At 41.0% G+C, this 144,179-nt stretch overlaps 3 protein-coding genes across 4 annotated transcripts; all 3 read left to right on the top strand.

The window, feature by feature from the left end:
• Nucleotides 1-47,904: 47,904 nt before the first annotated feature.
• Nucleotides 47,905-68,020, top strand: RNPC3 (RNA binding region (RNP1, RRM) containing 3). 2 transcript variants are annotated; one of them, XM_087719220.1, is made up of 15 exons: nucleotides 47,905-48,110; nucleotides 49,480-49,527; nucleotides 50,708-50,820; nucleotides 51,369-51,452; nucleotides 52,694-52,805; nucleotides 54,252-54,320; nucleotides 55,871-56,004; nucleotides 56,944-57,069; nucleotides 58,673-58,809; nucleotides 59,719-59,880; nucleotides 60,081-60,175; nucleotides 60,260-60,318; nucleotides 61,195-61,327; nucleotides 62,542-62,616; nucleotides 67,790-68,020. In XM_087719220.1, the coding sequence occupies exons 1-15, from the start codon at nucleotides 47,940-47,942 to the stop codon at nucleotides 67,799-67,801; spliced, it is 1,530 nt and encodes a 509-aa protein (XP_087575346.1). In that variant the 5' UTR covers nucleotides 47,905-47,939; the 3' UTR covers nucleotides 67,802-68,020. The 2 variants fall into 2 exon arrangements, with proteins under 2 accessions (XP_087575346.1, XP_087575345.1); XM_087719219.1 differs by having other exon boundaries at nucleotides 66,439-68,020.
• A 5,545-nt stretch (nucleotides 68,021-73,565) lies between these two features.
• Nucleotides 73,566-105,456, top strand: LOC106547935 (pancreatic alpha-amylase). The gene is made up of 11 exons (XM_087720775.1): nucleotides 73,566-73,657; nucleotides 83,389-83,613; nucleotides 85,103-85,249; nucleotides 89,083-89,280; nucleotides 91,404-91,634; nucleotides 93,900-94,033; nucleotides 94,677-94,799; nucleotides 98,599-98,698; nucleotides 99,288-99,409; nucleotides 100,871-100,996; nucleotides 105,065-105,456. The coding sequence occupies exons 1-11, from the start codon at nucleotides 73,568-73,570 to the stop codon at nucleotides 105,252-105,254; spliced, it is 1,686 nt and encodes a 561-aa protein (XP_087576901.1). The 5' UTR covers nucleotides 73,566-73,567; the 3' UTR covers nucleotides 105,255-105,456.
• Nucleotides 105,457-110,876: 5,420 nt separating this feature from the next.
• On the top strand, nucleotides 110,877-124,307 carry LOC106556210 (pancreatic alpha-amylase). Its single transcript, XM_087719218.1, has 10 exons — nucleotides 110,877-111,087; nucleotides 113,929-114,075; nucleotides 117,496-117,693; nucleotides 118,015-118,245; nucleotides 118,741-118,874; nucleotides 118,983-119,105; nucleotides 120,689-120,788; nucleotides 122,185-122,306; nucleotides 122,473-122,598; nucleotides 124,055-124,307. Exons 1-10 carry the CDS (start codon nucleotides 110,920-110,922, stop codon nucleotides 124,242-124,244), a joined length of 1,539 nt encoding a protein of 512 aa, XP_087575344.1. The 5' UTR covers nucleotides 110,877-110,919; the 3' UTR covers nucleotides 124,245-124,307.
• The last annotated feature ends 19,872 nt before the right edge of the window (nucleotides 124,308-144,179 follow it).

Below are 144,179 nucleotides of genomic sequence, written 5' to 3'. Positions count from 1 at the left end.
ATGTCCTAAAACACTGGGTTTTATATTGCATTTTAACTTCCCAGTTATGGTGGGAAGAGCTGCTGGCTGTGAGTGGGGGAGACTGTGAAGGAATACAGAGGACAAAGATAGCGTGAACCTGTCTCCATTGCATTTTTAACTTATATGGTAACACCAATATTTTAAACTGGGCCTGGTAAGTCATTGCAAATAGTATAGATTTTTTTTTAATGAAGACATCACAGAATACCTGTTTCTCATATTGGTTAGCAGCTGAGGTGCTGAATTTTGAATCAATTCCAACTTCTGGACATCCCTCAGAAGTAATTGTGACCATCAAGACATGGTGCGACAATTATGTGATAAGTTTTGGAATATCTGTGATGGGACATTATCTATTATAATATAAATTTGTCCCTTGTTACAATTACTACCTATGAACCCAGTGGCAACTAAGGCTCAAGACTTGCTTTTTGGATCGTAGCCTCTGAGAGGATTTTCTGTTTGATCAGTAGCATCTCTGGCTTGAATAGGGTGAATTCCAGCTTCTTTCTTCATCAACAACTCTTTACTCAATTTAAACAACAATCAAGGGAAGCAAGGGAAGAGCCAAGGTGGCGCAGTGGTTAGAGTGCTGTACTGCAAGGCCACTTCAGCTGACTGTTATCTGCAGTTCGGCTGTTCAAATCTCACTGGCTCAGGGTTGACTCAGCCTTCCATCCTTCCAAGGTGGGTAAAATGAGGACCCGGATTGTTGTTGGGGGCAATATGCTGACTCTGTAAACTGCTTAGAGAGGGCTGAAAGCCCTATGAAGCGGTATATAAGTCTAACTGCTATTGCTAACTGCTAATTGTCTTGAAAGCTTTGAGAGTAATATTTTGCAGTAATTTTAGTCCTTCCTTCAGCTGTGTCCAGAACAAATTACCAATTTACACGAAGGAGATAAATATTGTCAGAAAGTAGTAATAGTAATCGGTAATGGTGGGATTCAAACAATTTAACAACCGGTTCTCTGCCCTAATGACCAGCTGGGTAGGCGTGGCTCTGTGGTCATGTGACTGTGTGGGTGTGGCCAATTCAATGTTATTCACATCGATGGGCGCTTCACCTTAGCTGTTCCAATGTAATAAGGGTTAACCGGAGAGGCAGTTTCTGTAAGCAGGTCAATAAAGATTAGGCTAGAAACAACACCAGAATGTTTCCTTCCTGCCTTCCTTACAGGATTAGCCCCATAAAGTGTGGGGAAAAAACAAAAGGAGATTTCTTCCAACAACCGGTTCTCCGAACTGCTTAGAAAGTTAACAACCGGTTCTCCCGAATAGGTGCGAACCGGCTGAGTCCCACCACTGCTAATCGGTGAGTAGATAAACAGTTTATTGAATTAGCCTTGAGACCATTTCAAACAATGGTAATCATAATCATATAACATATAAATAATTTTAAAAGTTGCATTTCTCTTTTGCACTGTTCTTCTCTAAGGCTTTTATATTCAGTTACATTTTTTCGTGCCTAAATCAGACTGAATCGCTATGGTAGAAGGTTCAATTCAAATAAAACAGGATACACTTTCCATGCTTTCTACCTGGAATCCCGCCTTGCAGCTCTGGAGAGCACAAAAGTTCCATTGAAATGAATAAGTCTATTCATTTGCCCTAAGAAGCCTGTCAAAAAGGACTCTCAGTCTCCCTCGCATACCTCTTACAACAAGCATCGGTTTTATGGAGTGAGAGAACTGGCTTCACTTTTATTATATATTTATTTGAGCAGCCATTCATCCCATTGTTAAGAAGCTTTCATCTCTTGTTAATTGTCCCCTTTACGAGTATTTTTGTGCTGCTGATTATTGCTATAACATGTTTTTCCATGGTGAAATAAATGAATGTAACAAAAAGAGACAGCTTCCTTGCTCCTATTGCAGTTCAATGAGTATTGTAGGTCTTGCAATGCGCTCTACATGGGGCAGCCCTTGAAGAGTATTTGGAGACTTCAACTCGTCCAGAATGCAGCCGCGCGAGCGATTGTGGGTGCACCTCGGTACACCCACGTTACACCTATCCTCCGCGAGCTGCACTGGCTACCGATCGGTCTCCGGATACGCTTCAAAGTGCTAGTCGTCACTTATAAAGCCCTTCATGGTATTGGACCTGGGTACTTGAGAGACCACCTGCTGCCAATTACCTCCCAAAGACCCATTAGATCACACAGGGCTGGCCTCCTCCGGGTTCCGTCTACCAGCCAATGCCATCTGGCTACTACCCGGGGGAGGGCCTTCTCTCCGGCCCTTTGGAACGAACTCCCCGCGGAGATTCGGACCCTCACCCCTCTCCAGGCCTTCCGGAAAGCCGTCAAAACCTGGCTGTGCCGGCAGGCCTGGGGTTGACGAGTTCCCCTCCCCTCTCAACCTGTGTGGCTGTGTGATTCTTCGCTATTTTAACTACTTGTATTGTGTTCTATGTTCCCTTTCCCCCTTTGAGTTGTTCGCCGCCTTGAGTCCCTCCCGGAAAAGGGCGGCATATAAATAAAACAAATCTCAATCTCAATCTCTCCATGCACTCAACATCCAAAATACAATAGATCCTAAAGCCGTGATGGCGAAACTTGTGCCACAGGGGGCACGCAGAGCCCTCTCTGCAGGCATGTGAGCCGTTGCCCCAGCTCAGCTCCACTCTGCGCATGAACATACACCTCCCACTGCCCTGCTGGTTTTCGGGTCTCTGCCATGCATGCGCAGGGGTGGGGCACATGTGGGGATGTGGCCTACAAGCAATTAATTCCCCAATTAACACGGGAGCATGAAGGTTTATGCACACATGCGTGGGGACAGGGGGCATGTGGTTGCATATGCATGCATAGGTTCGCATGTTTGGGGACAGGGGCACACGGGGAGGTCACAGGAGGGGGAACACAGGGGGTTGTGTGCGCATGTGCAGCGGTTGGGGTGCAGGGGGTGTGCACGTGCATTGCATTATGGGTGCACGAATGTGCATGTGCTTTCAGCACGCAGCGTCAAAAAGGTTAGCCTTCACTATCCCAAAGCAGGGAATTGAAGTAGCTAGATAATCAGACATCTCTGGTAAATTGCACTGCAACTGAAAAGGACGGAATTAAACAGAATGTATGCATGCATGCAATTTCCAGAATCAGCCATAGATGTAGATTGCAAAAGTCTTGCTAAAGCATTTCAACAAGCCTGGATGGATCATCCAATGAAATGACTATATTTTCTTAGGAAAACACTATTTGTCAGGATAGGTCACTTTAGAAAATAAGAATTGCAGTGCAATAACCAATCCCTCTCATGCACAGGAAATTGAAAGGAATATTATTCTCTGTATGTCAGTACAGAGATCTATTTTCACTGGATATTTGTGTTCCTGCGCATGACTTCTCCAGATGGGATAGTCAGTGGTGGGATTCAGCCAGTTCGCATCTATTCGGGAGAACCGGTTATTAACTTTCTAAGCAGTCCGGAGAACCAGTTGTTCGAAGAAATCTCCTTTTGTTTTTTTCCACTTTACAGGGCTAATCCTGTAAGGAAGGCAGGAAGGAAACATTCTAGTGTTGTTTCTAGCCTAATCTTTATGGCCCTGCTTACAGAAATTACTTCTCCGGTTAACCCTTATGATATTGTAACAGCTAAGGCGAAGCGCCTATCGACGTAAGTGATGTTGAGTTGGCCATGCCCACCCAGTCACATGACCACCAAGCCCCACCTACCCTGCTGGTCATTAGGGCAGATAACCGGTTGTTAAATTATTTGAATCCCACCACTGCCCTGCTTACAGAAATTGCTTCTCCGGTTAACCCTTATGACATTGTAACAGCTAAGGCCAAGCGCCCATCGACGTGAGTGATGTTGAGTTGGCCATACCCACTCAGTCACATGACCACTGAGCTCCACCTACCCAGGTGGTCATTAGGGCAGAGAACCGGTTGTTAAATTATTTGAATCCCACCACTGGGGATAGTATAGTATAGCCTTTATTGTCATTGTACAAAATAAATACAATGAAATTGGTTTTAGCCTCACTGGTGCAATCCATGAGAACAAATACAAACAACATAAATAGTATAAGGAATAATCCCAATGTAAGTAATTAGGGGGAAAGAAAAAAAAACCTACTCATATGTTTCCGTGAGTGCGTGATAATAGTATACTCGTACAGTCTTGTAGCTCTATGATGGAACCTAGGGCTGAGAAAGAATTTTATTCTCTATAAAAGAGGGGTCAAAGAGGTCATCTGCCTCAAAACTGAACAGCCCTCTCTCAACAGGTGTGGGATGGGGAATATGGCACCACCTGTCTCCTGTTTACAACACAGTCTTTTCAGCAGTTCCAAAACCACACACCCATTGGCACTCTTCAGGTGACCCTGAGGCCACAGATAAACCTCCAAGTAGATTCAGCGATTCTCAGGAAGACCGCTAACGACCAGATGACTGCAAGGAATAGGAATCCTTCCCTTCCCCACCATCCAATCAGAACTGAAGAAGCTTTTTCAGTGAGAAGTGAAAGGTCTTTAAGGAAAAACACGGTCCAGTTGCCTCCTGAAAATGTATCTTTGGGGCAATCATGACTGGGAATCTCTATAGACATTTATTCTCTATAATATGTATGCATGGATTCAGGAAACGTGCTTTAATTTTTATTGCCTGCAAGTAATTCACATCTCTTTTTAGCAGTTTTCCACCCGTGTAATTGTCTTTTCCCGATAAAAGAGAGCTAATAATTTCTTTGAAATGAAACTATTATACTAATTGGCTACAGTCTTTTTTGTACTATTCTATAAACCTGAATCATTGTTTTAAGGCCTTAGAATATGGTTGTCCGAACTTTTGGCCTGCCTAGGCCATATTGAGTAAAGTTAGGTTTGTTTGTTTTTAGATGTTTATAAAATATATAATACAGTTAATGCATATAAATAACAAACTTCCTTTATTTTTAAAACTATTTTGTATTATGTGGGGCTCAGTGACGTGCGGTGAGGTTTATGGCTGGTGAGGCAGCAATTTTTTTTAGACTTGTGGACTTCAACTCCCAGAATTCCACAGCCAGGCATGCTCAGTTCCGATTTAAAGCGACAGCATTTGTTTTTTCTCCTTTGCTAAATAAGTTTCCTTCTTTCTTTTTCTTTTTCTTCTCTTTTTCTTCAATCCCACTGGGGCTGCATTACTAGTTGTCTAGGGCCATATGAACCCCATGAGTTGCAGGTTTTCACACACCTGCTTTACAACCCCTGGAAGATGAACAGCAAAACTTAAATCAAAGAAAGTTTTAGGAATTCACATTATCATTTTTGATGTAATTAGTTTTTTTTAGAAATCTGTCAAAGCACTTCATTTTGTTCCGATAAAATCCTGAAGTAACAAAAAGGAAAGAAGAGTCTGGCAGGGATATTTTGACTTATAGTGTATTCAGTTTATGTTTCTAATAAGGTTCTGTACATTCATGGTCAACCATCAGCTGATTTGGTGTTTTGTATCAAATAAGGAGGAGGTGAGCATATGTATCACCTTGCTTATCAGGAAAACAAATCTGAGTAATTTAAAATGAAGTACATAATCAACTCATATATCTTTAGTCTGATTTTGAATGCATTGCAAGCAGATGTGGTATTCAGCAGGTTCTGACCAGTTCTGGAGAACCGATAGCGGAAATTTTGAGTAGTTCGGAGAACTGGTAAATACTACTTCTGACTGGCCCCACCCCCATCTATTCTCTGCTTCACAAGTCTCAGCTGATTGGGAGGAAATGGGGATTTTGCATTAACCTTCCCCTGAAGTGGGGAGGAAATGGAGATTTTACAGTATCCTTCCTCTGCCACACCCACCAAGCCACGCCCACTGAACCGGTAGTAAAAAAAAATTGAATCCCACCACTGATTGCAACTATTATCATGTCATCATCATCATCTTTATACTCAGATTAAGTATCTTCTTAACAACAGGAAACTGTTGAAACATTAGCAAGAGGGATACAGGAATCCACTTTCCCTGGTCAAATGTAAACTACACCCCCTTCTGACCCCCTCCTCCATCCAGTGACAAATGCCGAGACAAGCCTAACTGGAATTTCACAGCACTTTAATTAACAGGAAATATAAACCTCAGTGGCTGAAAGCCAAGCATAACAAACAGATAAGAACCTTGGCAACAACTCAGACTTCGACAGATACAGATAACAGCTTCTCCAGCATTAGGAATGATGTTGAATCCTGCAACCAGACTCCTGACAAAATCTCTCCTTAAATACTATCTTGAGAGGAGCCTAATTACAACCAATTATTCAATTATCATTTGTAGCTGTGTAGCTGTTCTCTATGCTCGGCATTGCCGGGCATCCAGGACCACCTCCCTTGTCTCCTCGCCACTGCTCCAAGGCCTGATGTCAGGAGCACACTTCCTTTGGCTTTCACCGCTGTTCCATGATTCAGGTGCCTCCTGGTGGCCAACCAGCCTCTCTGCGCCCTGCTCGGAGTCGGAACCCTGTCGAGGGTCCTCCACCTCTTCCAGAGTCAACTGATAAGGCCCCTCACTGCCGGAGTCTGTTTGCAGCTCCAACGGCTCCTGCTGGGCCACAACAGTTAGGGATATTTAAATTCAGACTCCTGGAGGAGACCGGACTTCATGAAATTTCCTTATCATTCTTAATTACCCAAGACAATAGCCAGCAGATAATCTGTGATGCAAATGCAGTAAATTAGCTTTAAATTGGCTTGCTTACTAAGTTAAGTTAGTTAAGTTTATTTCATTTATATGCCGCCCTTTTCCCCCGAAGGAGACTCAGGGCGGCTTACAACTCAACTAGGGAAGGGGAATACAGACAAAAGAAATTTAAAAAACAAAGCATAACAATACATAATTTAAAAACACACAACAGTCATACCATTCGAGACGGGGGCAAGAGCTCTTTAGCCCCAGGCCTGTCGGAACAGCCAGGTTTTAAGGGCTTTGCGGAAGGCCTGGAGGATGGTGAGGGTTCGAATCTCCACGGGGAGTTCGTTCCAGAGGGCCGGAGCAGCCACAGAGAAGGCTCTCCTCCGGGTAGTCGCCAGTCGACACTGCGGATGGAATTCGGAGGAGGCCTAATCTATGGGATCTGATCGGTCTAGTGGAGGTAATTGGCAGCAGGCGGTCTCTCAAGTACCTTGGTCCAATACCATGAAGGGCTTTATAAGTGACGACTAGTGCCTTGAAGCGTATCCGGAGACCAATAGGCAACCAGTGCAGCTCGTGGAGGATAGGTGTTACGTGGGTGAACCAAGGTGCACCCACAATCGCTCGCGCGGCTGCATTCTGGACAAGCTGAAGTCTCTGAATACTCTTCAAGGGCTGCCCCATGTAGAGCACGTTGCATATTCCAGGATTAAGAATTTAACTTCAAAAACTGATTTTAGATTAAAACTTAGGTTTTTTTTAAGCAGACTAAAATACTTTGACATCAGTGAATAAGGCTGTAAGAACCAAGTTGGTTTGCAAAAGCAGAGGCTGGTTACTAGGTAGGAGCCTTACGTATTTTGGCTTGGTTGGCTAAATTGCATTTATTCTTATCTTTTCCAAATGCATCCTTTTCATCCAAAGCAAGGGAGCCCCACCTACTTCTTCAGCTGATGGCAAAGATATTGCAGTTGATGCTCAAAAAAAAAAAAAAAGCAATATGAAAAGTAGAATTTAGACAGGAATCTAAATGCCATGTCATCTAGCCATTCTAAAAATACAGCGTAAAATATTTCCCAAATGCCTCCCAAAGAATCGAAAAGGGCAAGCAATTCAGCCCCTTTCCATTTTACGACTTGCTTGGCATCTGGTAAACAGAATCCCTTCTTTTCCAGTTTCAATATCTGAACGACAATATTTAACGTGCCGAGCGTGTCCATATTCCGTGGTGTGCTCGCTTTTTTTTTTCTACTCCAAAGAGCAGCTTGATATATTGCATTCCAGTGTACAGAAGTAGTATTTTCCTTTCCACTCCACTTCCCCCCTCCTCTTCCACATACAGTAAATAAATGAGAGAGAGAGAGAGAGAGAAGTTACCAAACTGCAAGCATATTTGCAAAATAGAGTTCACATTGGAACACAGCCCTCCTGGATGCAAAGAACAGTGTGCTGATTTTTAAAAGTTTGTTTCCATTCAAGAATTCCAACCTTTCATTTGGCAAAACCTCCTGGGAATAGCTTTTCCCGGTCTGCATTCCAGTACAGTAGCTTTTTTATTTCCTGCAGCTATATCCAAAGCAGTAATAGCATATTGCAGAAATGGAACAGGTTATTTGTGTGCGACTAGGGTTTTTTTGTGTGACTTGTATAGACACATATATACACCACACACACACACACGGATACATACAAGCTATGTCTTTATCTTGCAAACAAGACAGACACAGACTTCAATGGATAATTAGAACTGCAGAAAAACCATGGCTGCCAACCTGCCTTCCATTGAGGACCTGTATAGTGCAGGTGTCAGCCTCTGCTTTGCTGTTGCTTCGACTGCCATGAAACGGGGAGGGAGGGCATGGTATTTGGGAGGGGTTACTCATTGTGCTGGAGGAAGGTTCTGGAGCTCAGCTGCCTGTCGGACTACGCATGCGTAGGAGATTCCCGCCAGGACTAACGGCACCGACATTCCATCTTCGTGATGCCTTTTGAAGTTATCTCACACCTGACACTTGGGAGAATTATGATTGGACTGTAACTGTGATGCCAAGGGGTGGGGAATGGGCTATTCTATATATCAATCACTTTGCTGTTGCTTCGACTGCCATGAAACGGGGAGGGAGGGCATGGTATTTGGGAGGGGTTACTCATTGTGCTGGAGGAAGGTTCTGGAGTTCAGCTGCCTGTCGGACTACGCATGCGTAGGAGATTCCCGCCAGGACTAACGGCACCGACATTCCATCTTCGTGATGCCTTTTGAAGTTATCTCACACCTGACACTTGGGAGAATTATGATTGGACTGTAACTGTGATGACAAGGGGTGGGGAATGGGCTATTCTATATATCAATCGCTTTCACACCTAAATAATCAGACTTCGCTTCGCTATGCCTTTAATCATTTATAATTAGTAAAAGTACACTTGATTTCTACTCATGGAGTCTCATGGTCTTCTTTCCTAATTATCTAATGGAGAGGATCTGACAGCAGGAATCAAAAAGAGGGTTTTGAAAATGTCTACAGACCCTTCACATCCTGAACATAAATCGTTTCAACTTCTACCCTCAAAATGACCCTATAGGGCATTGCAGACCAGAACACAAGGATAGTTTCCCCCCATACCATCACTTTGCTAAACAACTAATTCCCACAACACTGTCAAGCTATTTAGTAAGTCTGTGTTACTATTATTCTTCTCATCTTTCCTATTACCTATCTCCTTTTCTACTTATGTGTTCTGACCCCCTCCTCCGTCCAGTAACGACTGCCGAGACAAGCTTAACTGGAATGTACTTTAATAGCAAGACACCCAAACCTCGGTGGCTGAAAGCCAAGCAGAACAAACAGATAAGGACCTTGGCAGCAACTCAGACAAACTCAGGCAGCAATAAACACAGATAAGGCTTGGCAGCAATCCAGCCTGCCAAGCTCACAGTAATGTCCTCCAACATTCAATCCTGTGTTGACTTCTGCAAAGAGGGGCGTGTGCACAAGTAGCTTTTTATAGTCTGGAGAGGAGCCTAATGACCACCAGCTGAGTGCAATCACTTCCTGTAATTTCATAATTGTTCCTGACACCTAGTAGCTCTTCGATGGCGTGCATCCAGGAACAACTCACTGCTGGACTCAGGCTCACTCTCCCTTGTCTCCTCCCCACTGGTCCAAGACTCAGGTGCCACCTGGTGGCCAACCAGCCTCTCTGCGCCCTGCTCAGAGTCGAAACCCTGTCCAGGGTCCTCCACATCCTCCAGAGCTGATTCTGAGGGCCCCTCGCTGTTGGAGTCTGGTGGCAGCTCCAACGGCACATGCTGGGCCACAACACTTATGACTATAACTTTGTTGCTTGTATCTTTATGATTTATATTGTTTTATTTAGTTTCCTAGTATGATTTATGTTGATTGCTTATTTAGCATCCTACCACTATCATTTAGTATTATATCTTATGATATATGATGGATGTATTTTTATGTCTATGATCATGATTGATCACTTATAGTTTTTGTGTACACTGAGAGCTTATGCACCGAAGGCAAATTCCTTGTGTGTCCAATCACACTTGGCTAATAAAGAATTCTAATTCATTCTAATCTAATCTGTGCTTTAGGTGGCGCAGTGGTTAAGTGGTTAAATGCAGCACTGCAGGCTACTGCTAGATCAGCAGTTCAGCGGTTCAAATCTCACCGGCTCAGGGTTGACTCAGCCTTCCATCCTTCCGAGGTGGGTAAAATGAGGACCCAGATTGTTGGGGGCAATATGCTGACTCTCTGTAAACCGCTTAGAGAGGGCTGAAAGCCCTATGAAGCGGTATATAAGTCTACTGCTATTGCTATTGCTACTTGTTTGCAGAAATTATTGCAAATGCTCAGAAAATTGTCATCCATTAATCTCTCTTCCACATGCACATCCCACATAGGGAAAGTGAGCTGAGCAATCATAAATTACAAATTCTTTCTAGTCTTAGATTATACCTGGATTAAAGCAGCTAAGTGCAAATCTTTGCAGAAGTCTTAGTTTGGTGGAAGAATCTTTAGGATTAGTGTCACCTTAGGCATTTTGCATTGTGCCTATTTTTTTTTCCAGATCTAAGCAAAAACAAAAAAGACGCCTCTTCATTTCTCTCTCGTTAGTTTTGCTACCGGACACTCAATTTGATTATCCAAAATTTGCCAAGTAATAGATTGGGTGGAGGAAAGCTTTATTTAGACAGGAAATAACAAATTGCTATTGTCAAAACACAGACACTGGAATTGCAGTGAACCGAGGAAGGAGGCATTCTTTAAAATATATATATATCTTTAAAGTAAATAAAATGACTGGATGGATTTTTATTTGTGTGTAACTTACGAAGGGAAACTAAATATGCAAGTTGACCAAAGACTGAACTTTTTCAAAGTATTCAACATCTCTTAAGAGATTTGGAAGTTACACTACCACCTCCAACACAGGGTGTTCTTTGTTGAATTATTCCTGAATGAAAATCGACTTATTTTGCTGACAAAATTATAATACACTATAAAACTGGAAGACCAGATGTTATGTTAAAAAGGAAGCCGTTAGATGAAGACTGAATACTGGGAATACGGCATCTAATCTAGCATTAGAGAGGCAACAGTGACTAAAAAGTGGTGAGGAATCTTTTTTTTTTTAATTTAGAGCTGCCACAGCTAGTGTTGTGCTAGGGGATTGGGGAAAACCTGTTATTGTCAGATGTTTGGGGAGTATGAACTGCATTATCATTGTTTACTCGTCAGCTATAATGGCTCAATCCATTGGGAACTGGAAGCCAACAACATCTGGAGATATACGTGTTCCTCACCCTTGACCAAAATGTAGCTAGAAGGCTTAGATGTCCATCTGAAAGATGCAGATAATAGCATGAATGGTTTCTAGCAAAGTTATAGTTGGTACACATTCCGAGATATATACAGTATTAAAATAGGGATGAATTGTACTACAGAGCTAGGAGACTTATTTTGTAGAGATGTGAAGCATAATTTCAGATGTTTCTTCTTTAAAGTTATAATTTTGTTCTGAAAAATCAATTGTTCAGAAGGGGTGTATTGCGTATGTCCCATATAAACCAATTTTAGACTATGTCGTCAGAAAATCATTTTTCTTTGTAAGATAAATCTATTGCAAAGACTGCGGTGAGCCCACGTTTCCTGTTTTAGCATGTAAGCATAATTCAACATGAAATGAATTTTTTTCCAAAATCTGAAAAGTCATGAGGGCAATTGCTGTTTTTTTCCTCATCATATTGAGGAAATATTGCTGAGATCTTCTCATACTGCAAAGCTGTCTTTTTCAGTTATATGGTCTTATTATTTAAATGATATTGTACCAGAGACGTGCAGTCAGGGGAGGCAGAGCCTCACCACTGTCATCATGAAAAGAAAAAAAATGTAAAAGGAAAAAGGCAGGAGCTGAGGTCAGGCTGAGCTAGTTGCTGCCAGAGTCCCCAATGGATGACTCTGCTTAGTGCTTAATTGTTTAAAAAAGCCTCTAAAAAAGCACCCTCTACAGGAGGTGGCAGGAGAACGATGTGCCTCATCTAGTCTGGCATTTTATGATCACTCGAGCAGAGTTAAGCAAGGGTTAAAAGCCGAAAAATTCCTGACGTAGGTGAGGCACGTCGTTCTCCTGCCGCCTCCTGTAGAGGGCGCTTTTTAAAGAGGCTTTTTTAAACAGTTAAGCAGAGTCATCCATGGTGACTCTGGCAGCAACTAGCTCAGCCTGACCTCAGCTCTTGCCTTTTTCCTTTTCCATTTTTTTTCTTTTCATGATGACAGTGGTGAGGCTCTGCCTCCCCTGACTGCACGTCCCTGATGATAGCATATGTCATGATATTGTATAAATGTACTTGCCATGACATTGTCATGTCCCACCACTGTCAGGGAGAGACAAGAACTTGAGGTGAACCATTGAAATGTCTTAAGAGTACAGGCCAATATCTCTTTCTCTGGAGATTAGATTCTGATGTAACAGGGACTATATAAACTTGAGATGTTTATGTTATTTCTCTCTAATTATGCTTTATCTCCATACTTACGGCTGGAAAACCAGGAAAGAGAATAAGCGTCAATGGGCAGTTACCCAGTATGCTCCAGTTTTTATTTCTATGCTAATGAAATATATCACACTTCAAAACAAAATGCTTTCCTACACAGAACCATGAAATGTCAGTTGTAGCCTGCTTTTTTTCCTATAAACAAAAAATAGGGACTGTGTGCTGCATTTTGTTCTAACTTTTTACATGAAATATAGCTAATAGAAGAAAAATGCTCAGATTTTGGTGATCTGGACACCAAATGCAAGTTAGCATTTCCTTTGAAATGCCTCCCTCCGTACAATAATGAAGAACGTGGCAACATCAATACAAAGATACGTAAATGTTGTGCTTTAATATGAAGGAAACAAAACCAGCATTTGGTTGACTAGTCAGTAAGTTGCAAAGTCTGAAAGAGAAAGCCGAGCTTTGTAAAGTTGTCATGAATTTTCTTTTTATATATAGCATTTATTTCCGTTCCAAAAATTTTCTACATCTACTGTAAAAATGACATAGATGTAGCAATAAAACAGACCTAAGCCAAATGAACAAGTAAATAAAAGTCATTTTGGAAAGAAACAAGATTTGTGCCTCACCTTATTGTGCAGATACCTGCAAAATGCATTGTCTTGGAATGACAACAGAAGTGATCTATGACTTAAATAAGCACTGATTCATTGAAATGGATCTTATTACACCAATTTAGAGACAGTGTGATGTGATCTGCGCAGTTACTGTCTGCCAGACATTGATTTTCTCATTGCCGGCTTGATTTATGCATACAAATACTATTTCGCTTCAATAGAGAAACTGTTGCAGTACATAAAGTTGTGTGTATGTATGTGTATACAGACAATAGCAGTAGACTTAGCAGTAGACTTATATACCGCTTCATAGGCCTTTCAGGCCTCTCTAAGCGGTTTACAGAGAGTCAGCATATTGCCCCCAACAATCTGGGTCCTCATTTTACCCACCTCGGAAGGATGGAAGGCTGAGTCAACCCTGAGCCGGTGAGATTTGAACCGCTGACCTGCTGATCTAGCAGTAGCCTGCAGTGCTGCATTTAACCACTGCGCCACCTTGGCTCTTATACAAATATACATACATACATACATACATACATACATACATACATACATACATACCAGTGGTGGGTTTCAAAAATTGTTCGAACCTACTCTGTGGGTGTGGCCTCCTTTGTGGGAGTGGCTTGCTACCCATGTGACCGGATGGGAGTGGCTTGCAACTTTTATCCTCCCATTCTGCCATTGGCTGCAACTTCTTTTTCAGGCACAATTCCTTATACATTGCTTATAAAGATATATTTACAGAAGATGAGATGCAGAATCATAGCTTCTAAAGAGTTGGGAGAAGTCGTTTGCCAAATCCAAACCAGTGCAGGAATCCACATTAAAGCATCCCTGACAGATGGCTGCCTAGCTTCACTTGTGAACATCCAGTGGAGATCATTACTTCTCTGGGTAATTGGTTTCACTGTCAAAACATTTGTGTATACTCTAGAAGAGGTCTCATTAAAACCCTCCACTGTTGTCTGCAATATTATTATGCTATCTAATCAATGTAATTATACACTGTGTGCAAGCATTAGCGGATCCTAAACTGAGTTGCAGATGAACAATCAGTTTAAGATTTGTTAGCTCTGTAATATGATTGTGTGAAGAAGTACTCCGTGAGGTGTTGGTAATTCGAAACAACTGAACAATGCGGGCAACGCTAATCAGCTGTTAGAGGTGTTAAATGCACCACAAGCATTTAGTTTCATCTACCTTGAATTATTGAATATCCAATGTTGTTTTCAGCAGCAAGTTCAAATAATGAATATGACATTATACAGTATGTCATATTCAAAGTTTGACATGAACCATCATCAAGGTTTACTGAAACACTAATAGTATGTGCTCCCCGGTGGTGGGTTTCAAAAATTGTTCGAACCTACTCTGTGGGTGTGGCCTCTTTTGTGGGAGTGGCTTGCTGCCCATGTGACCGGATGGGAGTGGCTTTCTGCCCATGTGACCGGATATGAAGATGCCGACGACACTTGTCAGAACCACCTTAAATTACGTCACACACAGCACTGGCATGCATAAGAATATGGTGTAAACTTGTTTTTTAAAAGGCATCTTTGGTTTGCGTTAAAACAACTTCAACACACGCAATGTTCTGATTGCACCACAAACGCAGTAGTCATCCTTACCTTTCACAGAGGCACTGAGTTTTATAAATAGGAGCATGATAGTGTAGAATAATCATATCCAAGGACCAGTGGTGGGTTTCAAAACATTTTGGAACCTCTTCTGTAGGTGTGGCCTGCTTTCCGGGTCCACTGGTGGAACCTCTTCTAACTGGTTCGGTAGACTTGACGAACCGGTTCTACTGAATAGGTGCGAACTGGTAGGAACCCACCTCTGGGGCATACCAGGGGTTGTGACTTTAAATATATACCTTTCTCCCTGGCTCAGCTGATAACGGAGGAGAGCCTGTGGCTTAGTGGTTAACACATCTGCCTAATATGTAATACAGCCCAGGTTCGAATTCCAGTAAGGGTATGGCTAGCTGATGAGAGCTAAATAGCTTGAAATAGATCTATACTAGTCTCCCTTTATTTATTTATCAGCACAAATACAACACAAATGTAACAAAGGCAACAGTAATAATATTGGGTTTCTGTCTCTTTTGACGAGCCGATTGTGTGTGTGTGTATGTGTATGTGTGTGTGTGTGTGTATATACACACACACACACACACACATACACATACCAATTTTTAATTACTTCCTTATTAAAATTATTTATCAACAACAAGATATCTTTGTAATATATTCTTAAGAGTTATACATTATATCACCGATCCTCTATCAAGTATACATAAAATCATTGTTGTCCTTATCCATTTTAAAACAAAAAGTTCTAAAGTATTCAATTCATAGATGTCTGAATTTTTCATTGGATGTCCCAATTTATGACTGTCATGGTTTACAATGGAAATTCCAGCCCCCATTATGGTTGTAAGTCAAGGGCTACTTGTAAACCAAGCAATTTCATTAACCACAACCATATTTCAGGGTGTAATCTTCTACATGTAATCCCCGTCAATAGCAGCTCATTCATAATTCCCAAGTAACACCAAGTCCTCAACCTACTGTGTAATTGAGGCCACAAATTTGTCTTCTTAGCGTTGAAGGATTAGTCATTTAGCAATAAGAAGGGTACAGAGAGTCCATTTCCAAGCTTGATAATGTTCTTTAATAATCACAGAGAATGCCTTAATCCTGAACTGCCTAGTGAGTATATTGGATCCAAAGTATCAGGAGTACAATTAGAGGTTTTAGCTGACTAATCTTATTAAGAGTTAGATAGGAAAATGATGTGCAGCTACAATACTTGTTATACTGAACTGCAACCTTAGCTTTGACAGTTTATTTCATTGCACTTAAGAATACTATTCCTTCAGACTTTACACTACAGATAACACATGAATGTTACACAATCTCCCTTTCAAAAAGAAATATATTAATGTATTTTGTAAACTGTTCTCTGCCGTTACCTTAACAGTTTCCAATTTGTTTGAAGGAAACAGTTATGGTTAATGAGGACAGCTACATAATTCAGCAGTTAGCGAAATGCTTCTTTCTGCCTCTAAAAGAGATGGGAAATTGCCTTCTCCTGAAGAAGCTATTTCTCAACCCATCTGTACTTGATGACTTGTGCCCTGATTCTAACCTGTTCTGGGGGGAGGGGGAAGGTTGTTGAGAAGATGAATGAATCAGCTACACAAGTCACAGTGGCGCAGTGGTTAGAGTGCAGTATTGCAGGCTACTTCTGCTGCCTGCCAGCTGCCTACAATTTAGCAGTTCAAATCTCACCAGGCTCAAGGTTGGCTCAGCCTTCCATCCTTCCGAGATCAGTAAAATGAGGACCCAGATTGTTGGGGGCAATATGCTGACTATAAACCACTTAGAAAAGGCTATAAAATACTGTAAAGTGGTATATAATTCTAAGTGCTATTGCTACATATCCTAGAAGGAATTGGATGATCCAGCTCCCATTCAGCCAATGCACAGAGTTGCTCATAGGATAAAACCAGCATCTTTGTCACTACTTCAATAGAGGCGAACACACATTTCTTATCCTAGGGGATTTTTTTGTGGTTGGGGGGGGGGGGAATGTAAGAGTTGATGCCATCAACTATCATATTCTGCTAGATCACCTTCAAGTGATGGGAATGGGTGTAAAGAAATGAAGAGGTGAACTTAGGGTTAGGGAAGTAATTGAGGAGGTCAAAGAGGCAAAAATTCCAACAATGTTATTTATTGGAATAAGGTCGAATAGCAGAATTTTGAAAACCTTCCTGTTCTACTTTATACCAAGCAAAAATCAAGGCTGTGTTATTTTCTTTCTGATGCTTTCCTCTTTCATGGGACTAGACAATTTTTTTCTGCAATGATTAATGGCTCAATCATTCTTCCCTATTCCCAAGATCAATCCTTTACTGTGGTTGATTGTTATATGGGGTTCCACTCTTATCTAAGTAGATATTTCCCATCAACAGTCGCAAAGATTAAGTGGCTGAGACTTCATCGGCTTCATCTACTGAAGCGCCCGTTCAGTATTATTTCTTAGGTTATTAACATCTATGTGAAATTGCTAGGAGAAGCTATTTATCAATTCTTGGTAATTTGTCATCAGTATGATGATTACATTCAACTATGCATTGCCATCTTGGGCCAACTTGGAAATGCTACCAAAATCTTTTTTTTTAGTATTATTTTTTTTTAAATTAAGGATTTTGATTACAATACTACAATCAGATATAAATAAATCGTAAACATAGAAAAAAGAATAGTGGGAAAGAATAATAGATGCAACAAAAAAGAGAGAAGAAAGTATGGTAAATAAAAAGAAAAGCGGTATATAATGAAATGATTTCCAATCTTCAACTCATAAGCATAAACAAATTTAATAATTCATACCCTATAAAATTACAAACAGATATCTCTTCATCCCATTCCTTACACTTAAAGTTATAAAACAGCAACTTGTCAATTCTGGTGTCAGCAAAATACCTTAAAAGATTGCTAATAAAAATCCTTTTTAATTCACTTTAATTTTAACTGGACCCTTAACCCATTTGTAATTTTCCTAGATCAAAATCTTATTTAGCTTGTTGCTTTTTATTTCAAATTCTCTTACTTTCTTAAACTGGTAATTAAATATTCTTTTGTTCAAAGTTGAAGCTAAACTTGCCGGCAACTTTTCAAACTTGTTGTTATGAAGATCTCTAAAAGCTTTAAGATGGTTAATAGGCAATTCCCAAAATTAGAAAACTTAGTTCTTAAAACTCAATTATGTTCTTCTTTAAAAGGCTCTGCTGGAATTGCAAGGATGATGGTTAATCCCTTTATCTTTCAGCACTTCAGACCTGTGGAAGACCATCTCCTGCATATTTCTTATGAGAAGGAGCTATCTGAGGCATAATGGGGTGATGTATCCTTTCTTTATTCAGAGAAATTCCAAAGAATTTGTCTACTTACCATTTCTTTGGTTTTTGTCACTTTTGCGAAGATGTCTTCAGTTCGCATTGTCTGTTCTGGACATCAGAAATACTACCAGAATCCTGAATTGGCCTGGATAGTATAAGGATCTGAATGGAAACAAATTCAATCAGATCAAGTTCTAACAAAATGCAGTTAACCTCAGTGTTAGCTCTTGCTAGGGTCATTCTCCTATTAAAGAAAGAATGGTCAATGATTAGAGTATTCTGTTGGATTTATATTTCCTGCTGGACAATAGATGGAATCTGTAGCCTGAGGATGTTTATCTAAATCCATCTGTTATGCTAGTTATGGCTCTATTAGGATCAAGATATTCTAGCAATAGAAACTCATAGCCTGAGCTCAACCAAATTGGAATATTGCAACACATTCTATGCTGGGCTGCCTTAGAACTCAAGAGGCTACAAGGTTCAAGCTGTGGTGTCCAGGCTGCTAGCTGAGATACTATGCTGGTACCTTACTGTTCTGACCCCCCCTCGTCCCACACCAACACACTCCAAGTCAAAGATACTTTACGGAATTTATTAACAGACAGACAGGTCCTTAGCAGCAATCCAACACAGATAAGCCTTGGCAACAATCCAGCCTGCCAAGCTCACAATACTGTTCTCCAACATTAGTTCATGCATTGACTTCTGCAAAAGGGGCGTGTGCACAAGCAGTCCTTTTATAGTCTGGAGAGGAGCTTAATGACCACCAGCTGAGTGCAATTACCTCCTGTAACTGCGCAACTGTTCCTGACGCCTATTAGCTCTCCGGTGCTGGGCATCCAGGAACAACTCACTGCTGACATCAGGATCACTCTCCCTTGTCTCCTCCACACTGGTCCAAGGCTCAGGCGCGTCCTGGTGGCCAACCAGCCTCTCTGCGCCCTGCTCGAAGTCGCAACCCTGTCCAGGGTCCTCCACATCCTCCAGAGCCGACCCTCTCTGTCGGAGACTGGTGGCAGCTCCAACAGCTCCTGCTGGGCCACAACACTTTATTATACTTATTCTAAGGTCACTGTGCTCTTTTCCAGTGAGGCCCAATTCATTAGGCTGTTCATAACCTATAAAGTGTGATACATATGATTGCCCACCCAGTTGAATCATAGTAACTTCCTATTGGGTCTCCATCACCACCCAGAGAAATCCAAGACCAGGATAATAGAACAATACTTATCACTAATAGTCCCGATACTCAGGAATATTCTTTCCCTGGATGTATTATGTTTCTCATCCCACTTTTCATTTAGACACCCTAGCATGGTTACTGAATGGTCATTGTTTAATAAGCTGCATTTTATTTTAATTAATATTACGTTCCTTGTGTTGTTACTTTTTCTGGTTTTGCTGATGATTTGCACCAGAATCTGATTTATTGGGGCAGTGTACAAAACTGTAAAATAAATAAATACATACATACATACATACATACATACATACATACATACATACATACATACATACAATAACGTAAAGCTAAGGTATTGTATATTTAAAAATGATTTTTCTTGAGAGAAATTACAAATTGAACAGGACTCAGAGGTAAGAGCTTGTTGGCTTTTTTACGATGTCTGCTCCAAAAAACCAATTTTACGTTTGCTGTTGAAATACAGCATTGTGCTACACATTAGTGCAGTGGTTCCCAAACTTGGCAACTTTAAGACTTGTGGACTTCAGCTCCCAGAATTCTCCAGCCAGCTGGCTGGAGAATTCTGGTAGTTGAAGTCCACAAGTCTTAAAGTTGCCAAGTTTGGGAACCATTGCATTAGTGCATATGCATGGGTGCTCTTTCCATGAAAAAAAAAATACCCCAATTGTTGCCATGAAAACAGAATATACCGTGTAAGACAAAATATTTTTAAAAACTGAGTGTCAATTTTCCCCCGCTTCACTTTCTCTCCCATGGAGAACTTTTGTTCTTTTTCCACTAAATAAATAAACAAAGCTCTCCACAAAACAATATCTAACCACCTGCATACTAGCAATAGCACAACAAAAATAAAGAGAAATCTGGCTCCAGTTTAATCTTTAAAATTTGACTGACAATCCCTTGAACAACCTAGTAGAATGTACTTTTGGCACTGCACGCTTATTCTTGCTTAAATAAGGAAACATGAAATTAAATGCTTAAAATATTCTACCAAGATGAACTGCATGTGGATAAGTGGGGGCTCCTGTTTTCAATTACACGCAAAGTCCTTCGAATATTTCATTGCCCTTGGCTACTATCATGCATTTGATTACGTGACCGATCATTTAGCAAATACACTAGGGGAGAATGTGGATGTTTAAATCTATGCTGCCATCTGCTTGATGTAGCAAAGCAGCAGGATTTTAAAATACTGGCAATGGTAACCTAGTGCTTAGTTTTACCAGAATAGCATTGTTTGGGGGCAGTGGTGGGATTCAAAAAATTTTGGAACCTAGTCTGTGGGTGTGGCCTCCTTTGTGGGAGTGGCTTGCTGCCCATGTGACCTGGTGGGAGTGGCTTGTTGGCCATGTGTTCTCTCTCTCTCTCTCTCTCTCTCTCTCTCTCTCTCTTTCCTTCCTTTTGTCTCACTGTCCCTTTTTTCTTTTTTTCTTTCATCTTTCTCACTCTTTTTCTTTCTTTTTTCTTTCTTTCTTTCTTTATTTATTTATTTCTCTCTCTCTCTCTGTCTATCTCAGTGTCTCTCTCTCTCTCTCTCTCTCTCTCTGTGTGTGTGTGTGTGTGTGTGTGTGTGTGTGTGTGTGTGTGTGTGTGTGGCAGTGGTGGGTTTCAAAAAATTTTGGAACCTCTTCTGTAGGTGTGGCCTGCTTTCCGGGTCCACTGGTGGTGGAACCTCTTCTAACCGGTTCGGTAGATTTGATGAACCGGTTCTACCGAATAGGTGCGAACTGGTAGGAACCCACCTCTGTTTGGGAGGATATCCTAGAAAGAAGGTTGCAATAGACTGGTAGCTGTTAAGAAGAGTTGAAATGCCAAGAGTACACCTCTAGACCAGCAATACACAATAGTTTTTATACTTTGTTAAACAATACTGACATTAAGATATAATTAAAAAGTGTTGACGTTAAAAATGGAAAAAAAAACATACATGTTCTCAGAGCTAAAGAAGCTTCTTGGATAAGAAGCAAAACTTCTTCAAACGAAAAAACAAGAAAGTCCAGTTGCCTCCTGAAAAAGCATCTTTGGGACAATCATGACCTAGATGACTGAGAATCTCTGCATACATTTGGCTTTCAATCAGTGGTGGGATTCAGCCAGTTCGCACCTACTCAGGAGAACCACTTGGTAACTTTCTAAGCAGTTCGCAGAACCGGTTGTTGGAAGAAATCTCCTTTTGTTTTTTCCCCACTTTACAGGGCTAATCCTGTAAGGAAGGCAGGAAGGAAACATTCTGGTGTTGTTTCTAGCCTAATCTTTATTGCCCTGCTTACAGAAACTGCCTCTCCGGTTAACCCTTATTACCATTGTAACAACTAAGGCGAAGCGCCCATCGACCTGAGTGACATTGACTTGGCCATGCCCACATGATCACATGACCACTGAGCCCCGCCTACCCAGCTGGTCATTAGGGCAGAGAACTGGTTGGTAAATTATTTGAATCCCACCACTGCTTTCAATGTCAACACTGTGGAAACCAATTCAATAAATGTAAAGGTAAGAAGGACTTCAAAAACAAGGGTTATGACACGTCCCTCCTTCCAGAATTCAATAAAATGGATATGGATATGTGTTTAATTGAATCCAACCAGGAACCGTGGATTCTGTAATTACAAATACACCAAATAGAATCTTTTTTCCTCCAAGAATAATTTGACATTAGGAGTTTTCGCACATTATGTGCTTATAATAAATACATGGTGTGATAATCATTACTTGTTCTCTTTGATTTTTGTTTTATTGCAGATACTTACAGAGAATGGCAGTTGAGCATTAGTATTAATAGTGTGTCTTTCTTGTTTAGTTTTCAAATGATTCTTCGCACATTCCAGGAAATTATTTAGCAAGCTGCTAGCCAAGCTGTCTGGAATAAAACATACACATGTTTTACTGTCTTGCATCTGTTAATTCTCTGAAATCTCATACTAAAAAGATTTTTGCATTAGTTCTGTCAGGAAAAAAAAGGTAAACTGAATATATTTAATCCGATCTAGGACTCAGCTGCCTTTTTTCATAAAAAATAATGTTCATCTTAGAAGTGCCAAAACCTGTCTTTAAGTCAAAAGTCTGCAAATTGCAGTGACATCTTTGATTCTATTTAAAATTATGTTTATAGCTTTCCTAAGTGCTTCTGAAAAATCAAAAACCATAGACAGTTGAAACTTAATAAAACTGTTCACTTCTGAGAACCTTACAATAGAATTAGAACTTTTTCATGACTACTTTATGCTACATCCAGGAGCATTTAAAAACATCTTAACGTGAAACTTTTCACCATTTTTTTAAATAAAAAGAATACTTTCCCAAAAGTGTTTTAGAATCCTACATACAAATTTCAAGCAGTTTCTATCAAATATAAGATTTTGAGTACGGTATGATGTCTTTCCACCAAGATGTTTGTTTCTTATAAAATTACAATTTTAAAACTATATTATCCGTCCTTTGTAAATTAGTATGAAAATGCATACTATGCATTATTTGCTTTAAAATGTTTTTTCAACAGTGTTGAGACTTAAAGGCCCCAAAATCTTTTCATTCAGAAGTCCTATTGGTCTTCGCACACTTGGGCAAACCTTCTGCTTTGGTATAGCAATCTTATAGTTCCTTCTATTTTTCATTTACCCTTTCATCCCAAAGTGTGTGAGAAATAGGGCATTTTATGGAATTCATTGCAATTTAGACACAGCTTGAGGCTACTGTCCAGTGGAAGCTTTCTTGGACTTAATTCACACTGAGCCGAACTCTTATTTCCAAGTTAAAATGACACCGGAATGTACTGTAAGTTGTGGGTTTTTCCCCAGAGGGCAGGCATAATATAAAATGTTAAAAAGAATCAATACAATGAAAGATTTTATCATATTTCAAACCCGTGGTTAATTACTAGCAGGAAGTTATTTCACTATTATGCATATTTGTGGGTAAAGGATCCTTGTTTACTTGGTTTCAACAGGATTACTTATTATTTTAATTCTGTTTTGAAACATTCATCATTTATGGAAAAAAAACTAAAAGCGTACCAGTGTGCTATTCAATTTCCATTTTCTTAACCTTAATTTGGATCTAAGAGCCTACCACCATTTGAAATCTAAGCATGGGTAAATGGTACTTTCGCTCTCTCCTTCCCCTCAAATCAGGGATGGGTTCCTGCCAGTTCTAACCTCTTCTATAGAAGAGGTTCCACAAATCTACAGTGCCGTTTAGAACCGGTTCCAGCTCCCACCCCCCGCCCGTCCACACATAATCAAGATGAAGAGCGAGAGGAGGAATTCTGGGAGTTGAAGTCCACAAGTCTTAAAGCTGTCAAGTTTGAACAAGAGTCTTGTAACTTGACAGCTTTAAGACTTGCATACTTCAATGCCAGAGTTCCTGAGCTAACATGACTGGAGGAGGAATTCTGGGAGTTGAACTCCACAAGTCTTAAAGCTGTCAAGTTTGAACACCACTGAGGTTTTTTTTTCCTAAAGGGTTAGGGATGCAAGGGTCTTATAACTTGACAGCTTTAAGACTTGTGTGCTTCAAATGCCAGAGTTTCTGAGCCAACATTTTGGTTGCTAAGCAAGATTGTTGTTAAGTGAGTTTCACCACATTTTACAAGTTGGCCACGCCCTCCCAGTCACATGGCTGGCAAGCCACTCCCACCCAGTCACATGGCTGGCAAGCCACTCCCACAAAGCAGGCCACACCTACAGAAGAGGTTCTAAAAAATTTTGAAACCCATCACTGCCTCAAATATTTAAGAATTTTATTTCAAGGAGAATATTTGTAGCTTGGGATTGAAATGAGGGATCCATGGTGCCCTGTCAGCTTGGATGTTTTCTTGAAAACTTTTTATTACTCAACCTGGGTAACATCATCAATGCATTGATGATGTTACCTAGTTTGATAATGAAATGTAGGTAAGAAAACAGCCAAGCACAGAAAGCATCAAGGACCCTTCAGTACTTATTTAAAATAAGTATGATCAGCAGGTTTGGGATTGATGCAGGTGTTTTGAATCACTTTTCTACCTCTTTCAAAAAGGAACATGCATCATAAGGTTTTGCTGTTGTAAAAGATGTTCAGATATCAGTGTCACTTATGAAATATATCAGTCAATTATTTAAGCTGAATCGGTTTTTGAAAACTCTTATTATTTGTCATTATTCCATCATTTTTAAGAGCTAGCAAAGTTTCCTTAATAGCTAAGAAAGCACATTGTCATTAAATAAACTCTTGATTCGAGTGATACCGTAGACACACAAAAACACTTGCAGAATACAAAAGTAATAACTTTTACTGCCTTCGCTGTCAAAGCAACCTCATAATATTTAATGGAATATTATATAATCGTATATCAGCTGTCATACAATTCTCCTATCTATTTCGGAAGATAGCTGATCCGTATTGAAAATTCTACTGACTGGGGCAAGGTTGTGGGTCTGTGGCTCTCAAAATCTTTTGTTATGTTCCTCAGAACTTAATAGTTTCAACAGCAAGTCACTGAATGGGTGGGTGAAAAAAAAATCACGACTGAATTCTGCAAGAGCAGCTGGAAAACATGTGCCTCACTTTTAAAGAGACTTAGTACACATGTAGTGGTTTTAAATCAGAAAAAAACATGACCCGACAAATGCACGAACGACAAAAGCGCGCCGACAAAACCGCCGCGCTAAAACCGCTATGTCAAAAGCGCACCAACAGCGCGTCGACAAAAGCACGCCGACAGAAGCACGATTTAAGTTAAGGTAAGGTTTAGGGTTAGGTTTAGGGTTAGGGTTAGGGTTAGGGGTACAGCGTGCTTCTGTCGGCGTGCTTTTGTCGGTGCGGTTTTGTCACCACGTTTTAGTCAATGCCTTGTGTTATTTGTAAAAAAAAAGAAACCAAGAGATGGGATACAAACAAACAAAGAAATAAATATTGCTTATGCACTGAGGCTGAATGTAAAAAAAAAATCAGATTTATCCAAAGGGTGTTTTTTTTTTGGACTTTTTTTAATGACAATTTGAAAAATGTGATATTAGCAAATGAAAAGGAGAAAGCTGCTCTTCAGCGTCTCTATAGATTACAGATACGCACTTGTGGCCCAGCAGGAGCCGTTGGAGCTGCCACCAGACTCCGACAGCGAGAGGCCCTATGAGTCGCCTCTGGAGAATGTGGAGGACCCTGGACAGGGTTCTGACTCTGAGCAAGGCGCAGAGAGGCTGGTTGGCCACCAAGAGGCAACTGAGCCTTGGACCAGTGGGGAGGAGACAAGGGAGAGTGAGCCAGAGGCCAGTAGTGAGTTGTTCCTGGATGCCCCCCATCGAAGAGCTAATAGGCGTCAGGAACAATTACGCAATTACAGGAGGTAATTGCACTCAGCTGGTGGTCATTAGGCTCCTCTCCAGACTATAAAAAGGCTACTTGTGCACACGGCCCTCTTTGCAGAAGTCAACACAGGATTGAATGTTGGAGAACATTGTTATGAACTTGGCAGGCTGGATTGCTGCCAAGCCTTATCTGTGTTTATTGCTGCCCAAGCTTGTCTGTGCCAGTTTGCTGCTAAGGACTTGTCTGTCTGTTAATTAAATGCTGTAAGTTATCTCTGGCTCGGAGTGTGCTTTGGTGTGGAACGAGGGGGGGTCAGAACACACACTTATTTCTAATAAGCACCTGAATATCCACTTTTGTTCTTACGCTCACCTTCCAGGTTGACTTTTCCATGTGATCATCATTCTGATGATTAAAAAGGGGGACAAGGTCCTTAAATGTTAGGGATGAGGGCAAGGATGCACCTACTTTGAGTGAAGGCAATAGACTCATTCAGAGTTGCCTTAGGATGGCTAATTGTTGCAACTGGGAGCAATTTAGTAATATAGAAAGTAGTTCTGGAAAGTTGGCTCTGTCAGAAAAGTGGGACCATCCAGGAGTCACAGGGAAGTTGGATGCAAGGCAGGAAGAGTTTAAGTTGTAAACTAAATGGCTCGATTTCAAGATGTGGGATTATAGGTAAAAAGTAGACATTCTGGAAAGAGGTAGCAAATTCATCCCAGACCTGCTGGCTCAGCTTGAAATTTTTACTAACTGCAACCATACATGTCAAGCATTGGAAAGGAAGATCAAATGGTAAAGAAGCTAGTTCAGGAGGGGAAAGAGAGATTTAGCTCTAAAATATACTGTATATGAGATTCCAAATTTTAGATGGGACAGGAAAGTGACACATGGGAAGCAAGAAGAAGGAAGGAAGAATGTTAGAAACTAAAAGAGCTTAAACCTGCTCCCTAGCTGTAATAAATATGACTTCTTAGTAAAAGGTCAAGAAAGGGGAAAGCTTTTGGCAAGCAATACCAATGGTAAGATTGGCAGAATTGAAAGGAGAATTATTTGGGGACTAGAGTGTTTGTGCAGCAACTCAAGATACAGTAGTTGTTGTGACCCGGCAGGTATTATGTCACTTGAAAATATTTGGGCTAATGTAATATTCACATTATTTATTATAATTAAATTGAAATGGTAACAAAATAATTTCCCATGATGAACTTTCAACCTTGTCTTCTTTCTATCTGATTAACAGGTCAAAAGCTAAGTTTCTTGATTGTGGGAGATTAAAAAAAGAAGTTGATTGATTGAATGAATTAGGGGTGTCAAACTCGCATTGTCACTTTGTGGTCACATGACGTATAACAAGTCCCCCCCCCTTCACTAAAATGGGGATGGGCGTGACCAGTGTGTGTGACACATCCGGTGTGAGATTCACACCCCTGAATTGGAAGGATGTGACAGAGATGTAGTTGAAGTTTGATCGAATGCTGGGATTACATAATGAAACTCAGCACTATGAGCATTATTTTTCTATCATAAAACAGTCTCAACAACTTGTTCCTAAATGTTAATCTCAAGGGATTGTGTCTTAGTTTGAACTCTGGCTATCAATTTTTCATTCTCTCTCTCTGTCTCTGTCTCTCTCTCTCTGTCTCTCTCTGTCTCTCTCTGTCTCTCTCTGTCTCTCTCTCTCTCTCTCTGTCTCTCTCTCTCTCTCTCTCTCTCTCTCTCTCTCTCTCTCACACACACACACACACACACACACACACACACACACCTGGAGTCATCCCTTGGCAAGATAGGCAGCATATAAATTTGAATTAGGCTGCCATTTTTTTTAAAAAAAGGTAGGTAGATACATAATATTAACTTCCTCATGTTGGGGTAACTTTTATATGAATAAGAATTTGTTTAGTTTGGTAATTTGTATGAGAAAATTGTATATGGACATTTATACATTTCTTGTTAAAAAGACTAGAAAGATTGGAAGGTTTTTTTGAAACAAACAGGAAAACCAAAGGTGCAATAAATCAAAACTGATAAAATTTTCTGGGCTTGGGGAAGATATAATTAAAACTACATGGATAATGTCAAAAGGGCACACAGAAAGGGCTCTTTGTCCCTCTGTAAAGGTTAGCTTTTTTGGCAGAGCATATATGCACGTGGGTTTATATCAGGGGTGGGTTCCTGCCAGTTCTAACCTCTTCTATAAAAGATGTTCCACAAATCTCCAGTGCCGTTTAGAACCGGTTCCAGCTCCCTCCCCCCTCCCATCCACACATCATCAAGATGAAGAGCGAGAGGAGGAATTCTGGGAGTTGAAGTCCACAAGTCTTAAAGCTGTCAAGTTTGAACACCCCTGGGGTTTTTTTTTCTAAAGGGTTAGGGGTGTGAGGGTCTTGTAACTTGACAGCTTTAAGATTTGCGTGCTTCAAATGTCAGAGTTTCTGAGACAACATTTTGGTTGCTAAGCAAGAGTGTTGTTAAATGAGTTTTACCACATTTTACAAGTTGGCCATGCCCACCTGGTCACATGGCTGGCAAGCCAGTCCCACCCAGTCACATGGCTGGCAAGCCACTCCCACAAAGCAGGCCACATCTACAGAAGAGGTTCTAAAAAATTTTGAAACCCACCACTGGTTTATATGTACAATATGGCTTGTCATACAACACAAGATCTTGATTTGTATGAGAGGGGTGAATAAGGTTAAACAACATGAGTTATATCAATTCTAGGAATATTTCTTTCCTTGAAACCAAATTAGCATTCAGCAGTTGGTACACTGTTCATGCAATAATACTAAAAGAACTCAAATGGGAGAAAAAATGACAATACATTTTTACTTTTTGGAGTAAAAATTTGGGGTAGAAATTTAAGTGTAAGATTTCAATTTACATTTCAGAACATAAATAACGCTGAAGGCCACATATTCAAAGTCACTGAATACTAGATGGGCGGCAAATGAATTTCATGAATAATAAACAAACAAACAAACAAATATCCTTTTAACAAAAGGCTGTGTGCCTCATTTTAAAAATGAGAAAAGGGAAACAAATATGTTATTATAATGCAAGCTAATGCAATTCAAGAAGGACAGATTATATATAAAGGGATTACTGGTATGATCAAAGCCCAGTGTTGATCACATCTGGAAAAGATCAGAAAGAAAATGTATTATTTACAGAACCCGATGAATAACATAATAAGTGAGTCTTAATTCGAGGGTAATGTAGGAGAGGTGCCTTCTACCAATAAAAACATGAAAAACTGAAGAATTACAATTTGACAGTTGCCGTTTTCCTCCATGATGAAAAGTATGATCTAGATTTCCCCCTTGAAATAAGATTCCACTGTTTGGGAATCAGCGGCCTTTATAAATAGAGGCCTTTATAAATAAATATAAGAAGCAACCTTCTTAGAAATTTCTTGCATGTAATAAATGGAAGCTTCTTTTGAAAGGACGAATACACAGTTAAAGTTTTTAGATTACTCCAAACTTTTTCTAATTATACAGTCTTCCTAATAGCTCACGTTTGGCCAAATATACCAGATGGCCAATGAATTAGAAAAATTTCTGTTTGCATCTTCATTATTAACTTTTCCCAGCAGAGTGACCATTTACATAAAGCACAGTTTTCATAAAATGTGCATGTACACGTACAGCGCCAAATATATTTATTTCTTTATATATTATCCTATTTTTTTTTGGACAAACTTAGGGAAGTTTATATTATGACACAATTAGAAAGAATAAAGATAAATAACAAACGTAATAGTACCAAAAACATTTGGTAGTGATAAGTGTTGTGGCCCAGCAGGAGCTGTTGGAGCTGCCACCAGACTCCGACAGCGAGGGGCCCTATGAGTTGGCTCTGGAGGATGTGGAGGACCCTGGACAGGGTTCTGACTCCGAGCAGGGCGCAGAGAGGCTGGTTGGCCACCAGGAGGTGCCTGAGCCTTGGACCAGTGGGGAGGAGACAAGGGAGAGTGAGCAGGAAGCCAGTAGTGAGTTGTTCCTGGATGCACGCCATCGAAGAGCTAATAGGCGTCAGGAACAATTACGCAATTACAGGAGGTGATTGCGCTCAGCTGGTGGTCATTAGGCTCCTCTCCAGACTATAAAAAGCTACTTGTGCACACGCCCCTCTTTGCAGAAGTCAACACAGGATCGAATGTCGGAGAACATTGTTATGAACTTGGCAGGCTGGATTGCTGCCAAGCCTTATCTGTGTTTATTGCTGCCCAAGCTTGTCTGTGCTGGGTTGCTGCCAAGGACCTGTTTGTCTGTTAATTAAATGCCGTAATTTATCTCTGGCTCGGAGTGTGCTTTGGTGTGGAGCGAAGGGGGTCAGAACAGATAAGTAGGGTCTGGTCAGCACTCTTCCGATGGAACTGTTGGTATGATTTCAGTAGAAACACCTTACCATAATGGAAGAGATGATCTCTAGTGATTACAAATGATCGAAAATCTTAAGGTTGTTTTCTTTCAACTTAGAACTGGGCAGCCCTTCAAAGGTCCACACTGTACTTTCCTTTGAACATCAACACATTGGAACATAAGATTTCCCAAATGTTTTTGTATGACAAGGAGTTTCTTTGCTTCCCAGTCCATCAAAGCCATGTGGGTGGCCTGAAAATCTCTTCAAAAGTTGCTTCTGGGTTTAATTTTAAAAATGACAGGCGAGATAAATTATTGAATATATTCTATTAACTGTTTTTTTTCCATTTAATCATGCGAACTGCATTTAATTTCACTCAAATTTACGTTTAAATTAAATTGAATCCAAGTCAGTTTCTGTCCTTTTTTTTCCCCTGTCCATTTTTAAACTAGGTCTGAGAATAAACATGGTTATGCGGTATATAAACATATAAATATGTTCTCAGCCCTAGAAAAGGGTGACAATCCTGTCTTTTGTCATGTGAACCTGATAGATTATTTAATTATGCAATATCCATAACATGGCAGCATATAATAACCCGGGCCAGTTCTGAAAATGGCAATGCATGTGTGTACCTAACATTTATATCCCTATAAAGATTAAAATTGACATGTTAAAGACATTCACCCAGTGGTGGGTTCCTACCGGTTTGGCCTGGTTGACGAACCAGTAGCGGTTAGGCAGCCTGGGTTGCTGGAACCCGCAGCGACCCAGGCCTGCCATGGCCCAAACCGGATCTTGGGGCAGCGCCATAGGTGTCACCATGTTGTTCTTGGCTTCTGTGCATGCACAGAGCAATTTTTAATTGCTCTGTGCATGCGCGTGAAGCACACATCAAGCATGTGTGTGGGGTGCAGCTATGAGCGAACCGGCAGTAGCGACTGCCAGAACCCATCCCTGCATTCACCTCACAACACACCTAAAGGTTTGGCGGGTCTCTGGACAGATTTCCTAACTCCCTCATGGTGTGCCTAGTGATTATGCCAACTTCTTCCTTCAGGACTTCCAACAGCTTCTTTTAGTGTGATGCCATCATTCCTACCATTACCCTGGTTATGCAGGGTCTCTGTCTGTCTGTCTGTCTGTCTGTCTTTCTCTCTGTCTCTCTCTCTCTCTGTCTCTGTGTCTGTCTCTCTCTGTCTCTGTCTCTGTGTGTGTGTGTGTGTCTGTCTCTCTCTGTCTGTGTCTCTGTCTGTGTGTGTGTCTCTCTCTCTCTCTGTCTCTCTCTCTGTCTCTGTCTCTGTCTCTGTCTCTGTGTGTGTGTATTTCTCTCTCTGTCTTTGTCTCTCTCTCTGTCCCCCTCTCTCTCTGTCTCTCTCTGTGTCTGTCTCTGTCTCTCTCTCTGTGTGTCTCTCTCTCTCTCTGTGTCTCTCTCTGTCTCTGTCTGTCTGTCTCTCTCGGTCTCTCTCTCTCTCTGTCTCTCTCTGTCTCTGTCTCTCTGTCTCTCTCTGTCTTTCTCTCTATGTCTCTCTCTCGCTCTCTGTCTCTCTATGTCTCTCTCTCTCTATGTCTCTCTCTCTGTCTCTGTCTGTCTGTCTGTCTCTCTCTCTATGTCTCTGTCTCTCTCTCTGTCTCTCTCTGTCTTTCTCTCTATGTCTCTCTCTCTCTCTCTCTCTGTCTCTCTCTCTATGTCTCTCTCTCTCCCTCTGTCTCTCTCTGTCTCTCTCTCTGTCTCTGTCTCTCTCTCTCTATCTCTCTCTGTCTCTCTCTCCCCCTCCCCCCTCTCATTTTGTTTATAAACAACTCAGGGCAGTTGGGCTGACGGAGAGTGACTAGTCCAAAAGCACCCATCTGGCTTTCATGCCTAAGGCAGAACTAGAACTCAGGGCCTTATCCACTAGACCAAACTGGCTCAAACTGGTCCTCAAAGTGTTCCGAAGCACTCCTTTCTCTTCTTAGTACCTTCTCCCTGCCTCCCAGTCTCAAATCCCAGAGTAGAATCACTTTTAAGAGGATAGTGGGGGAAATTGGAAAGCCATCCTTGGGATGTCCTTCCTACCGTGTATAGAGTAAGCAGAATTAATTTCATTTCTCTTATTTTTAAGATTTTTTAAATTCCACCTTTATTACTTTATAAGTAACCCAATGCTTCAAAAAGACCAAATATCCCTTCCTCATCCTATTTTCCCCCCACAACAACGATCCTGTGAGGTGGGTTGGGCTGAGGCACAGGAATCGCCAGAAGTCACTCAACTGGCTTCCGTGTGTAGCATTTCTTAATTATTTATGATATGCTTTTTAATTGTAAGTTTAAAAAAAAAATCTTTGGATGTTTCTTTCCAGCGATAATGCTTTTTTCCGTAAAGAGAGCAAACGTGATAGCTTTTTTTCCCCCCTAAAAGTTTGTTTGAATTGTTAGTGTTGAGGTTCTCATGTGGAAGACTGCAAATCCTTGTGACAGAAGAGATTTAGAACATATTAGAAGGTTATTATTTTTTTAAAAGGTCCACATCTTTTTCATGGCCACTTTGGATGCTGTTTTGGAGGGGTTTGGAGGAAACAGTTAGAAGCAGCTTCCAAGGTAACTGTGCTAACTCCAAAAAAGACACAGCTGCTTTAACAATTTGGGGAGGGGAAAAAAAGATCCTTTGTATATGCTCCGGCATGTAACTATGTATTTTGCATAGTGCTGTTGAAAGAAATGTCCTTCTGGGTTCAGCTCCAAGTGGGGGAAAAGACACTGGAGACATGGAGGCTGCTTGGAAAGATGGTTTTAATGGTGGACAGGACCACGTGGCTTGAGCCCTGAACAGAAAAGGTGATCACATGCTTCAATGTTGGTGGAGAAGAAGAGAAGGGCTGAGGGAGGGGCTTGCTAGGCTTTTTATACCCTGTTTAGTCCCACCTCTCTCTTTCCTGTTCCTGTGTAAGAAATGTATTCTGATTGGTTGTCAGACTCCCCTGGGGCCATGCAGGGGGCTACTCTCTAGGCTGTGATGAGTTCTCAGGTATAGATGAGTTCTCAGATGCTATGTGGAGAGTTGAGTAATATCCCTTCCCTTTACAGCTGCAGTGAGGAGAAGTCTTTATTATGTAAAGTGGGCTAGCCTGGCCATCTTAATGGCCCATTAGCTGGGGATGGGCAGAAAGCTATAGGCAACTATTCTGTCTTTTAAAACATGTTTCTTTTCACATCCAGAGAAATATTCTGCCTTTTCAATATTTCCTAGGATATGTCATTTTTCTGGGAGAGGGCTGGATGATAACTTCCCACAGTGCCTTTGTGCTTAGGAATTCTAAACAGTTTCCATTTTCTTGTGGAATCTTGTATACATTAATTTACTTAAGCGGAGATGTGATCTGCCAGCAGCATAAATCTGACATAATCTTGTTTTTATTTTTTTAAAGGATTATTGATTGTTTCATATTGGTTCTGAAGTCTTTCAGCTTTCCCTGAGCCCAATTCTAATGTAACTGCGGGTTGCATTAAAAATAATGGAAAATAGATGGAAAAGAAATGATGAATTGTTTATTTTAAAGAGAAAGAAAAATCATATTGTCTGTACATGTTAAAAACTAGAAATTGGAAAATAGGAGAAGAAAAGTAATACGGCTAAAATTGGAAATAATGGAAATATAATGTAAAATGAATGATGTCTTTTGAAGGGAATGTTAAAGGAGGACTTTGGACAATGCTCTGTTCACAAAAGACTTTTTATTATGTAACAAAAATAAAATAAAAAATTATTATTATTATTATTATTATTATTATTATTATTATTAATAATTATTATTATTATTATTATTATTATTATTATTATTATTATTATTATTATTATCCGGCGAAACAACTGGCCGCTGTGATACAATTGTGTAATAATAATAATAATAATAATAATAATAATAATAATAATAATAATGGGGCTTTTCTTTTTTGAGTAACCCTGCGTCTAAGATCGTACAGCAGGCTTCTGAAGAAGACAGGAGGACTTGAAAAGAGGGACTATTGGAAATCTATTACAATATTAATTTAGGGGCTTTTAATAATTAACGCGTAGATAGTAATATGATCATAAATTTGCTTCGAGAACTCCTGCTTGGAAAAACAACATGATACCAGCACTTCCTTTCTTCTTCATAGCCGTATTAACTTAAACAAGAGATACATAGTTATGCAAATTGCAGGGTTTTATTTTTTGCAAAATATAAATATGGGCGCAGTTTCTATGGGCCTTGACATCTTTTCATTCCATTCAAGCAGAAATGCTGACTGAAAGGAAAGCTTCGGCTGGGTGGAGCTGTGACCTGCAAGGCAGCAAGTTGTTACCATAGTCAGGGTGAGACTCAAGAGGTCAGTAGCAACAAAAGGAAGGAATGCAATCTTGCACAAGCCTTCAATCCATACAGCTGTACGCACAAAGGCCTCTGAATGGGGAGCACAGATTTCAGGAAGCTCGCTAAGACAGCTTGCCCGAAATGGGGATGGGCCTCTTCCTCACCACACCAATCCTTACTCATGCATTCAGCCAATCCTTCAGCAATTTGATGATGCCATGATCTTTTAACTTAGTTGCCCAGGGGGGGAAATAATAACCATTTTCAAATATTATGCCAAACATGTTTAAAGAGCAAAGCTTGGAAGTTTCAAAGGAAGACTTCAGCCTAGTGCAAGGAATGAGGGGAAAATCCCAATGGTGTCGTATTACTAATCTCATAATCCCTGATGGATGATCACTGGGTCTCTGCACTCCTTACCACCCTCTCCACTTTCCAGTTCTACATCTCATCTTCACTACGGCATACTTTGCTCTCAGAAATGGTAAGTGTTGTGTATTACAGCTTCCTCTCTGGTCCGTTTGGCTTCTAAAAAAAACACTCAAATCTGGACATGTTAAAAGTCCCAAGTCTGCGTGGCCGGGGTTAAAACTGGCTAATGTATTCATTGAAGCCATTCTGAGGTAACTTCTCTTTCCTTTGCTTAATCAGTATCGGTCTTTGTAGTTGAAATGACTCGCTTCGACGTCTCGCCGAGGGATTCCCTGAGAGGAATTCAGCTCTCGTGACTTAGCTCTTCGATTAGTGACTTTCCTCAGCTCTGCCTGGGCTCCGCCTCGGAGGAATCCCATCCTCGTCGCCAATGTTCTAGCTGGGAGAACGCGGGGCGGACATACGGAGGCGAGCCAGGACTTCAAGTCAGCTAACAGTTTATTTCTAGCAGGTTGCCTAACGCGGCACTTCACATTTCGCGCGTATTAGCTAACTGGCTGTTGCGTCCTTTTGACGCAGCCGGCAGGCGCGGCCAGAGCCTCAGGCTCCTGATTGGTTCTGGTGCGCCAGCCGGCTGGCGAGAGAAATGCCAGCCGCTGATTGGCTACCCACCTGACAGCTGTCAAATATAAATAGCTGTTAGGCGGGCTCCTTCTTGTTCGTGTTCTGAATTGTTGTTGCCTGTTCGTCGTTCAATAAAGCTGACTTGTTTTACCTCAGAGCCTCGTCCTTAAAACTGGCAACAGCTGAGCCCTGTTTGACAGCTCTTTATATACCCCCAAGCTGTCAAACAGGTAACCAATCAGTAACAAGGACATGCCCCCCCCCTAGCCAAACGGACCAGAAAAAAAACTGTAGTACGCAACAGTAAGGATTCACTTGCAAGAGAAGAGCTACTTTGCACCCCAATTACCTATAAATGTTGTGATGAATAAATTTTAAAAAATGAGTAAAATATGTAGTATATCTAGATGGTTTTCCTCAAGCATCGCAACATATGTTTAAGTGTCTGAGTAAGAGGACTTAAGACAAAATTGAAATAAATTGATCATGGCGGAAGGGAAAGATTGCTATATAATTTACCTGGCATATCAATTGAGAAAGGGAAGGCTATATCTGGATTCTCAATGCCCTTTTGATATTTATTTTCCCTGAAGAGCGAATACTGTGGTGTATTTTCTATTTATGTTTCTTCAATTTCTGGCACTGTTTTTTTTTTTCCTAATAAAAAGAGGATTGTAGCCAACCAAAATAGAAACATGGTAAGCTCCAGCAATCAAGTGAGAACAGCTTACACACGTACAAAGAGAGAGGCTGTTTGGTTAATTTTACTCTTAGAAACAAGGTCCTCTATTGTATTGGAGGTTTACACCTTAACAGTCTGTCCAGAAAATTAACTTTAACTCAGAACAATCAAAGTGAAAAGAAAGTCTTCTCATTAAAGCTGTGGGCCACACTTTTCAGTTCTGTATTGTTCTTATTTGATTTTATTATGGTTTATAGCTGGACATTTGAAAATAATGTGGATTTACAGTCCTGTGAATAAATTCCACTTAATAACTGCAAGTTTTTGCCTAATTGGCATGAATAGCATTATTTGGCAAGGTAAAACACACATTAAAATGCTTCGTAAACATACTGTCAGTTTTTGCACCTCCTATAGGCATTGTTGTCTAATTTTTATGTAGTATCAGCAACACCAGGGAGTCTGGGCAGGTGAAAATGTTTCCGATACTTAATAACATTGGAACCAGTGGTGGGATTCAGCCAGTTTGCACCTATTCGGGAGAACCGGTTGGTAACTTTCTAAGCAGTTCAGAGAACCGGTTGTTGGAAGAAATCTCCTTTTGTTTTTCCCCACTTTGCAGGGCTAATCCTGTAAGGAAGGCAGGAAGGAAACATTCTGGTGTTGTTTCTAGCCTAATCTTTATTGCCCTGCTTACAGAAACTGCCTCTCCGGTTAACCCTTATGACATTGCAACAGCTAAGGTGAAGTGCCCATCGATCTGAGTGACCTTGAGTTGGCCACGCCCACCCAGTCACATGACCACCGAGCCCCGCCTACCCAGCTGGTCATTAGGACAGAGAACCGGTTGTTAAATTATTTGAATCCCACCACTGATTGGAACCTTTTGTCAAAGTTGAACCTGTTTCATTCTCTCCTAAAGGCAGAATTTTCCAGGTCTCCTTTACCCCAAGCGATCTACAGTGTTATGGGAACAGCTTTTCATTAGTATAATGAAAAAAAAAACCTTCTATGACTCTATATTTCTTCCCAAATCTGTTCTAGATAGAAAATAAACTTGAAATAATACAGACATAGGAGCAAAGGGACAAATGGAATATGATGGTTCTATCAATAGGCTGGGTTTGTTTCGACTTTGATGGATGGGATCCAAAACCTTGTATATTTCCGTACAGGGAGACCTTATTTTGAGAGTATAGTCTCAAATGATCACTACATGTGAACGACTTGCGAGCTTTATAGCACAGTGCTATGTGTATCTCTACTCGAGCATAAGTGCACACAATGTCCCGAGACTTAACTGCTGACAAAAAGTTGCAGCCTCTGGCTTTTTCACATTTGAAATACCTGTACAGCTCACGGAAGATTTTTTCCCCCTTAAGAAACAAGAAGCATAACTTGTCTGCTATAATATATTTCAATTCTTCATTTGAAGGGGCTCGAGGCTAGTTCTGGAGTTTTGTTCAGTACTTTGGAGCCCTCTGCTGTCCTCCTGGTATTTTTTTATTTTATTGATGCAGCTTTTCTGGCATTCTTCTCATGCTAAGGTTGCGATAAACAAGCATGCTACTACAAAACAATTAGATTAAGGGGACCAGATTTTAACATTGGCAAAGCGGGACACCATTGACCGGCGGGGGGGGGGGGCAGTTCTTAATTAAAAATTTGGTCTATATGGAGCATCAAAAATTTTCATAGAACGCAAAAATAGTATTGTAATATATATATTTTTTAATTTCAACATAAGTACAATTTACAAATATAATACATTTATGTATGTATGTATGTATGTATGCATGCATGTATGTATGTATGTATGTATGTATGTATCTTTTTTTATTCTTTATTTGTACCCCTTCCCTTGACTTGGATTGTGAGCCGCCCTGAGTCCCCTTCGGGGAAAAGGGCGGCATATAAATGAAATAAATTCAATTCAATTCAATTATGTATGCATGTATTTAAAGTCACAACCCCTGGTATGCCCAAATATGGGAGGAAGTCCACTGCTTCCATTCTCTGTCCATCGGCTCGTCACAAGAGACCATCCAGGCAGAAACCCAATATTTTTACTGTTGCGACTTTAAATATATACCTCTCACCCTGGCTGGCTGATAAGGAGTCGAACCTCTGTAGCTCAATGGTTAACACATCTGCCTGAGAGGCAATAGAGCACAGGTTCGATTCCCAACAAGGGTGTGGCTAGCTGATGAGAGCTAAATAGCTTGAAATAGATCTATACTAGTCTCCCTTTATTTATTTATCAGCATAAATATAACATATATATATATATATATATATATATATATATATATATATATATATATATATATATATATATATATATATATATATATATATATATATATATATATATATATATATATATATATATATATATATATATATATATATATATATATATATAACTAATATTCTGGGGAAATAGCCACATGGTCGCCGAAAACCATATATTCCCTTCCCGTTCTCCCGCCGTTCCCTAGCTTATCATGCATTCTTTCCAAAAATTGGGACTTTTTTAAAACACTGTGGGACGCGGGACAAATTGTTAAAAATCAGGACTGTCCCGCCAAAAGCGGACTTTCTGGTCACCTTGAATTAGATGTGGCATTTATTTTACACAGAGTAAATAGAGATTATGGTTAATACGAACTTCAAGGTTTGAAGCGCTGAAATACTTTTTTAATATTTTCAATTTGGTATGGAATAGTCAAGAACTTTGGCTCAGGATGGTCTCTCTTCTAATATGTCCACCCTCATCTTCTTATATGGTTTTCCTTCTAAACCGATTTATTTTGAGAAAACGGTTGATATTGAAGGCAGAAAAACCAGCAGAACTCAACATTTAACATTCCATGTTTGATAGGTGAACTTTGGTGAGTTATTTTATTCCTTCTTTTCAATTATTTCCTTGGACAGCTTAGCCTTTATGCGTCATTTTCATCTTGAATATATTTTACAGATATTGTAAAATAAGTACTGTTCTGAGAATATATAAATGCAGTTCTGCAAATTGTAAAGCTGTTTTTGGGGGAAAAGGCCAGGCCAGGAAAATCTGGGAGGAACGGTATAGCATTATCTCTCCCCTAACTTTATCCAGTTCCATTTGCTGTATTTGTTTGCTTTCCCAGATATTTTCCAAGCCGCAAATCTATTTTCCGACTCTTTGACAGTTCTGCCTGATAGGCCCTGTCTTCACTTTTTAAATATTAACAGCCTTCTCATGTGTGGGATCAAGTGACTTGCCCTGTTCTCTTCACCTGTGAAATTTCAAAACTGACATGAAAAGAGCCATTGTTTCTGAGGAATGCCAGGCCTATCTTAGGAAAAGAAAGTTTTCGTTTTTCGAAGGAATTTAGAGTCTGTGCGAGAAACTTCTCCTAAGTGAAGCCAATGGCATTTCTGGATTGAACCTGGCTGTTAATAGACAGCTGTCCTGGGCTGTTGATTTCCCCCCACCCCATTTCTTTTTTCACTTCCCCTGCTGAGTGGGCTGGAAAGAGAAGGAAGGTTAACTGTGGCTTGACTACGATGCACTCCTCAAGACACAAGTTCCTCTGTTCTTGCTTCTGTCTTGCACATTGATGCTGCTTGTGGGCACTGGTGTGAATAGGTCCCTGTGTTTAGCAAGCGTCTTGAAATAGGCTCAAGCTTTCAAGGTGGGATACAAAGCAATGACACAATGTGTGAATTGAAGTTTGAGAGAAGATGTCTATTTGCAGCAAAAATTTCTGAGGTTAAAGAAATTTGGGAGAGAGGTAGGCAAACCCTTCTTATGCCATTTTTTTAATGCTTAAGTTGACATGGCAAACACAGCCACATCTTGTAAGTCTCTGCTTCTATTCAGATGCTCGGCAACCAGTTCATATTTACGACGGTTGTAGCGTCCTCGGGGTTACGTGATCAGCTTTTGCAGCCTTTTAACAAGCAAAGTCAACGGGGAAGCCAGACTCACTTAACAACCGTTTTATTAACTTAACAAACGCAATGATTCACTTAACAACCGTGGCAAGAAAAAATCGTAAAACGGGGCAAACTCACTGAAATGTTTCACTTAGCAACATAAATTTTGGGCTCAATTGTGGCCGTAACTTGACTATCTGCATATATATAGCTTTGGTCACTACACCTGGAAAAAAAAAACATTGTAGAGCCAAGGTGGTGCAGTGGTTAGAGTGCAACACTGCAGGCTACTTCAGCTGACTGCTAGTTCAGCAGTTCAGCGGTTCAAATCTCACCGGCTCAAGGTTGACTCAGCCTTCCATCCTTCCGAGGTGGGTGAAATGAGGACCCAGACTGTGGGGGCAATATGCTGACTCAGTAAACTGCTTAGAGAGGGCTGAAAGCCCTATGAAGCGGTATATAAGTCTAACTGCTATTGCTATTGCTATTGCTATTGCTAAAGCTAGAAAAGGTACAATAAAAAAGAGAAAAAAGCATGTTAGGGGATATAACAGGTTACAGTACATTTTGGTTAGGACCAAAGATGTATAAAGGGAGTCATGATAGATAAATCCATTTCCTATCCTCATCCCTGTTTCTTAGCCCACTCGGCGTTGTCCAAAGACGCTTCGAGAAAGTGCAGATTGTTGTTACCTTCCTGTTGTGGCCCAGCAGGCGCCAGCACAGACAGGACCTTGGCAGCAATCCATCACAGACTAACCTTGGCAGCAATCCAGCCTGCCAAGCTAGCCCCAAAAGTCCTCCCACTTTAGTGCATACGTTGACTCCTGCAAAAGGGCGTGTGCACAATCATTCCTTTTATAGTCTTGAGAGGAGCCTAATTACCACCAGCTGAGTGCAATTATCTCCTGTAACTGTGTAACGCCTTACGCCTATTAGCTCTCCATTGTCGGGCATCCAGGGCCAACCCCCTTGTCTCCTCCCCACTGCTCCAATGCATGACCTCAGGATCACACTCCCTTGTCTCCTCCCCACTGCTCCAAGGCTTGACTTCAGGAGCACGCTCACTTTGGCTCTCACCGCTGCTCCAGGCCTCAGGCACCTCCTGGTGGCCAACCAGACTCTCTGCACCCTGCTCGGAGTCCGAACCCTGTCCAGGGTCCTTCACATCCTCCAGAGCCGATTCATAGGGCCCCTCGCTTTCGGAGTCTGGTGGTAGCTCCAACAGCTCCTGCTGGGCCACAACATACATATGCATGCGCGCGCGCACACACACACACATATTCAACTGCCTAGGCTGATCTACAACTTCATAAAAGCAAAAAAAATCTTGTCTTGTATTAAACAAAATATAACCTTATGATAGGCCTGAAATTAAATCAATTATGACATAACAACAGCAATGAATGAATGGGATCAGGTTCACAAAATTGGGAAGGCAGAAATTTCTCCGATAAAAATCTTTTTCAAGCTACAGGAAGGAGAAATTAACTGAAGAAAGGGCACAATGAAAAGGCTCTCTTCCTCAGGCACAACATGTGATGTCTGCTTCTGAATATTTCTGTAGATGAATCAACTTTTTAAGAAAAAAAAAATATTTGCTGGAGAGCTTTTCAAAGATCTGGGACAGTGTATTTTGTGTTTAAACATCCGAAGCAATACGGCCTCAAAAATGAAGATCCTTATCTTGAACTTCTATTATGCCTATTAAAATTGCCTCTTATTCATTCGTCAAGTTGAGTAAATTGTTATGCTAGGTTTCCTTAGCCTGACATTATCCAGACTGATCAGAGGCCTAGAGATGGGGGCTGATGTGGGAGGAAGGTAAAACTGGCAAAATGGCAGAAGAAGCATTGCGAATGTTGTATCTGTTGTGTTGAGGCATGGATGAAAAGGCTTGCATTAAAATTGTCCGTTTTCCCCCCCCATCTTGCCAAATTTGACACTTTCCTTCTAGGTTCCTCTGCGACTCCAACGCTCAGAATTCCTGACTAGCATGGGCTGACTGTATTAGCTGATTAAATTTTACATTCTTACTGGGTGTAGTCATCGGTCTCTTTATCTTACATGGTATGTATTTTTTTTTTTAAAAAGGATCTTCGATTATCTGATCAAGAATAATGTAAATTTACATGCCAAATAGGGAAGTCATCCTTCTGCCTAGGAGGATTTCAAAAGTTAATCAGCATGAAAATGACAGCATTCAGCAGAACAGCCAATCTTTTTAATCAGAACTATTAATTATATTTGATGGGGTTTTGTCCTTGTTTATATTTGAACTTGCTGGTTGAAGACAGCAGGAAGTTGATAAATGGTTCGGCATGGCTTTTGAATCCGTGCATGGTTGCTTACAAAATGGAACAAGTTAATGCAAGTCGAGGGGTCCAGCCTGTTATCACTAAGTATCCAAGATAACACATCAGCAAATTCACAGACAGAATCAAACATCATACTAAATGCAGGTTGCTTTAATCAGATTGGATTAAGCCACAATGACTTGGTTCACATCATATTCTCAACCAAAGATAAACAAATCACATTTGTATTCATGTAATGTTTGAGTCCAGCTGTAATGACAGATATGTGTTTATATTTAATGCGTGTAACTGAAAAGAAAAGAAAAAAAGAGTGCTGAGATATCAACCGCCAAGGGGATAAATTTTAATTTAATTTTCTTCCTTCTCCACCACAGTCTGATTAAAAGAATGTTCTAGAGAGAAGATCCCTCTCTGGTGTCCTGTCTCATGGAAATGGATCCTTTAGCCTTGCCCCAATCACTCTGGCAGAGTACCCCATTCATACTTGGCATCCTACTTCAAAGCACAATGCCCTGGCTTGAGCTATAGCTTTTCCTTGGAAGAGCTATAAAGTATGCATGAAAGCAAAGCAATGAGAAACATTTGTGTTGTGGCCCAGTAGGTGCCGTTGGAGCTGCCACCAGACTCCGACAGCGAGGGGCCCTCTGAGTCGGCTCTGGAGGAGGTGGAGGACCCTGGACAGGGTTCCGACTCTGAGCAGGGTGCAGAGATGCTGGTTGGGCACCAGGAGGCGCCTGAGCCTTGGACCAGTGGGGAAGAAACAAGGGAGAGTGAGCCGGAGGCCAGTAGTGAGTTGTTCCTGGATGCACGCCTTCGAAGAGCTACTAGGCGTCAGGAACAATTACACAATTACAGGAGGTGATTGTACTCAGCTGGTGGTCATTAGGCTCCTCTCCAGACTATAAAAAGCTACTTGTGCACATGGCCCTCTTTGCAGAAGTCAACACAGGATTGAATGTCGGAGGACAGTACTTTGCTGCCAAGCCTTATCTGTGTTTATTGCTGCCTGAGTTTGTCTGAGTTGCTGCCAAGGTCCTTATCTGTTTGTTCTGCTTGGCTTTCAGCCACCGAGGTTTTGGTGTCTTGCTATTAAAGTACATTCCAGTTAAGCTTGTCTCGGCATTCGTTACTGGACGGAGGAGGGGTCAGAACACATATCCAAGGACCAGTGGTGGGTTTCAAAAAAGTTTGGAGCCTCTTCTGTAGGTGTGGCCTGCTTTCCGGGTCCACTGGTGGGACCTCTTCTAACCGGTTCGGTAGATTTGACGAACCGGTTCTACCGAATAGGTGCGAACTGGTAGGAACCCACCTCTGGAGTAGCCTCACCAATTTGGCATTCCCACCATGGGAGATATTTTGTGAAGGCTCACCCCTAACATACCCATAGTATTCCAAATGCCTCCTAAGTGTCCCTAAAAATTTAGGAATTCTTATTATATGTCCCCCCGCCCTCGCCCTCCTACGAAGGGACTCACATTTTTTTCATCTAATATTATCATCATCAATTATATGCAGATCATTAAAATTGCCTCAAGACCGATATGTAACTAACGTAAGACTAAGATCTTCCTTACTTATAAAAATGTACATTCTCTATTCTAAGCCAGCTGCATCCCAGGTGGTCAAGACAGAGAAAATTACTCACAGAAGTCATGTCAGCATTTCTGGAAAGAAATCTACCATACAGGAAAGACTTATAAATGATCTCCCTTGCTACAGTACGTTCTTTATAAATGCTTACAAGAGGGGGGGGGGGGGAGGAGAGAACCGAAAGGGTTGAGTATATTTAGAGCTGAAACTTTGTGGTTAAAGTGTTAGGAATAAGTTGCCTCCCAAAAAAGCAATCCAGATTAAAATAATTCATGTGTTAACAGACGCCAGAACACTTGTTAAAATAAAGTTTGGCGGAGTATACATGTTTCAAGAACTGTATGTAGAAAGAGTGAAAGAATGGAATCAATTCTTAGTCGTAGTATCAGTCTTTTTAGTGGTCCTATCTTTTCTGAAACAATTTATCACATTCTTCTGTTGAAATATGACGTACTGTGAAGGGATCTAATGAAATAGCATTGCAATTAGTTTTTAACATTCAATTGCTTTCCAGGTTCTTGGCTAATTCTGTTAGATAATTCTTATTTTTTATTTCACAAGGGAACTGGATTGAAGATAGGGCCTGAGTTCATAGATAACACAAAGTTACAATAAACTTGCTTGACGTTATCTACGATTCCAGAAATTGTGCACCAAGCTGTAGTTTATGGCTTAATATAATATGGAAACCCAGACATTTATGCTATCAAACTCATGTTGCTAATAATGTTGTCCCCAATTTATGTTCACCATAATTTCTTTTACAATTATTAACTATTTCTTCCTTTTGGCATTTCACTTCAGTTGAACAGCAGATTGTGGTTTGATGCCTACAATTGGAAACAGACTAAATGAAGATCAGAGAAGTTTGCTGCACGGGTTCCACCACAAAACCGCGCTCGACTAAAGCGCGCTCGACTAAACCGCGTCGCTGACGTCAACAACAGGGCGACAACAGCGCGGAGACAGAAGCACGCTGTAAACCCTAAACCTAAAATTACCTCCCTTCGTCCCATCAGATCGCATAGAGTAGGCCTCCTCCGAATTCCATCCGCCAGTCAGTGCCGACTGGCGACTACGCGGAGGAGAGCCTTCTCAGTTGCAGCTCCGACGCTATGGAACAATCTCCCCGTGGAGATCCGCACCCTCACCACCGTCCAGACCTTCCGCACAGCCCTCAAGATCTGGCTATCCCGTCAGGCCTGGGGATAAGACTTTACTCTCGCCCCTCCCGAATGTTGAGTGAATGTTGTGTTTTACCGCTAATTATTTTTACTCACATTTTCTTTTTGTGTTTTGTCCTGCACTCCCCTCCCCTATTATTGTACGCCCTGAGTCCCCTCAGGGAAAAGGGCGGCCTATAAATGTTTAATAAAAGTTAAAAAAAAGAAAGTAAAATTAACCCCTAAACCTAAACCTAACCACCCTAAACCTAATCCTAATCCTAACCCTTAACCTAACCCTAACCCTTAACCTAACCCTTAACCTAACCCTAAACCTAATCCTAACCCTTAACCTAACCCTAACCCTAAACCTAACCCTAAACCTAATCCTAAACCTAACCCTAAACCTAACCCTAAACCTAATCCTAACCCTTAACCTAACCCTTAACCTAACCCTAACCCTAAACCTAACCCTAACCCTAACCCTTAACCTAACCCTAAACCTAACCCTAAACCTAACCCTAACCCTAACCCTAACCCTAACCCTAAACCTAACCCTTAACCTAACCCTAAACCTAACCCTAAACCTAACCCTAACCCTTAACCTAACCCTAAACCTAACCCTAACCCTAACCCTTAACCTAACCCTAAACCTAACCCTAAACCTAACCCTAAACCTAACCCTTACCTTAAGTTGAATCGGCTTGCTTTCAAAGCGCCCTTCTTTCTCCGCGCTGGCTGTTGTCGCCCCATTGATGATGTCAGCGGCGCGGTTTAATCGGGTGCGGCTTAGTCGAGCGCGGTTTTGACGGGTCACGTGCTGCAGGATGCATATGAATAAAGTCTTGCAAGTATAATTTGCCTACTTTACAACTTGTTCCCTTTTATTTTCTGCGCTAACAGTGGTCTTCCCAGAAATGGTTCTCCTATGATCCAGCTGCAGGGAAAACAGCAAGGCCACTCACCAGATGTGCAGGAAGGAGTGGGCAGCTGCACAAGGGAATAATGTGGCGTACACACTTTCCTTAATGAACTTGGAACTGGGGAATAGGTGCTTCCTAAATAAATTTTTCAACAATGTGATCAGGAGACATGGAGGGATTAAGAGGAAGTAGAAAGGTCATCTGACCCAACTGTAAATGTTTTAGGCAAAAATATTATTTCAATTAGCAAGCGCCGGGGTGAAATGCAGGTCTAGAAGCTTACGGTTGCATCATATTCTGTGAATCCGCATTTATGACTTCAACATTTTGCATCAGATGCTGCTGCTATTTTTATTGTTAGTCACACAATAAACCAGATGTTTAGACTGGATTTGGCATTTTTATCCATTTATCCTTCCCAAAGACCTGGAATACGCAGATGTTCTTGTTGTTATGTTCAGACCACCACCCCCCTTCTTGCCATACACCAAAGCACCCGAGGCAAAGATACTTCAAGGATTTATTAACACACAGACTAGACCTTGGCAGCAATCCAGAACAGACCAGAACTTGGCAGCAATCCAGCACAGACTAACCTTGGCAGCAATCCAGCCTGCCAAGCTAGCCACGAGAGTTCTCCAGCTCTAGTGAATACATTGACTCCTGCAACGGGCGGGTGCACAATCATTCCTTTTGCATCATTTGCATCATTTTAGAGAATTGTTAAGGTCACCTGGAGGTTTATCTATGTCATTAGAATCACCTGCATGGGTGCAAATGGATAAGGCAGTTCCCAAACTTGGCAACTTTAAGACTTGTGGACTCCAACTCCCAGAATTCTCCAGCTAGCTCTGCTGGCTGGAGAACTCTGGGAGTTGAAGTCCACAAGTCTTAAAGTTGCCAAGTTTGGGAACCACTGGGGTACAGGGTTCTTTTAACTGTTGAAATATGAAACAGTTACCCATAAGATTTGGGAGAAATCCTGATGGTCCATAAACTTGTTCCTTTTTCTCCCCGATGGGGAGATTTTTTTTTCATCTGGATCTCTAGGGGTCTCCAACCTTGGCAACTTTAAGACTTGTGGACTTCAACTCCCAGAATTCCTCAGCCAGCTTTGCCTAGGGAACTTTAAGACTTGTGGACTTCAACTCCCAGAATCCCTCAGCCAGCTTTGTCTTGAGAACCTTTAAGACTTGTGGACTTCAACTCCCAGAATCCCTCAGCTGGCTTTGCCTTGGGAACTTTTAAGACTTGTGGACTTCAACTTCCAGAATCCCTCAGCCGGCTTTGCCTTAAGAACCTTTAAGACTTGTGGACTTCAACTCCCAGAATCCCTCAGCCGGCTTTGCCTTGAGAAATTTTAAGACTTGTGGACTTCAACTCCCAGAATCCCTCAGCCAGCTTTGCCTTAAGAACCTTTAAGACTTGTGGACTTCAACTCCCAGAATCCCTCAGCCAGCTTTGCCTTGGTAACTTTAAGACTTGTGGACTTCAACTTCCAGAATCCCTCAGCCGGCTTTGCCTTGAGAAATTTTAAGGCTTTGCTGGCTGAGGAATTCTGGGAGTTGAAGTCCACAAGTCTTAAAGTTGCCAAGGTTGGAGTGAATAAAGCAGTTACAAGTTCAATTTGAGGAAGCCCGCTACAAAAGAGAACAGCATCCATGTGCGGGTATTGCCGTCCTATAAAAAGCAACCCTCAACTAGACGGTCTCTTTTTACCCCGTTCCATATTCAAATTTTCCCGGACGTTCTCCTGACTTCTTAGTTTGACTGTTACAGACTGTAACTCTTTGGGTTGGAGAGGCTATTCCCAATAGGGAGTTCCCAATTCTCGCGAGATCTCCGGGCCGCCCTCCGCGTTATTGCCTTTCGGCCGACGAGATTTCAAAGCGCAAGATGGCCAGCGGGCCTTGCAAAACGGAGGCGCATGCGCAACGTCCACCTCTCCGCCGTCGGTTGGGAAAACATGGCGGGTCCCAGTTCTGAGGCGAATGGCCGGCAGTTGCGACCGGGGAAAAGCAACCGGATCCTCTTGGTGCGACATTTGCCCGCCGTGTTGACGGCCTCGGAGAAAGAAGAGTTGCTGAGGCACTTCGGGGCTTCGTCGGTGCGGATCCTTTCGGACCACGGCAGGCTGGTAGGGAAGAGGGTTTTAAATGTTTACATCTTAAAAGCGTCATCGAGTTTTCGATTTAAGTCCCAGGATGGCCCCTCCTGGATTGGATGTATTGGGTGTCATCTCTCCTCTTACCTGAAGTACGAAATGTATTTATTTTAACGCCGTTTGTTATATTCCACCCAGAGTCGCGCGCCTTTTAAGGTAGGCGGCAACATAAATTTGATAAATAAAAAACCTCCTATAAGGGCCCAGAGATACGACTGTCCCGAAGCCAACGAGTCGTCAGACAAAAGCAACAAATTTGATTAGAGAGAGCAAAAGAGCGAGGCTGGAAATCTTTAAAGCAGGGGTCTCCAATCTTGGGAGCTTTAAGACTTGTGGACTTCAACTCCCAGAATTCCTCAGCCAGCAAAGCCTTAAAAGGTCCCAAGGCAAAGCCGGCTGAGGGATTCTGGGAGTTGAAGTCCACAAGTCTTAAAGGTTCCCAAGGCAAAGCCGGCTGAGGGATTCTGGGAGTTGAAGTCCACAAGTCTTAAAGGTTCCCAAGGCAAAGCTGGCTGAGGGATTCTGGGAGTTGAAGTCCACAAGTCTTAAAAGTTCCCAAGGCAAAGCCGGCTGAGGAATTCTGGGAGTTGAAGTCCACAAGTCTTAAAGGTTCCAAGGCAAATCCGGCTGAGGAATTCTGGGAGTTGAAGTCCACAAGTCTTAAAAGTTCCCAAGGCAAAGCTGGCTGAGGAATTCTGGGAGTTGAAGTCCACAAGTCTTAAAGGTTCCCAAAGCAAAGCCGGCTGAGGAATTCTGGGAGTTGAAGTCCACAAGTCTTAAAATTTCCCAAGGCAAAGCCGGCTGAGGGATTCTGGGAGTTGAAGTCCACAAGTCTTAAAGGTTCTCAAGACAAAGCTGGCTGAGGGATTCTGGGAGTTGAAGTCCACAAGTCTTAAAGGTTCCCAAGGCAAAGCCGGCTGAGGGATTCTGGGAGTTGAAGTCCACAAGTCTTAAATTTCCCAAGGCAAAGCCGGCTGAGGGATTCTGGGAGTTGAAGTCCACAAGTCTTAAAGGTTCCCAAAGCAAAGCCGGCTGAGGGATTCTGGGAGTTGAAGTCCACAAGTCTTAAAGGTTCCCAAGGCAAAGCCGGCTGAGGGATTCTGGGAGTTGAAGTCCACAAGTCTTAAAGGTTCCCAAGGTTGGAGACCTCTGAATTCTCAAGGATCACAGATACAAATATATTCAGGAAAAGAATGGTGAATTCAATCGCGATGATATAGATTATTTGAAGAAAGGGAATAAAACCAACCTGCACTTTGGTTGTGGCATGTTGTGGTGTGTAGAACGTGTTCTTTTTTTTCCTTTGTACAAAAACAAACTTATGCCTGGTTTATTTTTTCAGAAACATACAGCTTTTGCGACTTTTCCCAATGAAAATGCAGCTACTCAGGTGTGTATTGGACATTTAAACTTCCTACTTCCTCATTGATTTCGTTTTCATACTTGTATACTGCCCATACAGCAGAGTGAGGTGCCCTGGTGCATTTCTACAGCAATGCTTTTATACATGAAATCTAATGTGAAAAATGATTGCTTGACTTGTGAACTTCTATGTAAATGCAGGCTGGTGCTTGATATGCCTTCCAGATGATAATTGAATTTTAGACACTAGCTGTCATGGGATGTTGGAAGAGCTATTAAGTACTTATTCTAACATTATCATATACAGGTAGTCCTTGGCTTATGTTCATTTAGTCAGTGACCATTCAGAGTTATAATGGGCTGAAAAGATGGTCTCAGGATCATCGCTAACCCTAACCCATTCTTCCTAACACCCGGTTTCAGCACCCTCCCAACTATTAGCTAAGATTCCCACTTGTTTTCACTTAATGACTGATACATTATGGGGTTACGATGTTAACATGGACTGCCAAGGATTGCCTTCCCTAAGTGATTGGGTCACATGTTTTCACGCTTTACAATTTCATCGCTTAGCATCAGCCATCTTGGTCCTAGTTGCTGTCACAACCCAACACTGTCTTTATTCCATATTTTTTTCTTATTTAAGAGTGCACAGTAGCACTAATTGTGGTGTCATTTTTCTTCTATTCATCTCTGATCCAGCTTTATTCACATGTGGCTAAAAATATTGGTACCCTTCAACGTTTCTCCAAACTATCTCAATTAGTTATGAAATTAGATGAAATGGATACAGGTAAATGGCATTTAGCAATCTTTACTCCATATTGTAGTTATTGCTTCAAAAAGGTGTGCTATGAAATCTTAGGTGTAGTGGTACCAATAATTATGTCTGTGGTATTTTCAGTTGTTCCATTATTTACACCAATATGTTAAGCCATAGATCACAAGCAAAGTGTCTGTTCTATGGAGTAAAAAATGTGGATGTCATTTACTTATGTCAGTTTCAACATATTTCAGAGCAAATTAGGGTTAGAAAGTGGAGGAGTACTGTTCTTTTCTGAAGAGTGTTGTTGTTTTTTTGCTACAGTGCTCAGTTTTAGGCAAATTAGAAGAGGAGGAAAATGAAAAGCTTAAAAAAAATCATTGATCCTTTTCTTTTAAAATAATATTGGTTCGTCTAGCTTATTGTTGTATTCTATTTATTTAAGGCTTTATCAAAACTACATCAGCTCAATCTTCTAGGCCACACTCTTGTAGTTGAATATGCAAAGGATCAAGAAAGTGGTTTTGCAATTAGCGAACCTTCTGAAAAAGACAAAAGGTATGTAAACATTTTAAACCCAGTAGCTGTATAACAGCTTGAAAACTAAATACTGCAGATAGTTAATAACATATCCCTTAACACACACACGCACACACACGCACACACACACCCTTCATGTGATTAATATGTAAGGATCCATACTGTTTATCCAAATCATATTTTCATTACTGATAATAATAATAATATAACTAGTAATGAAGTTAAGTGTCTTTTTTCAGTTAGTGTTTTTATCGCTGGTCTTATAGTCCTGATGATACCTGTAAACATTCAAAGATCACTTATATTTACAGGAATATTTTGCATTATTGATTGATTTAAAAATTTAAGCATAACAAATTTAAATAATGATTTGGATATTTGTTTAATATCTCTCAACTAATAATTTCATAGAAATAGCGTAACTTACTGATGTAGAGAGAGAAAAAAATTATACAGACTGGAATAACATGAATGAGAAATTTAGAAATTTTGCTTGTTGAATGAATGTTAGATTAAATTCAGCCTGCCATATAATGTATTCATTGTTTATTGCTATTATTGTTTAGTCTTGAAGAGCCTGTCAAAGAAGAGAAGGGGCAAAAAGACCTAAGCTGTCTCAGAATTGAAAGTGGAGTTGCTCCTAGCCATGGGTTAGTACCTGGTTGTGATCATGTGTTAAGATTACCTCACTGTAACCTCTTTGAATGCATGTAAGCAAATTTGAAATCAGTGAAGGACTCCGATTGTTAGCTTTGCAGATCAACCACTTTCCCTTATACCCTTAGAAGCACAATATTTTCCAGAATCATTCTACCTTAACATTTACATAGGATTTCCAACCCCCCACCCCCACTTTCTTTGGATAAAACTTGTGTTAGATCTAAAAGCTGGAAAGTAACAGAACGCGTACTTCCAGAAATCATCCTTGCAATCCACCATTAGTTGATTTGGTATTCTAATGCCCCCAAATTTAATTTAGGCAAAGATGTGTTAAGAGTATGCTGAGTCCTGATTTTTTTCCCCCCAATACAGTTCCTTTTCGGCATTGCCATTTTACATGGGTTGAGGTCTAACTTGACAGTGCTTGTGTACATCAGCACTAGAACATACTAAATGAAATATTAGCGTGCAGTGGTTAGAGTGCAGTACTGCAGGCTACTTCTGCCGATCACTGACTGCCAGCCGTTTGGCACATCGAATCTCACCAGGTTCAAGGTTGACTCAGCCTTCCATCCTTCCGAGTTGGGTAAAATGAGGACCCAGATTGTTAGGGGCAATATGCTAATTCTGTAAGCTGCTTAGAGGGCTGGAAAGCACTGTGAAGCAGTATATGTCTAAGTGCTATTGCTATTATATATTGAAAATATAGGGCAGCGTTTTCGAAATTATCCTTCATTTCAAAAGTAGCGTCCATGTGGTATTGGAAAGACAAACACAATGTCTCCCAAACTAACCATACAACCTGTAATGTTTCTTTTAAGTATGTTGGCAGGCTATTGGCTGTGGATTTTAACAGGGTTACATAGAAAAATGGCAAAATTGCAATAGAGAGATACAGCATCAATGAAGCAGATAAATAAATAAATCCAAGACTATATGAGGCCAGACTGTGCAGTCTGGGCAAATGTATAACCTCGAATATTTAATGTGCTTAATCAAGTTAAGACACCAGTGCAGAAAGCAAGAGACCATGAGTTCAAGTCCTATATTAGTCATGAAACCAACTGGGTGACCTTAGGCCAGTCACTCTCTCAGCCCAACTCACCTCTGTGGGGAAAATAGAAGGGGGAAAGTCTCCTGGATATGTTTGCTACCTTGAGTTATTTGTAAAAATAGTAAAAATCTGTAAAAATGGGTGGAATATAAATAAATATCTCATTGTTTTCTACAGGTTAACATTCCCTATAAATTCGTGCCTCAAATATTTGTACCCCCCACCGTCCAGTACAATCTTAGCCAACATAGCAAATGCTTTGGCAAGTGTTCCTAAATTCTATGTACAGGTAAGTCTAGAAAGCTGCTTCTATTTGAATATAATATTAAACAGTATTGACTGCTTATTCCCAAGGGTGGCAAAAACATTACTTCTGGGTATTAACTGCTTAAACGTTAGTTTTTAATGAATTATTACTTTAAGGGACAAATTTAACTGGTGGAAAAACCTCCCTTTAATGTGCATGTTCAGTATTTGATAGAAGTGACAAACCTATTTTCTTTGGGAACAAAGTAGAGATCATTGCATTCCTTCTATACCTTTGCTGACTTTGGTCCTCCAAAATGAAGGTTTCACACTTGGCTATAATATTGTAGCTCACACAGATGTTAGAATTCCTTTTCAGACCTAAAGGAATCTTCTGTAGGATGTTTCTGATCTACAATCTTTATCTCTGTTTCTATGTATTAATTGACGCTTCCTAATTTATTGATAAGAAACACTTCTTTTTTTTCCAGTATTGATTGGTAACTTCCACATTTACTCAAAGGGAAGATGAATCTGAATTTAAAGTGATCCATTCCAAAAACGAAGAGCAGTTTACCCTTTTCCCCACCAATAAATATAGAGGAAAAAAGTGTATTACCCAGTTTTTCTGTCCTGTCAACTTAAGGTTACCAAGGCTAACTGAATCCAATCCTTGTAGTTCCTTACTGCCTAAAAACGTAACATGTTTAGGAGGCCAAAAGAAAAAAAATAACTGGACACCGAAGGTTTGGGCATTACAGAAAAGTTTAGAATTGATAGGAAGCAATTCCTTTCATACCTCATCTGCAAAAGCATTAAGTCATATCACCTTTTGGTATAATTGCATTTAAGAAGGGAAGTAATGGTTTAAAATTATGAAAATTTCAAGCATCACCATCAGTAGACTTTGAGCAGTGATATTTTGTTTTTCAAGTTCTTTGTTTTAAAATCTGACTTTTAGGCAATTATTATAATTATTTAATATTCCTGCTTTAATTATTTTAAAATTGCAAATTTATAATAATTGTTTTTAGAAGCTTGGACTCATCCTAGGCACATTTTTTCTGTGCTCAAACCATTAATTTGCTTTGTTTTGCGTCATTGTTTTTGGAATGACAATAATTGGAACTTACTGCCTTCTTTCTGCATTATTGTGTTATTGTACTGTATTAACAGATCATTGTGCTTTAAAATACGTTTCTATAAACCTGCCTTCCAAAGATGCTTAAACAAGATAATTTAATTTCACATGAAGAATCTTCCCCTACCCTTTTCTCCAATTCCAGAACTTGGTCATCAAATGCAAATTTCTACTTAGCTGTGCAGAGTGTTAAACAGTTTTACAAATCTGTAATGTGTATTGCTGAACGTGGAATGCTGAAGTACTATGGCAAGGCAATGATCTAAAGATCATGAGCATAATTATATGAATCCCTTGGAATATTTTTAAGAATTGCTGTTTGAATATTATGCTACTCTTCCACTTCAGGTTCTGCATCTTATGAACAAAATGAATCTTCCACCTCCTTTTGGACCAATTACTGTACGGCCACCCATGGTAAGGAACTTTACTATTTACAATACTCGGAACAAAAGCAATTGTGCATATAGAGCAGTGGTGGGATTCAAATAATTTAACAACCAATTCTCTGCCCTAATGACCAGCTGGGTAGGCGTGGACCAGTGGTCATGTGACCGGGTGGGCATAGCCAACTCAAAGTCACTCACGTCAATGGACGCTTCGCCTTAGCTGTTACAATGTCATAAGGGTTAACGGGAGAGGCAGTTTCTGTAAGCAGGAGACTAAAGATTAGGCTAGAAACAACACCAGAATGTTTCATTCCTGCCTGCCTTACAGGATTAGCCCTGTAAAAATGAAAAAACAAAACAAAAACAAAAGGAGATTTCTTCCAACAACTGATTCTCCCAACTGCTTAGAAAGTTCTCCCAACAGGTTCTCCCAAATAGGTGCGAAACGGCTGAATCCCACCACTGATATAAAGCATAATTTTAATTTACATTTTCTCCCTGAGGTTAGAAACCAGAGTATTGATAACTTTCATTTAAGGGGCCTGTATGAGCATAGTGGAGAGTTTAACTTTTTCTTAAAATGAAGAGTATTGTATTTGTATTTGTATTTATTAGGATTTATAGGCCGCCCTTTTCCCTAAGGGGACTCAGGGCGGCTTACAATCATTAGGGAGGGGGTGCAATTCAAAAATAAACAATATGTGAACAAAGTAAAATAATAAAAACACAACTTGCATTCAACACTCAACACTCGGGTGGGGCAAATTAGAAGCTTATCCCCAGGCCTGTTGGGATAGCCAGGTCTTGAGGGCTGTGCGGAAGGCCTGGACGGTGGTGAGGGTGCGTATCTCGACAGGGAGGTCGTTCCACAGGGTCGGAGCTGCAACAGAAAAGGCTCTCCTCCGTGTAGTCGCCAGTCGACATTGGCTGGCGGATGGGATTCGGAGGAGGCCCAGTCTGTCGGTCGGAGGGAGGTAATCGGCAGAAGGCGGTCTCAATTGTGAAAACCTATTTGACTAGCTCCAATTTCCAGTATCTTGTTGAGTTTTCTACCATTTTTAAGTCTTTACTTCTGTTGCTCTCCATGGTAGAGCTCTCCATGGTAGAGCAATAGATGAAGTATTCAGCCAACTGGAGCATCTCTCAAATAACTGGAGCAGTTTTGATAGTCTTCAAATATTAGGCTATGCATCCTCTGAATAATCCAGAATAAATGAAGAATATGAAATTGCAGTTTGTACTTTCTATTCCAACTTCTCATTGCAGTCAAATAGTTTTTTTCAAAAAAAAGTTGCATACAGAGAAGAATGTTTTGCTTAGTCCTCTTTCGGGCTTCACTCTGATTTAATTGTTGGCTTTCCATTTGGGAATATATTGCAAATGTGATGCAGTAACTTTGGTCTTTGGCTTTATGATTGCATGTGATGTAGTTTGTGTTAGGGAAGATGACTCGATAGATCATAGTGTGATATTGTATAAGTGTGTACGTCTATGTGTGCGTAAGAATTCTTGCATTTAAATGATTACTTGAGAGATGGTTTAAATAATTAGAAGTTCTGTGTTTTTTACTCTGTTTAGTATGAAGAGTACTTCCCTTTGCCACCTCCTATTCCTCCTTTACCTCCTGAGCACCCTCCATTGCCTGAAGATGACAGCCAAGACTCAAATAAAGATGAGTCTGAATATGAAAGTGCCGATGAAGAAAAAGAAAGGTTCATAAATAACAGCAGCAAAGTTCTATCTTTTGGGTGCAAGTTTTAGTTTCTTTTAGCCTACAGATAGTAAAATTTTGAATTACACTCTTCGATTGAAATGTCTGCAGCATATGTCCAGAGAGCATTACGCAACCTCGAGCAGTAAAATCAATTTGTTTCAAATATATGCGTAGAACTGCAGTTCAGTGTTTGCCTTTGGCTACAGTGAACCTAAGTCATACGATTTATGCTTTATTTGCCCCTCTTCTAGAGCATGGCAACATAGAAACCCAACCCTGCTACTTAGATACCAACTTTAGTTCATTATCCAGACTTGAGGCATTCTGTTTCTTTTGGGACCCTCCACTAAACTGAAACCTTATGTGATTCAGAGAAGAAATTGCAAGTAAAAAAGGATAAGGCCCCATACTTAAGTTTTAGCAGAATCGTTTTGGTAGATTTTTCTGCTATCTTGGGCTTTCAAGCAAGGGAGACCTAACCTATAAATCAGGGGTAGTCAACCTTTTTATGCCTACCGCCCACTTTTGTATCTCTGTTAGTAGTAAAGTTTTCTGACCGCCCACCGGTTCCACAGTAATGGTGATTTATAAAGTAGGGAAGTAACTTTACTGTATAAAATTTATAAAGCAGAGTTACAGCAAACCCCTCCCGCCCACCATGAAAGCTGGAACGCCACTAGTGGGCGGTAGGGACCAGGTTGACTACCACTACTGTAAATAAACATAAAGCTATAATTAATTTTTATTTTCTGTGCTATAATGATCTATTACAATATTGGATCTCTTAGAAAGACATTAACATTTTACACAAGAATCAGCCCCTTACTCCTTCTCCTCCTCCAAAATGTTAATATCTATCTAAGAAGATATTAGGGGGGGGGAAATCATTTTTTTTTCTGTATAGATATAAAAAGTTAACTATATATTCAATTTTTAGATTTACAAAATTGGTGGAACTAGCAACACTTCAGCCAAAACGACCGATGCCAACAAAGCAGCGTCACACAAGGAAAAAAAGAAAGATAAAGGACTTATTAAATGCTTCCCTAGTTGCTCCACCCAGGTATGACACAGAAGTTAATGCACAATATTGTCAATTAACAATAAACCTCATTGTACACTTGTGAATGTCTTGAATGAAAGACTAATTGTTTGCTGACCTACAAATAGCACATTAAGCCGATTTTGCCAGCTTGTATGATAGATCATGTTTGGGGAACATACTGTGCCTTATATTTCTATATAGAAAATAGCATATTTTGTATGCTATTAATATGTACATTAAATGCTTAAGAAAGCTGTTTTGTTGAATGTCTGCGTAGCCATGTTATTCTGTAGCCAATAATTGGCCTGAAAGTCTAAGGCAAACTGTCTGTATGTGGCTCATGAAATCAAAATTCATCATCATATACAGTATATGTGATGTGGATCATAAGGAATATATATTATTTTCAATTTCCTGGGTTTTGACTCAGTGGGAATTGAAAATACCAGCTTAAGCAGGTTTTGAAAAAAAATATTCAATATGGATTTTTTAAAAATAATAGCAATAATTTATAGCATGCATAAAGTCCATGTTTAACATGAGGCTGTAGCTTACATTTTTTGTAGAAAACATTTGAAGTTTAATTTAGCATACAGTGGCTTCTGTTGGGACAGAAATACCTTAACTAGAATTATTCATGAAAAACGATGGATTGAGATTTGACTTCTCTCCCAGTATTAAACGTCTGTCTCTAGGGCTTGTAGGTGCACAGGGGAACTACAACTGAGTTAAATTAGATTGCTACACCACCTGCTTGTCTCTGGATTATTTTCTAACTCCAAGCATTATAGGTATAGACTATTTCTTCAGCTTCTTGACTCGCTGAATTGAACAAATATTCAATCAGAAAAAGTTTTTCTACTGGGATACACATAGCTGGCAATTATATCTCTGTTGAAGAACAGGTTTTAGAATACCTGATTAGAATAGTAAGAGCCTATCCGACTTTTGTCTCAGGAGTTAATAAAATTGTTCTAATGCTTGAATAGTTTTTTTCCACAAGCATGTATTAGTAAATTACCCTGAATATTCAAAAGAGTGATCAAAACCATCGAAAAAATATATTTTCCTTAATAAAAAGTCCCTATGGAGATTTTCAGTCATCCAAGTCGTGGTGCTGTGTTCTGGCTAAACAGACAAAGCTTGGTGAAACATTTTCAAGGAAAAAACCAAGAAAGTTCAATTGCCTTTTGAATGGCACATTTGGGTTCATAAAAAAGTAAAGTTGCCTCAATATTATGCCCAATGAATAAAAATTGAAGATTTGTAAGTGAGATAGACAGTCTCTAAATTTGATTGATAAACAAAACAATTACAAGTAAGCCGCCATTCACTGACCAGTCACTTAATTTTACAACCAAAATTTGGAGTTCAATTGTAGTTGCAAGTCAAAGGGTTATCTATATAGCTTTAATTTTTCAAATTGCATTGTTCCACGTAATCTGTAGCACACAAAGTTAGTTCAGAAAGGAATGCCTGCTGAAAGATACTAGATTGTTTAATTGTCTGCTATTGTATAAAAGATGAAAATGCTTTCAAAGAAATGTAAAATGGTTAGGAGATGTGGAGGGGAAATCATTTGGCAATTTTAAAAAAAATGAACTTCATGTTTTGTGAACAGTAATTTGCACCCAGCACTGACACCTTCAGATGTGTTTGAGCAGCCACAAACGATAGGAATCAAGAAGATTGAATTTAACATTTCTTCAGAGACGCCTACTATTCTTCAGAAAAGCGTGGAAAAGGAGCACAATGATGGTACAAAATTAGTGTTTGCTTACCAACAACTTACAATTTAGATTTTTTTGTGGTGTGTACTAGTGTGTGAGGATTGAGTCAAATTGCTAATCTCTGTGATCTTTCTCTGAGGAATCAGCTTAGGCAAGCTACTTTCTTAACTTCTAGTAGAACAAATAATGCCAATAGGGATTGTTAAAGTTCTGCAAGATACTGCTTTAAGCATTCTAAAATATGATGTAAGCATTAAACATAGAGTCCTTGTTTACTGACAATTCAGAGATCATTCAAATTTACATTGGCACGAAATAAGGAGCCTTATGACCTCCTCTTAAAAGTTGCAGCCATTGCCGCATCCCTGCAGTCATGTGATTGCAATTCGGGCGCTTGGCACCTGGTGTGCATTTGCGATCGTTACAATATCCTGTTGTCATTCACCATTTGTGACCTTCATAGTTGGCTCCCAACAAGCATAATCAGTGGGGAAACTGACAAGAGGTCTCAAGTTATGGTCACAAGACATCACGCTTAATTGTGAATGATTTGGTTAACCACCACAGCTAGAACTTGATGAGATGCCATCATAAGTTGGGTGTGATCACACGATTGTTCACTTCATGATTGTATCACTTAGAATTGCCAATCCCAATTGTGGGCAATAATAACCTGTATTTATGTGGAGTTGATACAAATGATCTGAATTGTTTAGTTCTTACCATAGTATTTTCAGACATTATATCTGCTGTGAATTTCTATTTCTAGCAATTACTATTTCTGCTGCTGATGGCATCTATCCAGAATATTTTTAAGCTTTTTGAATTCAGTGAGATTAAGGATGCCGAAATTTACCTTACGCTGCTGTTGTTGTTAAATTGTTCATTCAATTTAAACACCATTTAAACTTTTTGCATCTTTCTTTCTTTTAAATAGACTCTTCCTCAGAAGCTGATGATATAACTAATGAAGGATTTGGAAAAATTTTCCCAGCTCTCAGTTCTAATCATAAAGAGGACACAGAAGATGAAGAGGATGAAATTCCTTCAGAATTTGTTTCTAAAAGAGTGTTAGAAAAAGGCAGAATCTCAAAAAAAGGTGACGTTATAATTTTTTTAAGCATTTTGTAGCATACAGTGGAAATACTGAATTGGATTATATCCCCATGTGATACTGGTGTTAACTTTTTAATTTTAATCTGTCACTATAGTCTTATCATCAGTTTTAAATATTTAATCAAGCAAGTTACCCCACAATGCAAACTGCAAATAATATTCTGAATTTTGTGTATGTTCCAGAAATGGAAACACTTTCTGTCTTCAAAAATTACGACCCCGGAGATCCAAACTGCAGAATTTATGTGAAGAATTTATCTAAACAAGTTCAAGAAAAGGTAACTGGAAGCAAAGCAGAATATTTTGGCTCTTTCGTTATGGTTACTAACTTTTTTTTTGTTTTGTTTTTATTTCAATCCCAGGATTTGAAATTTATTTTTGGAAAATACATTGACTTTTCATCAGAAACTGAACGAATAATGTAAGTGCCTGGATAAGTCAAATAATAATATTATTATTTTTAGATTTTTTTGTATCCCCCTTTATATATATAAAAATTCAAGGTGGTGAATATATCTTGCCTTCTGTTTTCCCCACAACCTGTGAAATGGGTTGAACTGAAAGAGAGTGACTGATCAAAGGCTCCAACTGGCTTTCATGCCAGAGGGAGGCCTGGCACCCCCAGCCTCCTGATTTCTGGACCAGCACCTTAACAAGCAATCTGAACTATGTTTATTTCCAGGAGAAGACTTTGGTTGGGAAAGAGGCTGTAGAACTGAGAGAAAGTAGAAACGTTTGGGGAGAAATATTCCTGGGGAAAAAAAATGTTATGGCAATGTACAAGCAAAAAAAGCGCTATTTAGATATGGACATCTTGAGTAAAGGAACACGGCAGATAAAGTATATCTTAAGAAGGCGATGTTTTATATACATTGATAAATTGTAAAACACGAGGTCTATAGAATAGATAATGTTAAAAATGTTAATGCGAATTAGTTGCAGACATAGATGCTAGAAATTGGGGGCTGCTAGCCAAAGGCAACCTGGCAGATATAGTTTTAACTCTTATGTATCAAAATAAGCCAAGGTTAATAGGGGAAATTCAAGGCTTCAGAAAATACCTCTTTCTTTTATTCTTAAGTCTTGTAAGAACCCGGTTTTAAGTGGCAATTTTTTTTTATAGTATATCATCTTAACAAAAATAAAGCTGCTGTATTGGGCTTTTTGAAGAGACGGTTAGATGAATGCTATATGATCTGAAACTGTTATTAAATTGCATGAATGGTCCACTCTGTTGGATATTGAAAAAAAAAAAATCAAAAAAAATAATAAATTGCTTTCTCTTGGCATACCCTAGGTTTGATATACGCTTAATGAAAGAAGGCCGCATGAAAGGACAAGCTTTTATTGGCCTTCCTAATGAAAAAGCAGCTGCAAAAGCTTTAAAAGAAACAAATGGATATCTCTTATTCGATAAGCCAATGGTGGTTGTATCCTTCATTTTAAAAAATTGCGTTTCATTTTAGTTAGCTGGGCAGTCTCAGAATCCTCCATGTATAATGTTTGAACACAAGCAAGCTTTGCTTATTCTCACATACAACTCAGATAAATTCAAATATTATTCTCTGGAAGTATAAAATCTGACTGGGATTTATCTTTTTGAGGTTCATACATTACACATTGTGTCTACGGATAGTTCTTGACTTACAATTGGTCCTTGAAGTGACTGAAGTTACAGTTGATCCCTTAAGGACCATTTGAAGTTAAAACTGACACCCCACCCAAAAAAAAGGTTCTTACAACTTGGATTCCAAGTTCTGACAGCTACACTCCCCTCTGCTCCCCGGGCCACATGATTGCATTTTGCGTGTCCTGCATTTACAACCATTTGCAGCATTCCCATAGTCATATAACTGTGATTTATGTTCCTTTTTCCCCCCTGGAAACTGGCATTTACTTCCAATTTCCAGCAAAAAAAAAAACCAATTGCTGACAATGAGTTTGCTTGTGTTCACTTAATGACTGCGGTGTTTGCCTTATGGCCATTGCAAAAAAAAAAGAGGTTGTAAAATGAGGCATGGTCACATAGTGATTCATTTAAAGAGCAGCCCAACTTACAACTGTAATTCTGGGCTCGTACAGTCATAAGTCAAGGACCACCTGTATTTAAAATGTGATTTTTGTGTCTTGCTACAATGTGTGAACACAGCCATTATAGTTTCTAATCACGATGCATGACAGCATTTGATTCTAGGCAACTATTGCTTATTTACGGGGAAAAAAATGACTTTATATGTAAGCTAAGAATCTGCCTCAAAATATTTGGAAATGGGCTTTCCATAGAATGGTAAGTTGTAATGCAGAACTTTATTTCTAATATGAATTTCTATTTTGCTAAGTTTTAGATCAATGGTTAAAGTAGTATAATTCTTTGAAGAGTTCAAAGAACATTTGATTATCCATATCTAGTATGAATGAAGAGAAAAAATATGTCCTTTCTATGCTTATCTTTTTTTATAACTCCCAAATAATCCTGAAACAGACTGAAAGTTTTCTAATTGAATGAGCAGCTACCTAATCACTGAACTTATTGTGACTGTTTTGTTAGCTTCATCATCACTTCGCCATGAGATAAAGATTATTGCAAGAGTTACAAATAAAATGTAACTTGCAATTAGGTTTTTGTTCCTTAATAAATACCTAGCAATTCGCTCGATCAGCAAGACCGAAGCCAGATGCCAAAGAAAAGAGGAAACCTAGAGGGGAAAAAAACCTGAAAGTAAGTTACATTCTCACAACCCATTTTGACTATGAAAACCTTTATATAAAAATTGCTTGGGTTGGCTGAATTTGGAAGGTGGAGCTTCAGTTGACAAATAATAGTTTATAAGTTTAATTGCTGTTCTTTAATTCACAGCTACATTTTAGCTGATTGGACTTTTTCTATTGATAAATTTAATTTTCTATGTATGGGTAGTTTCCCCCCCCTGCAAAGGAACATTATGAATGTTACCTGCTGAGCAATTGTATACAAAACTCCTTGTCCCGGGAACAGAAAGCGAGTTCTCACTGGGAAAATATATGAATGGTGGATTGGTGTACTTTGGAAGATAAGTGTTCTTACGAATATTGGAGTATTTTGTCCTAGGAAATGAGTTTTGCATATACCTGCTGCAGAATTTGAAACAATAGCCCAGATAAAAAGTTTATCCAAAGTGATACTTAGGCCACAATCTTAAATTTTGTTTAAACAATATTGATTTCTGGTGAATCAATACATTTTTCTGTTTGTTGGGTGTTTGCAAATTTTTACAGTGTTGTTTTTTTTTAAAGTGACATTTCACTAACGAACATCAGCCTGGAATGAATCCATTTGTGATTTTGACTAGTCTTCCTGAACTGTGAAATATCTAGCTCTGTTCTCAATTAAATGGTAGAGGAACTCCTTTAGAATTTTGTCACAAAAAGGTTAATCTAATTTTTTCATTACTAGGCAAAATCCTTTAATACCTTTGTATTTGTTTAAAAACTTAAATGGTTGGTGTTTCATTTATATTGTTTATATTTGCAACAATCCTGGGATCCTGGCTACTGAATCTGTAGGCATCCAATCACATCAAATGGCACATCCAGCATAGCTGGATGTGCATTTATTTATCTTTTTTTTTAAATCCCACCTTTATTACTTTGTAAATAATTCAAGGCAGCAAATATACACAATACTCCTTCCTCCCTATTTTTCCCATAGCTACCCTTTGAGGGGCTGGGGGCTAAGACAGTGACTCACCCAAATGCACCAGATGATCTAGACACATATCAGCAAGCAGGGGACTGTCTTATTAGTTTATTAATTGTCTTGGATTAGAATACCAGTCAATCTTGATCATTTAATTTAAGATTTATTGAACCTTGGGAATAGCAATAGCAGTTAGACTTATATACCGCTTCATAGGGCTTCCAGCCCTCTCTAAGCGGTTCACAGAGTCAGCATATTGCCCCCAACAACAATCCGGGTCCTCATTTTACCCACCTCGGAAGGATGGAAGGCTGAGTCAACCCTGAGCCGGTGAGATTTGAACAGCCGAACTGCAGAACTGCAGTCAGCTGAAGTAGCCTGCAGTGCTGCATTTAACCACTGCGCCACCTCGGCTCAGCATCAGATACCATCACATGATATTGTACTATAGGAGTGTCAAACTGGCGGCCCACGGGCCAGATGCATCACATGCAGGCCACACCCACCCCAGATCCGCGAAGGCAAAAAGTGTTGCCATACATTATGTGACATCAATGTGACGTGGCGAGTTTGTACTATGATGTGAATACCTAAAAACAGATAATAACTATTTTAAAAATGATCAAAATCTCATGAGGTTTCAACACTTACCTCTTGATCTTTCATGATTTTAGTGTTATTTCCTGAGCTTGCGGCCATTTCTGTTTAATGTTTTTAATATCCTTAATGTTGAGATTTGACAGATTTTGAGTAATGATGTCAGAGTTCAGAGTTGGTTTGGCTAGGCTGTTTTCATCTTTAAAACAGCTAGTAATATTTTAAATATTTTAAATAAACCTTTTAAATATGTCTTAGCTAATTAAAAATTTTGGTAACATTTTTTAATTTTTTTGTTGAAAATTTTTAGGGTGAATTATTTTTTACAGATATCAAAATAATGATTAGAAAAGAGTTTCAGATTTTTCTTTTCATCCCAGACAGAGTAAATCCACTCTATCTCAAAAGTGCCTGGGGCCAAATTTAAAAGTTTTGTTCCTGATAAACCCTTTTCGTAAGGAGAGACAATCATTAATGTTCACATACCGCTTGCTCTTTCAAGTGGTTAAGATGCTCACCTAGGATCAATGAAACTCCGCTTTCAAGTCCATCCCCAGTCATGGAAGTTCACCAGGTGATCTTGATTCAGTCACTTTTATTCTCAGATTGATTGTAGACAATTTGTGGGCAAAACTGGAGCAGGGAATGCTTTTGTATGCCACTTGGAACATATTTGACAGTGAAATAGAAAACTGACAATAAAATAATAGGTGTTCTGCTTGTTGATGCTCAATCGTTTCTCAAATTATGAATAAATGTTCCGAATACAATGATCAAACCAGCATTCTCCAGCTTCTCTACTGCCAGATTATTTAGGTAATAGCTAAGCAGTGATGAAGCAAGTTCCTTCAACAACCTTCCAACAACCCTATAGGTCTGCAGAAAAAACAGAGCATTATGTCCTTTAGTTCAGTTTCAAAAAGACAGAAACTAGCCCAGCCAAGCTTGATGACTGAAGACGTTTATAAATTCAGAGTTGGGGCAGTGCTTGTAAGCCCCACGTACACAAACCTTCATTATCCATTATATGGTGTAAATATGTGTGTGTGCCATTCTCATGAAATCATCAGGTCTCGAGATTGAAGCAATCTTCCATTAATTTCATAAACTTAGAACCATTTTTGTAGCTGTTGAGATTTACTGGCAGTCAAACCTTCTAAAACTTCCAAGGTCCTCCACAATAACAGAACTCTTAGTTCTGTTTCTTAGCTTCAAACCCAGGGGTGGGTTTCAACCAGTTCGCGGCGGTCCCCGCGAACCGGTTGGTCGGCGAACCCGGAAGTAAGTAACTTCCGGGAACGGCGAAGGGCCCACTCGCCCGCCCGCGCTCCTTACCGGTCTTTGAAGGCTTCTGCGCTTCCACGCAGGCGCATGGCACATACAGCGCCTGTGCGATTCACTGCGAGCAGCTGGATGGCACATACAGCGCCTGCGCGAGTCTCCGCGAGCAGCTGGAGCATCGTGCAGGCACTATGACGCATGCGTGAACTGTGCGCGTGCACGAGGACACCTCCAACCCCGTTCCAACCGAACCGGTTGGAACGGGATAAGCAACCCACCACTGTTCAAACCTCTCCTTTTCCAAGACAGAGAGTTAACTCCAGGAGAATTCTTGTCTCTGTTCATACTTCCCATTCTATTCCAGATTTTACTACTAAAATAATCCTTGTTAGGTAACCTTAATGAACACATTTCTTCATTGTGCCTGCATGTGGTGCTATGCTTATAGTGTCTGGAGCGAATTCCGAAGGTATACCTTGAATTGCAGAGTCAAGGGAAATGTATGTTATGAAAATGGCTCTTCCCCCCCCTAATTTTATCTCTGGATTTATAACAAAGAAGTACGGACACTGTTGTGACAAGAGTGACTTCCTGCTGTGTAATTTCAGTGAATATATTTTGAACAAACACATTTAATGTAGTTGTGTAAGCAGCATTTCGATTGGATCATAGTTACATGTTCTAGACGTACATTGCTTAGCTTCTGCCAAAGATTGTCACCTTGGAAAACAGCACAAAAAGTGAGGAAGCTCAACAAAATTGACGTAGTGCCTTTTTTTTTTTTTCAAAAACTATGGCAGGTAACATAAAATAGCGTAAAAATATTTGTTGTAGATTTGAGATGTTGTGCCCATTTCTTTTAAGTTATATTTGGTTACAAATTTTTAAATGATGATCACTATTTCAAAATGGGCAGTCTAGATGAAAAAACAAAAACAAAACCCAGAGAATAAAAGGATTAAACCACATTCTGCTGTTCTTCTTTAGAAACATTCCTGCGTAAATACTGCAGTAATACTGTGTCATGAAAAGTGTATCCTTTCTTGTTGTATCCTTTTTGTGAATCTTTTTTGGAAAAAAAACCTTATTTTCTAGCATTGTAATACAGGCTAAAATAGTAAACCATTCTTCTTTCATTTAACAGGACACCCATAGAGGTTTTTAGCCTTTAAATGTGCCTTTTAAAATCCCAATTATTAATTAAAATCCCAGGCCTTCAGTAAGTGCAAGGGCTCTGCTTACGTTGGTAGAGCTTAAAACGTTGTACTGTCTACTAACTGATGGCCTGGACTCAAGTAACCACTGCACTAAAATTACAGGGAGAAAAATGAAGTCTTCGTATGTAGTTATGTGCTCGTTCTGATCTACAACTCAGCCGTTACTATCATGTATTTTATTTATTTATTTATTTGATTTCTATAGCCGCCCACCTCAGGAAGGTGGTTCCACCACAAAACCGCGGACGACAAAATCGCAGTCGACGAAAGCGCGCATTTGACGTCATCACAGCGCGACGAAAACATCGCGCTGTGATCGAAAAATGTAAAAATAAAGCGGAAACCTTACCCTAACCCCCCCAAACCTAACCCTAAACCTAACCCTAAACCTAACCCTAAACCTAACCCTTAACCTAAGCCTAAATCTAACCCTAAACCTAACCCTTAACCTAACGCTAAACCTAATGCTAACCTTTAACGTAATGCTAAACGTAACCCTAACGCTCTAACCCTAACCCTTAACCTAACCCTAAACCTAACCCTTACCTTTATGTGAATCGGCTTGCTTTAATTTTATTTTTATTTCAATTTTTAATTTTTTTCGTCGCGCTGTGATGACGTCAAATGCGCGCTTTCGTCGATCGCGCTTTTGTGGACCGCGGTTTTGACGGGTCACGCAGGAAGGTTGGCAGTGTACACCATGAAACATAAAAAACACCCATTTTACTTATGATTTTGTTCTCCGTGTAACAGAGTAAAGCACAATAGCACCATTGGATTCAGAACAAATAGAACGGCTTCTTCCTTGAATAAAAGGGACTGTAAGCTAAAGGATACTCCTAGGGAAGAAAGGAAAGAGACACAGTTCTGAACCCCTAGATTACTACTTGCCCTTTAGGGGCGAGTCTCCCAGTTTCCAGGTGCAAATTTACAAGAAGGATAATAAATTAAAAAAAAAGAGTTATCTCCTTTCCTCCGGTGGAAGCATCCTGCTCAGTAGAACTTCACCCAACAGAAATATGGGTTCAAGTATTAGCTTGGCTTTTTTTTAAAAAAAAAAAAATGAATTCTTTCCTGTTGAATAATATATGGGTATTTAATGCATTTTTAAATTGTTCCAGGTGCGTTTTTGAGTTCCGTGTCTTACAAGTGTGTTCGAGCTCTGGGAAAAGAAGATGCATGGTAGCAGAACTTTTGAATAGTGTGTAAAAGTACACAAAATACCATACAACATTCTGGTAATTACAGGGGCATCTTATCTTTTTAAACAAAACTCTTCCAATGGTCCACATAGCATTTGTGGAAAATGCTTCGTTTAAAGCTCTAATAAAATATTCTGTTTTGCATTGTTATTGTTTCACCAAAGCACTTTTTTTTTGTCTGACATCAAACCAGAAAAAATGTAACACAAGAACAAAATATCTAAAGGGGCATCTGGTCTTTTGTCTTTGAAACTTCTTAGAAAGGGGGTTTATTGATTTGGGGAGTGGAAAAAGAAAAAAAAGGGTAAAATGAGCTGTGCCCTGATGCATAATTTCCTTTTGTGGGTGCAGCTGCATTTTGCTCCTTTTTCTTGCATTGTCAGAGTGTCTGCCCTTGGTCTGTATGATGCTGGCACAACAGCATAAAGGAAGATATCAAAAGAGACATGATTCAGCATCAATTCTGTTGGGATGTTTAGCCTGTTAAGTTATTAAACAGGGTTCAAAGCATTCTGGCGATCTCCTTGGGGCTCAAGCCCAGTTGACTGGATAAACCTGATCCTATACTCTGATATGATATGATCGAGGGGGGGGGGACTTAAAGTTAGCAAAAACCTGGGATATGGGTGGGTGGGGGGAGCTACAGGGTGGGCTTGCTTGTCCCTATCTGCAGTTCTTCAGAGCTTCTAACGATGGATGGAGATGGAAGAAGAGAGTTACTCCAGCAAAACAAGTTGGAGGATAAATGAAATATGAAGATTCATAACAGAAAGAAAAGCTCAGAAGAAGATTAAAAAAAGAGAAATGGTTGGCCCTGGCTTAATCCAAAGAGTTACTGAAGGGCTTACAGGCCTAAGAAGATTTTTCAGGCTCCTTTTCATTATGGAGAGAGATTTCCGGGAACAATAAACACTGACAAATTTACGCTTATAGATCTGATAAGGAAAAAAAAGTGGTATAAAGTGGATCCAACCCTGAATATTATCTTACAAAAATAATTTTTCCTATCCTGCAGTCAGCAGTGCAAATTGGAGAAGCTGTGGGGGGAATGACAGTCCAATCTTAAGTTTGGAAAGGTCTTCCCTGGGTCCTTTAAATATATTTATTTCTGCTGCTACTAGAACAGCTGTGCACAGGATATCACGGAAGGAACTACTGAAGACGGGCATCCTGCTTTTCCAAATGGGACTTTAGCCTCACTTTCCATACCTGCCAATCTTCTACTGCTGCAAAAGTTTATTGGCATTGACTGAAAATATTTCCCTGCAATCGTGATTTTGACTTCTTGGCTTGTAGCGTTAAATTTGTTTGTTTGTTGGATTTATATGCCGCCCTTCTCCCATGGACTCAGGGTGGTGTACAACATTAAAAAAAAACATATTACAAAAGTTAAAAAAAATAGAATATCCAAAAAACAAACCCAATTAAGATTAACAATAACATTTTAAAAAATACGATTAAAGTTAACAATGATCAATAATTTGATTTGTTTTGTTCAGGCCAGGCCGGCTTGCTGAAAAAGCCAACTTTTTAGGGGCGCGTCGGAAGGACCGGAGGTCGGGGATTATGCGAAGCTCCGGAGGCAGCTCATTCCAGAGGGAAGGCTCTCCCACAGAGAAGGCTTCTCCCCCTGGGGGTTGCAAGCCGACACTGTCTGGCCGACGGCACCCTAAGGAGGCCAACTCTGTGGGATCGCACTGGACGATGGGAGGCTACCGGTGGCAGTAGGTGGTCTCGCAGGTATCCTGGGCCTAAGCCATGGACCACTTTAAAGGTCATAATTAGTCCCTTGAATCGTACCTGGAAGACAACCGGCAACCAATGCAGGCCGCCTAAAAGGGGCGCAACATGGGAGCACCTAGGTGCCCCCATGATAACCCGCGGAGCCGCATTCTGGACCAGTTGAAGCCTCCGGGTGCTCTTCAAGGGCAGCCCCATGTAGAGAGCGTTATTTGTGCTTTCCTTGAATGAAATTGGGGTACAATTGGTGAGTGGATGTCAGAGAGAGATATATTCAGAGAGAAAGATCTGGTCTGCCATTTCTTGTTGATGTCCACCATGGAACAGGCTCTGTTCCATAGTGCATTTCCCCACGGTGAGAACTAGTAGCCTTTTGTCACTAGCTTGGGGAAAGATGGGCATTATGGTGGTTGGTTCCCTCGTCTCCTCAATTGGAGGGCACCAGAATGGGAAGAGACTTCAGTATAGTCTCAGTGCAACTTAAAAACATAGTTAAAAGTTCTGCTTCATCCTCCTGTCATCTCCAAAAAAAAACATCCAGCATGCAAGAGAAAATACTACGGAGATTCAAAACAAGCCAAGGTTGACCTTGGTTTTATGTCTCATGACATAACAGAATTAGCAGTTGGAAGATTGGCAAGCAAATAAATATGATTGCGATCCTCAAAGAGAAAACTTAAATCTGACCACCCATTGAATTATCTCAAATGCTGACATCCAACCATTACTCCAGCACAGCTCAAGTAGTTGCAGCTTCTAAGCTGAGCCGCCATGTGATTAAGAAGGATTTTCAAAAAATTATTCTAATCACCTGGGTATAATAGTTTCAGACTTGCTGGCAGCTGAAAGTTCACAATGCTGGTGTTAAAGCAGGTTGGGAATTTGGAAGTGATTTGTCTCAAAACATCTGGAGGTCGCTAGAAATGGGAAATGAATTTCAGACAAGAAATCGGATAAAAGGCTATAGTGCCAAAATTCCTTAATTTGTCTCTGAGCTAATTAAAACTTCATGTATGTATGTATGTATGTATGTATGTATGTATGTATGTATGTATGTATATGTATATATGTATTTAGTGTCAACCCCTGGTATGCCCAAATATGAGAGGAAGCATACTGCTTCCTTTTTCTGTCTATCAGCTCATCACAAGAGACCATCACGTCAGAAAGTCATTATTTTTACTGTTGCCTTTGTGTTGCATTTGTGCTGATAAATTTATCAGCACAAATGTAACGTGTGTGTGTGTGTATGTATGTATGTGTGTATATGTATGTATGTATGTATGTATGTATGTATGTATGTTGTATTTTTGCTGATAAATAAATAAAGGGAGACGTCTTAGCCATTAAGCCACTAAGACGTTTGCCTACGATGTAATATAGCACAGGCTCAAATCCCAGTAAGGGTATGGCTAGCTGATGAGAGCTAAATAGCTTGAAATAGATCTATACTAGTCTCCCTTTATCAGCAAAAATACAACACAAATGTACAAAAGGCAACAGTAAAAATATTGGGTTTCTGTCGTGATGGACTCTTGTGACGAGCCGATTGACAGATGATGGAAGCAGTTAGCTGCCTTTCATAATTGGGGCTTACCAGGGGTTGTGACACTAAATAAATAAATACACACACACACACACACATACATATATTCAGAACAATTCCTTTTTTACGGCTTTGAAAATAGGAGCTGGAAGAGAATTTAAAAGGATCTTCCTACGGCAAAGAATTTTTTTTCTTCATATTTTTGTATGGCTTGCTTGCTACCACCTAAAGACTTAATATTTGTGAACACAGATTATCTTCATTAGGAGGAAAAGTGAAACAATAGTTCAATGCAAGCAAGTAAAGCGAGGTATGCTCAAACAAGAAAACACGAACTTAATTTTATGCACATCAGGAGGGGTTCAGGTGATGGGTCTCTTTAACAGGAATCAACTTTTGCATTGCGATATTCCTTAGGAAGGGAGTTAAAAATCCAAACTATCCCGTTTGCAGAAACCAGTGGCATATCAATAGTATAAAGCATGTCTTACTTGCCCAACCCACCCTTATTATTAAATTTTCACTTTCTATTTTGCTCGTCCCGTTTCCTCGTTAGGGCTTCTATTCACACAGCGAACCACCTTGCAAAATCCCATGTTTGTTGGGTTTTTTTTTTAAAAAAAACGTGCCAATGACGTTTAATTTCAGCCCGTGGCTCTTTTGTGGACCTGGGAAATAAGGTTTGTGCGATGGAGGTCGGGATGATGGATTTGGGGCGAGTATTTGCTTTTGCAATAGGAGGAAGGAGGCTTTAAGGGCGGGTGGCTTGCTCGCCGCGGGAGCAGAAATCATTCATCGCCACGAGCGGACGGCGCGTGGTTCGGCTGCGTTGAGGACACGAGAGGGCAGCAGCCAGATGTTTATGCTCTAGAGCAGGGGGTCTCCAACCTTGGCCACTTTAAGACTTGTGGACTACAACTCCCAGAGTTCCTCAGCCAGCTTTGCTTCGCGAGAGAGACAGCGACAGAGACAGAGAAAGACACAAACACAAGTCTTCAAGTGGCCAAGGTTGGAGACACCTGCTAAAGTTTAGGAACAGAGAGGGAGGGAGGGAGGGAGGGAGGGAGGGAGAGAGAGAGAGAGACAAACACAGAGAGAGAGACACACACACAGAGAGAGAGAGAGAGAGAGCCAGAGAGAGAGAGAGAGAGAGAGACAGAGAGAGACAGAGAGAGAGAGAGAAAGACACAAACACAGAGAGAGAGAGACACACAGAGAGAGACACAGAGAGAGAGAGAGCCAGAGAGAGAGAGAGAGAGAAAGACACAAACACACACACAGAGAGAGAGACAAACACACAGAGAGAGACAGAGAGAGAGAGAGACACAAACACAGAGAGAGAGACACACACACAGAGAGAGAGAGACAAACAGAGAGAGAGAGAGAGAGAGAAAGACACAAACACACAGAGAGAGACAGAGAGAGAGAGACAAACACAGAGAGAGACAGCAAGAGAGACAGAGAGAGAGAGAGAGAGAGAGAGAGAAAGACACAAACACAGAGAGAGAGACAGCGAGAGAGAGAGAGAGAGAGAGAAAGACACAAACACAGAGAGAGAGACACAGAGAGAGAGAGAGAGAGACAAACAGAGAGAGAGAGAGAAAGAGAGAGAGAAAGACACAAACACAGAGAGAGACACACACATAGAGAGAGAGAGAGACAAACACAGAGAGAGACAGCGAGAGAGACAGAGAGAGAGAGAGAGAAAGACACAAACACAGAGAGAGACAGCGAGAGAGAGAGAGAGAGAGAGAGAAAGACACAAACACAGAGAGACAGCGAGGGAGGGAGGGAGGGAGAGAGAGAGAGAGAGAGAGAGAGACAAACACAGAGAGACAGAGAGAGAGACAGAGAGAGAGACAGAGAGAGAGACAGAGAAAGACACAAACACACAGAGAGAGAGACAGAGAGAGACACACAGAGAGAGAGAGAGCCAGAGAGAGAGAGAGAGAAAGACACAAACACAGAGAGAGAGAGAGAGACAAACACACAGAGAGAGACAGAGAGAGAGAGAGAGAGAGAGAAACACACAGAGAGAGACAGAGAGAGAGAGAGAGAGACAAACACACAGAGAGAGAGACAGAGAGAGAGAGAGAGAGACAAACACACACACACACAGAGAAAGACACAAACACAGAGAGAGACACACACACACACACACAGAGACAAACACAGAGAGAGACAGCGAGAGAGAGAGAGAGAGAGAGAGAGAGAGAGAGAGAGAGAGAGAGAGAGAGAGAGAGAGAGAAAGACACAAACACAGAGAGAGAGACAGCGAGGGAGGGAGGGAGAGAGAGAGAGAGAGAGAAAGACACAAACACAGAGATTAGGGATAATAGTCTGGAAGTTTGCAGCCGGGAAATGATTGGTGGTTTTTTTTTTTTTGCAGAATTGACCTCCTTCTGCCCTTGATGGCCCAGCCAGGTCTGCCTTTGCTCCCGTGTCCATGCCCAGGCACGAAAATCCGACGCCCTTATTCATGTTTAAGAGCCAAGATCAAGGTAATGTGCAAGGTGCGTGGAGGTGCATCTTCCAGTAGTTGAAGGAACATAGATATGGTCCAGTGGTGGGTTTCAATTTTTTTTGGAACCTACTCTGTGGGTGTGGCCTCCTTTGCCAGCCATGTGACCTGGTGGGAGTGGCTTACCAGCCATGTGACCTGGTGGGAGTGGCTTGCCAGCCATTTTCGCGCTCTCTCTCTCTCTTTCTCCTTTCTTTTGTCTCTCTGTCCCTTTTTTCTTTTTTTCTTTCATCTCTCTCTCTCACTCTTTTTCTTTCTTTTTTCTTTCTTTCTTCCTTCCTTCCTTTCTTTCTTTCTCTTTCTTTCTTTCTTTCTTTCTTTCTTTCTTTCTTTCTTTCTTTCTTTCTTTCTTTCTTTCTCTTTCTCTTTCTCTCTCTGTGTCAGTCTGCTTGTCTGTCTGTCTGTCTGCCTTTGTGTGTGTGTGTGTGTCAGTGGTGGGTTTCAAAAAATTTTGGAACCTCTTCTGTAGGTGTGGCCTGCTTTCTGGGTCCACTGGTGGAACCTCTTCTAACCGGTTTGGTAGATTTGACGAACCGGTTCTACCGAATAGGTGCGAACTGGTAGGAACCCACCTCTGATATGGTCCATGTGTTTTCTTCTCTGGGATTGGGAAGGGCACATTCCCCTGATGAAAGAAACGTCCTTCTGGGTTCGGCTCCAAGTGGGGAAAAAGACACTGGAGACATGGAGGCTGCTTGGAAAGATGGTTTATTGGTGGACAGGACCACGTGGCTTGAGCCCTGAACAGAAAAGGGGATCACATGCTTCAATGTTGGTGGAGAAGAAGAGAAGGGCTGAGGGAGGGGCTTGCTAGGCTTTTTATAACCTGTTCAGTCCCACCTCTCTGTTTCCTGTTCCTGTGTAAGAAATGCATTCTGATTGGTTGTCAGACTCCCATGGGGCCATGCAGGGGCAACTCTCTAGGCTGCGTTTTGAATCCAGGTTTGGTTGAGTTCTCAGATGCCATGTGGTCAGTTGGGGCCAATATTATCATGCTCTAATCCCACCCTCCCCTGGAGCTGAAGGGGAGAACTCTTTATTATGTAAAGGGACTGTCTTGGCCTTCTTAATAGCCCATTGACAAAGTGAGGATGGGCAGGAAGCTGCAGGCAGCTATTCTGTCTTTTAAAACATGTTTCTTTCTTTTCACCTCCAGAGGAATATTCTGCCTTTTCAATATTTCCTAGGATATTTCATTTTTCTGGGAGGGGGCTGGGTGATAACTTCCTACAATCCTAAGCCAGTGTTTTTTTAAAACAGCGGTCGCCAACTGTTGGTCTGTGGACCACTGGAGGTCCACCAGAAAATTTGGGTGGTCTCTGCAGGAAAAGTATTTGCATTTTTTTTTTATATTGCACTAAATATATTTATCGTTTTTTTAAAAAAATCATATTAGTGGTCTGTGGGATTTAAAATTATGAATTTAGTGATTTCTGAGGTTTGAAAGGTTGGCGTTCTAAAAGATGACCCTTGCCAGAACCTTTTGCAGAGTTCCCAAAGGGCTCAGATTTATGATGGAACTGAAAAAGTAATTTTATAATTTACGAACCCCCCCCCCCCCCCCACCAGCCACATAATCGCCAATTCTGCCAGTTTTCAATAAGCAGAATCAATAGAGAAGCTAGCAATAAAATTGGAAGTCATAGGGTTTCAATTGCAGTCAGGATTACCTATAAATAACCACCTTAATTCCTGGAGGAGAGGAATAATAATTCTGTCTTGTCAGGATTTAGTTAATCCTTACAAACTATTAGTCCAGAACTCACACAGCCTTTGCTGATTCTCATTTATATAGAGCAGTGTTTCCCAACCTTGGCAACTTGAAGATGTCCGGACTTCAACTCCCAGAATTCCCCAGCCAGCGAATGCTGGCTGGGGAATTCTGGGAGTTGAAGTCCGGACATCTTCAAGTTGCCAAGGTTGGGAAACACTGATATAGAGGACTAAAGGTACTATCAAGCATATTGTTGTTGTTTTTTAAATTTTTATTCTAAACACATAAACACATTAACAAAAACAAACACATGACTTAAAACAACATAGGAACAAGAAGTTCCATCATATATCATACAGCCATTCATTCCGTATCGGTTTCTTTACAGTTAGCGTTTTCCCTTCTATACATTTCTATCTTGCATTCATGGTCTCCTTATTCGTTATCCATTTTTATGTACTATTCTACATTTATTTATACTTAGCTATTTATAACCAAATGTTGTTTACCTATATTGTGCTTTATATTCTTACTGTCATTTATTCTCTTACATGCAATTATAGGTATACATTCACATAGTTATTCTTTTACTTTGCCATTCTTATACTATTGTTATTCCATTTAAAAGGTTATAATATACAGTTTGGGTTGCTTTGTTTACCATCCCTAGCGCCTGTTGTAACACCACCTTATTTTCCCTTTCTTTTCTCCCTTCCTTCTCTATTTCCTTCCTTCCTCCTCTCCTTCCCCTTCTTTCTTCCCTTACCTCTCCCCTACTCCTACCCTCTCTCTTCCCCTTCCTGCCGTCTCTCCTTCTCTTTCTCTCTTTCTCTCCCTTCCACCCTCCTCTCCTTCTCTTTCTCTCCCTTCCATCCTCCTCTCCTTCTCTTTCTCTTTCATACTGATCGTCAGTTTACCCCACTCTTGTTGTCCACTCTGAGTATCTTCATAACATATTAACTGCAACGTGCTCTACATGGGGCAGCCCTTGAAGAGCATTCAGAGACTTCAGCTTGTCCAGAATGCAGCCGCGCGAGCGATCGTGGGTGCACCTCGGTTTACCCACGTAACACCTATCCTCCGCGAGCTGCACTGGCTGCCTATTGGTCTCCGGATATGCTTCAAGGCGCTAGTCGTCACTTATAAAGCCCTTCATGGTATTGGACCTGGGTACTTGAGAGACCGCCTCCTGCCAATTACCTCCACTAGACCGATTAGATCCCACAGATTAGGCCTCCTCCGAATTCCATCCGCCGGCCAGTGTCGACTGGCGACCACCCAGAGGAGAGCCTTCTCTGTGGCTGCTCCGGCCCTCTGGAACGAACTCCCCGTGGAGATTCGAACCCTCACCACCCTCCAGGCCTTCCGCAAAGCCCTTAAAACCTGGCTGTTCCTACAGGCCTGGGGCTAAAGAGCTGTTGCCCCCGTCTCGAATGGTATGACTGCTGTGTGTTTTAAATTATGTATTGTTATGCTTTGTTTTTTTTAAAAATTTTTTGTCTGTATCCCCCTTCCCTGGTTTGAGTTGTGAGCCGCCCTGAGTCCCCTTCGGGGGAAAAGGGCGGCATATAAATGTAATAAATTGAATTGAATTGAATTGACTTACAACCAACACACAAGGCTAGAAAAGAGAATCAGTTCTATCTGTGGAGCAGTAATGCTCTTCCATGTAATTGCAAAGGCTGCCTTGATGACATGTACAAAAGGTTTACTCGTCCCCCCAAAAATGTTCCTTCTTTGCTTAATTCAACAAGTAGCTTTCAACATCCGTTGGGAAAGTATAAAACACAACTTAATCTTGTAAGGAAAACAATTCTGACCGGAGTTGATTCAGATTTACAGCAGACAGATCTCATTGAACAGTTTGCAGACTTCTGTTCTGCCACGGTTTGACTGGATTTACTGCAGTTCCAAAACTTGATTTCCTCACTGAAAATGGGTCTGTGTCACATTTATTTCTTCCAAGTAGCTCTGCTTCCAGTTATGATCGTAAAGTATAGGGAGAGCAGATGGTAGCTCTCTGACAACTTGGACAATATAAACTAGAGTACTCTGTAGTGTAACGTATTCTTAAGGAAAAGATAGTTCAACTTTGCCAATCAATAGCAATAGCAGTTAGACTTATATACCCCTTCATAGGGCTTTCGGCCCTCTCTAAGCGGTTTACAGAGTCAGCATATTGCCCCCAACAACAATCCGGGTCCTCATTTCACCCACCTCGGAAGGATGGAAGGCTGAGTCAACTTTGAGCCGGTGAGATTTGAACAGCCGAATTGCAGAACTGCAGTCAGCTGAAGTAGCCTGCAGTGCTGCATTTAACCACTGCACCACCTCGGCTCTGAATCAAACTCCTTCACTCTTCTGTTTTTTCTTTCTATTTTTCTTTTCTGAAGCAATAGTAGTATGGATTTCTTTAAAATACCAGCAGGAGACTGTTTAGTGCATCACACAACTCTGTGGTAAAGAAGTAGAGAAAAATATTTTTTGCAAGTATCTGTGGCTGACTTAAGAACCATTTGCAAAAACAAATCCTCTGTAAGTTCTTCTAAGCCAAAACTATATGAATGATAAAAAATTTTTTAGAAAAATGGAAGTTATGTGGAATTTTTCTTCCTAATACGACAGATTTGGACTTCTTGTTTCCTGCTTTCATATGTTTTAGAACTTCATCGTCTCCTTCCATTCCTTCAGATTGGGTGTTGCTTAGACATGGATTCAAAGGACTATTTGCCAATCTCAAGGCAATATTTAAAATCTTCGGTCTTGAATATTGAAGATTTGTGGACAAGCCCCGGTTTACGGAAAGACTTCACATGTACAAATTGCCTATTTCAACTTTTAACAGATGTGTAAAACTTAGATGCCTACAACAACAAACGCTTGGAGTTCAGTGCTCTTGGGCTTCTCTTCATATATAATGATTCTAAGAGGCTCCTAACAATTCCTAAAGAAAAAAGAAGAATAAAAATAGAAATACCCTTCCTTTCCGCCAGGCGGCAAACCAAGCAGCTTCGCGGACCTACAATGGAAAAACAGAAAATTGGAATATCTAAACAGTGAATTAGCTTTGATACGAAGGTGCAGCCCAAATTATTTTGCCCTACTGTTAGCTCATTGAGAAAGCCCAGACAACAATGAAATAGTATCTTTGTCTTTATTGCAAGGTTACATTAATAGAATCTTGCAAGTCAGAAAATCCCTCCTAACCTTTGCGTTCTATGAGTTAATGATTCATTTTCCTTTCAAATATCATTTTTCTTCTTTCTAGAGTGCCTCTCTTGATCATTAAGCTGAATTTCATGCTTTCCGTTGGGATCTCTTAGAAGCAACTGAGTGGCCATTCATTTTAACTAAAATTACTTTATACAGTGCCTTTTTTTCCCTCCTCTGAGCTTCCTTTTAGCATTGTCCTCTTACAGGGTGCAGTGGCCCTTCTGTAAAAAGGATTGCTTACATCCTTGAGTTTTTAATTGTCATTTGGTCCTGTCTTTATTAAACAGGAAAGGAAATGATCATAAGAGAACAGGAAAGGAAATGATTCAAAGAGAACATTGTATTGCTCAAACTTTTCCAATTAACTTTTTACATTTGTTTTGCCACTGTTGCATTTTGGGCAACTGAGTTTTAAAACTTTAAACTTATATACTCATACCAAATGACCACCTTCTGAGAAGAGGTTTTCATATATATTATTAACATATTTTTTTTCTTTATTCTTTTTTTTTTCTTTTTATATTTCCCCCCTCCCCCCTCGGACCCCACCTCCCTTCCCCCCCCTCGACTTCCCAGAGCCCGTACACGGTATAGCTTTTTATCAAACACAGTCTAAAATATATTAAAACCAAGGAAATTTTAAAAAAAGAAAAAAAAGTCAATAAGATCTCTGCGTTGAACTCAGCTTCTTGCCGTTACACAAACTTTAAGCAGTTTAAATTATTCCTAATCTTAGTTGTTTGATTACCTGCCGGATTTCCCCAGAGGTTATTGGTTGGTTCAGCTTTGCCTATACTCTTCTCTAACTAGGGGTATTTTCTCTTTATCTAAGTATTTGTCACATCCTTGATACCTACAATTGAGGGTGTTGCTTAAGAGAGAATTTAAAAAAAAATTCAAATTCCAGGAACATCCTCAAGAAAATAGCATGGTTCTGGTTGGGCATTGATTAAAAGAGCAAAGGACTTGTTTTTAGAACTCGGGGGAAACAGGATTCTAGAATCTTGAAAAGATCATCCAAGAATAGAGAATAGTAGAGTCAATCACTACTGCATATCGAGGTTAATAAAACTGCCAAGGGAGAAGGACTAAATAAGGTTGTGTTCCCTTGAGGACCTTCTGTTGACACCACAGCTTGAGCTAAGCTTCTTAGGGGCGTAATTAAATTTAATGAGTTGCCACGGGAAAACCTTGTTGAATCATTTGCCCGTAGATATGTTTATCACGGGAGGCCTCTCAAATATCAAATCATTTCATAGTTGTTTTTTTTTTTAAACATTTCTTGGAGTTGGCAAGTTCCAACTCCCAAGAGTTTTGTAGAGTTCCTCAAAAGTGTAAATTTCTCCATCTTTTGGACCTTTGCAGAGGTGGTGCTTAGTGAGTTTGAGTACACAGTTCTGTGAAGATTGGAAAGTTGGATGGCTCTTTTTTTTTGGAAAGTTAGAAAAGTAAATACGGTTTCTAGTTGGGTTATTCACACTTCTCGCAAAGCTTCCCGAGTGATCCTAGCTATTTGCTTTTCAGAAAAAGCCCATCGGCAATGAAATTATGCCAAAAAGCAAAGAACAATCTTTTGTGCATGCCCTGTTGAAATGTAAGATAAAATCGTGACCCGTCAAAACCGCGGTCCACAAAAGCACGATCGACGAAAGCGCGCATTTGACGTCATCACAGCGCGACGAAAAAAATTAAAAATTGAAATAAAAATTAAATTAAAGCAAGCCGATTCACATAAAGGTAAGGGTTAGGGTTAGGGTTAGGTTAAGGGTTAGGGTTAGGTTTAGAGCGTTAGGGTTACGTTTAGCGTTAGGTTAAGGGTTAGCGTTAGGTTTAGCGTTAGGTTAACGGTTAGGTTTAGGGTTACATTTAGGGTTAGGTTAAGGGTTAGGTTTAGGGTTAGGTTTGGGGGGGTTAGGGTAAGGTTTTCGCTTTATTTTTACATTTTTCGATCACAGCACGATGTTTTCGTCGCGCTGTGATGACGTCAAATGCGCGCTTTCGTCGACCGCAATTTTGTCGTCCGCGGTTTTGTGGTGGAACCAGATAAAATAATATTGAGAAGCTTTGCGGGAAGGGGATGGGGGAAATGTGATTGGAAGTACTCCACTGCCTTTCTCAGCTTGAAAATGTTCAGCTAGGCTTCATATCGTCAGCAGAGACAATATGAATAATGTTCACTTGAGGTTGAATGTAATGATGTTACCCAAGTTGGCAGTGAAATGTCTGGAAGCATACAGTGAAGTTCAGAGAGCACAGAGGACTTCACAGTTCAAACCCCCAGCAACAAATATTCTCTTCTATTATCACAACAGAGAGCAACATAGAAGTAGAGCAGTTGTTACTCCTTGAATTACCTCAAGCCTGTCCAAGTGGATCTGAGCCCTCTTGTGTTTTTTTCTCTCTGCTCTGCTATGCAAGTATCCTCTTTCTTTCTTTCTTTCTTTCTTTCTTTCTTTCTTTCTTTCTTTCTTTCTTTCTTTCTTTCTCTCACCTATTTCCATTTCCAACATCTTTCTCTTCTAAACTCTTCCTTTCCATCCACTCTGGAGATAATTACAATCTTGGCAGCTCCCACACTCCATTAGTCCATCCTCTTGATGGTTCCTGCAGCCAGCTTTGAATTGCAATCTGCAGCAATAAAAAAAGATGTAGCATCTACTTTGTTCCAGGACCCTTCCTTCAGCACCTGGTGCAGTGTAATTCTGAGTGTCAGCTCTTCCAGTTTTCTGGGAACAACTACTACTACAACCAAAAAATCCTCCCTCAGCTCCTTCTCTAAATTCCTCTGTCACTTTTCCAACCATTAACACGGTATCCTTTATCAGGAGATGCATTTCATTACATTCTCTTCCACATAGCAGAGGCAAGTGACATCTTTTGCTCTTTGAATAAATTGGGAAGAATTCTAAATTTTGTTGCTTGCTTCAGACTCACACTAGTTTTCTATGATGCCTGCAGTTCTAATGGCTATCTGTTAGTTATGTGTTGTGGCCCAGCAGGAACCGTTGGAGCTGCCACCAGACTCCGACAGCGAGGGGCCCTATGAGTCAGCTCGGGAGGATGTGGAGGACCCTGGACAGGGTTCCGACTCCGAGCAGGGTGCAGAGAGGCTGGTTGGCCACTAGGAGGCGCCTGAGCCTTGGAGCAGTGGGGAGGAGCCAAGGGAGTTGGTCCTGGATGCCTGGCAACAGAGGGCTGTTAGGCATAAGGAACAGTTACGCAGTTACAGGAGATAATTACACTCAGCTGGTGGTAATTAGGCTCCTCTCAAGACTATAAAAGGAATGATTGTCCACACGCTCGTTGCAGGAGTCAACATATTTACTAGAGCTGGAGAACTCTTGTGACTTGCTTGGCAGGCTGGATTGGTGCCAAGGTTAGTCTGTGCTGGATTGCTGCCAAGGTCTGGTCTGTGTGTTAATAAATCCTTGAAGTATCTTTGTCTCGGTGTGCTTTGGTGTAGGACGAGTGGGGTCAGAACAGTTATGTATTTAAATCAGGGCTGTCAAATTCCTGGTCCACTGGCTGGATACATCATACAGCATACCCACCCCTGGTTTAGTGAAGGGCAGGAAAAGTCCCGATATGTCATGTGATGCTGCTGTGACATGAGTTTGACACCCCTGATTTAAATGTTCTCTACTAAAGATTGTTTATTTCAAGGGCGTTGAATATCATAGATAGATAGATTTAAAAACAACAACGGTAGAATGTATTAAATTAAATAAGGTTTTTAAGTGGGTCTGATGTCCTCTGCTTAGAGTTGCTGTAGAGCAGATTTAGAAGGTTTGTTGTATTATTATTATTATTTATTATCCATGCATATCTTCAAATAAAACATGAATGGAAAGGGGCTTTAGGTTTGTGTGAGTGGCTGCTTTGGATTTAGAATATTGCTAATTTGGCAGCTTGCAAAGGTGAGGAAAATAGGAAGAGGAACGAATATTATGTTTTTTGCTGCCTTGAGTTATTTATAAAAATCACAAAAGCAGGAAATAAATAAATACATACATACATACATACATACATACATACATACATACATACATACAACTCCCATTCTGTCAGTGGCACGCGGAAACATTTGTCAGGGCACACGACGCATCGCCCTGTCAGCTCCAGCATCCGTGCGCGCGCTGGCCAGCTGATTTCGGCTTTCTTTTGAGGCCATTTTTCGCCCTCCGGAGGCTTCCCTGAAGCCTCCAGAGGGCAAAAAAAACCCAGCCCTACGGGCAAACCGGAAGTTCAGGAATGGACTTCCAGTTTGCTCGTAGGACCGTTTTTTGCCCTCTGGAGCCTTCAGGAGACTTCCCTGAAGGCTCCGGAGGGTGAAAAACGGCCTTATGGCCAAACCGGAAGTCACTTCAGGGATTTTTGGCTGTGCCTTTTAACTGCTAGTTGATATTCATGATATGTCCTATGCACCTGAATCTGATAAACTATGTTTATGCCTGCCTGTAGTTGGGATTAGTAGGTAACAGAGACTTAACTGTTCTCTGAACTTTGGTTGTTGAGCCTGGTGAACAAACACAAGTGTCTTCTGCCTTGTTAATACTTAGTTCTTGTGTGATGATGATGATGATGATGATGATGATGATGATGATGATGATGAAGAAGAAGAAGAAGAAGAAGAAGAAGAAGAAGAAGAAGAAGAGTAGTAGTAGTAGTAGTAGTAGTAGTAGTAGTAGTAGTAGTAGTAGTAGTATATGGCTTTAAACATAGTGTCGACTGTAAGCCAGAATTTAAAGTGTATAATTGGTAAAGGTGCTATTTTCTCCCAACAGGTAAGCAAAAGGCTACTGAGGAACATAACAATATGTGCCAAAGCGAACATGAGGAATATTGTGCTGCTGTTTCTCTTGCTAGCTTTTGGACTTTACTGGACCCGGTACAAGTCCAGTCCCAAACCTGTAAGGACCTCTATTGTCCATCTTTTTGAATGGCGCTGGATTGACATTGCTCTTGAATGTGAAACGTACTTAGCTCAACATGGATTTGCAGGTGTTCAGGTGGGTATGTTTATGGCTAAATAACAGTGGTGGGATTCAGCCGGTTCGCACCTATTCGGGAGAACCGGTTGGTAACTTTCTAAGTAGTTCAGAGAACCGGTTGTTGGAAGAAATCTCCTTTTGTTTTTTTCCCCACTTTACAGGGCTAATCCTGTAAGGAAGGCAGGAAGGAAACATTCTGGTGTTGTTTCTAGCCTAATCTTTATTGACCTGCTTAGCAATAGCAATAGCAATAGCAGTTAGACTTATATACCGCTTCATAGGGCTTTCAGCCCTCTCTAAGCGGTTTACAGAGTCAGCATATCGCCCCCAACAACAATCCGGGTCCTCATTTTACCCACCTCGGAAGGATGGAAGGCTGAGTCAACCCTGAGCCGGTGAGATTTGAACAGCCGAACTGCAGAACTGCAGTCAGCTGAAATAGCCTGCAGTGCTGCATTTAACCACTGCGCCACCTCGGCTCTGCTTACAGAAACTGCCTCTCCTGTTAAACCCTTATTACATTGTAACAGCTAAGGCGAAGCGCCCATCGACCTGAGTGACCTTGAGTTGGCCACGCCCACCCAGTCTCATGACCACCGAGCCCCACCTCCCCAGATGGTCATTAGGGCAGAGAACCGGTTGTTAAATTGTTTGAATCCCACCACTGCTAAATAACCACTGATAGAATCTGAGCTTCCATATATCCTTCTGCCTTGAAATTTTGTGAGATGCAATCCTAGAGTATCTGACAGCATTTAATTAGAGGGGTTGGGCCACCCTGAACAGATAAGCCACAAGTATCTTGTTCAACACAATAGCTCCAGGGCTTCCTGTATGCAGTAGAGGGACACGCAAATGTGCCTCTGACGTACAGCGAGCTAGTTGCGAAGAGCTCAGCAGACATAGCAGATGGAAGGCTGAGTCAACCTTGAGCCGGTGAGATTAGAACCGCTGAACTGCAGATAGCAATCAGCTGAAGTGGCCTGCAGTACTGCACCCTAACCACTGCGCCACCTCGGCTCTTTGTAGTCTCTCTTCTGCTGCTTTTTCTAGGTCCAGATTCATAACATCAATGATAATCCTTAATATCGTTATAAAATTGTACAGTGAGGAGTGCAAAAGATTTCAGATTTAAACCTTTTCAAGATTAAATCTCTCCACGTTGAATATCTGAAAACAGATATTGCAACCCCATTTTCATTTTTTTTTAGTAGTTTCTCCTGAAACAATTGGCTTCACGTTAGACTCTACTTGAAGCTCAAGTAAAGACCCTTCTTTCAGAATAAAATAGTCTCAGTGAAATTGAACCAATTTGAAACTCAAAGCAGTTCAAACTTGAAATGCTTCGTCCGCCTTTAATTGACCATTGTTTTTGGTTGCTTCCATATTCGCCCTTGACATTCTTTAAGCTATGAAATGGTTGGAACAGGTAAGAGTAATAAAAAGGAATGATGAAGATCTATAATATTTGTTCCCTTACCTGCTCATTCTCTTTCTGAATATCTAGGTTTCTCCTCCAAACGAAAACCTTGTAATTATGAATCCCTGGAGACCGTGGTGGGAGAGATACCAGCCGGTTAGTTACAAGTTATGTTCACGCTCTGGAAATGAAAGTGAGTTCAGAGATATGGTGACTAGATGCAACAATGTTGGAGTAAGTGGCCTTCACTATTTTAGGGCTTAGTTGAGGGGAACAAGAGATAGATGGTCAAAGTCAACCATAAGTGGAAACTGGTGTTTGTTTGTTTTTAAACGGTGTCTTATATTTTTAAAGAGTGTCAAATATGTCTTATATTTGTCCAATTTTCTAGATCTGAAGTTCTTATTAGATAAAATTGATTCCATATAATAAAACATTCTAGTTCCTCAAATTTCCTTGGGGGGAAAAACATTTAATATAATAGAATCATTTTCTCAATAATGTATTTTTTTATAATTAAAGAAACAATTTCCTATAGTCTGGATCAGTCTGAAAGTTGTAGGAGGACATAGTCTAAAAACAACCCATCAGCAGAGTCAATTTCGAAGGTTGCTTGTCACGAAAACGTCTTCCATCGGGTGCACTGTTTGTATGTGTTTTTTCAATCCTCATTTTATTAGCATTCTGTTGTGGCCCAGCAGGAGCCGTTGGAGCTGCCACCAGACTCCGACAGCGAGGGGCCCTATAAGTCGGCTCTGGAGGATGTGGAGGACCCTGGACAGGGTTCCGACTCCGAGCAGGGTACAGAGAGGCTGGTTGGCCACCAGGAGGCATCTGAGCCTTGGACCAGTGGGGAGGAGACGAGAGTGTGATCCTGACGTCAGGCATTGGAGCAGTGGGGAGGAGACAAGGGAGTTGTTCCTGGATGCCCGGCACCGAAGAGCTAATAGGCGTAAGGAACAGTTGCGCAGTTACAGGAGATAATTGCACTCAGCTGGTGGTAATTAGGCTCCTCTCAAGACTATAAAAGGAATGATTGGGCACACGCCCTTTGCAGGAGTCAACGTATTCAATAGAGGTGGAGAACTCTCGTGGCTAGCTTGTATGTGTTTTTTCAATCCTCATTTTATTAGCATTCTGTTGTGGCTCAGCAGGTGCCGTTGGAGCTGCCACCAGACTCCGACAGCGAGCGGCCCTATGAGTCGGCACTAGAGCTGGAGAACTCTTGTGGCTATCTTGGCAGGCTGAATTGCTGCCAAGGTCAGTCTGTGCTGGATTGCTGCCAACGTCTAGTCTGTGCTGGATTGCTGCCAAGGCCTGGACTGTGTGTTAATAAATCCTTGAAGTATCTTTGTCTCGGTGTGCTTTGGTGTAGGACGAAGGGGTTCAGAACAGCATTCCATCTTACATAAGAATGTTTTCAGACTTTGCTGGGTTAGTATCTTTATGTCAAGCATCAGTTTTATTCAAATGTCATTTTGACATATGCATTAACGTAGTGCTAACACCAAAACTCACTGATAAATTGCTCTAGATTGGTATTGGCACAACTCTGTATTCTGTTGAGGGAAAACTATCGTGTCATTCTGCATATTGTACTGAAAGAATTGAAGATTTGAGACATACATTGGCAATTGGGCTCGTTCCCCAGCCACGTGGATGTGTTTTCTTTCAATCCTTGAGATAAAGGGGAAATAATGTTCTAAAAATGCTGCTGTAGCCGTGGGGAAGAGAGAAGCTGGCAGATAAAGAAGAATGTGGTTGGCAAGGCATTGGGATCTTAATTGGAATAGTGACTGCAGTCATGCAGTGCCAGTTAAGTTACTTCGTTAAGCTTTTGCTGGCAAAAAACATAGGAAGAGAGAGAGCTGTAGAGATCAGTTGTTTAATGAGCAATTGAGGTGAACATGTCAACATTATTTATTAAAAATAATACATATTCCCACTTTTGAAATGTGCAACCTGTTCTGACCCTCTCCCCCTTCATACACCAAAGCATGTCGAGACAAAGATACTTCAAAGATTTATTAACACACAGACTAGCCCTTGGCAGCAATCCAGCAAGACTAACCTTGGCAGCAATCCAGCCTGCCAAAACAGCCACAATAGCTTCTCCAGCTCTAGTAAATAAGTTGATTCCTGCGACGAGCGTGTGGAAAGTTATTCCTTTTATAGTCTTGAGAGGAGCCTAATTACCACCAGCTGAGTTCCATTATCTCCTGTAACTGCCTAACTGTCCTTTACGCCTATTAGCCCTTCATTGCCGGGCATCCAGGACCAACTCCCTTGTCTCCTCCCCACTGCTCCAATGCATGACGTCAGGATCACACTCCCTTTGGCTCTCACCACTGCTCCAGGCCTCAGGTGCTTCCTGGTGGCCAACCAGCCTCTCTTCTGTAGGTGTGGCCTGCTTTCTGGGTCTACTGGTGGAACCTCTTCTAACCGGTTCGGTAGATTTGACGAACCGGTTCTACCGAATAGGTGCGAACTGGTAGGAACCCACCTCTGTAGAGGAAGTACACTGGCATAAGAAATTATGTTTCCTACTGAAAGAATGGGACAGCCTTACGCCTCCTTGTTTCTTTCATTTATATATAGATTTTCAGAGTGGCATTGATTGAAATTGGGAAAAGTATGTTCTATACCAATACGATAACATTCGAAGTGGGAACAGAGTTTGCAAATTCTGGGAATTGCATTAAAAGCATTCCTCTGAATCTGGCAAGTTCTAATTGTAAATAGTCGTATAGAAAAATGTGTAGACAGAAGCATGAACCACCTAATTCCTTAAACAGAAACAAAACCAAATGGAAAAAAATTCCTTTAATATGTTATTAAAAATAGCCCAGATGCCCCCAAAGAATGTTCAAGATTCTGAATTGTTTGGAATTTATTTTTTTTAATGCAACAACCTGCATTTTTTTTTTAATGCAACAAGAAAAATAAATAAGTTGAAGAATGTTAAGATTCTGCAGTCATCCATTTAGACGAAATGTGAGGTTGGATATTACAGATTGAATGAATGAGTTTTTGAGAGGTGTGGCAAGCATCGGATTATATTTAAACACGACGGCTGAAATTTACAAAGGCTAATACTCATTTTCTCCCATTTCTCTGAACATGAAGATGAAAATACTTAGATTTGTCTCTTGTCTTGGGCAAGGTTCATGTTCCTAGCTTCAGCAGAAAGCTTATGTTAGCAACACCAGACTGCGTGCATTTTTCTGCTTTCCTGGGTATGTAAACATTAGTAACAGCAATAGCAGTTAGACTTATATACCGCTTCATAGGGCTTTCAGCCCTCTCTAAGCGGTTTACAGAGTCAGCATATCGCCCCCACAGTCTGGGTCCTCATTTTACCCACCTCGGAAGGATTAGTGTGTTGATAGCTGATTATCAATGGCTGAGGATTGTTTTAGATGGAAGAGGATTGTGTTCTGGGTAAAACACCTGTTATAGCAATAGCAATAGCAGTTAGACTTATATACCTCTTCATAGGGCTTTCAGTCCTCTCTAAGCGGTTTACAGAGTCAGCATATCGCCCCCTCAGTCTGGGTCCTCATTTTACCCACCTCGGAAGGATTAGTGTGTTGATAGCTGATTATCAATGGCTGAGGATTGTCTTGGATGTAAGAGGATTGTGTTCTGGGTAAAACACCTGTTATAGCAATAGCAATAGCAGTTAGACTTATATACCGCTTCATAGGGCTTTCAGCCCTCTCTAAGCTGTTTACAGAGTCAGCATATTGCCCCCAACAACAACAATCCGGGTCCTCATTTCACCCACCTCGGAAGGATGGAAGGCTGAGTCAACCTTGAGCCGGTGAGATTTGAACCGCCGAACTGCAGCTGGCAGTCAGCTGACGTGGCCTGCAGTACTGCACTCTAACCACTGCGCCACCTCGGCTCTTCTTTTTATATTTTGAACAAGTCATTTGGTCATTTTCAAACGCAAGCATTTCAGTCGAGACTGCATGCTTTGTGTATAAGGACAGACCTTGTGTTAAAAGAAGGAAAAAAGACGTGGCTATGATCCATTATATATATTTCGCTTGTATCTACAATAGGTCCATATTTATGTGGATGCTGTATTCAACCATATGCTCAACTCCGCAGCGGGATCTGGAAACCGTGGAATCTGTAATAGCTATTTCAATTCGGAACGCCATGATTTTCCTTCTGTCCCATATTCGAGATTTGATTTTAATGATCCAATATGTAAAACGCCCAGTGGGAACATAGAAAACTACAGTGATCCTATTCAGGTAGATTTCCCCATTTTGATCTGTTCAGCGATGGTATGAGTTTTATTATTACAAGTGGTGGTTTGCTATAGATAAATGCAGTTTTTGAAGCAAAACTTTAATTGCTCTTCAAGATGAAAATGCCAAACCGAGCACAGGTTTGTGAGTATTATTACGAATACTATATCTTTATTTGCCAGAGAGGAGAAAGAACACTCTTAAGGCAATTGTGCTTGTCGGCGGTAAACACTTAGGTAAATCTGTCGGCTGCTTCATAGAATGCATAAAAGACAATTCTGGGATATGCAGCAGGAATTTTGCAAAACCCCTGCAGCTTTTTAGACGTACATTATGTAGATATTAAATGAGAGATACCAGTACGGAGTTGGATTTATTAAAAAAAAAATATCAAAGGAGGATTTTCAATTGTCTGATATCATCTAATGATAACCAGTGTTGTGAATATGTCTGAACTCCTTGTTGTGATCAGAGTGTGTGAATAAAAAGATCTAGTACACAGGTAGCAAACCCACCATGTCACATTCGCCGTCACGTGAAGTATCACAAAAGCCCTTCATGGTATTGGACCTGGGTACTTGAGAGACCGCCTGCTGCCAATTACCTCCCAAAGACCCATTAGATCCCACAGATTAGGCCTCCTCCGGGTTCCGTCTACGGGCCAATGTCATCTGGCTACCACCCGGGGGAGGGCCTTCTCTGTGGCGGCTACGGCCCTTTGGAACGAGCTCCCTGCAGGGATTCGGACCCTCACCTCTCTCCAGGCCTTCCGAAAAGCCGTTAAAACCTGGCTGTGTCAGCAGGCCTGGGGTCGATGAGTTCCCTTCCCCTCTCGAATTGTGTGGCTGTTGGTTGTTTTAAATTCCCTTGTACTTTTTGCTGTAGTTCTTGTGTTTCCCTTCCCCTCCTTTGGGTTTGTGCGCCGCCCTGAGTCCCGCCAGGAATAGGGCGGCATATAAATAAAATGAACCTTGAACCTTGAACCTTTTTTCCCGGAGCTGGGGGAGGCGTGGCTTGTGCTTGACTCATCCAGCCCACGGGCCGCTAGTTTGGTACCCCTGGTCTAGTGGTTAAGGCATCAGGCTGGAAACCAGGAGAGAGTGAGTTCAAATCCCACCTTTTCGATGGGTGATTTTGGGCAAATTAGCTCAAACCACTTCACATGGTTGCTGTTGTGGGAGGAAGGATATTAGTTATGTTCACTGCCTTGAGTTACTTATAAAATAGTAAAGGCAGGATAAAAATTAAACAAAACAAACAAAATCGTGCTTTAAAAAGGGAGGAAAAGCAAGCCACTTGTATTCGAAGTGGCTAGAAGACTGTGTTGTAAATGGTTGGAAACAGTATGGACAAGTCCCATTGAACATTTTGTGGCATCTCAGATCTCATTTGGAGGCATCTCAGAGCATATTTGAAGGGGTTGAGGTTTGAATCATATATCCAGTTAATGGAGAGTGGATTCTTGTAAATGTGTTTTTATTTTCCATTTTCATTTTGTACAGTCACATATATACTGTGCATAACCGGGGCCATATAACAATAAACAATAAACACAACCATTCCTCTTGTCAACAATACCCCCCAAAATAGAAACCCAATGTACCTCTTCGACCCTCCATACACCCTTTCTTTCGCCCCCCTCCAACTTTCCATCTTCCCTCCATCATTCCCCTCTACCCTACTTCCCCTCCCCCTCTACCAGTCCTCTCTCCCGATACACTCCCTCCCTTCCTTCTCCCCCTCCCTCCCGTCCTCTCTCCCACCCTCTCTACCCCTCTTTCTTCTATCCCTCTACTCCTCCCTTTGGTGTATTTCTACTATATGTCAATATATTCAGCTTGTCCTATTTTTACAGTGGAATTAAAGAGCAACAGTATACAAGTGCAATCGTGTTACTTTAAAATCTAACACATACTATATATCCCCCCTCCCCCCTAAGACCCCACCTCCCTTCCCCCCCCCCGACTTCCCAGAGCCCGTAAACGGTATAGGTAATGGAGAGTGGATTAAGGGACCCTGGAGGCTTTTTCTTTCTTTCACTCTTTCAACAATTCAACAACAATCAGATTGATTTTTCTTGCTTTATTTTGAATGGTTGTAGTAATCAGTTCTTCCCCTGTGTGTAGGTGCGTTACTGTCGACTTTATGGACTCCTTGACCTTTCCCAGTGGAAAGACGATGTGCGTTCAAAAATAATACACTTCTTGAACCACCTGGTTGACCTTGGCGTGGCAGGGTTCCGAATTGATGCTGCTAAGCACATAAGGCCCGAGGACATAAATGTTATTTTAAGCAAGCTAAATAACCTCAATGCCCGATGGTTCAACAAAGGTTCACGGCCTTTCATCTATCAAGAGGTAAATAATAATAATAATAAAAAAAGGAAAATTCCCAGTATTTGTCCATTGCCCTAAAGCATTCAAGTGTTTCGAATGTGCTGTCTTGCTGCAGCCTTACGATTTGTGCACTGGGGGTCTTAGGAAGAGTAATAGGCCAAACGTCAACAAATCTGATCTATCTATCTATCTATCTATCTATCTATCTATCTATCTATCTATCTATCTATCTATCTATCTATCTATCTATCTATCTTGTGTGTCCTCTCTATCTTCTCTCTCTCTCCCCCTTCTTATCTCTCTATCTTTCCCTAATCTATCTATCTCTCCCTTATCTATATCTATCTATCTATCTATCTATCTATCTATCTATCTATCTATCTATCTATCTATCTATCTATCTATCTCTATTTATCTCTATATCTCTATGTCTATCTATATCTATCTATCTATCTATCTATCTATCTATCTATCATCTATCTATCTATCTATCTATCTATCTATCTGTCTGTCTATCTATCTATCCTCTATCTATCTATCTATCTATCTATCTATCTATCTATCTATCTATCTATCTATCTATCTCTATTTATCTCTATATATGTCTATCTATATCTATCTATATCTATCTATCTATCTATCTATCTATCTATCTATCTATCTATCTATCTATCCCCTATCTATCTATCTATCTATCTATCTATCTATCTATCTATCTATCTATCTATCTCTATTTATCTCTATATCTCTATGTCTATCTATATCTATCTATCTATCTATCTATCTATCTATCTATCTATCTATCTATCTATCTATCTATCTCTATCTCTATCTCTATCTCTATCTCTATATCTCTATGTCTATCTATATCTATCTATCTAGCTATCTAGCTATCTAGCTATCTAGCTATCTATCCTCTATCTATCTATCTATCTATCTATCTATCTATCTATCTATCTATCTATCTATCTATCTATCTATCTCTATTTATCTCTATATCTTTATGTCTATCTATATCTATCTATCTATCTATCTATCTATCTATCTATCTATCTATCTATCTATCTATCTATCTATCCTCTATCTATCTATCTATCTATCTATCTATCTATCTATCTATCTATCTATCTATCTATCTCTATTTATCTCTATATCTCTATGTCTATCTATATCTATCTATCTATCTATCTATCTATCTATCTATCTATCTATCTATCTATCTATCTATCTATCTATCTATCTATCTATATCTCTATGTCTATCTATATCTAGCTATCTAGCTATCTAGCTATCTAGCTATCTAGCTATCTATCCTCTATCCATCTATCTGCTCACAAAATAAGGATCTACAGTAATACAATATGTGCCTGCTCAATATAAATTTCATATCAGATTGCAGCTCTAGTGATTTTAAGATCCAATGGATGTTTGGTATGTTTCAGAAAAGCAATTCTTTACACATCAATTCTAAGACATGAATTTAAATGCCTAGAAGAGCTAATGTGCTTGTTGGCATTTATGTAAAATCTAGGATCTGGATGTCTGGATGTCTGGATATACGGACCTTTAATTTAAAAAAAATATTAATTGATTTGAGGAGAAACTTAGCTAAGGCAATGGAAATTTGGAGGTTTGTCGAGTTTAACTTTGAGGTATTTACATTATTTATAAAAAGGTAGAATTTCAAACGGGCAAGAGCTAAAACGGAGGAGGAAGCATTTTTGAATTTATAGCCCTTTTTTCTAATCATGATGACGGTGAGTTGAAATTAATAGAACAAGCTGTGATTAAGTAAATATAACAAGATGTGTGTGTGTGTGTGTGTGTGTGTGTGTGTGTGTGTTATTACAGAGTGCTGATTCTTTCTTTTAAAAATATGATGGCTTTCAAGCATCTTGCCAAAAAGTGCAGAGGTTAATCTAGCCTTATTAGGAAAAGTCTCCACATTCAAGATTATGCAGCTGAAACACTGTAATGCTCCCTATCCATGTTCCTTTGCTAGTGGTGACACATTTCAGAAGGACCACCAAAGCGTGCCTGAACCTATGAAAAGTTTGTGTGGGAAGAAGCATAATTGCAGCTAGTACATCTGGTGCAAGATTGCCTAAAATAATCCCCAAGGTGTATGCCAAAAACTAATTTGGTGACTAAACGTTTGAAACTTCTAAATCACTTTTAAGAATGACTCGATACGCAGTATAATAGGAAGTGATCACCTCGCCAAACATGCTATATCTTGGAATCCTTTTTCTTATTCCTTCTATGCCTTCTCTTGGCTTTTTCCAGGTAATTGATTTGGGCGGTGAAGCCATCCAAAGCTCTGAATACTTCAGAAATGGCCGAGTGACCGAATTTAAATATGGCATGCAGTTGGGGACTGTCCTTCGCAAATGGAATGGACAAAAGATGGCAAATTTGAAGTAATTATTTTTGACACTAAGCAGGACCAAAGAGGGATCCAGGTGTAAGAGGGAGGGTACAGGTGCCTTCAAAAAAAATTTTTGTGTGGGCTTTTGATAAAAAGCTTGGCAACTGTGCTACTCAAATTGGAAGGGCTGGATCATATCCTCCTAAATATTTTATTTATTTATTTTTTATTTATTTTATTTAACATTTATAGGCCGCCCTTTTCCCTGAGGGGACTCAGGGCGGCTTACAATTTATAGGAAGGGAGTGCAAGACAAAACACAAAAAGAAAATGTGGAATATAATAAAATAAAACAATAAAACACAACATTCATTCAGCATTCGGGTGGGGCAAGATTAGGGCCTTATCCCCAGGCCTGACGGGATAGCCAGATCTTGAGGGCTGTGCGGAAGGTCTGGAGGGTGGTGAGGGTACGGATCTCCACGGGGAGATCGTTCCAAAGCGTCGGAGCTGCTACTGAGAAGGCTCTCCTCCGCGTAGTCGCCAGTCGGCACTGACTGGCGGATGGAATTCGGAGGAGGCCTACTCTATGCGATCTGATGGGACGCAGGGAGGTAATCGGCAGAAGGCGGTCTCTCAAATAGGCCTACTTTGAAATGTCTTGTTAAATACATTCTTATTTCTTCCTGATTTAGAAACTGGGGAGAAAGCTGGCACATGATGCCCTCTAATAAAGCCTTCGTCTTTGTTGATAATCACGACAACCAGAGGGGACATGGAAGTGGTGGCTCCTCCATTCTCACGTTTTGGAACCCTAGGTAATCTGCCCCTATTTTTAGCATAGTTTATAAATAGCAATAGCAATAGCAATAGCAATAGCAGTAGACTTATATACCGCTTCATAGGCCTTTCAGGCCTCTCTAAGCGGTTTACAGAGAGTCAGCATATTGCCCCCAACAATCTGGGTCCTCATTTTACCCACCTCGGAAGGATGGAAGGCTGAGTCAACCCTGAGCCGGTGAGATTTGAACCGGTGACCTGCTGATCTAGCAGTAGCCTGCAGTGCTGCATTTAACCACTGCGCCACCTTGGCTCTATAAAAGCTGTTTTGTAGTTGCAAATTAAATCTCAAACCCAAATGGTGCACATCCCATCCCATCAGAAGTTTAAAAAGTCTTCCCACTAGTAATTTACAAATTAATACTATTTAGAGTGGTAGTCAACCTTTTTCTACCTACCGCCCACTAATGGATCTTTCTTGATGGAAAAATTTCCTTACCGCCCACCAGTTTTTGCGCAAGTGCGGAACATGAGCATATTTCTTTTTTTTTTCAGACATGGGTTCTAAATTTGTTTCACAATTTAACAACTACTTTTACGTGTTGATCTGCACTCCACACAGTGCTTTTTTCCCTCCTCTTTTCCCTTTTATTACAAACACCAAAAACAATGCTGTATTGTGTGCCAATTTTTATTAAGTGTCACCATCAAAACAAAATTCCCTTTCCTGCCTTCTTCTTCTTTACCTTTCTTATAGTATTTCACTATATCAAGGATCTCTTTTTCCCTTTTTATATTTGCTCCTTCTTCTTCCTTTACTTATTTCTTTCTTTTATTTTATAAGATAACAAAACTTAATTTATGAGCCAGGCTAAACACTGCTTACCCTCCTCCTTTATTTTATCCCCTTTTCTCCATTTTTCTTCCCTTTTTTTTGTTATTTTTTTAATCTTTTCCTTTTTATCTCCCTTTTTTTTTTTAACCTTCCTTAGGGCAATGTACAAAAGTAAGGCTGAGCTAGTTAGCCCACTTATTATTATTAGCCAACAATTCTCTCCTACCTATAACTTTTCTTTCTCCTATTTTGCAACTGCATTGCTCCGCTTTATTTTATAAGATAACAAAACTTATCTGCCTGTCCCTGCTATCAGTTTCCACTCCTCCCCTTCCTCTTCCCACGTGTTTGCTTGTCCGCGTGCACACGCACATTGGTTTATTGATGTGTGTGCTCGCGCTTGCCCACTCACTCAAAAGGAGGTTTTAACCTCCAAAGTCCCTACCGCCCACCTGGAATCCCAAAACGCCCACTAGTGAGCGGTATGGACCAGGTTGACGACCCATGATTTAGAGAGTTTCAGTTGCAGAGATGGGTTCCTACCAGTTCGCACCTATTCGGTGGAACCGGTTCGTCAAATATACCGAACCGGTTAGAAGAGGTTCCACCAGTGGACCCGGAAAGCAGGCCACACCTACAGAAGAGGTTCTGAAATTTTTTGAAACCCACCACTGGCAAGGATCTTGTAACTTGACAGCTTTAAGGCTTGCATGCTTCAATGCCAGAGTTTCTGAATAGCTACTTGGACCGACCTAAGTACTAATTCATAATTTCATATCCGGTCACATGGGTGACAAGCCACCCCCACCCGGTCACATGGGTGGCAAGCCACTCCCACAAAGAAAGCCACACCCACAGAGTAGGTTCCAACAATTTTTGAAACCCACCACTGTTGCAGACATCTAGTTATAGACATTTCTGCTCCAAAATCTGACTTAAGTAATTCAGTGAAGAGGAGCTGGTGAAAAGGATGCTTTTTAGATCCCCCGGGGAAGCAGCTTAAGCCAAGTTGGGATACAATGAGAAATAGATGTAATCGTTCCATTGTTTCTCAAAAGTAGTTTAGAGAGGAGGTACTGCTCACACACAACATACATGCTTTCTGTTAGAGGAGTAACCATACTTTATTTTCAGTAAATCTGGTTATTATTGCATATGTTTGCATGAAACCCTACAGTCAAGAATTTTTTTTTAAAAAGAAGTAGCTTCAGGAGCAGTATTGAATTTCTTTTGGTTCCTTTGATTTTGAAATTCGCAGTTTTCTCACCTTCAAGTGAAATTTGTGCAAATTTCATTATCAAATTGAAAGTCGCCATTTAAGACTAGATATGAAAAATTTTATCCACATTGGCAGAATGTATAATTTCCATAGCTGGATGGCTACTGAATTAGAGGCATTTGAAATTTTGATTCTGTGCTCTAGCTTGTGGCCAAATTGTAACATGTCCAATTCCCTTTTTTAAAAAACAAAATCTTTCTCCAAAAACAGTTCCCTAAATTGTTAATGCATATTTTTATCTTGTGTATTTTTTTTTTGTATTAACAAGCTCAGGAATTCATTGATTTGATGCTGTGGCCCTTAGCGGCTTAAAAACAAACATGTAATATACCCTTTTTATCCCATTTTCCTGAACATATTTATATGAAAATAAATCACATTGCATTCGGTTGGGTGTAATCTCAGGAAAGTATGGGCAGAATTTCATCCTTGATATAATATATCACTGGAAAATCTTTGCAGTATGGACATGTTCCTGTTTTTTGAATGGAAGAGCGAGATGGTATTAAAGATGGTGGTGATGATTACCAAGTGTAGTATAAATCTTCTCCTCCTCATCTCCATAAATGGAAATGTAATTTACTATAATTGAGCCAATTATGGCTGTTAAATCATATAAGCCATTAAGCGGGTCATTATGTGCTGAACTGATTTTACGACATCTTTTTTCAAGTGGTTGTTAAGCAAATGCAGTGGTTCAGTGGTGGGTTTCAAAAATTGTTCAAACCTACTCTGTGGGTGTGGCTTCCTTTGTGGGAGTGGCTTGCCGCCCATGTGACCGGATATGAAGATGCCGACGACACTTGTCAGAACCACCTTAAATTACCTCCCACACAGCACTGGCATGCATAAGAATAGGATGTAAACTTGTTTTTTAAAAGGCATCTTTGGTTTGCGTTAAAACAACTTCAACACACGCAATGTTCTGATTGCACCACAAACGCAGTAGTCATCCTTACCTTTCACAGAGGCCCTGAGTTTTATAAATATGAGCATGATAGTGTAGAACAATCATATCCAAGGACCAGTGGTGGGTTTCAAAAAAATTTTGGAAGCTCTTCTGTAGGTATGGCCTGCTTTCCGGGTCCACTGGTGGAACCTCTTCTAACCGGTTCGGTAGATTTGACGAACTGGTTCTACCGAACTGGTGCGAACTGGTAGGAACCCACCTCTGCAGTGGTGGTTCAGTGAATGTGGCAGTTGTTAATTGAACCCATTATTTGCACTGGGTGTTTTGCAGGAAACTGGAAGTTAATGCCAGTTTCTGACAAAAGTTGTAAATTGTAGTCACGTGGCCATAAATGTGGGCCAGTTGCCCGGGGGTGGGGGGTGGGGGGGTGGCCATTGGAACTTTGAATTCAGGTCATAAATAACATTTTGTAGGTCTGTTGTAATTCCGTGTAATTACGAAATTGCTGGTCATTAAGATCACCTGTGCTATAGACCCAAATGCTTTGTTTGGAACTGAGCCCTCTTGCCCAGGAAACCAGATAAAAATAAGCTATGATTGTTAGGAACATCAGGGGCGGAGGGAGATAATACGAAGCCACCATATCAATTTACTTTTTGGTAAGCTGAATGCTCACACACATGATGGAAGGCATTTTGTGAGAGTGTCCGTCGCCTGCTTTCAATATTCCATTCAAACAAGTTATTTATTCTGTGTTGGTTCATTTCTGTGTCTGAAAACACATTTATACCAGAACTCTTATCTATTTAATAGACTTTATAAGATGGCAGTGGGGTTTATGCTCGCTCATCCCTATGGATTCACACGAATCATGTCGAGCTATTGGTGGCCTAAAGATATCCAGAATGGAACGGTAACTTTTTGTTGCTTCACACACAAAAAAAGATATATAAAATGTGTTCATTTTATTTCTAAGCCACTGTATTTTAAAAGATAGTCCCATTACTTTGACTTTGAAAACCGATTGAAATTCTTGTTTTCATGTCTCTGCTAGTGTAGTTTTATGGCAACCTTTTAATCATTGTGTTTTATATTTTTATCCATTTATTTTGTTTGTGTTCACCTTTAAACAGCTGAGAGGATGTTTTGATGAGCAACTATTTAGATTTTAGTTTATACAAAATACGAATTGTATAATTTCACTTTAAAAAACATTTGCACAGAAACATTCACATATGGTAGAGAAAATTAACTTTTGCGAGTAGTTTAGCCTAATGACGTTTGCAGTGTCAGCTTAGATTTTTTTTAAAAAATGTCAAGGATTCTCAAATTTTTGCATAAATTATAATAAGAACCTTGATGGCTTTCCATTGTCTAGGTCTGTTGCTCCTAGAAATGTTTAAAAGCCAGATATTATGAATGAATGCAGATATTTATTTAGCAAGTTCAGATCTTGCTGCTTATGGTTTAGTAATGATGTGCCATTTTTTTTTTAAAACAAGGACTTGAATGATTGGGTTGGACCACCAAGCAATAGTGATGGATCCATTAAACCTGTGACAATTTATGAAAATCAAACTTGTGGCAATGGCTGGATCTGTGAACACCGTTGGGATGAAATTCGGTAAATGCTTTCAGCGCTACCTTCTCCAGAGCCTTCTTGATAGTAAATCTGCTCTTCTGTATAGCTAGGGTTCAAATAACCCAATTTTTTTTCCTAAGTGGATAGATTTTAAAGATGCCTCTCCCTGCAAAATTTTGTGCAGATGCTTTGAGTTATAACTCCAGAGGTGGGTTCCTACCAGTTCGTACCTATTCGGTAGAACCGGTTCGTCAAATCTACCGAACCGGTTACAAGAGGTTCCACCAGTGGACCTGGAAAGCAGGCCACACCTACAGAAGAGGTTCCAAATTTTTTTGAAACCACCACTGGTGGGTGTGCAATGTCCCGCAGTTATCTACGCATTAATAATGATCTAGTAATATTTCCTTATACGTTTTAGGGACCTTTCCTTACATAATTGATGTTTTTTTTCATACTTTTGGCTTTCTGATTTCTGTTTCCGTTATTTGGCAATTGCTAAAACCAATCCCACGTGAAAAAGTATTCAAAGCCTTCTTGATTTTAATTGTCAATTTATTTATTCCTGCACATTGTAATATTTATTCATTTACATATCTCTGTTTTTCCACTGTTGTGCAAACACAATTCCAGCAGCTGCTAACATGTGTAAAACTGAATATATATTATACTCCCTTTCAAATAGCCAACAAAATATTTCTGGTTTTAATTCCATATCTTGCTTTACGATTGCTTCTAACCACTAACTTCTGAATAGCTACTTGGACCGACTTAAGTACTAATTCATAATTTCATATCCGGTCACATGGGTGGCAAGCCACTCCCATCCGGTCACATGGGCGGCAAGCCACTCCCATCCAGTCACATGGGTGGCAAGCCACTCCCACAAAGGAGGCCACACCCACAGAGTAGGTTCCAACAATTTTTGAAACCCACCACTGTATAACTCCCTTAATTTGTGGACTTCAGAGCAATAGGAATTGTATCCAAAAGTTATTGTAGACAGCAAGATAAATAGGCAAGATCAGTTGTCAGTGTAGCAACGGTAAAACATATTTTAAGTCCACAAGAGACATTATATTTGGAAGTAACTCAGACAGGTACTTTCTTAATTCACTGAATTATATGTTGCACATTTTTTTTTACATAAACAGATTTATAAAATTAATGTCAGCCCCGTTAGGTAGTGCGGACCTGGAAATCAACTCCACCTGAAAGCAGAAATTACTTTGATTAAGATTGGCTATAATTTCAGAATCTTGCAATTCTGATTGTGCTGTAATTCTTCCTCCCCCTTGTACTTCATTGAATTAGGGAGGTGTCAGTCTCAGTCTTACATTATCTATCTGTTGTGAATTTAAAATATTTTTTACCCCTGGCTACCCTAGCAACTGATCTTGCATATCTCTGTCGAGATAATCTTCCGCTAGTTTCTACAGTTACCAGATTGCGTAAAGGTCCGTACATTCCTTAACACTGATCCATTTCCCCCCCACATTTCAGGAACATGGTGATATTCCGAAATATCGTCTATGGGGAGCCAATTACAAACTGGTGGGACAACGATAACAATCAGGTAGCATTTGGACGTGCTGGCAAAGGATTTGTTGTGTTTAATAATGATGACAGGTATGTTTATGTAAGAATTGAGAGAGGCTTGGATTTCTATCTTCTACTGTATACGTAATAGGTCAGAATAATTTGGATTTCATCTTTGGATCAAAACTGATTAACCGTTCAATAGTTGCAACCTGCTGCTTTTCTACTATATGATTGATCATATTGAAAAGGAGTTGAATGTCTGTTGAAACACTGGATGTCACCCTCAGTCACTCATACTCACCAGCTATCCACAGAAACTGGGTTTTCTGATATCCCTTCTCTTTAGATTTTATAGTGGGGTCATTGGGTAGATGCATTCTAGCTTTTCAGCATACCATGCTAGGTTTTTAACGAAGCTTCCGTCACCCTCCAATCATTGTATAGCAGTGGTGGGATTCAGCCAGTTCGCACCTATCCGGGAGAACCGGTTGGTAACTTTCTAAGCAGTTCAGAGAACCGGTTGTTGGAAGAAATCTCCTTTTGTTTTTTCCCCACTTTACAGGGCTAATCCTGTAAGGAAGGCAGGAAGGAAACATTCTGGTGTTGTTTCTAGCCTAATCTTTATTGACCTGCTTACAGAAACTGCCTCTCCGGTTAACCCTTATTACATTGTCACAGCTAAGGCGAAGTGCCCATCGACGTGAGTGACGTTGAGTTGGCCACGCCCACCCAGTCACATGACCACTGAGCCACGCCCACCCAGCCGTTCATTAGGGCAGAGTAACCGGTTGTTAAATTATTTGAATCCCACCACTGTTGTATAGCCAAAAATATTGTAAGGAACACAGATAAGAGTAGAATTCATTTGTTGGAACAGTTTGGTCGATTAAATAATATGGGTTCTTCTTCTGGAGGGTCAGATATCAATGCAAAAACTTTGTTGCTGCTGTTGAGATGCCATTATAGTTTGTCACTATAAACCATCATTCTAGAAATAGACAGTCTCCTCTGTCTCTGCTCCAGAATATCTTCCAACATAGCAAAGTGGGAGAAGAGAATTTGTGTGTTCGTCCACATGTTGTGTAACACTACGGTTGGGTAGAGTTTCAATGGGATGATTTGATCAGAAGATTATTTGAGTCAATTAATCCCATCAAAGCAGAACTGCAAAAGAGGCTCCACGCTTTACTTATCAGATTGGAGCAGCCAGACACTTTTTTTTTATGGTTCAAAAGTTTTATTTCTTTTAAAACAAACATTTCATCATTCCTCAATCAGTACGACATCGAAGTACAATTTTTTGTGTGTCAAAATAGTTCTAGTTTACCACCAAATTCTTGTCTAGCCTAATGTATACCACTCCCTCCCTCCAACCTCCCCCCAACCCCCCTCCTCCTTCCCCCCCCCCCGACTTCCCAGAACCCGTACACGGTATGGATTTTTAACAAACACAGTCTAAAATCTATTGAGAAAAAGAAATAAAGAAATTAATGACATTCTACATCGACCTTAGCTTCTCTTGCTGAACTAACTTTAAACAATTTAAATCATTTCTGATCTTAAGCATAGGCTAACTGGAATTTCTTGGTCCCGTATTTATTTTGTATATAGTCAATCCATTTTTTCCAGTCTCGTTTATATCTCTCATTTGAGTGATCTTTAAGATATGCCGATATTTTAGCCATCTTGGCTAAGCCAGACACTTTTTGATCCCTTTGCTAGTATTCTACATGTACAGAAACCACTTTAATCAAAAGTGTTAGACTTAATTGAGATTTCACACCAAAGTGGAGGCATATTTCATTGCCTGCAATATTTGAAACAAAAGTCCGATTTGGAATATGCCCATTCTCTTACCAATGTTTTACCTGGCTATAGCTGCTTAGAATAGTAATTCAACATTCCAAGCTAGGCTGTTATGCTAAGGTGATTTCTACTTTGGTTATACAATACTATGGATTTAATTCCCCAAAAAAGAACTTCAGCATGTGAACATAGCACCTGTCTTAGCACTTTTTCTCTCTCAGCAGCTGTGACTTTTCTAAGGATCACAGAGTATCTTACATGTGTTGTTTGCAGGACATGTTGATTCTAGCACGCTAAGTTCTCACATGTATTTTCATTTAAATGCATTGACAAAAGTAGATGAAATAGATAAAAAAAGTAGTACGTATATAGACCCCGTATGTCAGATCACATAAATAAGATAACATTTGGGAGATACTTTGAGGTAAATGAGAGGCAATTTCGACTTTTATTTATTTACCTAGCGTATGACAAGTAATTTGGGACCTGAGCTCGTTATGGATGGGATTGAATCTGAGGCAACCTGCCTATCATCATATTCAAAAACCATATAAAACTGAAAGTAAAGAAGCCCTTTTATTTATTTTGTCTGGTAAATGGGATGCATCTCTACCTCATATAGGAGAGAGGCCTGTCTTTGGAAACATAGGCATAGGTAACTTCAATTATTGTAATGGAAATTGTTCTGACCCCCTCCTCCGTCCAGTAACGAAAGCCGAGACAGGCTTAATGAGAATGTTCTTTAATAGCAAGTCCAGACTCTTGGTGGCTGAAAGCCAAATAAACAAATAGATAAAGACTTTGGCAGCAAGTCCGACAAACCTTGGCAGCAATGCAAACAAACTCTGGCAGCAATCCAGCCTGCCAAGTTAGTTTCTCTTTAGTCCAAGCGTGGCAAGAAGGGCGTGGCACAAGCAGTCTCTTTTATAGTCTGGAGAGGAGCCTAATGACCATCAGCTGAGCGTAATTACCTCCTGTAATTACGTAGTTGTTCTTGACGCCGAGTAGCCCTTCGACGACGTGCATCCCGGAACAACTCACAGTTGGTTTCTGGATCACTCTCCCTTGTCTCCTCCCCACTGATCTTATTAAAATCTTATTTTAAATTTAACTGCACTCTTAGTCCATTTGTAATTTCGTAAAACCAAGGTTTTAATCAACCTTTTGCTGTTTATTCCAATACTTTAAATAAAAACTCAACCAGGGCTGCCAAATTTGTTGACCCAAAGGTTTCTAATAGCTGAAAAAGCAGTTAACTAGCAATTTCTAAAAGTGATTAGAAAAAGAAGGATGCAAACTTAGTGTTCTTTCAAAGGTACCAAGCAGGGTTTGAGCAAGATGAATATTGTCTTGTCTCTCAGAACTCTAAACACTCTGGAGGCAACAGTCTTCCAGTCTCCTTGTGAGGAGCCGCCGCCTGGAGTATATCTGAGTGATCTCAAATAAACTCATTGTCCAGAGAGCTTTGAAAAGCCAGTTGAATTGCCAGCTTTTCATTCCTTGCCACAGTTTTCAATCTGAAATTTCTTCCTCCAGAAGTCAGTTGCTTACAGATTTTCTATTCTTGTGTATCCAGTCTAAGAAGGGATGTATACTTGTTGCATGACCCAACAACAGCGCGCCCGACAACAGCGCGCCAACAAAACCACATCAATAAAATCACAATGTTGATAGCGCACCCACAAAGGCGCGCCAACAAAAGAGCGCTGATAGAAGTGCCATTATGGTTAAGGTAAGGGTTAGGGTAAGGGTTAGGGTTAGGGTTAGATTCAGGGTTAGGTTAAGGGTTAGGTTAAGGGTTAAGTTTAGGGTTAGGTTCAGGGTTAGGTTTAGGGTTACATTCAGGGTTAGGTTCAGGGTTAGGTTTAGGGTTAGGTTAGGGTTAGGTTTAGGGTTACGTTTAGGGTTACCTTTAGGGTTAGGTTAAGAGCGCGTTTCTGTCGGCGCGCTGTTGTCGGCGCGCTTCTGTCCTCATTCTTTCGAATTCGCACTTTTGTCCCCACGGTTTTGTCGGCACACTTTTGTCGAGCGCGCATTTGTTGGTGAACCTACTTGTTGCTAATGTTGCCATGGATTGATGTGAGTGGTTAATTCTGCTTTTTAACTTTTCTCTAAGTTATGAAACCACATAGTCACTGAAGGTGAAAGAAGCCTATTAACAATTTGGGAATAATCTGAAAACATTCTTATTTATTCAGGCTGCTTAATGTTTTAGCATTTTAATATTTAATATTTCTTGATTTAATGTGTTGCCATCTTATTGTACATTTTATGAGACGTTCGTAGCAATGGGTGGCATATCATTTTCTGAATATAAATGAAAGAATGAAATTATCTTTTATCGTACAGGAACTTGTCGGTAATCCTTCCAACTGGACTTCCTGCTGGGGTTTATTGTGATGTCATTTCAGGACAAAAGGAAGGCAAGACTTGTACAGGAATTCAAATCCATGTGGCGGCTAATGGCATGGCACATTTTCAGATTAATTACCAAGCAAAACATCCCTTCATTGCAATTCATGTTGAAGCCAGACTGTAATATATACTGATGAACATTTATCCTGTTTGATTGGGTTCTGTTCTCTGTGTATTATAAAGCTGATTTTATACATTTATTATTTATTACTTCTACAGGCTGATTCTATCATAACTCACGATGTTATACAATGTAAGACAACGTACAGCAATGCAATTCAAAACAATACCAAAAACATGTGGAATAAAATAATATAAACTTTTAACAGACCAGTTATCCTGCAAGGGATCCATTCCTATCCGTTTCTAATCCAAGACCCGGGAGAAGAGCCATGCTTTTAAATATTGTTTAAATATAGACAGTGAAGTCCATGTGAATATCTGGGGGAGGGTGTAATTTCAAAGAGGATAGCAATAGAAATAGCACTTAAACTTTTATACAGCTTCACAGTGCTTTACAACCCTCTCTAAGCAGTTTTTACGGAGTCAGCCTATTGCCCCCCAACAATCTGGGTCCTCATTTTACTGTCCTCGGAAGGATGGAAGGGTGAGTTAACCTTGAGCCGGTGAGATTTGAATTACCAAACAAGCAATGCAACAGAGAAGGTTTGCTTCCTGAGTCTTAACCAGGTGACATTGCCTGATTTGTATGGGATAGATGGAAACTTGTTCTGACCCCCTCCTCCATCCAGTAACGAATGCCGAGACAAGCTTAAGTGGAATGTACTTTAATAGCAAGACACCAAGACCTCAGTGGCTGAAAGCCAAGCAAAACAAACAGATAAGGACCTTGGCAGCAACTCAGACAAACTCAGGCAGCAATAAACACAGATAAGGCTTGGCAGCAATCCAGCCTGCCAAGCTCACAGTAATGTACTCCGACATTCAATCCTGCGTTGACTTCTGCAAAGAGGGCCGTGTGCACAAGTAGCTTTTTATAGTCTGGAGAGGAGCCTAATGACCACCAGCTGAGTACAATCACCTCCTGTAATTGCATAATTGTTCCTGATGCCTAGTAGCTCTTCGATGGCATGCATCCAGGAACAACTCATTACTGGCAACTGGCTCACTATCCCTTGTCTCCTTCCCATTGGTCCAAGGCTCAGGTGCCTCCACGTGGCCAACCAGCCTCTCTGCGCCCTGCTCGGAGTCAGAACCCTGTCCAGGGTCCTCCACATCCTCCAGAGCTGACTCAGAGGGCCCTCGCTGTCAGAGTCTGGTGGCAGCTCCAACGGCTCCTGCTGGGCCACAATAGAAACTATAGAAGATAGATGGCCCCTCAAACATTTCGGCCCTATGTCATGAAGTGTTTTATAAATGATAACCTATACCTTGAAGTTCAGCCAGAAGCTTACTAGTAACTAGTGCAGTTTACAAAACAGATTCGTTCCATGGACAGATCGTGGCATGCCCATAACCATCTGCACCATTGTGTACTGGACCAGCTGCAGCTTCAGACGTGGTCTTCAAAGACGGCCATATCTGGAGCGCATTGCAGTAGTCCAAATGGAAGTGATTGTCCTCCCAGTCTTAAGTATGAACACAATTGGCCGCTAGATGAATTATTCAAGGAAGACCTTCAAAGAAACCCCCCAAAATGTGTGCCAATGCTGAAGGGAGAAATAAAACTTTTGGAATAAAAATTCCTGCATTTTCAGTTCCGGGTAGTCGAAATACCCCAGGACATTAGTCTTGTTGAAATTGAGATTGTTCCTCCCCATTCAAACCCACGCAACCTGCAGTCACTGAGATAAGTTCTTGATAGCATCATTTGTTCAGCCTCTGGTTGAGATTTATCACTAAGTATCAGTGTACTGATGATACCAGACTCCAAAGGAATGGATGATCTCATCCAGCATCTCATATAGATAATAAAGAGAGGAACAAGAGCAGAAGGCCCTGAAGCACTGAAGCCTTGATTTCTTCCTCCTGCCAATACCGATTAGACAAAAGAAAGGAGAATGATGTTCTGGCCTAGGCTTCCCTAGCAGCAGAAAGCCAAGTCCTCGTCCCGATAAACCCCTTTTATTTAATTTACAGTGAATTCCTCTCCATCAAAATCCTGGCCCACAGTCTTTCAAGATATTTCACAATTTCCAATCCTTATCAGGCTTGGAGAGCGGCCAGACTGACATTTTTCAGACACCGCAATACTTGGCAAGAATGCAGGAATGAACTAATTGTCTCCGGCAAACACCCCTCTCCTTTAGCTCCTCTTTTATTCCCTATGGGAGGAGGGGCTATTCACTGTTCACCTGTGGCCTTACTCCCAACCCAAGTCAACCCTTGTTCCTTAGCTGTTCCCTTCATCTGCAACACTGGGAACAGACTCCTGATGTTCCTTGGGCCTCACTGATCCCCAACTGTGAAGGCAGCTGATAACTCTCAGACGGCCCTGGACTTGGATGCAGAGCCCTCATCAGACCCTTCCCCAAACTCCAGGACTGGCCCATGTTCCTCTCCAACCCCCCTCACTTTCCAAATCTGCCAGCTCCCCTGGCTGCTGGCGGGCCACAACAAATGACACCATCAGGTTTCCTATGCCTAATCCCTCTTGGTGGTTCAAAAGGATATGTCCTATGGCAGTGGTTCCCAAACTTGGCAACTTTAAGACTTGTGGACTTCAACTCCCAGAATTCTCCAGCCAGCTGGAGAATTCTGGGAGTTGAAGTCCACAAGTCTTAAAGTTGCCAAGTGTCAGCTCCTCTCCATTAATTAATTAGGAAAGCAAGACCATGAGACTCCATGGGTGGAAATCAAGTGTACTTTTACTAATTAAGAATGATTAAAGGCGTAGCGTAGCGAAGTCTGATCATTTAGGCGCGAAAGCGATTGATATATAGAATAGCCCATTCCCCACCCTCTTGGCATCATAGTCCCAGTCCAATCATAATTCTTCCAAGTGTCAGGTGTGAGATAACTTCAAAAGGCATCACGAAGATGGAATGTCGGTGCCGTTAGTCCTGGCGGAAACACCCACGCATGCGTAGTCGGATCAGTCGGTGAACTCCAGAACCTTCCTCCAGCACAATGAGTAACCCCTCCCAAATACCATGCCCTCCCTCCCCGTTTCATGGCAGCTGAAGCGAGAGCAAAGCAGAAGCAGACACCAAGTTTGGGAACCACTGTTCGATGGTATTGATGCTTGCTGAAAGATTAAGAAAAAAACCCAGGAGAGTTGCAATAGTTCACCTTGACTGCCTCACACATTATCAGCAAGCCTCATCTCTGCCACTTAACATGCTGTGAAACCTCTCTGGAAATTGATTCAAAAAATAAATGCCAATTTATAGCTAAATCTTCTTGTTAATATTGTTGCGTAAAACTTTGGATGCCTTGTCCATACCGCGATACCCTGCAGAGTCATTCCAATCAGGGGTGGGTTTCAACCGGTTCGCACCGGTCCTTGCGATCCGGTTGGTCGCTGAACCCGGAAGTAAGTAACTTCCGGGAACGGCGAAGCCTGCGCCCGCGCGCGCCCGCACACCCGCACCCGCTCCTTACCCGATTTTTACGAATTCTGCGCTTCCACGCATGCGCAGAACGCATACAGCACCTGCGCGATCCTCCAGGAGCAGCTGGAGCATCGCGCAGACGCTAGTACGCATGCGCGCGCCACGTGTGTGCACGCACGTGCTGCGTGCGTGCGCGAGGACGCCGCATGCGTGCGTGAGGACGCCGTATGCGTGCGCGAGGACGCCGCCGGCCTCGTTCCAACCGAAACAGTTGGAACGGGGCGAGAAACCCACCCCTGATTCCAATGTTGGACCCGAATTCTCGCTAGCAGGATGTCCTTGAAAAACCCATAAACAAGGCCCGAAGGTAGTTTACTCTGCCTCATTGTTCATCTCCCAACAAGCAATTTTTATGACAATAGCCTCTCTAAGCAGGGTGGTCAAATTTTACTACTTGTAACTTACAACCTTTGGACTTTAAAGTGGACTTGACTGTGTTGTTTGTGGAAACGATTTTGAAGCTTTGGAGAGCTGATGAAAAACCTTAACCTCCTGATAAGAATTTTGGTCCCTCCTCCAGGGCATGAAAGCTGGTTCTGCTAATCCGTGGGCATCAATGGAAGAAGGATCAAAAGAGAAAAAAATGACGATCTCCTATCAGTTCTTGATAAGGAAATAATAGCCCCCCTCCTCCTTTTTTCCAGATAATAGCGCTTCTTGCCCAAAACCAAGTTTTGCATGACAAATTGATGGAAACAATTTGAAAACAGAAAATAGGAATCGATCTCACTTCGGCTGCAGAACTGGTGACAGATCAGCAGGAGGAAAATCAAAAGCAAAGTAAAACTCATCTCTGCCACTTTACTATACAGTTGCAACACTTCATGCAGAGCCGAGGTGGCGCAGTGGTTAAATGCAGCACTGCAGGCTACTTCAGCTGACTGCAGTTCTGCAGTTCGGCTGTTCAAATCTCACCAGCTCAGGGTTGACTCAGCCTTCCATCCTTCCGAGGTGGGTAAAATGAGGACCCGGATTGTTGTTGGGGGCAATATGCTGACTCTGTAAACCGCTTAGAGAGGGCTGAAAGCCCCATGAAGCGGTATATAAGTCCAACTGCTATTGCTATTGACTCAGCCTTCCATCCTTCCGAGGTGGGTGAAATGAGGACCCAGACTGTGGGGGCAATATGCTGACTCTGTAAACCACTTAGAGAGGGCAGAAAGCCCTATGAAGCGGTATATAAGTCTAACTGCTAACTGCTAATTTCCCCAGTGCAAAATAAATCTGGTCTGCGGAACTCAAAAGACCCCAAAATGCAAGAGAGGTGATGAAGGAAAAGGCAAACGATCAACTCCCTACCTTTGTGTAGAGAATGACAACTGCTTGTGTAGAGAACCACAACTGCTTTGTGTAGAGAACGACAACAGCCCACAGGTTTTAATGCATGGAAAAGTAGCAAGATTTTATGCCTTACTATATTCTGTGTCTATTATTGGGAGAAGAGGAGAGTTACGTGGGTTTTTATTGGTTCAGATGAAGAGCCGAGGTGGCGCAGTGGTTAAATGCAGCACTGCAGGCTACTTCAGCTGACTGCAGTTCTGCAGTTCGGCTGTTCAAATCTCACCGGCTCAAGGTTGACTCAGCCTTCCATCCTTCCGAGGTGGGTGAAATGAGGACCCAGACTGTGGGGGTGATATGCTGATTCTGTAAACCGCTTAGAGAGGGCTGAAAGCCCTATGAAGCGGTATATAAGTCTAACTGCTATTGCTATTGCTATTGCTATTTCTTGGTTTAGGATACGATATACTTTTTGCCATTTAATCTCAAGCAGGCAAATATATTGGGCTGTTAATGCTAGGCTAAATTATGTATCATTTCCTGCTATTTGGGGGAATAAGTGTTATAAAGTACAGATTGCTATGTGCTGGAGGCCACTTTTTTCCTTTTCCTGATTTGTAGATGTCCTTGAAGCAGATAGTACGTTATCTAATATATTTAGTTGAAGGCATGGATGTGATTAATGCATCTGAATCTTATCTTGGTTTCTGCATTCAAAGTTTTCCCCCAGGGAATTTAGTTCTTTATCTTCACCTGTTTCTCTTGTTCAAACCATCAAGTGGCGTGACCTTTGATGAAAGGAAATTTGCTAAAAGTGAAGCCAAATGTGTTGGACGTCTCATGACTGATGTGTACTTTGATCTGTACCAGAAATATAAATACGGTGCTGAAAACTGCAGCTGGGAGCAGAGAAAGACCCATTTACCCCAAGGCAGAATGTGGATTTTAATTCTCCTTGGTGGTCTGGAGCTTTGTTGGGCTCAGTATAACCCAAATACACTGCCTGGAAGGACATCTATAGTTCACCTCTTTGAATGGCGTTGGAATGACATTGCTCTTGAATGCGAACGTTACTTAGCACCTAACGGATTCGGTGGAGTTCAGGTAAGTACATTTTGGTGGTAATAGCAATAGCAGTAGACTTATATACCGCTTCATAGGCCTTACAGGCCTCTCTAAGCGGTTTACAGAGAGTCAGCATATTGCCCCCAACAATCTGGGTCCTCATTTCACCCACCTCGGAAGGATGGAAGGCTGAGTCAACCCTGAGCCGGTGAGATTTGAACTGCTGACCTGCTGATCTAGCAGTAGCCTGCAGTGCTGCATTTAACCACTGGTAATTTCTGGGAAAGGTGTCTAGGTCTTTCGGGCACAACTTCTCTGATTCCAAGAAAATAAATATTGAATTTAATTAAAATCCAACAGATGTTAACAATAGCGAAGGGCTGTGGGAATGTTTTCATGGTATAAAATCGCTAAATCATTTTCCAAGCATGCTGATTCAACTTCTAGGATTTCCCAGGCAGGGTGCCAGTTGCTTAGGATTCTGGGAGTTCAAGTTTACACATCTAAAGCAGCGTTTCCCAACCTTGACAACTTGAAGATGTCCGGACTTCAACTCCCAGAATTCCCCAGCCAGCATTCGCTGGCTGGGGAATTCTGGGAGTTGAAGTCCGGACATCTTCAAGTTGCCAAGGTTGGGAAACACTGATCTAAAGAACAATGTAAATTGAGATTTTCAGTCATTCAGTCAGTCCCAAAAATGCTCTTTTTCCTTGAAGACATTTCCCTTTTCATCCAAGAAGCTTCTTTTGCTTGGTTTGGGAAGGACTGGCCAAAATAAACGACCCTTTTGTAAAGACTTGGCAGTGTAAATTGTTGCATCAGCCTATTTGTGATGCAAAGTAAATTCATGGGTTTTTTTGTACTGAGTATGTGAAGTTAACATGTAACTAACTGTAAGTGTTCCAACTAATTTATCGGGCATACAATTTCCAATTCAGTTTCTTTTTCAAGCATTCAACTACTTGGTTAAATGAAGGCAAATGAATAAGTAGTGAGATGGATACTGGTAGAAGAATTGTTGCATCAACAGACAATCAGATTGCTGATTTATTCAACATTTATTTTCAATATGGCAATCTGAGCACCTCAGCTGCCATTTAATTAAGTACTTCATCAATCATAAGGACTCTCTGGCACAAGAGAAAGAAAACAAAACCACATTATTATATTTTTTTAATGGCTACATCATATATAATGGGTATTGTGGAAATGAAAGCACTGTGGAGTATTAAAGCTGAGGAATTTTTACTGATGACCATTTTAGTTAATGATAATACTCCATAGCAATAGCAGTTAGACTTATATACCGCTTCATAGGGCTTTCAGCCCTCTCTAAGCGGTTTACAGAGTCAGCATATCGCCCCCCACAGTCTGGGTCCTCATTTTACCCACCTCGGAAGGATGGAAGGCTGAGTCAACCCTGAGCCGGTGAGATTTGAACCGCTGAACTTCAGATAACAGTCAGCTGAAGTGGCTGCAGTACAGCACTCTAACCACTGTGCCACCTCGGCTCCATCAGATGCTGATTGTTATATTTTTCCATCGGATGGTAAATATGTTCCCATATTACTCCAAAGAAATAGAAGAATAATGGAATTTATTATTATTAGTATTACCCGTCATGTAATATAACAAGCTGGACCAGTATTTTATTTACATTTTCCAAACCAATGTATAGCAAACAACTTATTGTTGTCTAATATACATTCACTAGAGTTCTGGTCTTCTATATAGACTGAATGTTTCTCCAGTACTTTGTTAAGAAATTATATAAAATGAAGACATGGTAACTTTTCTAGCTGGCTGTAGCTGACATAAAAATATGTTTCATGTACATTGAATCATGTTTATTTTATTAACCCAGTAGAAGTTGCTGTTTGTGTTGAAAATAAGGCAGTCAATCTCACTTCATATTCAAAATTTATTGCCACCCAGTAGAAATCAATGTTTTGTCAAATGCACAATCAAGCCTACTGCCCAGTGATGATCAAATAATATTCTGAGCATCAAATGGATTATACGGTCTTCTTGTGGAGGGATACAAGTAAATTCAGAGTGTAGTTCACTCCTGTAGTGAATTAGGCTTCTGGCTAGTTTACCCAGTTTTCTCCTGATAAATATTTTATTTTGAAAGTATGGGAAAACTAGCAATAGCAATAGCAGTTAGACTTATATACCGCTTCACAGGGCTTTCAGCCCTCTCTAAGTGGTTTACAGAGTCAGCATATTGCCCCCAACAATCCAGGTCCTCATTTTACCCACCTCGGAAGGATGGAAGGCTGAGTCAACCCTGAGCGGGTGAGATTTGAACCGCTGAACTGCCGAACTAGCAGTCAGCTAAAGTAGCCTGCAGTACTGCACTCTAACTGCACACTGCGCCACCTCGGCTCTCTGAAAGGATGGGAAAACTAGCAATAGCAATAGCAGTTAGACTTATATGCCGCTTCATAGGGCTTTCAGCCCTCTCTAAGCGGTTTACAGAGTCAGCATATTGCCCCCAACAATCTGGGTCCTCATTTTACCCACCTCGGAAGGATGGAAGGCTGATTGTATGAGGGACAAAGAAGTTGTTTTGCTGGCTTTTGATTAATTGAAGCAGAATTCATAGGATTTCCAGTCACTCTTTAAGTTTCTGATTTCAAGAAAGCCCATGAACTTGAAGAGGAAAAAGTAAGAAAAGGCTTTCTGCACATTGGGCTTTTCCAAACTTTTTTTTTTTAAGTATTCCTTAAGAAACCCAAGTGCTTTCAAATCAAGGTAAGGATTGTACCACAGAGAATCTCCATAGTTCCATGGGCTATGCAAAAAAGGATTTTCCGCTTGCCACTGAGTTAAAGAAATAATGTTCTGTGTTGTTGGGTGATGTTATTCAATTCACAGATCTCTCCTCCAAATGAAAACGTTGTCATTACAACACCGTGGAGACCATGGTGGGAAAGATACCAACCTGTGAGCTACAAGCTCTGTACACGATCTGGAAATGAGACTGAATTTAAAGACATGGTAAACAGATGTAACAATGTTGGAGTAAGTGATATTTTATTTGAGACCCTTGGTTCAAGCTAATTCTGCTTCCATAACAGTGATATGTGTTCTTAGATTATAGATGGGACCCATCTTTTAGTCAATTCAAAATGGAATCATTTTAATTGGATTAATTTAGAAAATGATCCTGAATATCCTAAAACAGTGTTTCTCAACCTTGGCGACTTTAAGTCTTGTGGACTTCAACTCCCAGAATCTTCCAGCCAGCTGTGCACAGCTGGCTGGGGGATTCTGGGAGTTGAAGTCCACAAGACTTAAAGTCGCCAAGGTTGAGAAACACTGTGCTAAAGTCATCTAATTTAAGATTGGCCCCTTCCAAATATAATCACATTCCATAAAATATAATGTCGAGTGCAATAAAATCTGGTCTCCTTAATGCTGAGAGACTGCCTGAAGTCATTTTTTTTTCTTTGAATTAACGAAATGAGGACAAAAGTTACTGCTGGATTTTCGATATACGATGTAATCTTCTACGATTCCATACACACATACAGAAACATTCAGCATGCAAAAATGATAAGAAATGCAGCTGATGTGACTCTCAGTGCCTAGAAATGTAAGGAATTATGAAAATTATATTTGACATAATTAACATTTGTATTTGTATTTGTATTTTATTATTTGTATGCCCCCCTTCTCCGGGAGGACTCAGGGCGGCGAACAATTCAAGGGGGAAAAAAGGGGGGGAACATAAAAGACAAAATACAAGTAATTTAAATAACCAAGAATCACACAACCATACATGTCGAGAGGGGAGGGAACTCATCACCCCCAGGCCTGCCGGCAAAGCCAGGTTTTGACGGCTTTTCGGAAGGCCTGGAGAGAGGTGAGGGTCCGGATCCCTGCGGGGAGTTCATTCCAGAGGGCCGGAGCTGCCACAGAGAAGGCCCTCCCCCGGGTAATAGCCAGGTGGCATTGGCTGGTAGATGGCACCCGGAGGAGGCCAACCCTGTGAGATCTAATGGGTCTGTGGGAGGTAATTGGCAGCAGGCGGTCTCTCAAGTACCAGAAACCTCAGTCCATGTTGACTTACTAGTCCTGGGAATTGCGAGAAACCATATTTTGCATTATTCCTAGTCAGCTAGGAGCCTGGTCTACAAGCTGGATCTAAATAATATAGGTGTAGTAATAGGAGCTATTTTTGGGAACGCAAACCAGCCACCAGCCATCTCTAAATTTGGAAAAGAGGACCAGCAAGGACCATTAAAAAAAAAACACAGCATGGGAAAGCATCTACTGTTTTTTTGTAAATTGTTTCATTGCTACTCTTTTTAATGTCTGCCCTACAAAGGTGGAATGTAAATTAGGATCGGATAGGTTCTGGAGGAACGGAGTGATCACCCTCACAAGCACAAGCTCTCTTATTTGATATCCTTTGGCTGTGATGCTGCTAGCGTATAAAGCTCAGAGCGGTACTTTGGCAAATCAGTTTGGGAAGGAATTTTATCCCTGGGAACGGAGCACCTGCCAGGAACGTGGTTTCCTTGTCTTTAGCTGAGCTTGGTGCACAGATGGCATCATTCAAAGGGCATCTGGGTAGCTTCCAAAGGAAGCAATAATAGCAGCTCAAGGGGGAAAGTGTTCCTAAGATAGGTTGAATATAAGCAATTTGCAAATGTTGCAGCATCTTGAATTATGCGAGTGAGAGAGTGGGAAAATGCAATTATAATGCTCTGCAATTGCGTAGCAACACTTCCAAGCCGTTTACGTGTGTCATCTTACTTAGTTATCTTTACGATCAATTAGCTATTAATATCCCCCTGTTATGGTATCCAGACTGCCTTGAGGAAATGATTTTCCAATTAAGGCCAAATTGTGAATGCAAGTATGGATTTGGAGACTTCCTGATCTATAGTTTGTAAGGGAATTTTGGTCTTATTTTTGTAAAGCTAGCTACACTTCTAATTCCAATGGGCTAGAAATTTATTTCATACTTTTTTATTTTTTTTAAGAAGGTTTTATTTCTTTAAAAAAAACACAAATATTTCATCATTCGTCAATCATTAAAACATTGAAGTACAATTTTTTTTGTATGCCCCTCCCTCCCTCCACCCCCTCCCCCCCTCTTCCTCCCCCCCCCGACTTCCCAGAACCCGTACACGGTATGGATTTTTAACTAACACAGTCTAAAATCTATTGAGAAAAAAGAAATAAAGAAATTAATGACATTCCACATTGACCTTAGCTTCTTCTTACTGAACTAACTTTAAACAGTTTAAATCATTTCTGATCTTAAGCATAGGATAACTGGAATTTCTTGGTCCCGTATTTATTTTGTATATAGTCAATGGGCTAGAAATTAATGTGTTTTTTTTCCTCCCCACAAACCAAAGGATATCTTTCTTGCTCATGATTAACGAAAAAGATGAAGGCTGTGTTCATATGACGTTGCCACAGAACAGTGTTATGATGTCACAGGATGATGTCATCACGACATCACTGTGGGACAGGCATGGATTATATAATATGCATGATGATCTCAGGAAGCACTTAGTGGTGCAGTGGCCTAGAGGTGGAGCTCTCACCTTATAATTGGGAGGCCGTGAGTTTGATCCTAGGTAAAGGCAGATATTTTTTTTCCTCCGGACACAATGAGGATATATGTATCTGCTGAATATAGCTCCACATTGGCAACAGGAAAGGTTTCCGGCCAGTAAATACTCAGCTCTATTCATATGATATTGTAACAAGTAGAAGGAGAAATTTATTAAAGTAAAAAAAAGTTTTAATTTAAGCCAAAAAAGTTAAAGTAGTAAAAAGAAATAGAGAAAAAAAAGATCCCTTCATCTCAAGCGGAAAAAAACCAGGAAACGTTGCAATAATTTCAATCCACAAAACATCGTTACAGGGAAGAGCAAAAACCTTTCTAAGGCAGTCCAATAGGGATTAAATATGCCGCTTTGTTCTTGCTTAAGGGACTAATTTAGCTTAAGAAAAGAGTTTCTAAAAGAAAAGGAAAAAAAACCCCTCCCAGATGGAACACTTTCACTTCTCTTTTTGGAGGTGTCTCCAACTATGTCAGCCTGGGGGCTGCCTGTGTGCCGCTAGTTGGAAGCGCTTCCCTTGGGTTGATCAGGGACTTTGCAATATCCCCGCGACCAGCAAGGGTCTTCCCAGTCACTGTCTCTTCGGGACGGTTTAGGTCCTACCGGACCGTCCAGGGGCAAAAGTGTCATCAGCGGATTCGGACTGTCGAGTCTGCACGATGTAACATTGCGACATTGGCTCCTCCTCTCAATACTCAGCTCTATTCAGTTGCCCAGACTCCATCCCGCAAGGGATTATGGGGTCATTAAAAGAAGATGGTGTCTCAGGAAGCACTTGGTGTCACTTCCCTCCCATGCCCATAGAGCAGGGCCTCCTTTCAACTTGACGTAACCTGACCGACTCTTCTCTGCTCAGGTGTACATTTACGTGGATGCTGTTGTCAACCATATGTGTGGAGCGGCTGCTGGATCTGGCCACCATTCTACATGCGGAAGCTACTTCGATTCCAACAAGCGAGATTTTCCGGCTGTACCGTATTCTGCGTGGGATTTCAATGACGGGAAATGCAGAACCGCCAGCGGAGAGATAGAAAATTACAATGATCATGACCAGGTACTTTTTTGGAATTCGTTCCAAGGTAGCCCCCCCCCCCGACTGACGGACACAAATCGAGCCCCGAATTTCTGTTGCTAAGTGAGACATTTGTTAAGTGGGTTTTGTCCCATTTTACGACTTTTCTTGCCGCAGCTGTTAAGCGAATCAGCCTTGAGTTACTTGTAAAAATAATAAAAGTGAGATACAAATAAACAACCTGAAATTTTTTTTGGTTACCAAAGAATCCAAGAATAATTTTGGAGACATTAGAGTCTGCTTATGTTGGAAAATGTCCTTCAGATATTTTTTTTTTTTAAAAAAAATGAACTTTCTGAACAGGTCCGTAACTGCCGCCTTGTGAGTCTTCTTGATCTTGCACTAGAGAAGGATTATGTGCGTTCCAAAGTTGCAGAGTACATGAATCACCTAATTGACATCGGTGTAGCTGGGTTTCGCATTGATGCTTCCAAGCACATGTGGCCTGGGGATATGAAAGCCTTTTTGGACCAACTAAAACCTCTCAACACGAAATGGTTTGCTGAAGGGACAAAGCCATTCATCTTCCAAGAGGTAAACTGCCTACATATCTATTTTATACTAAGGATCGATATCAAAAACATCATAAGGATTGGGAAAAAAAGGCAAGGTTGAACATTTTCTTAGGCCTCCAGCTCCAGATAAAAGCCAAAATTGAAGGCAGTAGAGGGACATGAAAACATAACCTTATTTGTTATGATAAGCCACCTAATGAAAATAATTTAAAAAACAGTCGATTAAAAGATCATAATTCCAATTCTGGATAATTAAATCCTGGTTTAGAAACCTCACTGACATCATTCTTACGGTACAACAAGCTAAACTACAGACAAGCCAAATGTACTTCGCTTAATGAGAAGGAGGATCTTACTCAACATAGACTCCCTATTAGATTGCTCCATTGCTTTATTTTATCAGGAGATGACTCCTGTCGTCAGGTATATTTATGCAAAATATATAGTGGGGTGTGTTTTTTTTTTCCATTTAAGGTTGTATGCCACAATATCTTTCCTTCTGATTTTTTACCAGGTGATTGATCTAGGTGGGGAGTCCATTTCATCCAGCGAGTACTTTGGAAACGGACGAGTAACTGAGTTCAAATACGGCGCCAAACTCGGGACAGTCATTCGCAAGTGGCATGGAGAAAAGATGACTTATTTGAAGTAATTTAGCTTTCCACTTTTTAAAAAAAAGAAGATTCCTAACACATTGACATACTGTATTCACTCAATCTGACTCTTGCTGTCTTTATTTTATTTTATTTTTTTTAGGAACTGGGGTGAAGCCTGGAGTTTTATGCCTTCTGATAAAGCTGTTGTCTTTGTGGACAATCATGATAACCAGAGAAGCCACGGAGGTGGTGGAGCTTCTATTTTGACCTTCTGGGATTCCAGGTGAGAAGCACTTCTAAAGGTCCTTTTGCCAGATGTCTTGCGGGTTAACTGGAACAGCTGCCTCAAGTAGGAGGAATTGGGATAGTAGCAACGATTCTCAAAACTGTTCTTACGAGTTTTTCGGTTCTTTCTCTGCTTTGGTAGGCAGAACTGCGTGTGCCATGCAGCCTGTCCCTGCCAGTTCGCACCAGTTTGGTAGAACTGGTTTGTCAAATCTACTGAACCGGTTAGAAAAGGTTCCACCAGTAGACCCGGAAAACAGGCCACACCTACAGAAGAGGTTTCAATTTTTTTTGAAACCCACCACTGACACACACACACACACACACACACACAGAGAGAGAGAGAGAGAGAGAGAGAGAGAGAGAGAGAGAGAGAGAGAGAGAAAGGAAGGAAGGAAGGAAGAAAGAAATAAAAAATAAAAAATAAAAAATAAAAAAGAAAGAAAAAGTGAGAGAGAGTTGAAAGAAAAAAAGGAAAAAGGGACAGAGAGATAAAAGAAAGGAAAAAAGAGAGAAAGAGAAAGAAAGAGAAAGGAAGGAAGAAAGAAAAAAGAAAAAAGAAAGAAAAAGTGAGAGAGAGATGAAAGAAAAAAAGGAAAAAGGGACAGAGAGACAAAAGGAAGGGAAAAAAAGAGAGAGAAAGAGAGATGAAAGAAAAAAAGGAAAAAGGAACAGAGAGATAAAAGAAAGGAAAGAGAGAGAGAGAGAAAGAAAGAGAAAGGAAGGAAGGAAGAAATAAAAAAAGAAAAAAGAAAGAAAAAGTGATAGAGAGATGAAAGAAAAAAAGGAAAAAGGGACAGAGAGACAAAAGAAAAGAAAAAAGAGAGAGAAAGAGAGATGAAAGAAAAAAAGGAAAAAGGGACAGAGAGATAAAAGAAAGGAAAAAAGAGAGAGAGAGAGAGAGAAAGGAAGGAAGAAAGAAATAAAAAAGAAAAAAGAAAGAAAAAGTGAGAGAGAGAGATGAAAGAAAAAAAGGAAAAAGGGACAGAGAGACAAAAGGAAGGAGAGAGAGAGAAAGAGAGAGAGAGAGAGAGAAAGGAAGGAAGAAAGAAATAAAAAAAGAAAAAAGAAAGAAAAAGTGAGAGAGAGATGAAAGAAAAAAAGGAAAAAGGGACAGAGAGACAAAAGGAAGGGGAAAAAAGAGAGAGAAAGAGAGACGAAAGAAAAAAAAGGAAAAAGGGACAGAGATAAAAGAAGAGAGAGAGAGAGAGAGAGAGAGAGAGAGAGAGAGAGAGAGAGAACACATGGCCAGCAAACCACTCCCACCAGGTCACATGGCTGGCAAGCCACTCCCACAAAGGAGGCCACACCCACAGAGTAGGTTCAATTTTTTTTTGAAACCCACCACTGTTCTGCACCCCTTAAACTAGCCAGCTCCCCTCAAGTCCACTAAAATACCCGTGACGAAGAAAGATTTAACTGTCAACAAAATTGCTTCTGTGTGTATGGAAAGAAGTTAGGTATCTTTTTCTCTTGATCTCAGACACCAAAATCACTGCACTCAGAAGGCCTGACTGAGTCTCTCTCTTGCTAGAGAGGTACAAATCTGAATTTCTCTGCTTTTTTAAATTCCATATTTAGGCTCTATAAAATGGGAGTTGGCTTCATGCTTGCGCATCCATATGGCTTTACAAGGATCATGTCAAGTTTCAGATGGCCAAGATATTTTCAAAATGGAGAGGTCAGTATGCGTTGTAAACTTAACAAACAGCTTGGGGAAATGAGAGGCATCTATTAATTTATGTATTCAGCATAAAGTAGTAGAACTTCACTTCTCCACAACAAAGAGGGAAACTTGGATGTCCTGATGGGTGCCTTTTATTAAGACAGGGATGTGACTAGGCTGATTCCTCTTCATCCTCGGCAGTATAAAGAGCCGAGGTGGCGCAGTGGTTAGAGTGCAGTACTGCAGGCCACTTCAGCTGACTGCTAACTGCAGTTCGGCGGTTCTAATCTCACCGGCTCAAGGTTGACTCAGCCTTCCATCCTTCCGAGGTGGGTGAAATGAGGACCCAGACTGTGGGGGCAATATGCTGACTCTGTAAACCGCTTAGAGAGGGCTGAAAGCCCTATGAAGCGGTATATAAGTCTAACTGCTATTGCTATTGCTATTTCATAATACTGTTTCATATCTGTACCAGAGATAGGGAATCTGTGGGGCACAGGAATTCCTACCATATATAGTTCTCAAGAACTCGTAGAATTGTCAGGTAGAACATTTTGAACCCTTTTGGGGGGACTTGAATATTTTAGATGGATTTGAAGAATGAAACAACCTCTCTTCAAAGCTTTAGGATTTTTTTTTCCTGTTAACCAACCCATCCCACTTACTGGGACCCTTAAAGTGAGCAAGAGACAGAACATGGCTGAGGAAGGTTGCTACCCCTATATGAAGCCTATATCCTGTAGATGCCAAATGTATTTAATGAATAAATGAGATCCTACTTAGTTGGCACCTGGTCTGTAGCTCCAAGGTTCTGACCTTGACTCAAATGGGTTGGACGAAATCCAGTCAACAGAAGATAAAGAATAATAGAGTTGGAAAGGACCTTGAAGGTCTTCTAGACCACCCCCCTGCTCAAGCAGGTTACCCTACAAACCATTTCTGAAATGGTGTAAATTTTCCTGCTTGAGCAGGAAGTTGGACTAGAAGATAAATTCTGAATTCTGTTACATTTATTAATCGATTTGCCTATATAAGTCTTCCTCTTAAACCTGAGGAATAAAGAGTTGGAAAAATTGGAATTCTCTTTTTCTATATGATATCCACAATGAAATTATTGTATGCACAAAGATGGAAAGATTTGGGAGATGTGCGGCAAATAAACTTAGTTAAACAAACATAGGAATGGTTGGTGAAGGTGATAGAATTTACTGAGGTGGCCAAATTGACATTTGATTAGAGAAAAGACATTTATTGATGACTGGAAACCCTTTATGGGCTTTTTGCAAAAAAAAAAAAATGAAATTAGGATTGTCAGGCAGTTTAGTTTATAGGTATTTTAATCTCGCTTGTTTTATTTTTATTTATTTTTTTTACATTTTCTTTTCATGTCTAATTTCTATTTAACAATCAGGATATTAATTCCTGGGTTGGTCCCCCAAGTTATGAAGATGGATCGATTAAGTCTGTAACAATTAATCCAGACACAACCTGTGGCAATGGCTGGATCTGTGAACATCGGTGGCGTCAAATAAGGTTAGAAAATTCCACAATTCCTAGATAGGCATGCTTCCAAGATCCTGTCCTCTTCTCTAGACAAATTGAATTTCAGTTCCCATCCTTTCCAGTCCAAATTTGTTACACATCAAGCTAGGGAAAAGGTCAAGATTTTGAATAACCATTTTTCCTTCTCTCCTCCAAGAAATATGGTTATTTTCCGGAATGTTGTGGATGGGCAGCCGTTTACCAATTGGTGGGACAACAACAGCAATCAAGTGGCATTCGGTCGTGGTAACCAAGGATTTATTGTCTTCAATAATGATGACTGGTAAGTGAACAGGAATTTTACACATAGGAGGGAGACATCTTCTTGGAACTTGGGACTAAATTGCAGCATTTCCCAAACAAATGCCTTTCAGTTCTGTGACTGTGGCCTCCATAACCTTCATCTAACTTTGCCCTTGGGTTTTTGGGCTAGAAAACATGGGATTTGTAGTCCAGAATTCTGGAATGTACTGGGCTTGGAAAGGCTGCTATCTGTCTCAAACAATCAGGTTAGTCAGATTCAGATAATTCAGGAAAGTGTTTATTACATTTTGCTTATTTATGAAAACTGTAATTAATTAATTAGTATATTACCTGGGACACGGTAACTCAGAGGATGGCTCATTGGCTAAGACGCTGAGCTTGCCAATCAGAAAAGTCAGCTGTTCAGCAGTTCGAATCCCTAGTGCCGCGTAACGGAGTGAGCTCCCGTTACTTGTCCCAGCTTCTGCCAACCTAGCATTTCGAAAGCACATAAAAAGTATAAAAAAGTAGAAAGATAGAGACCACCTTTAGTGGGAAGGTAACAGCATTCCATGTGCCTTCAGTGTTTAGTCAGGCCAGTCACATGATGTTCTGAACCCGTCCTCCATCCAGTAATGACTGCCGAGACAAGCTTAACTGGAATGTACTTTAATAGCAAGAAAGCAAAACCTCGGTGGCTGAAAGCCAAGCATAACAAACAGATAAGGACCTTGGCAGCAACTCAGACAAACCTTGGCAGCAATAAACACAGATAAGGCTTGGCAGCAATCCAACCTGCCAAGTTAGTTACAAAAGTTCTCCAACTTTTAGTCAATGCATTGACTTCTGCAAGAGGGGAGTGTGCACAAGTAGTCCTTTTATAGTCTGGAGAGGAGCCTAATGACCACCAGCTGAGTGCAATTACCTCCTGTAACTGCGCAACTGTTCCTGACGCCTATTAGCTCTTCAGTGCCGGGCATCCAGGAATAACTCACTGCTGGCATCGTGATCACACTCCCTTGTCTCCTCCCCACTGGTCCAAGGCTCAGGCGCCTCCTGGTGGCCAACCAGCCTCTCTACATCCTGCTCGAAATCGGAACCTTGTCCAGGGACCTCCACATCCTCCAGAGCCAACTCATAGGGCCCCTCGCTGTCGGAGTCTGGTGGCAGCTCCAACAGCTCCTGCTAGGCCACAACACATGACCACGGAGACGTCTTCGGACAGCGCTGGCTCTTCAGCTTTGAAACAGAAATGAACAAATGGACAAATGAAGTATAGGAAAAATTGAAGTACACATGTATAGGAAGGATTAGAGATATTATCAAAAAAGCCTGACATAATCTACTTTGGGACTTTAAATGCTAAAAGACAACACTTTGATTTCATTGTATTACAAAATAGCGTCTCAAAGCAACAGAATTAAATCTAGGGAATAAAGGTGTATAATATAAAATCACTACATTTGCCTAAATTGAACACTTTTTTTTATTAATAGGAATCTGAATGCCACATTGCAAACTGGCCTTCCCGAAGGAATTTATTGTGATATTATATCTGGACAGAAGGAGGGTAATATCTGTACCGGAATTAAAATCCATGTCCGTGGAGATGGCACTGCTGATTTTAACATCAGCAATTTCGCGGAGGATCCATTTGTTGCCATTCACGCCAAAGCTAAATTATAATCTCAGTATGAGAAACACAGTTCAGCAATTTTGTTTTCCAAAGAAACGAACATCTTCAAAAATCATTTTTGTCTTCCGATAGTTTTTTCATTTGCTTTACTGAGAAAAGGACTTTGCTCTTTCTTTTGTCTGTGGGTTTTTGTTACATTTGGGTTTTTGTTACATTTAGCCTGTTAAACGTATCTCAAACAATTTCAGGTGGCCAGTCCCGAGCATAATAATGTATAATCACATTTGCTGCCCTGTTCTGACTCTCCTCGTCCCAGACCAAAGCACGCCAAGCAAAGATACTTTAAGGAATTTATTAAAAGACAGACAGGTCCTTGGCAGTAATCCAGCACAGATAAGCCTTGGCAGCAATCCAGCACAGATAAGCCTTGGCAGCAATCCAGCCTGCCAAGCTAACACCACAGTTCTCCAACTTTTAGTCAATGCGTTGACTCCTGCAAGAGTCCCCTCTTGTGTGCACAAGCATTCCTCTTATAGTCTGGAGAGGAGCCTAATGACCACCAGCTGAGTGCAATTACCTCCTGTACTTGCACAACTGTTCCTGACGCCTAGTAGCTCTCCGGTGCTGGGCATCCAGGAACAACTCACTACTGGCATCCGGATCACTCTCCCTTTTCTCCTCCCCACTGGTCCAAGACTCAGGCACCTCCTGGTGGCCAACCAGCCTCTCTGCGCCCGGCTCGGAGTCGGAACCCTGTCCAGGGTCCTCCACATCCTCCAAAGCCAACTCATAGGGCCCCTCGCTGTTGGAGTCTGGTGGCAGCTCCAACGGCTCCTGCTGGGCCACAACACTGCCCCATAACATGTTGATGGGGCAGCTAGCTACTTCATCGCATCAGTAGCTAGCTCTGACATCTGCAATATGGGGTCTTTCTCTCCATATCAGTGGTCCCCAAATTTTTTGGCTCTGCGGACTGGCAGTCGGGTGGGAGAGGAGATGATTTCCCACAAGCGCTCAGGACCAGGGATTGGGGATCCTGCTATATACATAATAATTCATCACAGAATAACCACTGTTTAGAAGTGGTTTCAGACAACCACTTTTTGGTAACAATTTATCCTAGGTCTAGATTCATTTTTCCCCCCAGTTGAATTGGTCTATATCTAGTTTAATCAAAAGAAGGACTAGGGGAGACATGATAGCAGTGTTCCAATATCTCAAGGGTTGCCACAAGGAAGAAGAAGTCAAGCTATACTCCAAAGCACCTTAAGGCAAGACAAGAAGCAAGAGTTGGACACGAATCAAGGAGAGAAGCAATCTAGAACTAAGAAGACATTTTCTGACAGTGAAAACAATTAATAAGTGAAACAAATTCCTCCAGATGTTGTGAATGCTCCAACACTGGAAGTTTTTAGGAATACATTGGACAATCATTTGTCTGAATTGGTATAAGGTTTCCTGTCTGAGCAGGGGATTAGACCAGAAGACCTCCAAGGTCCCTTCCAACTATTCTATTCTATTCTATTCTATTCTACTCTACTCTACTCTACTCTACTCTACTCTACTCTACTCTACTCTACTCTACTCTACTCTACTCTACTCTACTCTACTCTACTCTACTCTACTCTAGTATTCTGTCCTCACAACAAATGGAGTTCCATGAAAATAAAAAGATAGATCTGGGGAATCTGTCCCCCTAAAATGAATTTTTGTTACTTATTTGAGGTAGTCTAGACAAGAAGCACAATTAGGAGTATTACCTTTATTGCAGTGACGTGGGGTGAGGTTTATGGCTGGTGAGGCACTGACACAGGGGTTTCAAATTTTTTTAGACTTGTGAACTTCAACTTCCAGAATTCCACAGCCAGGCATGCTCAGTTCCAATTTAAAGCGACAGCATTTGTTTTTCTCCTTTGCGAAAAAGTTTCCTTCATTCTTTTTCTTCTCCCTACCCCTCCTTCCTCCCTCTCTCCCTCCCTCCCCAATTTCTCAAACAGACACACACAGAGAGAGAAGTTGGATTGGACTATCTCCTTCCCTCTCTGACTCACTCTCTCTCAAACAAACACAAACACAGAAGTTGGATTGGAGCCGATCCACGTGGCTCTGCCTGCAATGAAACTACACTTGGGGAGGGATCTACATTTGAGGATGAAGTTTGAATTCCTCCCCTTCCCTCCTACCCACACATACCTTTTCCAGCTGTTTCAGAGAGGATTTCAACTCTGCTCTTGCCTGCCATCATGAAAAGAAAAAAAATGTAAAAGAAAAAAGGCCAGAGCTGAGGTCAGGCTGAGCTAGTGGATGACTCTGCTTAACTGTTTAAAAAAAGCTTCTAAAAAAAGAGCCCTCTGCAGGAGGAGACCAGAGAACCATGTGCCTCCTCTACATAAGGAATTTTTCACCTTTTAACCCCTGCTTAACTCTGCTCAAGTGATCATAAAGATAGAGTAAAGGAGACACGTGGTTCTCTCGCCTCCTTCTGCAGTTAAGCACTAAGAGTCATCCACTGTAACTCTGGCAGCAACTACCTCAGCCTTTTTCCTTTTACAATTTTTTTTCTTTTCATGGTGACAGTGGTGAGGCTCTGCCTCCCCTAACTGCATGTCCCTGCTTTATTGTTATGCTAAGAGAATCTTGTAAGAGTGAAAGTATCCCCCCTCCTTTCCTTTTGCTTTACAGAAAGCTAGGGAGGGTCTCTTCTGAAACATTTCCATACCCTCCCTCCTTTTGAGGGCTGAATTGTCTTTTACATGCCAGTTGCCCAATCTACATCTCTCTCTCTCCTGTCTTGCAAGGTTATTCCCACATGCCATTACACTATCCCACCATCTTTGCATAGGGAATGTCTATAGAGAGAGGTAGCTTAAGATGTGGGTGACGTTTGCATTGAATTGGATCTGTTCTTCCTATATTTAACGGACGGAGACCACAAAAAAAGGTAGTTACGGTAGACGTTGAAGAAGGTAAACACTCGCAATGTTTTTTAGCAAGACATTTCCCAGGAGCAAAAATAGGAAGAAAGTGGGATTGTGTAGTAAAAGGGTATGAACGTGCCTTAAGCAATCAAGCTCGTATGTCTGAGGTTGGCTCAATGCCAAGTGTAACAGGATGTGAAAAATATTTGCCATTCAGAAACATATGCATTTCTGTAATTATTTTACTTAGAGTAAAACAGTGTTATATACACTATTAACATAAAGTACTGATGTATATACATACACTCAAAGCCACACACACACACACATCCTTACCATTGCACCAGATATGTTTAAAATGGTTGTAAATATTAGGCGGTATTTACAGAACAACTTAACTTAAAGCTGTGTCTTGTCTTATTTTGAATTTGCAATATCCAGAATCAAATTAAAAAAAAAAATTCTTGGCTTATCAACCTTGACAATAATAAATCAGGCACCAAATGAGAACTTTCTGTCTTTGGTTTAAATCCATATCCATTGTTACAATATTGCACTACAAAGAAAATAGGAAAAGAAAAAACACAAGGTGATAAATAAAAAGATTACTACATTTGAATTAAACAAGGTATGGTGAAAAAAAAATAACTTTTTAATAGTATATCTCACTTTGTCCTTCTGTTGGTATTCCCAACCACTAGCTGCTGTTTAAATATTTGGACTTTCCATCAAATACTAATTGTTGCCAGTTTCTATTTGAATCCTAAAAAATATATATATTCCAGGGGTCCAAATCTGCCTTATATTTTATAGAAGAGAGCCATTTCTGCTTCAACTTAACTAAACTCTTTAGTTTAGAGTACTTACTGGCCAGATGCCCTTCCTGTTGCCAATGTGGAGTTTTGTTCAGCAGATATATTCTCATTATGCCAGAGGTGGCTTCCTACCAGTTCGCACCTATTCGGTAGAACCGCTGTTCGTCAAATCTACTGAACCGGTTAGAAGAGGTTCCACCAGTGGACCCAGAAAGCAGGCCACACCTACAGAAGAGGTTCCAACATTTTTTGAAACCCACCGCTGGTCCTTGGATATGATTATTCTACACTATCATGCTCCTATTTATAAAACTCAGTGCCTCTGGGAAAGGTAAGGATGACTACTGCGTTTGTGGTGCAATCAGAACATTGCGTGTGTTGAAGTTGTTTTAACGCAAACCAAAGATGCCTTTTAAAAAACAAGTTTACATCCTATTCTTATGCATGCCAGTGCTCTGTGTGGGGTAATTTAAGGTGGTTCTGACAAGTGTCGTCGGCATCTTCATATCCGGTCACATGGGCGGCAAGCCACTCCCATCCGGTCACATTGGGTAGCAAGCCCCTCCCACAAAGGAGGCCACACCTACAGAGTAGGTTTGAACAATTTTTGAAACCCCCCACTGCATTATGCCCAGAGAGAGAAATATCTGCCTCTACCTAGGATTGAACTCCCGGTTGTAGGAAGGACTCCAGGTTTTATTGTGACAGTAAAATGAGCTTCTGTTGTGGCAATCTCTTCTGACTTTGTTCCTGACTTTGTTCCTAGAGCCAAGGTGGCGCAGTGGTTAAATGCAGCACTGCAGGCTACTGCTAGATCAGCAGTTCAGCGGTTCAAATCTCACCGGCTCAGGGTTGACTCAGCCTTCCATCCTTCCGAGGTGGGTAAAATGAGGACCCAGATTGTTGGGGGCAATATGCTGACTCTCTGTAAACCGCTTAGAGAGGCCTGAAAGGCCTATGAAGCGGTATATAAGTCTACTGCTATTGCTATTGCTTATTTTAAGTGGTTTTTCAGCTGGGGATGTGTTTTGCAGTGTGGAAAATAACATAGTAATGCAGCTTGCATCACAGACCAGGGATAAAAGGCCAGCATCCTGGGGATAAAGACAGCCAGTCTGTTCTGGTGACAGGCCAATGAAGGAGGGTTCTCTGTGGACCCATTGGAAGGTGAGCCTTTTTGCCTTTCAGGCTAAAAACAATCCACAAAGGATATTTTTTTAAAAAAACAATCCTTGGCTTCTTGTCCCTCTTTGCCCCTGTAGAGCTGTTAAAAAGGCAGGCTGGTGTTTGTCAAGCTTAAAATAAAAGAGGGAGGGGGATGTAATGGGATCTCACAGGCTTTTGCACTCTTTCATAATGAAGCATAAAAGAGGAACCTTCAAAGATCTTTGATTGGGAAACGAACAGATGGGGGAACCATGCAGTCTGTTTGTTCTTTCTGTCCTTGAATATAAATTCGGGAGGGGGGGAGTCTATGTGTGTTTGCGTGATTCAGAGACTGCCTCCTGCCTCCCATAGACCGATTAGATCTCACAGGTTAAGTCTCCTCCGGATCCCATCTGCCAGCCAATGTCGGCTGGCGACTCCCCCGGGGGAGAGCCTTCTCTGTCGCAGCTCCGGCCCTTTGGAACGACCTCCCCATGGAGATCCGGACCCTCATTACCCTCCCGGCCTTCCGCAAAGCCGTTAAGTCCTGGCTGCTCCAGCAGGCAGGGGGGGCTTTCGAAATATCCAGCCCCACGGAAACTGTGACTGTTATGTATTTTAAAGTGTTGTTTTGTTTATTTGTCCCCTTCCCTTGTTTATTGTAAGCCACCCGGAGTCCTTCGGGAGTGGGCGGCATAAAAGACCAATAAACATCAACATCATTCAGCTTGTTTTGGAATGAGATACTTGCTGTTGCAAGTATGCACAAGTAACAAGGAACACAGAGTAAAAATTGGCGATGCAATATCTTTCTTTTTCAAAGCCTTCACCGTGTGACTGATAATTATTTAAAGCCACACATTTTATTTTATTTTACTTTATCTGGGTTTTTTTTTTAATCGGTTCCTCCTGCTCTCTCTAAAGGTTTCTTTCATGTAGTTCTATAACCATCATTTTTGAAAAAAGAATCTTTATAGGGGGAAAAAAAACATTTCGTGGAACAAAATGGATTCGTGAAATAATTTTTCCCTGTTGGCCATGCAGATGCTTTTCCAGGAATGTTTATAATACGTGTTGTGCATAGTTTGGTGGGCATTCTCTACGTTAGTCAATGTTCCAATATAGGAGAGTTTTTACAGCAGGAGGAGGAGGGGGAGGAGGATGAGGAAGAAGAAGAAGAAGAAGGAGGAGGAGGAGGAGGAGGAGGAGGAGGAGAAGAAGAAGAAGAAGAAGAAGAAGAAGAAGAAGAAGAAGAAGAAGAAGAAGAAGAAAGAAGAAGAGAGGAAAAGAAGGAGACAGAACAGGAAGGGAAATAAAATGCAAGAGTTAACAAATTACAAGAAACTAGATATTTTATGCTGCACCACTTTATTGCAGTTTCCAATAGCAATAGCAATAGCAGTTAGACTTATATCCCGCTTCATAGGGCTTTCAGCCCTCTCTAAGCGGTGTACAGAGTCAGCATATCGCCCCCACAGTCTGGGTCCTCATTTCACCCACCTCGGAAGGATGGAAGGCTGAGTCAACCTTGAGCCGGTGAGATTTGAACCGCTGAACTGCAGATAACAGTCAGCTGAAGTGGCCTGCAGTGCTGCACCCTAACCACTGCGCCACCTCGGCTCCAATGCCCAAATGCCTTCCATATCAGAAGTACACTGGGCAATTATTGGAAGCTCATTAGATAATTACGAAGAATAGGTCTTCTTCAGTGAAAACACTGGGATGGCGTGTTAGAATATTCATGACTGGGAGACACATGGTAACAAGGTCAGCCAATGAATAGGTATAGCAACTAAGTCAGCCAATGGGAGCTAAAACAGATTTGATTCTCTGTGCTGAGAATCGAAACTGAAACTACTCTTGTCTGCTCCGACCTCTGAGATGAAACTAACTGCTCTCTCCTGCTTGTGTTCTGCTTGTAACTTCCACCTTGTTGAAAAAAAATCTACTATTGGTATTGCACAGTTATTCATCAGTTATGTATATAAAGAAGTCAATGAATCCAGCTGAATCAGTTATCTGTGTGTGCTTTCTGGATTTGATTTTTCTGCAACAAACTCTGAAACGGAGCAGATAATTTTCTGGGATAATGAGATGTGTGGCATATATATTTAACGAATAAAATAAATTAATTCAAACAATGTACAGCCTAATTTTACTTAGCCTGGTGACAATCCTCAAGTGGCAATCTATTCGGGTCTGGGTTCCCCATCTCAGAAGACGGAAGGATTCATTCAAGGTGGGGAAATCTCCTTCTCAAGAGATTCAGACCTCGGAAAGGTGAAAAGAAGATTAGCGTGAACTGTTCATCCAGGTAGCTGATGAAAACAATTGAATTGGTTTTCTTTGGAGGGCGAAGGGCTTAGATGTTTTCCTCCTTCAAGACTGAAGGAAAACCAGGCGAAGCTGAAATTGCTAGCTAGCAAAAGGCAGCCGCAGGGCTGATTCTAGTGAAACTGGACAGCAAGCTAAGATCAATTGTAATACAGCCTCTGTTTTATTTCATCGGTTGAGATCTGGGCTGTTTGAATTTGTTCTGGCGGTGTGAGTGAATGAGGGATGCTGGGTCTGAGATGAATGTACCTGGAAGGCAGGGGTGGGTTCCTGCCAGTTCTAAGCTCTTCTATAGAAGAGGTTCCACAAATCTACAGTGCTGTTTAGAACCGGTTCAAGCTCCCTCTCCCCGCCCGTCTGCACATCATCAAGATGAAGAGCGAGAGGAGGAATTCTGGAAGTTGAAGTCCACAAGTCTTAAAGCTGTCAACTTTGAACACCCCTGGGGTTTTTTTCCTAAAGGGTTAGGGGTGCAAGGGTCTTGTAACTTGACAGCTTTAAGACTTACGTGCTTCAAACGCCAGAGTTCCTGAGCCAACATGACTGGAGGAGGAATTCTGGGAGTTGAAGTCCACAAGTCTTAAAGCTATCAACTTTGAACACCCCTGGGTTTTTTTTTCTAAAGGGTTAGGGGTGCAAGGGTCTTGTAACTTGACAGCTTTAAGACTTGCGTGCTTCAAATGCCAGAGTTCCTGAGCCAACATTTTGGATGCTAAGCAAGAGCGTTGTTAAGTGAGTTTCACCACATTTCACAAGTTGGCCACACCCACCCAGTCACATGACTGCCAAGCCACTCCGACTCAATCACATGGCTAGCAAGCCACTCCCACCCCATCACATGGCCAGCAAGCCGCTCCCACAAAGCAGGCCACACCTACAGAAGAGGTTCTAAAAAATTTTTGAAACCCATCACTTCTGGAAGGCATTTGTATATTTCTTCCCCCTTCTTCAGTTTTCCTTCAGGTCTCCCACTGTATTCTATATAATAAGATTTAAACTCCTAATGAATTCTGGAAGGACCCTTCACCTTTCTTGTAGGCTAAAGGGACTGCAGAAGATCCCTGCACTGCTGATTTTCTCCACTGTGGGAAGTTATCATCCAGCCCTCTACCAGAAAAATGAAATATCCTAGGAAATATTGAAAAGGCAGAATATTTATCTGGATGTGGAAAGAAAGAAACATGTTTTAAAATACAGAATGGTTGCCTGTAGCTTCCTGCCCATCCCCAGTTAATGGGCCATTGAGGTGGCCAGGCTAGCCCACTTTACATAATAAAGACTTCACCAGCAGCTACAGAAAGGCATGATAATATACTCAACTGACCACAAGGCATCTGAGAACTCATCACAGCCTAGAGAGTAGCCCCCTGCATGGCCCCATGGGAGTCTGACAACCAATCAGAATACATTTCTTACACAGGAACAGGAAACAGAGAGGTGGGACTGAACAGGTTATAAAAAGCCTAGCAAGCCCCTCCCTCAGCCCTTCTCTTCTCCTCCACCTACATTGAAGCATGTGGTCACCTTTTCTGTTCAGGGCTCAAGCCATGTGACCCTGTCCAACAATAAACCATCTTTCCAAGCAGCCTCCATGTCTCCAGTGTCTTTTCCCCCACTTGGAGCCGAACCCCGAAGGACATTTCTTTCAACACACTGTGAAGTGAAATGCAGTATATTGAAGAAAAGATCATAAGTGCATGCTGATCATGTCCCATACATTTTGCTCTACTGCATGTTACCAGTGTAATAAAGAGGTGGGAGGCCCAGTGGGCTTATTTCCTGCTTGTTATCTCCTACTGGTAAACTATATCTTTGCTTCCATCTGGTGTCGAATTATCCTTGGTTTCTCCTGGGACTATCACCAGAAAAGCAAATAACAAGAAGAAGCTTGTTAATCTGAATTTGTAAATCCTCTTCAGGCTTCAGCTTCTAAAACTAAGAAGCGGCAGGAGAAAAAAACGAAACCTACAGCATTTTTAGTTGCAGTGAGAAGAGAGATAGAAGCAAGAAATATTCAGTTTTGCATTCCTGTGTATTATTACCGGGTTTTAAGGAATCCATGATAAATGTGTGTCCGTTTCTTTTTTTAAGCTGTCCATTGTAGGTCCAGATCTACATTTACATTTTTTTTTTTATTGTGCCCTCTTCCAAAGTATTTGTAAGATGAAGTGAATTTGAACATACTTGCAAAGATGAGGAATGATGTGAATGTTTTTATTATTCTCCGGTACAGAAAACAAGGGGGATGAATTGGGTTGAGAAATAGTGACTTTCCCAAAGTGTAAGCCAGTGAATTTCCCTGAGTGATGGTGGATCTGAATCTGGGTGTGATAACTCAATCATTTTGTCAACTGCCCCTTCTTGTGGGCTGTTTTAAAGTGATAAATAGGGGAAAATATCAAACTTCAAGAAAGAAACAAAACCTTGGTGAATTGGGTGCCAGAGGTCTTAAAGCTGTCAAGTTACAAGACCCTTGCACACCTAACCCTTTACAAAAAAAAAACCCCAAGGGTGTTCAAACTTGACAGCTTTAAGACTTGTGGACTTCAACTCCCAGAATTCCTCCTCCAATCAAGTTGGCTCAGGAACTCTGGCATTGAAGTGTGCAAGTCTTAAAGCTGTCAAGTTACAAGACCCTTGCACCCCTAAACCTTTAGAAAAAAAACCCTCAGGGGTGTTCAAAGTTGACAGCTTTAAGACTTGTGGACTTCAACTCCCAGAATTCCTCCTCTCACTCTTCATCTTGATGATGTGCGGAGGGGCGGGGGGAGGGAGCTGGAACCGGTTCTAAATGGCATTGCAAATATCACTTGGTGGGTAATTTACTGAATCCCCTGCATGGATTGCCCCTGTGACTATGTAGGATAGATGGGGAAGAAGCTAACCACCAGATTGCAAGAACACAGGTCAGACAAGAGACCCCAACTCATTGGTAGCCTTGCACTGCAATGAACGATGACATACATTCAACTTTGCAGCAATTAAGATTGTTGAACGAGCAGGCACAAAAACAGCCAGGGAAATAATGGAAGCCTGGGAAATGGGCCTCTCGTCCGTCAACAGGAGTGCTGATTTACCACCAACCTATCAAGTACTTAGAAGTTGAGGGCTGTGCAGCACAAGCAAATGACAGCTAATGATTTAAAAGCCAGCCATCAACACACCCAATCAACATCTAAAACATCACTTACAACAGGCACTGTAAATACAACACACAGAACGGCGCACACTCTGCTAGAGATAAGTTCCCTGAAGATGGGCTCCGACACAAAAACTCTGGTCCCGGTGACCGATCCAGATTGGATCCTGAAAAAAATATTATATAATGAAGTGCCTCTGAGTGGTTTGCCCAATGCTACTTGGAAGGAACTATTAATGTCCCTAAATCTGGATCACAAATCCTATAAAATTCCACCAGAAAGAAAAGTGGAAAGAGATTAGAACCAGATTTCTAATAAGCACTCAGGAAACACGTAGACTCAGAAAGAAACATAATTGTGTTTATTTCTGTGCAATAGTTTGGAATGCTTTCTTTTATTTGGCATTAAAATATATATAAGACCTTTTCATTAAAGACAACATCATCTGTATATTATGGTGGAATTGGAATGAAGTCTTATGCCCACTTAAATAACAGTTTACTGACTAATAAAGTCTATTAGGAATAATTTATTATCACGATAAGGTTTCTTCCCCACTTTGGTAAATTTACCAGGGTTTAATTGTGTTATAAATAAAACGGTGTGTGCTTTCCTTTGTAAATAACTAATGCAATAAGGTGCTTTAATTGAGCCAAGGTACGAAATAGAAATGTTCTGTGCTGATTGAAAAGGAATCCGGATCTAGATATTCATTTTAACCACAGGAAATGGGACCACAATTAATTGGAACAGGATGCCTATTGCCAATATGCTTCTTTTATCGGTACCTGATTATTGTTATATAAAAAACACCTTGGCGACACTGCTGACCTATTGAATCACTAGTTAATGGGGCAGGAGCCACAACCAGGGGTGGGCTGCTACGGGTTCGGCCAGGTTCAGGAGAACCACATAGTTAACGTTATGGCCGGTTCTGAGAATTTCCTAATCCCTCAGAGCTGCCCCCGGAGCTTTGTATAATCCCCGACCTCCGGTCCTTCCGACGCACCCTAAAAGGTTGGACTAGAAGACCTCCAAGGTCCCTTCCAACTATCCTATTCTATCCTATCCTAGGGAGCCGAGGTGGCGCAGTGGTTAGAGTGCAGTACTGCAGGCTACTTCAGCTGACTGTTATCTGCAGTTCAGTGGTTCTAATCTCACCGGCTCAGGGTTGACTCAGCCTTCCATCCTTCCGAGGTGGGTAAAATGAGGACCCAGATTGTTGTTGGGGGCAATATGCTGACTCTGTAAACCGCTTAGAGAGGGCTGAAAGCCCTATGAAGCGGTATATAAGTCTAACTGCTATTGCTATTGCTAACTTAGAACTAAGAAATTTCTAACTATTGCTATTGCTATCCTATCCCAAGCAACAAAAAGAGTAACTGCCAAAAATCTAGATTTACTACTAAATGTCAGAGATGCGATTTACGGAGACTTGCGGCGCGGGGGGGGGGGGGGGGGGGAGGTTTCCTGCAAAACAGGGGCTGCAATTTAACAGCCGATCTTTGGCTAAGCAAAGAACAAAGATTCCCAGAGTTCAAATCAGTCTCTGCTGTTTTTAGCAAAGTCATTCCGCGTTTCAGACAGTTGCCAGATGGACGGCTGGTTTGCGTCCCAACCACTGGACCTGAATTTACATCAGGTGCTCTGGCTCTGCTTCCTTGGCCTTTTGGAGAGAGGATGGAGATTTGCGAAAAAAGATTTTATGTAAGCTGGCAAATATCAAGCGTGCCCTTTACACGCGTACCTACATGCCAGTTTTACTTTTGTAGAGAACCTACTGAGGGCACTTTTGATATGCTAACACAAAAGCAGCATTGGAGCTCTGCGTTCCCATGGCATCAGCTGTGCTGAGAAGTTAAATTGATATATTTCTGCCTTAGCTGCAGCTTATTGGAACACAGAATTTCAAAAACCTGCCCCTCTTTTTTTTTTTGATGAAATGCTGTGGCTTCCTGGAGCTCAGAAACGGTGCGAATTGTCCTTTCAACCTTCCATTTAGTGGCTGTTTGAAGTTACAATGAAAAAAAGTGGCTTGTGTCTGCATTTCACACAACCATTGCAGCATCTCCAGGGTCACGGGATCCAAATTCAGATGCTTGGTAACTGGCCTGTTATTTATGAAGATTGCAATGTTCCCAGTTATTTGTATGCCACCCTTTTCCCTGGGGGGACTCAGGGCGGCTCACAGTTCAAAAGGGGGGGGGAAGGACAAACAATTTACAACATAAAGACACTACATCATTTAAGAACACAACAGTCATACAATTCGAGTGGGGTTAGAGTCTTTAACCCCAGGCCAGCCGGGACAGCCAGATTTTAAGGGCGGCGCGGAAGGTCTGGAGGGTGGTGAGGGTCCAAATCTCCACGGGGAGTTCGTTCCAGAGGGTCGGAGCAGCCACCGAGAAGGCTCTCCTCCGGGTAGTTGCCAGTCTACACTGGCTGGAAGATGGAATTCGGAGGAGGCCTAATCTATGCGATCTTATTGGTCTAGTGGAGGTAATTGGCAGTAGGCGGTCTCTCAAGTACCCAGGTCCAGTACCATGAAGGGCTTTGTAGGTGACAAGTAGCACCTTGAATCGCACCCGGAGATCAACAGGCAGCCAGTGCAGCTCACGGAGGATGGGTGTTACGTGGGTGAAACGAGGTGCACCCACGATCGCTCGCGCGGCCGCATAGGCAATAGCACTTAGATACTGCTTCACAGTGCTTTACAACCCTCTCTAAGCGGTTTACAGAGTCGGCACGTTGCCCCCCAACAATCTGCGTCCTCATTTTACCCACCTCGGAAGGATGGGAGGCTGAGTCAATCTTGATCCTGGTGAGATTCGATCTGCCAAATTGCAGGCAGCCAGCAGTCAGCAGAAGTAGCCTGCAGTACTGCACTCTAACCACTGCGCCACCATGGCTCATAATCACCATTTGAAACCTTCTGACAAGGAAAGTCAATGAAGACGTCACGTTCACTGAACAACCGTGTTACTTAGTTAACAACTGCAGTGATTCGCTTAACAACCGGGACAAGAAAGGTTGTAAAACTCACTGAACAACTGTTTTGCCTGCAACAGAAATCTTGGGCTCAGTTATGGCCGTAAATCAAGGACTAAATGTAATTCTAGTTCTTGTTTTGTTTCTTTAACAAACTTCGGGATCATGAAGTTGGAAGATTTGAAGGTGACGGTGAATTATTTTCAGATTGCATCTGATAAATAGCGAGTGCGAATTCTGATGTACCAGCCCTGCACTTAATCTAAGCCCTCACTTTTAAATACTTCTCTAATGAATAAGTAAAGCTCCACTGATTTTAATCCATAGTAGGAAAGTACATATTGATGGAGCAGCAGGAAATCTGAGTGTTGGAAGCATCAACACTCTCTGATTTCATGCTGTTCCATCAATATGTATATTGATGAGATTAATTAGTGTTTGTGTTTCCCCTCTCTCTGGCAAAAGTTAATTTTCTTAAGGGCAAGGGGGGGAAAAAAACCTGAACTGTTTAAATGCCATAAGAACAGCTTCTGATTTTGACACATGTTGATTAGTAACTAAATTAATGGAATATTGTCACAAGAAATCATTTTGCATTTGAGATTTACTATCTGGAATCTTTGGGTGTGGGCTGACCCCTTCATAGACAAGTAGTTAATTAATGGATGGATGGATGGATGGATGGATTGATTGATTGATTGATTGATTGATTGATTGCCCAGTGCAACCAAATGAGCTTTAATCATAATCCCATCACCCTGGAGCTGAAGGGGGAGAACTTTGTTATGTAGAATAGACTGACCCAGGCTTTTTAATGGCCCATTGACAAAGATGGGGGCTATTAAGAGTGAGTCTGCTTCCTGCCTAAAAACATGTTTCTCCATTTCTGATCCAGGGAAATATAATATTCTGCCTTTTCAATATTTCCCAGGATTTTTCATTTTTCTAGGAGAGGGGTGGGTTTTTAGCTTCCTACAAGGGAGAAATGTTATATCCTGCTTTTTTTTTAAATATTTCACAAAATAATTCATTCTTCTGGGGTGGTGGTGGGGACTTCCCAGACCATCTGTCTGTGTAAACATGAAATCTATCATGTGTTTGCCTCTATGTGTAGAATCGTGGGTTTAGAATAAGCCCACGATCACAATGGAGGCCATGAATTCCTGCATTCTGCTTGAATTGACTTAATAAAGAGGGAGACTGACATCCTTCAACACTGGAATGAAAAATAACACCCACTTCAAGGGAAGGATCCTTATATATTAGATGTGAATTTGGACATGGATAAATATTCCTGCTTTTCTTCAGAAGTTCAAGATTATGTGCACGAGTCTCTACTCTTCAGCTTCATTTCATTTTATCCTTATAATAGTCCTATGAAAGAAGATCAGAGTGAAAAGTTACCCCTGGAGCTTCGTGGTTAACTCTTTTTTTTTTTTTACACTTTGAACCACTCAATTTTAGACCAACATTCTTACCACAAAAAGCATCATATTTTTTTTTCTCACGTAGCAAATACTTTCCCCCATTTCAATTTGCCTGACACTAAAATAACTGCTCCAGCTGCACTTGTTCAGACATAACTGGATTTTTAACTAGCACTGGCTTCTTAAATTTAAATATGTTATGAAATATACTTCCCGTGCTGAATAGCAATAGTAGCAATAGTTAGACTTATATACCGCTTCATAGGGCTTTCATCCCTCTCTAAGTGGTTTTACAGAGTCAGCATATTGCCCCCAACAACAATCCGGGTCCTCATTTTACCTACCTCGGAAGGATGGAAGGCTGAGTCAACCTTGAGCCGATGAGATTTGAACAGCCGAACTGCAGAACTGCAGTCAGCTGAAGTAGCCTGCAGGGCTGCATTTAACCAGGGGTCGACTTTATCAATTTTCATGGAACAGGATAGACCTTTTTTTTTTTTTAATTTTCTTTTGTTGTCCAAAACTTTTAATGGGTGAGCTTTACTTTTTAATCTAATCAAAACCTGTTTTAAATTGATTTTAAACCATTCTGCTGACTCTAGCAAGCTGCTACCTAAATTGATTTTATATGTATGGGATTTTTTGTTTGTCTTTTTGAAAATGAACTGATTGTTTTTACTGCAAGCCATTTGGGAGAGTTTTAAATTTGTTTAAAGAGTTTTAAATAAGTACATTTAAGCTTCCTAGTTTTTTTTTAAATTTATTTTTATTTTATTTTATACACATAAGCACATCAACAGAACACATAAACACATTAACAAAAATAGCCACATAACTTAAAAACAACATAGGAACAAGAAGTTCCATCGTATATCATACAGCAGTTCCAAATCGGTCTCTTTGCAGTTAGTGTTTTCCCTTCTATACATTTCTATCTTGCATTCATGGTCTCCTTATTCGTTATCCATTTTTATATACATTTCTTTCTTTATTTATACTTAGCTACTTATGATCAAGTATTATTTATCTATATTGTGCTTTATATTTTTACTGTCATTTATTCTCTTACATACAGTTATAGGTATACATTCACATAGTTATTCTTTTTCTTTGCCATTCTTATATTATTATTATTCCATTTAAAAGGTTATAAGGTATAATTTGGAATGTATTGTTTACCATCCTTCACACCTGCTATGACACCACCTTATTTTCTCTTTCTTTTCTTTTCTCCCTCCCTTCCTTCTCTACTTCCTTCCTTCCTCCTCTCCTTCCCCTACTTCCTTCCCTTACTTCTCCCCTACTCCAATCCCTCTATCTTCTCCTTCCTACCCTCTCTCCTTCTCTTTTTCTCTCTTCCTCCCTCCCCTCCTTCTCTTTCTCTCCCTCCCACCCACCTCTCCTTACCTCTTTCTTCTTCCCCTACCTCTCCTCCACATCTCACCTTATTTTCTCTTTCTTTTCTTTTCTCCCTCCCTTCCTTCTCTACTTCCTTCCTTCCTCCTCTCCTTCCCCTTCTTCCTTCCCTTACTTCTCCCCTACTCCTAACCTCTATCTTCTCCTTCCTACCCTCTCTCCTTCTCTTTTTCTCTCTTCCTCCCTCCCCTCCTTCTCTTTCTCTTTCCTGTTTTTTTTTTTAAATAACCTTGTAGCATGTAACACACAGGTTTTCAAAAGAGGGACAGTCTAGCACAGGAGTCTCCAACCCCTGGGCCACGGCAAACAACCAGGCTGTGACTCTTTGGGAACTGGGCTACAGGAGTGGCGAGCGAGCATGTGCGTGCGTGCTCCATTTGCATGAGGAGTGGGTGCATATGTTTTCCCACTGTGTATGCAAAATCGTCCCCTGTCCCCCCACCCCAGCCGCCACCACTGATCCTTAGAGCTGGAAAGGGTGGAGAACTCTGTTGTAGCAGATCAAAAAAAGTGTAGTACTTACACACACACACACACACACACAAAAACAAAAGCTAAAAAATAAAACTTGAATTGTTATTTCAAATATTTTGTTAGGATTGGCGTCGGAACATATCATTTAAATCCATGTTGATGTCTGCCAGGACAAACCTGGTATAACATAGTAAAAGAGATAACTTTTCTGGCTCCCGATCGGGAAACTAAATTTGGAGTACATTGTAGCAATGCAGTGGTGGGTTTCAAAAATTGTTCGAACCTACTCTGTGGGTGTGGCCTTCTTTGTGGGAGTGGCTTGCCGCCCATGCGACCGGATGGGAGTGGCTTGCCGCCCATGTGACCGGATATGAAGATGCCGACGACACTTGTCAGAACCACCTTAAATTACCTCACACACAGCACTGGCATGCATAAGAATACGATGTAAACTTGTTTTTTAAAAGGCATCTTTGGTTTGCGTTAAAACAACTTCAACACATGCAATGTTCTGATTGCACCACAAACGCAGTAGTCATCCTTACCTTTCACAGAGGCACTGAGTTTTATAAATAGGAGCATGATAGTGTAGAATAATCATATCCAAGGACCAGTGGTGGGTTTCAAAAAATTTTGGAACCTCTTCTGTAGGTGTGGCCTGCTTTCCGGGTCCACTGGTGGAACCTCTTCTAACCGGTTCGGTAGATTTGACCAACCGGTTCTACCGAATAGGTGCGAACTGGTAGGAACCCACCTCTGCAGCAATGGCAAAATTAGCAGGCCTACCAGCTTGCCCTACACAGCTCATACAACTTTCATTCTTGTTTTGAGGGGTCCTTGGTGCTCTCTGAACTAGTCTACCACTAGCCATGAAGATATTACCTAGTTTGGGTAATGAAACATCTGCAAGAAAACAACCAATATCAGAGAGCACCATGGACTCCTCATTTTAATCCTAAACTATAAATATTCTCCTTTATTGGCCCTTGAAACCTGGAATAACCAAAAATGTTCCAGGCTTTGTCCCAGCACAATTTCAGAGTTATGACGGGTTTGTTTCAAGTGTGAAACAAACCATTTTCTCCCTGTTTTTTTTGCAGACTTTTAGACTGTAGTCTTGTATGCTGCTTTCATCTTCGATTTGCTCTTACGTTAATATTTGCTTAATTTTTTTTCTCATTCCTTTTGATCTTATTATTTCTGAATCCAGTCAAATTTGTCAAAGTTCTTAATTCACTCACTGTAATCTTATTCAGGGGTTTCCTACTGACAATAACTCTCTGAAGTGTTGTTTTCTTTCTAGTTATGGCTAAGGGGTTCTGGTTATGGCTACAGGATTAGCCCTGTAAAGTGGGGAAAAAAAACAAAATGAGATTTCTTCCAACAATTGGTTCTCTGAACTACTTAGAAAGTTACCAACCGGTTCTCCCAAATAGGTGCGAACCGGCTGAATCCCACCACTGCTGTATACCGCTTAGAGAGGACTGTAAAGCACTGTGAAGTGGTATATAAGTCTAAGTGCTGTTGCTACTGCTATTCTCTGATTATTTTTAGGACTTTTTTCAGAACATTAGTGAATGGAGCCTCTTCTCCAGGCGCACGTACAAAAAGAGTATTGTAGTGACTAAGAGAGGTGTGCTATTCTTATGTGAACTCTGTAGTACTTCTTCTGAATCATTTCTGAGGCATGCCTAGCCATAATAGATTCTATTTGAACATCATGAGAAATGTTGTCTTGACAACTATAACACTTCCACAGGGGACAGCGACGAAGGCCTTCAAATGCAGCCTAATTAACTAGAAATGCTGAAAATACCAATTTTTGCTCAGAAATCCAAATGAATGAATTTGCAATGCTGGAGAGGACATTTCTGTTAAAAGAGGCAGGGGGGGAGTGTGTGTGTGTGAGGGAGAAGAACGAAACAAAAGAAGGGTTGTTGTTGGTGTCTGCTATCCTCCTCTCAGTTAAGGGGAAAGTGTGCATGGTGCTTTTCAAAAGCAGATTGAAGCTGTTTAAAAAAATATAAAGTGTCACAACGATGGGAGGTTGAATTAACTGATTTCTATTGGGAGACATTCCAGGAAATTCCTGGCTTAGCTTGTTGAAAAATGTCTCTTTCGGAGAAGGAGGAGCAAAAACGTCAAGTTATCCTCGATTAAGGATTAAGTTCAAATGTTTGAGGAGATTCTCAGTCATCCAGGTCATGGTTGTCCCAAAGGTGCTTTTTTTCAAAAGGGAACTGGACTTTTTGTTTTTCCTTGAAGGCCTCCTCAAGGAGAAGCAAAGTCCAGTTGACTTTTGAAAAATGCACCTTTGGGACAATTAAGTTCAAGGAGAGCTTTGTTCTCTTTGAACCAAGAAGACATTTCTCGACAATGAGAATTAACTGGTGGAATGGCTTTCTGTTCTGACCCCACCTCTTCACACACCAAAGCACGCCGAGACAAAGATACTTCAAGGATTTATTAACATACAGTCCAGGCCTTGGCAGCAATCCAGCACAGACTAACCTTGGCAGCAATCCAGCCTGCCAAGCTAGCCATGAGAGTTCTCCAGCTCTAGTAAATACGTTGACTCCTGCAATGAGCGCAGGGGTGGGTTTCTCGCCCCGTTCCAACCGGTTCGGTTGGAACGAGGCCAGCGGCGTCCTCGCGCATGCGTGCGTACTAGCATGCGTACTCCAGCTGCTCCTGGAGGATCGCGCAGGCGCTGTATGCATCCTGCGCATGCGTGGAAGCGCAGAATTCGGCAAAACCGGGTAAGGAGCGGGCGCGGGCGCATGCGGGCGTGCAGGCGCGGGGGGGGGGGGGGCTTCGCTGTTCCCGGAAGTTACTTACTTCCAGGTTCGGCGACCAACCGGATCGCGGGGACCGCCGCGAACCGGTTGAAACCCACCCCTGAATGAGCGTGTGCACAATCATTCCTTTTATAGTCTTGATTAGGCTCCTCTCCAGACTATAAAAAAGACTGCTTGTGACACGCCCCTCTTGCAGAAGTCAACACATTGACTAAAGAGAACGTAACTAACTTGGCAGGCTGGATTGCTGCCAAGGTTTGTCTGAATTGCTGTTCGTTTGCTTGGCTTTCAGCCACCGAGATTCTGGTCTTGTTATTAAAGGACATTCCATTTAAGCTTGTCTTGGCTTTCGTTACTGGATGGAGGAGGGGGTCAGAACAGCTGTAGAGCTGGTTTCAAGAAAGTAAAAGGTCAAAATGGGCGGAGGCTAGCAAAGGTTGATAAGAATAACAAAAAAAAAAAAAAGCTTCTCTGGATATTCCCAAAATAAAAGGAAAAGGAAAAATAACACACCAGCTGCTCCTTGAAG

This window comes from Thamnophis sirtalis, unplaced genomic scaffold (assembly GCF_051295495.1).
Source record: "Thamnophis sirtalis isolate CommonGarterSnake01/CBP01778 unplaced genomic scaffold, rThaSir2_p1.2 scaffold_7, whole genome shotgun sequence".
Taxonomy (NCBI): Eukaryota; Metazoa; Chordata; class Lepidosauria; order Squamata; family Natricidae; genus Thamnophis; species Thamnophis sirtalis.
This window is presented reverse-complemented; position numbering and strand designations above follow the sequence as displayed.

What these genes read in the sequence shown, in the direction of transcription:
- LOC106547935 (XM_087720775.1), top strand. Translation starts at nt 73,568, where the DNA reads ATGGCCCAGCCAGGTCTGCCTTTGCTCCCGTGTCCATGCCCAGGCACG. An exon ending in CAAAAGATGGCAAATTTGAA is followed by an intron (nt 94,034 to 94,676) that starts GTAATTATTTTT and finishes TTCCTGATTTAG; the next exon opens with AAACTGGGGAGAAAGCTGGC. An exon ending in CACCGTTGGGATGAAATTCG is followed by an intron (nt 99,410 to 100,870) that starts GTAAATGCTTTC and finishes CCCACATTTCAG; the next exon opens with GAACATGGTGATATTCCGAA.
- RNPC3 (XM_087719219.1), top strand. Translation starts at nt 47,940, where the DNA reads ATGGCGGGTCCCAGTTCTGAGGCGAATGGCCGGCAGTTGCGACCGGGG. An exon ending in TTTCGGACCACGGCAGGCTG is followed by an intron (nt 48,111 to 49,479) that starts GTAGGGAAGAGG and finishes TTATTTTTTCAG; the next exon opens with AAACATACAGCTTTTGCGAC. An exon ending in CTAAACAAGTTCAAGAAAAG is followed by an intron (nt 60,176 to 60,259) that starts GTAACTGGAAGC and finishes TTTCAATCCCAG; the next exon opens with GATTTGAAATTTATTTTTGG.
- LOC106556210 (XM_087719218.1), top strand. Translation starts at nt 110,920, where the DNA reads ATGTGGATTTTAATTCTCCTTGGTGGTCTGGAGCTTTGTTGGGCTCAG. An exon ending in ACAGATGTAACAATGTTGGA is followed by an intron (nt 114,076 to 117,495) that starts GTAAGTGATATT and finishes TTCTCTGCTCAG; the next exon opens with GTGTACATTTACGTGGATGC. An exon ending in GATATTTTCAAAATGGAGAG is followed by an intron (nt 120,789 to 122,184) that starts GTCAGTATGCGT and finishes TTTAACAATCAG; the next exon opens with GATATTAATTCCTGGGTTGG.